The sequence below is a fragment of the Cydia strobilella genome, chromosome 4, assembly GCF_947568885.1.
Source record: "Cydia strobilella chromosome 4, ilCydStro3.1, whole genome shotgun sequence".
Taxonomy (NCBI): domain Eukaryota; kingdom Metazoa; phylum Arthropoda; class Insecta; order Lepidoptera; family Tortricidae; genus Cydia; species Cydia strobilella.
This window is the reverse complement of record NC_086044.1, coordinates 22,784,580-22,906,475: the sequence shown is the minus strand read 5'-3', so window position 1 is coordinate 22,906,475 and position 121,896 is coordinate 22,784,580. Positions and strand designations below refer to the sequence as shown.

At 38.4% G+C, this 121,896-nt stretch overlaps 6 protein-coding genes across 9 annotated transcripts; 3 read left to right on the top strand and 3 right to left on the bottom strand.

The window, feature by feature from the left end:
• Positions 1 to 419: 419 nt before the first annotated feature.
• On the bottom strand, positions 420 to 10,511 carry LOC134740807 (transcription elongation factor SPT5). The gene is made up of 6 exons (XM_063673428.1): positions 10,133 to 10,511; positions 9,868 to 9,946; positions 8,165 to 8,296; positions 4,243 to 6,744; positions 3,368 to 3,550; positions 420 to 2,286 (listed from the first exon to the last, which is right to left on the bottom strand). Exons 1-6 carry the CDS (start codon positions 10,378 to 10,380, stop codon positions 2,152 to 2,154), a joined length of 3,279 nt encoding a protein of 1,092 aa, XP_063529498.1. The 5' UTR covers positions 10,381 to 10,511; the 3' UTR covers positions 420 to 2,151.
• A 112-nt stretch (positions 10,512 to 10,623) lies between these two features.
• LOC134740826 (SH2/SH3 adapter protein dreadlocks) lies at positions 10,624 to 27,961 on the top strand. The gene is made up of 9 exons (XM_063673470.1): positions 10,624 to 11,261; positions 14,071 to 14,264; positions 14,460 to 14,610; positions 15,553 to 15,659; positions 16,224 to 16,311; positions 16,884 to 17,074; positions 17,334 to 17,484; positions 17,917 to 18,072; positions 18,905 to 27,961. The coding sequence occupies exons 1-9, from the start codon at positions 11,157 to 11,159 to the stop codon at positions 18,959 to 18,961; spliced, it is 1,200 nt and encodes a 399-aa protein (XP_063529540.1). The 5' UTR covers positions 10,624 to 11,156; the 3' UTR covers positions 18,962 to 27,961.
• A 1,195-nt stretch (positions 27,962 to 29,156) lies between these two features.
• Positions 29,157 to 31,798, top strand: LOC134740877 (uncharacterized). Its single transcript, XM_063673530.1, has 4 exons — positions 29,157 to 29,228; positions 30,408 to 30,604; positions 30,941 to 31,079; positions 31,730 to 31,798. Exons 1-4 carry the CDS (start codon positions 29,157 to 29,159, stop codon positions 31,796 to 31,798), a joined length of 477 nt encoding a protein of 158 aa, XP_063529600.1.
• Positions 31,799 to 32,255: 457 nt separating this feature from the next.
• Positions 32,256 to 48,868, bottom strand: LOC134740822 (importin subunit alpha-4). The gene is made up of 6 exons (XM_063673463.1): positions 48,623 to 48,868; positions 47,830 to 48,528; positions 42,586 to 42,828; positions 41,822 to 42,094; positions 39,570 to 39,746; positions 32,256 to 37,526 (listed from the first exon to the last, which is right to left on the bottom strand). Exons 1-6 carry the CDS (start codon positions 48,683 to 48,685, stop codon positions 37,434 to 37,436), a joined length of 1,548 nt encoding a protein of 515 aa, XP_063529533.1. The 5' UTR covers positions 48,686 to 48,868; the 3' UTR covers positions 32,256 to 37,433.
• Positions 48,869 to 49,015: 147 nt separating this feature from the next.
• Positions 49,016 to 65,274, top strand: LOC134740834 (uncharacterized). The gene is made up of 5 exons (XM_063673481.1): positions 49,016 to 49,309; positions 53,446 to 53,622; positions 56,537 to 56,765; positions 57,674 to 57,892; positions 61,032 to 65,274. The coding sequence occupies exons 1-5, from the start codon at positions 49,217 to 49,219 to the stop codon at positions 61,148 to 61,150; spliced, it is 837 nt and encodes a 278-aa protein (XP_063529551.1). The 5' UTR covers positions 49,016 to 49,216; the 3' UTR covers positions 61,151 to 65,274.
• Positions 65,275 to 100,368: 35,094 nt separating this feature from the next.
• Positions 100,369 to 104,024, bottom strand: LOC134740802 (uncharacterized). Of its 4 annotated transcripts, XM_063673420.1 has the most exons (4): positions 103,022 to 104,024; positions 102,414 to 102,533; positions 101,242 to 101,312; positions 100,369 to 100,803 (listed from the first exon to the last, which is right to left on the bottom strand). In XM_063673420.1, exons 1-4 carry the CDS (start codon positions 103,058 to 103,060, stop codon positions 100,524 to 100,526), a joined length of 510 nt encoding a protein of 169 aa, XP_063529490.1. In that variant the 5' UTR covers positions 103,061 to 104,024; the 3' UTR covers positions 100,369 to 100,523. The 4 variants fall into 4 exon arrangements, 3 of the variants coding, with proteins under 3 accessions (XP_063529490.1, XP_063529489.1, XP_063529491.1); XM_063673419.1 differs by lacking the exon at positions 103,022 to 104,024 and having other exon boundaries at positions 102,414 to 103,015; XM_063673421.1 differs by lacking the exons at positions 102,414 to 102,533; positions 103,022 to 104,024 and adding an exon at positions 102,701 to 103,015.
• Between the last annotated feature and the right edge of the window lie 17,872 nt (positions 104,025 to 121,896).

Genomic DNA, 121,896 nt, shown 5'->3' with positions numbered 1-121,896 from the left:
TTTTCAAATTTTCCGACATTTTAATTTTTATAAATAAAAATATTGCGTAGATTAAATACCCCTTGAATGCATGATTAAACTAATTAATGTAATATCATTAATGCATTAAACGTATTATAATTAATTATGTATCATTATTGCTTTGTATACATTTGGCAACAATATGCATTTAAGGGTTAAATCCGGCAACGCACTTACGACCCCTCTGGTGTTGTGGCCTGAGGGGTGTCCACGGTAACCGCTTACCATCAAGTCTGCTCGTTTGACTGCTATATCAAAAAAAAAATAGGTAAGTAATAGAAAATATGAGTAAAAATAAAACAACCTTTGATGTCAATCATTTATTCAGTAAATAAATAACATCTTAATTTCATAACTACTTCCACGGAAGTTTAAGCTTAGATTAATAAAGCATGTGCCAAACGGCAGACACCCACATTTTCTGCAACATGACCTTGGTAGAAGCGAGACGATTTTAAACCACTGCTTCTGCCATTGGTTGGCAGAGCACGCCTGTCTACCAAGGGCGTTTAAAGGTCATGCAGAATTTGTTTTCAACCACTTGCTACATGGCTTAAAACCACTGTTTTTCTACCAACGTCATGTTGCAGAAACTGTGGTTGTCTGCCGCCTGGCACATGCTTAACGATGTCATGTCCGTCGATAATAAATTATAATCTGACTGGAAGGTCTTTGTCAACTCTGATTTGGTCTCTATAATTCCCGGTGCGTTACACTTTGTATGTATACGGGATGTCATAGTGAGCAACTTTTATTATGGGACCAATGGGATTATAATAAAACATGTTGTGACGAATGACATCTTGGTTCAAGAAGTATGTTCGTAACCATAAAATGATTTGACGTCATCAAAAATATAATATTCCTCATTGGAATACAGATCTATCAAGATTAACTAAAGATGAGAAGAACAATGGAAATGCATTGGAAACGAAATAATAATAATTTCTTAAGGCTAATTACTTATTTCATAAAAGTTTCTAGACATAATTAGCACTTTCTATAGCTGGATACATCTCACAAAATAAGACTGCTCTTAACAAATAAAATAAACGGATTTCAAAACAGCGCATGAAGGATTCTCAAAAGCAAAAGGTGTTAAGTTAGTTAAGTTAATATGTCTCACGATAGTTTAAATTCGAGCAAAAGGTGTCTTGATACCAGTGCTAGGTCCTCGGCATAAGTATTTAATACGCCGCTCTTGAACTTTTTTGGTGACGGAGCCCTTTTGAAAAGCGAAATATTTGACGGAGCCCCAAATTAAAGATTTTCCATAGCCAAAGACTAGCCATACATAGAAGAGCTGGATTTCCTACAAAGGCTTTGCGGAGCCCTAGGCCTCCGAGGAGCACACGTTGAGAATGGCGCGGCGACAGACAAGTATTAAATCAACCTCGTGCATTGCGATATTGGAATAATCATACAAGGTTTCTTAAATTATCAATCGTATTTCTCTAGCCGCTGGAATAAACAGGCTGCATTCTGTCGATTCATGCAAGGTGTATGTCGGGTTCTCAGCAGAATTATACAGGATGTCCTCAAGTTATACAGAATGTCCTGAAGTTATACAGGTTGTTTATGCGGTGCTCTTGCAGAGATGGCGTAGCTGCATGATCTTGATGGCGGTTCCGAACTTGACCATACCTTGTTTCTCGATACTGAGTGCCCTAGACAGAATTATACAGGATGTCCTGAAGTTATACAGGGTGTTTACGCGGTGCTCATCTTGCAGAGATGGCGTAGATGCATGATCTTGATGTCGTCGGTGCAGAATTTGACCACGCCCTGTTTCTCGATACCGAGTGCCCAAGACAAAATTATACAAGTTGTCCTGAAGTTATACAGTGTGTTTACGCGGTGCTCATCTTGCAGAGATGGCGTAGCTGCATGATCTTGATGTCGTCGGTGCCGAATTTGACCACGTCCTGTTTCTCGATACCGAGTGCCCTAGACAAAATTATACAAGTTGTCCTGAAGTTATACAGGGTGTTTACGCGGTGCTCATCTTGCAGAGATGGCGTAGCTGCATGATCTTGATGTCGTCGGTGCCGAATTTGACCACGCCCTGTTTCTCGATACCGAGTGCCCTAGACAAAATTATACAAGTTGTCCTGAAGTTATACAGGGTGTTTACGCGGTGCTCATCTTGCATAGATGGCGTAGCTGCATGATCTTGATGTCGTCAGTGCCGAATTTGACGACGCCTTCTTGGTTCTCGATACTGATGAGTTGTCCGACGGCTTCGCGCTCTTCGCCGGCCACCACCTGTAATATTACATAATGTTATAAGTTACGCCTATGTGATTGATAGCCCTAGATAGAGTTGACATCTAGATTGCTACAGTGTTGGGGGCTTGTTGGTCAATAAGGGCAATAAGGTATACAATCTTTTGACTAACTTTGTGGTTTGGTAAATAAAAAGGGTCAAAATATTTTTTGTCTTTTTAGGGTTCCGTACCGCAAAAGAAAAAAACGGAACCCTTATAGGATCACTCGTGCGTCTGTCTGTCTGTCCGTCTGTCAAAGCCTATTTTCTCAGAAACTACTGGACCAATTAAGTTGTAGTTTGGTATACATACGTAAGTTTGTGACCCAAAGACGGAAATGTAACGTAAACAAATGAATTTTAAACATGGGGCCACTTTTGGGGGGTAAATGAGAAAATTAAAAAATAAAGTTTTTCAAACTATATCGTGTTACATATCAAATAAAAGAGCTCATTGTTTGAATCTCAAATAGATTTTTTTTTATAATTTTAGGATAAACAATTTAGAAGTAATTCAAGAAAATAGGCAAAAATGACCATTCCCCCCTTTATCTCTGAAACTACTGGGTCTAAAATTTTGAAAAAAATCCACAATATAGCTCTTTACCTACAGATCACAGGAAAACCTATTAGAAATGTGCAGTCAAGCGTGAGTCGGACTTAATTACTTAGTTTTTGATCCGACCCTACGGGTTTTTTTTAAGACACTCACGTTTCACATAAAAAATACATTGTTTAAATTGTGTTATGTACGGAACCCTTGGAACGCGAGTCCGACTCGCACTTGGCCGGTCTTACTATGTGTCAACACACAACTAATCCTATGACTAATACTATGTGTCAAAGGTTTAAATAAATAAAATGTGAAGTTTTCAACCAGTTGATAAGGTTGATTTCTAATTGATGCTATATGGAAATAGCGCCTTACTGACAAGCGACAATAAGTACCCTTTTGGTTGAAGATGGCACAAATAAAAAGGGTCAAAATTATTTACGTTGTCTTTTTTTTAAAGATGCGATGGGATGGAATCTTCGAATTGGTGGTATTTTTAGTCTTAGCCTTTTAGCATGTCGGCCTACCTTGACTCTTTCTCCAGACGCGGGTACTACTGGCTCCAGTAAAGCCCCGGGAACATTGACAACGCGGTCTTCCCTGGGCAAGTAGACCGCGCACATGGCCCCGGACAGACCGCGGACCACGCCGGTCTGACCGGCGAGACCGGCCAGACCGTCGTCTTCTGAGCCGCGGATTCGAACTTCCACCTGCGAATAAAAGGTTGGTTATACATTTAAGTCTTTTTTATAGAACAGGGAATTAATACTGAATCACACAAGTTTAAACTTTCACTATTTTAATTTTTTTATACATTATTATTTACGAAAACTGTTATTTAAAAACTTAATAACATGTGATGTGATTACATGTGTGCGTGATTGAATATTATTATTTACGAAAACGTGATTTAATCAAAACGATTTTATTATTTCAGTAATTAAACATTTTATGAATATTAATAATGTTAGTTGTAAAAAGTATTTTAAGTAATCTCTCGCACACGCATCACTCGCCATTTTTAATTTTTACTTTTTAAATAGTGACGAGCAAAGAGGACAAGGATTATCGGTTTTTTTCTGGGTTGAAAACCGGTAATGATAAAATGTCAGTGAGGGTGCAACAGTAGCACTATACATAGACATAGACAATAAATGCATTTTTAAAAATGGAATTTGCATTTTATACTGCTCGCTATTGCTATGAAATGGTCTGTGGCTCCTATGGGGAAAAATCTTGGAAAATCGATCATACATTGGGAGCGGAAAATTTTCACGGCGAAACTAGTCGAGGGTCACAAGATCAGGGGATTGCATATTTTATCGTTTTTTTTTTTACACAAAAAATCTTAATATGTTATAATACATTTTCGTAGAAATATAAAATTGTAAATCCCACTCACCTCTGTAGTATGCCAGTCTCCGCCCGCCTCCCCGGCGAACGGGCTCCTCGGCGAGTACCCGGCCGGGGACGGCGTGCCCAGGTACCCCGCCGCGTACCCCGCCGGGGACGGCGACGGCTGGTACGGGCTGTAGCTGTGGTCCGAGCCGTACATCGTGCCCGGGGTCTGCGGCGTGAACGGCCCCGCGGCGTACGGCGCCGGGTACGAGGCCGGCGACTCGTCGAGGCCGTAGTCGAAGTCCGGCCGGGCCGGGGTCGCGGCCGCCGCCGGGTCCCACGCGCCGTGCGCCGGCGTGCGGGACCCGTCGTGCGACGGCGTGGCCGAGCCGTAGTGCGGCGTGCGGTTCCCGACGTCGTATATGGGCGTCTGGGAGCCGTGCATGGGGGTCTTGATGCCGGTGTCGCGGTACGTGGGCGTGGCGGCGCCGGCGGCCGTCGGCGTCCGTCCGGGAGTGCGGCTGTAGAACGACGAGGACCCGTCCTTGGATGGAGCTCCGACGTTCGCGATGTGACTCCGGTCGACGGAGATGGTTTGGCAGGCGGAGTGGAGTTCGACCCTGGCCGTGCTTCCTGTGGCGTCTTTGACGATCCCGACGTTGCCTTTGTAAGGTCCTCCGGTGATTTTGATAGTCTGTCCGATGAGTTCCCTGTCTCTAGTGGCGCCTCCGCCTCGCCCGGCCCCGCGGCCTCGGCCTCGAGGCGTGGCCCCGCCTCGGCCGGAAGGATGCATCGGAGATTGTATGCGAGGAGACATAAAGCCGAGCGACAGTTGGTTCGCCGCCGAGGGATTCTTATTCCCCCCGGCCAGCTGAAGATGTCGAGTCTTACACACGAATATGCCGCCGTTGTCTAAGTACATTCTCGACTGCAGAAAAGCGAAGTTTCTGTACAGATGTTTAATCTCCCCGTTGCGCCCCGCGTGCGGTCCGTCGATAACTTTGACTATATCTTTCTTCTGTATCGTATTCTGCTCGGAATCTAACGCTTTCGTGAAGCGGTTCTCGCGTCGTTTCTGTAAAGCTTGGGGCTTACATTCGATCACTTTCCCTTGCATGCCTAGGACATGGAAATTCTCCTTTTCCAGTCGAACTATGACTCCGACGGTCTGTGGATCTAATTGTACCATATCGCCCCATTGGAACTGTCCGAGGGAATCTACACCGGTTGCCATATCTGAGCATAGTTGGAGATCTCTGGGCAACACTTCCAGCTCGTGCATGGTCAAATCAGAGACTAATACGACTCTATGAGGCTCCACTCTGACGATAAGACCGGTATCGCCTTCATATCGACCGGCTAAAACCTTTACATGGTCACCCTGTTTAAAATACTTTCTTAACTCATTAGGTTTGAAGACGAGAGGGTCTTTCAAAGCGTCGTGTTTGGGCATGACGGTGATCATAGAACCATCTATAGCTATAATCCTGGCCTGCAGGTTAGCCAGATCACCAGAGCACACTTCGACATTGTCACCCATAGAGAAAGAGTGCAGACTTGTTGGATCATCTTTGGCGGGCGCTGCAAGCTCAATATCTATTCCCTCCGGCTGTTCCTCAAACCTTTCCAATTCCATCAAAGTCGGCTTAACACCTTCAGCCAATATGGCTGACATAGTAAAGTTTTTATAAAGGAAACCTTTTCTAGAGTATCTGTTGCCTTCAAAGAGTAAGAAGTCGCCGTCAGATGTGACTTCGCCACCGATAGCTCTGATGGCTTCAGGGTCGAATGGTTTGGCAGCGGGGCGTTTCTTCTTCTTACGTTTTGCCGCTTCACTCTCGCTCTGAACTGTTCTTAAAGCACCTCTTAATCTAGTGTAGTCTATCCTAGGAAGCAGCTTTAGATGCACTTGGTTCTGAGCCAGATCCACATAGTCTACCTGAGCTATATCATCTTTATATAAACCTCTCTTCAACCTCACCCATTGCTTGGATTTCAATCCAGACTGTTCTTTCACTACTCTCAAAACATCTGTCATTTCCTTAATGGGAACCATGTCCTGCTTCCAAATACCCATCCTGAGCGTCCCCACATTAGTAATAAGCGATTTTACGTGAGTTTGCTTGTACGCCTCAATGTAAATATACCCTTTCACACCTTCTGGAGCAACAACGGATTTAATTTGGAATGGTTCTTCAGAAAACTGATAAGCGATGAACTTTCTCATTAAAAGTAACACTGTAGCCTTTTCCTCTCCGATTCTGCATTTGACCATCCAGAGATTGGGGTCTTTAATGCCCGGTAAGAGAGTTTGCTGTGTGATTTCATCGGACATTTCCTCACCACCTTCACCGAAGTGCCTCAACGCAACGGATTCATCAGCATACTTGTTCCGGAAGTACTCCTCAATCTTCTCGGCCTTCTGCGTGTCCCAGAGGTTGGTGCCGCGACGCCGGCCTTCTATCTCCCGGGCCGTGGGCCCCATCTCGTCCACCTCATTGCCGACGATGCCCATCTCCTGGGCTCCCTCTTCCCATTCGTCATCTTCTTCAACTTCGTCATCTACCTACAAAGAGAGAAGCAGATTTATGAATTGTCTCGCTTGGCCACTCGGCAATCAATATTTGAAATTCTTTAGGATGATTTTAACCGCCGTTTGTTGTCCTGTTGTTTGGCAGACGCATACTAGAGGTCAAAACAAAATTGCTTTCTTGGAGTTAGATATGAATTATTATCAAAATTGCTTTCTTGGGGTTAGATATGAGGGTATGAGGTATCATTTGTGGTATATTGTACAAAAAAAAGCAGCCATATCGTATCTGGAATCTGGAGGAGGCCAAACTTGGTATGTTTTGAAAATTATTTTTGTATTAATTAAAAAAAAATGGCTGAAATGTAATGATGTGGTTTATATGTAGAATCATAAGTTTGTGGACTCTTATGTTTAAGGTACAGCATCAAACTTTGGGGAAACAGCTTCAAATACAATATAAATAGAGCCATGATAGTACAAAAAAGAGCAATCCGAACAATAATGCGCATACCACAATGGGCATCTTGCCGTGATCACTTCTCAAGGTTGGGTATCTTGACAGCTCCTTCGTTATACGTGCTCGTTTTGATGACTGACTTTGTGAAAAATATTGCTAATTTTGAGTCTTCCGCGGAGCAGGAGTTGCGCTTTCAAACACGAACAAAAAACATAAAGCACTTCTTCTGTCCTAAACAACAAGTAGCAAGGCATAGTGTAAGATACCAAGCCATTCGAATTTTTAACCAACTATCTAATATTTAATAACCACTTGAAGATATTTTTATTGAGGGGGTGCTTTTACAGTAGTGACGAGATATTTGCAAATTAAACTGTTTTCACAAAATTATCTTATGTAACTTTACATATAGGTACACATGAATGATGACATTTTTATTACCTACTTTATCTGTACTTTGTTTTTGTTTTTTGTTTCAAGTTTATTTTTGGAATTTTATTTCTTGACATGTCCCGCTATTATTTATGTGCTAATACATAGTTTGTATGATTTTTTTAACACAATATCATATTGTTATAGAAATAAATAAATGAATGAATGAATGAATGAATGTTTATTGCAATAAATATATTTGCAAACAACTTCATTGGCACTCAACTAAATGGTAATTATTTCTTTTGTAGTGCAATAAAGTTGCACTATGAAAAATCATGTTTCCGTCAAAAGGTTTGGTTTCGGTCGAATGTTCGTTTTAAGTTTTGGCAAAACTCCAGTTTTGGTCAAAAACAATTTTTAACATACTTAGGGTTGCTTGCATCATACATTGGTAATCATTATGCAATAAATTTTACAAAAAAAAAAAAAAAATGGGACATGAACTACGTTTCACTAATTACGTTATTATGAGTAATTATGATGATGATGTACTATAAGTTGCACAAATGTAGCCAACCCTTAGATTAGGGATTGCTTACAGCAATAACAGGAGAAAGTTACCTCAGCCTCATCAATGATGAAGCCTCCATAGCGACTGTCTTTCTTCCGCTTCTTCCTGTGCCGCGCCTCCTCTTCATCTTCGTCATACTCTTCTGAGTCCACCAGGTCCTCGCCTTCTGGCTCTTCCTCATCCTAGAATTACAAGGAATTAGTTGTTGAAAATATACAATATAGAGAAACTATTCTCTTAGTTGGCTTAAAATCATGTCAAGTTAGGTTAGATTTGTTCAATGATGATCATAACTAGCTAATTTAAGAAGACAAAATTGAATAAACCACCAAAGAAAGGTTTATCTTAATTTTATCGTTTTAACCAAAAAGTACTGAGCATGGTAACCAGTGTCATAACAGGTCATGGACTATTTAACAAACATCTTTTTATAACAGGTATCACAGACAGTCCCCTATGCAGAGGATGCATGGAGACAGAAGAAACAGCCTCTCACATGGTGCTGGAATGCAGCGGAGTGGCCTAATACAGGGCAAAACATCTCGGATCCCCGAGAGACCTCCCCGAGGTTCTACTCAACATCAAAGGTTTGATAGGATTCCTCAGATAGCCTACTCCCCCATGTCACGCAAAATAGGCGCCAGTCGTTGAGTTGCGGAAAATCGCCCGAACTACAATACAATACAAATGCACTTTATACAAGAGCTATTGTGAAAATAGCTCCCTTAATTTTTATCAACAATGCCACCACTGTTATTTTATTATTATTATTAAAGCCTTTATTATACGAACTGTTGACTTTATGTAACAATTATTAATATTTATTGTATGTTTCTTCCATATGCATATTCGTAAGGTCTTTTTGACCTAGGCCTCTTCCGAATCGCCTTTTTCTATTATATTTAAGTATTTGTCCAACATTTTTTTCCATTTTTGTCTGTCTGTTGCCATTTCTTTCCAGTTTTTTTTTCCCATCTTGTTTTTGGTTTGCCTTTTTTTCTCTTACCAATCTTTGGATTCCAATTTGTTGCTGTTTTTGTCCATCTGTTATTTTTCATCCTCGCTATGTGCCCTGCCCAATTGTATTTTTGTTTCAGTATATGTATCGCCGCATCTATAAATTTTGTTCTTCTTCTAATCTCTGTGTTTCTAACTCTGTTTGATAACATAATGTTAAGGACACTTCTCTCCATTGACCGTTGACATACTTGAATTCGTTTGATGATATCTCCTGTGAGTGACCATGTTTGACTACCATACGTGAGACAGGGTAGAATGCATGAGTCAAAGGCTAGTTTTTTTAGTTTCATTGGTATTTTCTTCTTGAATATATCTTTCATAGACCAGTACTTCTTCCATGTCTGTCCAATTCTTCTTGTTATTTCCTTGTATGTGCAGTCTGTGAATGATACCTGTTTTCCAAGATATATATACTCGTCAACGTATTCCAATGATGTACTCTCTATTTGTATAGTAACTTTTTTTGAGTTGGTCATAACTTTCGTTTTTTCCTCATTCATTTCTAAACCTGCTTGTTGGCTTTGTGAATTTAGTTCCCTCAGAAGTATACTGAGCTCCGTTGCACTGTGGGCTAATATTACCAGGTCATCAGCAAATCGGAGATTTGATAAATATTTGTTGTTTATCTTGATGCCTTTTCGTCTTTCTTCCCAGTTTAGTTTTTTGAATATTTCTTCTGCCAAATGCCACCACTGTATGCAAACATTTTTATAGAAGGGTTTCTAAAACTGACCTCAACTTCTTCATCACCAGAAGCCTCCTTGGCCTCGTTGTCTCGGTTACGACTGCCTCCAGACCCGGCAGACCTACTCCTGTAACATAAACATTATAATTAGGTCTAATCCGTCTAATCTAATTTAAACTTGTAGTTAGATTGTAGATCTGCATCAGTGCGTGGCAAGTAACGTTGCAGCACAAATAAAAGGAGTACAGAATTACACTTACAAAATGTAGGACGTATTAGGAAGATAGAACAGCTACTAAAATTATGGCTTTACCTTGATCGTGAGCGGGATCGTGAGCGGGATCGCGAGCGCGATCGTGAACGCGAAGGCGACCGGGAGCGGGAGCGCGAGCGGCTAGGGCTCCGGCTCGGTGTGCGGCTCCCCGAGCGGGACCGAGAACGGGACACCGAGCGAGACTTCGCAGACCTATTTGACGCGGCACTCCGCCTGGAACGGTTCGACACCACGCTACCAGCCTCCGAACCGCTCCCGGAGTAATTACTGGCCTCCGAATCAGACATGACGATTTCAAACTATCACTGACTTGAAGCCATGTAATTATTTGGGAAAATTCACTTCACTGCACTACAATATTACGCGTCTATACCTCACGACACAATACAGCCAAATAAAATGTAAAATGGTTGAAGGTTGAAGATAATGACAGCGGACATAAATCGTTCAGGTCTACAACAAAACCGCCTTGTTATGAAATTCTTGTTCTTCCACAAAAATTAAAATATGCTGAAAATAAGAAAGAAAAACAATAAAATAAATAGTAGTCACTATCAAACGTTATCATAAAAAAATATTAAATTTACACGAGTCAAACAACTTTCTAAAAAAAAAACAGAAGTGCTGCATTTTGTCAATGGTAGTTAAGAAAAATTGCGATAAAAAACTTTTCTTGTCTATTGATTCATCCATCGTTGCCCCACCGACTGATGTGAAATTTTCTCGATAAATTCTTTAATTTATCGTTTTATAAGAAAATTCTACTTAGAATTAACGTATAGACTAACGGGGCAATCGTTAAATTCAACCTAAATATAGGCTCGTGTCGCAAAACGGCTTAAACCTTCTTCGTGTATGTCACCTGTGCGTTCATCGGGCGATAGCTTTCGATCGGTTTCGCACGTCCTACAATAAACAATAGTTTGTTTTTGCGGCGTATTCACGCGGGCGATCGATCGCGTGCGGTGTTGTGCAGTGGTAATGGTCGGTGCAGTGGCGGTGGAGGTGGAGATGCATCAGTGAAGGGAAGGAGCGCTAGCAGCAGGGCTCGCCAGGGACTCAGATGTTGGAGACGCGAACCGCGCGCGCCGCAGACTCGGTGTGGGCGAGCAAGCCGCTGCCGGCGCCGCACGCCATGGCCAACCCGAGACATGGGAAAAACGCTCAGGTAACTAACTACCACTCTTTGCTAAAGATCACCCTGCATTAGTCACTGACCTCGTGCATTGTATCACTGAACCACATAGATACTTAAAGTATTTTTGTAGCCAGCAACAAGTCTGTACCAGTTCCCTTGACAATCAGAAAGTTGATTGTCATGGAACCAGCCTATCCTAAAAATAGTCATTCTGGCTTAGAAAGAATAGATCGATTGATTCTAGACTGCTTTATAGATTCTTGATTCTGAGCCTAAATCAAGTGTGAATCATAAATTCTGAATCTGGGAAACCCTACCGTCTTATGTCCTTTGACTCATATAACTATTGAAAGTCATATTATATTTAAGCTATAAGACTCGGTAAAACCCATGATAAATTATATTGAAATGTTTTAAAATTCTTATAAGAATTATATTATTGTATTATAGTGATGGGCCGAATTCGGTAATTATTCGGTATTCGGCATATTTTTCAATCATTGATTTGGTTGAATAGTTTTATTCGCACTGCCGAATATTTACTGATTAAACAAATCTGTTTTAGGGGCATCCCCTAGCTGGCGCGGGTGCACTTTGCGATCATAGGGCCTATCACAAAGACCGAGGTTTACAAATTGTGTGCATCTTTCTCTTTTATTCCAATTATGGCGTAATTATGGTGACAATGAAAGATGCCCACAATTTGCGAACTTCGGTGTTCATGGTAGGCCTTCATAATTCATAATTATTTATTGCAACCATGGTACAATATAGATGTCAATTATAATATAAAATGTCTCACATGGGTAAACACCCTCACACCACCTCAACACCTCACCCTGTAAGGGCACAGCATATCAATAGGTTCCGTTTCTTTTCATAAAATTTCCCAAGTCAGAAGGGGCTTTTCGAGCCAATTTTCGGTCAGAAGGGGAAGGATCAAAAGCACGTGAAGAGTGCTGAGCGCGGGCCTATATGCACTTCTTTTTGTTTTAGTTTTTAAGGTAGTTTTAGCCCAACCGAATATTTGGTTCCGTATCCTCTTCCTCCTTTGACAGTTTCGCACCCCACAAAATACCACATATTCATAGGCTTGACAGGAGAAACCTATACTCGTGCCAGCTGTAAAAATGCTTGACTGGCCAACCCCATTTACATTATACAGGTAGTATGCTGAATTGTTATTAAATTGAATTGTTATTGTTGAATGGAAAAACAAGATTCGAGCCCTACACCCCAGCAGGGGGTAACAGGAAATGAAGAAGAAGGGAGATGCTGAATTGTTGGGGCTCGTAATGGAATCTAAAATAATTCAATGCTATCAATTGGAAGCTATTATAAGGCCTAATAATATTATGCTACCTATTCTAAGCAAGCTTAGTAATCATCTTTCTCGCGTTGTCCTGGATTTTTCGCCACGCCTCATGGGGGAGCCTGGGGTCTGCTTGGCACCAAATTTAGGCATTAGTTTTTAAGCAAGCTTAGTACTAGCATTTAATTATTAAGGTTCTATTGGGTTCTATACACATAAATAAGTTTTTAAGCAAAGCACTGAAATCTAGGTCTTGTGAGTTATAGTTAATTAAATTCGATAAAGCTGCGTAACAACTTTTACGTAAAACGTAGTTTGATCAAGTTACGCTTTACATACGCTCGTCTGTTCATCTAATCTAAAGACGCGATTCACTTCGTGATTTTCTTTCGAGTTGCTTTATTTTCTACAGTTAAGAGTTAAAGTTAAGTGACGCATTGCAACAATGAACTACGAAGTAAGATGGAACAAAAGTAAAGTTATAATGTAGCCACCCACTGGTGTCAAAAATAAGATGTAAATAAACAAAAAAATTGGTAATCCTTCCATACCTATTTTTATTTTTATTTTTTCGTAATTTTTTTTTAATGACAGTCTGATCAGGCTTGGCAAATAAACCAATTTTATAAAACTATTAAATCTCACAACGCAATGTTTACAAAGTTGTTTATAAAACCATATTACATTGTCTTTATAAACATCCCTACATAATTGGCTGCGCACATAGACACCGCACTGGCATGTTAACTAATCTTACTAATTAACAGAGCCAGAGGAAATATGACGCAGTATCTGTCCTGAAGTATTAAAATATAGTTGATTTGCCGTACGGGAAGCTATGGATAGTGTTAAAAACTAATTTAAAATCTGATTAATTATTAAAATGGTTTTTCAGTGTTGTTGTTCCTGTAATAATCTTAGCAGAGGAAACTGTTTTCTGGTACGTTATGGTTTTGTTAGATCTTAATGTGCTATTTCCTGAAAACCATGTGGTTTTATACCACGCCGGTAGGTACCTACACTCGCCGCTCAAATCGTTTACTGCTAAACTGCGCTCGTAGCGCTACTACGTAAACGATAGAATTGTTTTCTCGATATGAAGCGAAAATATTTTGTAGAAGTGTAACTATAATGCGTCATGATTGGTGCTGATTGTGTTAATAAGCGGTGCCCAAACCTTACGAATGCTTGATTCTTGGATTACTTAGGGAGTTTTTTAGGAAACATCTCATTAGACCTAAGAAACATGTTTAAATGACAAGAGCAAAATAAATATTGGATAGTTTGTAGATCTAACAGAGGGGAACTTTATTTTATAGACTTTGGGTCGGTTGCACCAACTGTTTGTCATCGTTAAAGAGTTCGCTAAAATTGATTGTATGGAAAGTTTCATAGTAAACCGCCGCGGCGTGCCGGGTGACGTTGATCAGTCTGTCAAGTGTGGATGGTGCAACTGGCACTTACACTTCATTAAAGATAATTCAAATATTGTTTATACAAAGCTGCTGAATAGTGTTTCTCTTTCAGGAGGACGTGTGCTATGTGGTCGCGAAATACGACTACGCAGCGCAGGGCGCCCAAGAACTCGATCTGCGCAAGAACGAGCGATACCTCCTGCTCGACGACTCGAAACACTGGTGGCGTGTACAGAATGCACGCTCCCAGTCGGGCTATGTACCTAGCAACTATGTCAAGAAGGAGAAGCCTTCGCTCTTTGACAGGTAAGACTAGTTCAGCAACTACCTACGCCTCACAGACGACTCGAAACACCGGTGGCGTGTACAGAATGCACGCTTATGTGCACAGTTATATAGTGTGTGTCAAAACTACCGGCGCAAGAAACTCGGCGGGTTTGAGACTATAATATTGTGTAAGTGTCCCATAATATGTATTTATTTGTATAATTTTTGTTTCAGTATTAAGAAGAAAGTTAAAAAAGGCTCCGGTTCGAAGACACTTCCCTCTAACAGCTCTCCAGTCCGCGGCGGCACCGAGTCGCCCGGAGCGAGGCGCGTCGCAGAACCAACGGAGGCATTAGGGACCGCCGTCGTCAAGTACAACTATCAAGTAAGTTCCCATTAAATCCCTTATTCCAAAACCTTTCGTAGGCTATTAGCCGCTTAACTCACAACAATACGCTGTTATGCTACTACAACCTTACCTTTCCTCTGCCGAACTTCAAATTTTTGCTAACATGCTAAGTGCCCCCGCAATCGTGACATGTCAAGGGAAATGCTGACTTGTGGCCCTATGCGCGTTGGAGGGTCTGTCATCTTTTGGCCTACATACAATACAATACAATACAAATGCATTTATTTCATTACTTTTTACAGCTTTTCTTAGTTATAAGGGTTAGGTAGGTAATTAGTCCCATATTAATTAGGTATAAAGAGCAAGTAGGTAAGTATTACCAGTTTTGGCCGAACGTTAATTGCAATTAACCATTAACCAGTACAAATTGAACCGTAAACCGTAACGGTCAGTTACAGTTTACGGTTCAATTTGTACTGGTTAATGGTTAATTGCATTAACGTTTCGGCCAACTGTTTCATTTTCAACTGCCAACACTGAGTATTACATCTGAAATCTATACTTAAAACATGGGGCTTCTGTGCTGTCTTCTACAGTTAACGCTGGCTCCCTATAGTTTTTGGTTTTCCCTACTGCCCCACAAATGGTCTCGCCGGAAGACCAGCGCTGACTTTAGGGTTAGCATTATGCTGAGGCGGAACCATTTCGTGGTAAACTAGGTATATACTTTTTTGTTTTAAACAAACTTTTTCTTTGTAATACGTTTGTATGAAATGTAGTTTACCATGAATAAATGAATTCTATTCTATTCCATATGGATTAAGCTAACGACGGTAGTGTTATCGCCATTAATTCAACTGACGCGCGCGGAATATGAGCCTTCGTACATTCTGACAAGATTCACGATGACGCGCCGCACACCATAGTCGTGTTATTACACCAGTAAATAAATAGATGAGCAAACTGTTTTTTTTTCAGGCGCAACAACCCGACGAGTTGTCGCTCACCAAAGGGACCAGAATCCTGATCCTGGAGAAGAGCAACGATGGATGGTGGCGGGGGCAGTACCAGGGGCACACTGGATGGTGAGTCATCTCCTAGTCTTAGTACTTTCAGGGTTTAATCTTAAAGGAGTTTGGCCTCTATTTCCAACCTAATTTCAAGAAAGCACTATTTACAAAAGCGACTCCCATCTGACCTTCCAAACAAGACGGGTAAGACGTACTACTGGAATTAGTTCGGTTTCCTCACGATGTTTTTCTTTGCCGAAAAACAGTTCAATATGAGTGCCGCAAAGCAATAGCACAGGGCGGATACATCAAAAATCACTTGCGTTTCTATGTGTGAACGGCACGTCTGTACACGCGTCATGCGGCATAGTGTGAGTAAGTTGCTTAAAAATAGTACTGAGCGGCCGGCAAACGGCCGTCAATCTGCTGTCGCGGGGCGAGGTAATTCGAGTCAAGACGGGGTGGTGCGTGGCCGTTCTGTATGATAATACTATTACCTATTCTGTAGCAATGGGTCGAGGAGGCTATAAAGGAGTTAGAAAGGAGATTCTATGTGGAAAATTTCGAAGTCAGTTTATCTTGTTTATTTAGTCTTAATTAATAAATTATCTTAATAAATCGGATGGTCTCTTTGTTAAGGTTTCCGTCCAACTACACGAGCGAAGAGGGTGATGCCGAGGACCCGGTCCACACTTACGCTATGGCGGAGAACGTTCTAGATATTGTTGTAAGTACACACATTTAGAAGATCATTTCCATTTATACATAACTTTTAAATACATCTGGACCTGTGTTGGCCGAACGTTAATTGCAATTAACCATTAACCAGTACAAATTGAACCGCAAACCGTAACGGACGGTTACAGTTTACGGTTCAATTTGTACTGGTTAATGGTTAATTGCATTAACGTGCCGGCCAACACTGATCTGGATAGTAATGCAAGATAAGGATATGATTTTGCTTCATTGCTGTATTTACATATTTCATTCAGAATTGTATGCGAATGAAGATTCGGATGGTACGGCAATGCCTATTTTGTTTGTTTTGTATCAATAGAGTGAAAATGATTTCTGCCTTATATGAGTCTAAAATAACAAATGCTCGGGATCTAACGGGTTAAGAATATAAAATTAAAATGATGTATAAAAGTATATTGTATAGTCAGGAACTTTGATAAATTTCTGATTCTAATATCCATCACAAGTTCGCAACTCCAGCCGTTCAATCTTCTCTGTTAATTTTTTCAGGAAAATTACCTAAAATAATTTTTGAGTAAATAAAATGTTTTCGTTCTTCAGGTGGCATTATACTCGTTCACATCGAACAACGAGCAAGAGTTATCGTTCGAGAAGGGCGATCGGCTGGAGATCGTGGAGAGGCCGCCCTCCGACCCCGAGTGGTACCGCGCGCGGGACTCGCGCGGGCGACAGGGGCTAGTACCGCGCAACTACCTGCAGGAGCTGGCCGACTACCTCGCCATGCCATATAGGTAAGAAAAAAAAAAAACAACTATTCCCGCGGCTTCGTTCGCGTGGAATAGGTATTTTCATAGTAAATTTCTCCCCCTTCTCCCCTTTTTTAGAGATGATTTCCAGGATAAAAACTTTCCATTGCTTCCCGGGGCTCAATCTATCTAATTTAAATTTATTTAGCGGTCTAAACGTGAAAAAGTAAGAGACGGGCAGAGTTACTTTTCATAAGATTTTCTAAAATTAAACTGTTATTTATCAAAACTGTTTTTTTTTTAGTGAAGCGACGGAAGGCGGTCGAGCCGTGGCGGGAACTGGTGCCCAGGGTCGAGCCTGGTACTACGGCGCCATCACGCGCACGCAGTGCGACACGCTGCTCAACCAGCACGGACATGACGGCGACTTCCTCATCAGAGACTCCGAGACTAATGTTAGTATAACTACGCCCGTGCACACACATACGCTCGCGCACGTACACAGACACACACGCACCCACGCGCAAATACGGGCAATACACGCGCGCCAGTGCCAGCACGCGAACGCATGCATGCACGCTTGCACTTATACACGCACGCGCGCACCTATATACACACACAGGCTAGTACGCACGCATACACATACATATACTCACGCACGTACAGTCAGCTGCAGAGAGAGGTGACACTCCCTGCATAGAAATTTATTTGAAAGGGGGATGGGGGTGGGAGTCACTTCTCTGCAGCTGACTGTACATTTAAGTCGTTAAAAGTTTTAATACGTTACATATTACTGCAAACATTTTTGAATAAATTAGAGCTATTTATAGTTAAATTACTATAGTATGCAAAACTATATATTTTATAACAATATATTTCGTTTTCAGGTTGGCGATTTTTCAGTATCCCTAAAAGCGCCGGGCCGTAATAAACACTTCCGCGTCCACGTGTCCGGGTCCCTGTACTGCATCGGGCAACGCAAGTTCCCGACACTCGACCAGCTGGTCACCCACTACCAACGGGCGCCCATCTACACGAACAAGGTAAACACTTCCGCGTCCACGTGTCCACGTGTCTTAAAGCCTTAAGTTAGTAAGCCATTTTACTTAAAGGAAATATTCTTTTATTTTTAAAAAGAAACAAAACTGCATTTAAAGATTTTTTTCTCTTTTTATATGATGACGTGTTTGTTTGACTTTGCTGGCCTGAGGGAAGAATATGGAATACGCTTAAGGCTATTTACTTTATTAGGCATTTTTTTACCATTACTGCATATTTTATTTAGTTTGTTTCGCCCGGGAATCGAACCGACTCAAAATAAAAAAATAATAAACACTCGCTATTTTATTCTACTAGACAATACAATTAATATGATATCATCTCTTCAAGATACATTAGGTCTTACACTCTTCTGTCGTACAAAATATTCATGAAATCGAATATTTAGTACTCAAGAATATTTTTAGACGAGCAAAATAAAAAATTAAAAAAATCTTTGAATACAAAAAACAATGTTATGTGATTATTAAATCTATAATCAAATTGACATGTAACTTTCGTAATGAATAAAGAAATTGAAATTAAATGCAGTTTTGGTTCTTTTTAAAAATAAAAATAAATGTTTTCTTTAAGTAAAATAAGGTAACTTAAGGTTTTAAGGCACTTTCCCTCCAGGGCCCATAAAATTTTTCCACCCTGTATTTAAATTTCGCGATTTCGGGGTTGTGTTCCCATAGTAAAAGTTGCTCATTATAATCCTAAAACCTCTCTGGCAACGGGAATGCACTTATTTTTTAGCCAACGTGTATAGTTGTGTCGTCATGTAGACTGCGTGGAAGGGTTGGTGGTCGACAATAATATCGGTTGTGGTCGCAGGCGGGCGAAAAGCTGTACCTGGTGCGCCCGCTGCCCCGCGCCGACCCGCCCTGCTGAGTGCTCACCGTCACCACCGCCACCACCACCACCACCGCCACCACCGCACCACACTGGTAGCCGCCATTTTATTTTACTTTTATGATATGTGACGTTTTCAATCTAGAGGTACCACATTGCCGCTTACCATAAGGACGAAATTTGCTTGTATCCACATACAAATAACCTGTCAGAGCGTCCTTATGGCAAGTGACAATGTGGTACCTTATGCTTGAAAACGACACATTTTTACACACTATACATATTTGTAATAACCGGTCGGCATCATATACCTAGATAATGGCGGTCAAAATAACCACATGTATCGAAACACATCCTATTAACTTCCATGGTGACCGACATGTGTTAAAATATTTTTCACCGTCACTATTTATTAGCCCATGACTGAACGAAACGAACTTAAAATAAAGATCAAATGAAACGCATTTCGTAATCAACAAACAATATTTAAATAAAATTTTTGCTACTTAACTAAGTAGTAAAACTAGCTAAATTCAGCTATATTTAAAAACAGCTCCATTGTATAAATACAATAGAAACAAAAAAAATTGGTGAATTTTAGGCCAATAAACACAATAAGTTACAATAAACCCCATAACTATTGTGTGTATTGATAGCTATACTTGTATGTTTCGCATATTGTTCCAACTAATCCGAGAGTATTTATTCATATCTCAGATATTAGTGAATCTAAATAAAACAACGCTTTAAAAAATCCCTAAACAAAACGCGAAACAAACAAACTAAAATGGCGGAACCTAGCGAAGCGAATACTATAATTAACTTTAGATACCGTAATGAAATTACTGACTTTCCACGCTTCCTTTACTAATATTCCTCATTTCATTCAAAGTCAATTTGTAAACAATTTTCATTCCAATATACTGTAAAATTAAACTATACAGGGCCTTGTATCAAAAATTATTAGTCGTTCTGACTTGGTTTTAAAAATATGACTTAAGTATTTATACCAGTGTTGGCTGAACGTTAATTGCAATTAACCATTAACCAGTACAAATTGAACCGTAAACCGTAACGGACGGTAACAGCTTCGGGTTCAATTTGTACTGGTTAATGATTAATTGCATTAACGTTTCGGCCAACACTGATTTATACTTATATACTCGCTACAAAAGTTGTATCAGTCAAAAACGTTCAGTTTGATAGTCAATTTACGACATATATTAAATTAATTAGATATATTATTAGTTGCGCCATTAGAAAGGCTCCTTAAGGAATAAAATCTGACCAAGTAACAGATATAAATTTTGAAAAACAAGGCCCTGTTAAGTTTAACTATGGCTACCTTGAACGGTTAACATGACGTCAAATTGCGATTATTCTCAGTATTTCATTGTTTTCAATGAAACATTTAGGACAAAAAAAATCGCACTAAATGTGAGCGCCATGTTACTCGCGCCAAGCTTTAAAACGCATTTCATTTTTGCCAACCACAACATTGCATCTCTTTTCTTTTGGCATACGAAAACAAGAGATGCAATTATTAGGCCTTTGGCCTTATAAAGTTAGTCGAAACAGGGCCAATGTTTCATTAGTAACTTATCTTTGTTTAATATAGTACAAGTTTATAGGGTTTTTATACTAATGAAATATCGAACCCCTTAAGCAAATATACTTGAAGTGCCGATTTCGGATCCTACAAGAAACTTTAACATATGGATACTGGTTTTAAGGCCTAATTGTATAGTGTCCTATAACAAAACCTACCAACGACAATTTTTGTAAACAACTAGAGTCCGTCTGAGCTAACTCAACGTATTCATAGGAATTTGACGTTTGTGCTATACTACTACGTTCTGTCACTGGAAAGTCCGCAGATTTAGCTTGGCCCGACTTTAGCGACCAGAACAGTAAAAAAAAACAATTTCATATATCTGACATGTTATGTCACTCATTGTCTCGTGTGTTCCCTCAACTAATTATTAGACCCTGGAGTTGTAAATTTGCGACGACCTTGACATATTTAATTTAATTAATGTCATTAACGGGTCTAACGTGATTAAACTTCATTATTTTACCTTTTTTCCGACGTTTCAGCTAGGTTGCACTAGCTGTGGTCACGGAAGACAAAACGCGAGAGTTTAAAGTGTTATAGTTAATTTAAAATAGAAATTTGACTATCATTTGGACGCGATATCTCAAGCAGTGTTGGCCGAACGTTAATTGCAATTAACCATTAACCAGTACAAATTGAACCGTAAACCGTAACGGACGGTTACAGTTTACGGTTCAATTTGTACTGGTTAATGGTTAATTGCATTAACGTTTCGTCCAACACTGATCTCAAGGGTTCATCCGAGTACCGAACTTTGTGCCATTATATGGTATGTTGTTTCTTAGGCTCGGAATTTAGGTAAAAAAAACTTAAATGTCTTGTTCTGTAAATGAAGTTCTTTGTAGGAGAACGAAACCGGCCACTTGCCTAGTTTAATACGGCGTTGATGCAACGCCAAAATATTAATAATTACAATAATAAACCAAAAATTGGCTTCTTTATTGCATCTCTAATAGCATAAGACCATTTTCTATATCATATTATTTAGGTAAGTTACAGTAGAGTAATGTAAAATGTTTTTTATAGTTCATGTGTAGATACGTGAGACGTGTGTGCGTCATAGTTTAAATGCTTCATACAAATTAATATATGAGTGATTGCAAAAAGGGCGGTTTGGTAAAGTTTGATATGTAAATAATTTGATTATATTTTGACTTCCTAGATCTAAAAGGAGTGAATAAAAAACCACGTGACTTAGTCGTTTAGCTAATGATTTCATATATAAAATTGTACCTCAGTGGCCGAATGACCAAGTTCTGTGGTTTTTAGTTTACATTACTTCATAAAGTAATGAAAATCAAATACCATATGGACATATCCATATGGAATGGAATAGACTATAGATTCCTCAATAACATAATGTAGGATCTGCCAAAATGCCATAGGTTCTTTTTTAATAAAACGAATGTGGATTATGTGTGTGTAATATTATTATTTAGATTTATATACGCAGTATTCAAACAATAATTTGCACATAAATAAGGAATATGATTTTAAGTAGGTACTTTTTCATAACTTATAACCATTTGTAAACTTTTTTGTCTATAAATGGTTCATAAAAACTTCCCTTTTTGCAATTGTCGATCCAAACACATTTTATACACACCAGTACGCATATACGTTGTGATGTTTGGCCACGTAAGTTATATGTAAGTCATTCAGGGAGGTCGCGGGTCGGGGGATTTTGTACTTTTTTATAAAAGGGCATAGTGCCCGAGTAATACCTAATACCGGAGACTAAAATAGTATAAAGTCAAGGAAAAACGTGCCGTAAATAATTTTACTATATTTTTTTAGGGCATCTTTTGAAATCTAAACTCATTTCACAGGCTGGGCTCTTTACGGGAGGGTTATATACAAATCGGCTGATAGTATATGGTTTTGTGTAGTAAAACAATTAAGTATCTATCCATCGATGGTAAGATAAACCTGAGAATGATATGTGAATGGCCAATTTGCCATACGTATAATGGAGTGACGTAGCTTGTCGCGGTCGCCATGTAAGGTGCCAAAATGAAAGAACAATCTATTGATGAGTAAATACTAATTTATTTCGAATCTAGTGTTTAGAATCTAGAATATCTAGATTATATCGGATAAACAAAAGCCTACGACATTCGTTCGATACACACGTCACGTTTTTCTTTAATTTTAACACTATTACATTAGTCTCTGTTAAAACAAAGACAATGAGACAAAATAGTTTATTCTGAGGCGTAATTAGACAAATTATTTCGTCTCATTGGAATTGTTTTGCGTAGAATAAAGTCTGATTAGGAACGCGTAGACTGTTTCCGCAACTTAAGTCTTTTGACAACGAATTAGGTCCCAGTGCGAAGGAGACGGTCGCAGTTCAAACTGTCATTTATATCTTTATTTAGTATTGTTTAGTAACCATAACCCAAGCCTTATTGAGGTAATAGTGGGGCTAGGTCGATTGATGTAAGATGTCTCATAATAGTTGTTTATTTAAATGAAGCATACTTTAGGTTGTGATAGTATATGCCAGCCGTAACAGTTCATTGACAATTTATCCAATCATCCTGGTTTTGTGCCAATTTTGTACTAAAATTACGGATTGGTTGGACAAATTGGGTCAATCGATCTATATTTTTCTAGTATCTGTCTTATAAAAATAATATTTAATTGTTTATAACACCATACAAAGGCAAAATAATACACGACGACACGTATGCGTTATGATAAACTTTTTCATATCTCAGATAAGCGAAAAACAAAATAAACTTTTTACGGTTACTTTTTTTTATTGTCTAGTGTGAACTTAGCAATCATAGCATCAAGGTTTTTTGCCACTGTCTTAAAAAAAAGATGTCGTTTGAACTGCGACGGGTAGGATTGGAATCTCAGATTTCCGCTGATGTGACTCTCACTAGTCATAACGCCGGCATCACAAGCAGCGCTTCGCTTTTTATATTATGTCAGATTATACATTACCTTTTATTTACTCGGCTATAACACGGCGTGTGAGCGAGACAGGGCGACGTATGTAGTGGTGTCTCGCTCACATTGGAGCAATGTGTACTGCCTTAGTATACGACCATGCGGGTATCGTATATGTCTAGGTAGTTAATTAATAGTTGACTTAATCTCACTGCTTTAAGGTCTAAAATAGTGTAACTACTAAATGAAAATATTATAGTCATGAAAAAGAACAAAAAATATAATTTAAGACTTAAAAACCCTAGGGATAAAAAGTAATACTTAAGCAATTTTATAATCATAGGGCAAATGTAAGTACTCTAGAAAAATAACTAAATTTATAGATATTTATGGCGAATTTTGCCAATCAGGATTAGACTTCCTTACTTATTAGTTGTATTTCTAGTATGTATATGCATTTGCCCCAATGGATTCCTCTAATAATAAAAACATAGTTGTATACGATTCCCGTATATTTTTGTGTGAAATGAACGACGGCAGCTGTTGTGTTGTTTTTTTATATATATTTATGTTAATTTTGTAGATATTTTAATTTTAACGCAATATATCACATCGACTTGTATTTTGAACTGATTTATGAGTATAGTGTGGATGTAGTTAGTATACAGTCGTGTAAGCTTGTGCCTGCTACAGAGAGCGCACCGCTCTCGGTAAATCGGTCAAACGAACTAGATTCGGTAGTTTAGTTCCTTTAGTTCAGTTCGGTTGTTGAGAGACGGGAGCCCAGGAATGAAAAGGAATCAGTTTTACACTCGATTTTTTTCCAATCTTTGGTATCTGTATATATTTCAAAGTGTACGATATAATATGTCCTTAACACCTTAACACAATAAAAATATTAAAATATATAGAAAAATATTTGATTTTTCCATCTTACTTTTTGGGCTTTGGCGTGTCACGTCGTTCTTTCATCTCGTTCGCACTTGTGCCAGCGACATTGTGAACCGTTTCGTTCCGTCCGTTTTCTGTTTCACTCAGTCAAGCACTTTCCAATCCCACTGAACTAAAGTATCTAAAGAGCGTGCAAAGATTTAGTTCCTTTCGGTCCTTCACGGGATTTCATTCTTAACAGTTCTTAGTTCATGACCGACTCAAGCCTACAGTCGTGGATATTGACCGTATTAGGAACACTCTTGACAGTCCATTATGTACCTTGTCTCTTTTCAATAAGGTTTAAGAATTGTGAGTTGACAGTGGACGATGTACCTCGGAATAATCTTAAATATCGTGTGCCCATCAATGATAGAGTCTGTGCGTAGAATGTATTGGGTCCCATACATTTCACGACTCTTCTCTTTCCGCACAGACTCTATTATATAACTATAGATAGGTTATACTCATATTTGGAGCACAAAAAATAAATACTTCTATAATTACCTACTAAGAAATCTGTTATTTTTGATTAATTTTCGCATTTCAGCCATCTTTGTCATACTTGTTCGTGTGTCTCTTTCTGTGTGCGAGACCTCGTTAGCACGTGCACATATCTCCCTTGTCTAGGCACGACTAAAGGCAGCTTGTACAGTTTGTACAAGGTAACACCTATAACCTATCTTTAGTTATAATATCATTGGTGCCTATGTGTCAAATGTAAAATTTTGAGAGATCATCTTCTCAAAAATATTTCACATTCTTACAGTTTCAATTGTATGCTCGTAATTTTGTGTTCTTATTGCGGGTAAGTGCAGTTTTATTTAAATTATAACTATTCCTAGCGACTACAGGATTGTGTATCGTCCAAGTAAGAGCTCCAATAAAATGTATATCTTTAGAATACATTCGGATACTTCTATAATAAAACCTTTTCCAGGCATAGTATCAACCACATTCAACTTTAGCATCCCGATTTAGGTTCAAACTAGATTGCACTTTCGGGAAATGTAACGACTTGCTGGATTAATTGGCAGTGTTGGCCGAACGTTAATTGCAATTAACCATTAACCAGTACAAATTGAACCGTAAACCGTAATGGACGGTTATATATATATTTGGATTTTCTTGGAAAACCTAGTAGATTTGTGCGGCCTGGAAAAGGGTTAAAAATCCCATTATTTAAATATCACAAAAAAGTTAATATGAGTTAGTTTACCTGAGAAACATCTTATACGGTAGTTGCGAATGAAAATGACTTCATTGGTATCCAAATGTACCCTCAAAGAAATTCTAAAAGTGTATCAGACCGGCTAGCATGAGTTGCGTACTCGCGAGTCTATACTTGAAGTCGCGCTAGATGTATGGAGTCGCGCCCGAGAACGCAACTCATGCTAGCAGGTCAGGTCAGGTGGGGTAAAAAAGAACATAGTTTATTTTGCACGGGATAAGAAATAAAATATGATTCCAAAATTTTGACCATTTTTTTGGCACCAGGCTTGAAAATACTAGTAATTCTAAGTGCGACGAACCCAAAATGTAAGATTAACCGGTTCCCAACTTTTTTTTAATAATGCCCTGGTGTTCGTTTTACACCACCTGTCTTCATATTGGCAGCGATTTAATTTTTTACTTTCAACTGAAATAGATTATTTTTATACAACATTTTGCTTAGCAGCGTATGTAGAATAAGCTAGAACGATCTCTGTGCGACACGCACTGAATGTGTGTTGAGTAAAGCACTGTATAGAACTATCTCTATGCGACACGCACTGAATGTGTGTTGAGTAAAGTACTGTATAGAACTATCTCTATGCGACACGTACTGAATGTGTGTTGAGTAAAGAACTGTATAGAACGATCTCTATGCGACACACAGAATGTGTGTTGAGTAAAGAACTGTATAGAACGATCTCTATGCGACACACAGAATGTGTGTTGAGTAAAGAACTGTATAGAACGATCTCTATGCAACACGCACTGAATGTGTGTTGAGTAAAGAACTGTATGGAACGATCTCTATGCAACACGCACTGAATGTGTGTTGAGTAAAGGGTGTTTTCCGTTCGCTTCCATTATTTTATACGAGCATTTATTTTCTATATGTCCAGATTTGAATATTAACAGTATTTAAGTGATACTCTACAGTAACTATGTACCTTCATGAATTTTATGAGTTAGAATCAGCTTTTGTGTTGGAAAACATCCTTCTGGTTTTGAATACGATTGTGAGTTTGGCATATGACTTGAGTTAATTAAAAGTACAACAGATAACTTGTATTATCCATTTTTAAGAGTGAAATAATAATGATTTAGGAATCAATACATATTTTGATGTCATTCATTGTTATGTGTGTTAACGACATACGACATGTATGTATTTTACACATTTAATTGCAAATAATTGAGTCTTTATGATGTCAATATTGATGTCAAAAACTGCAAAACTCATATGATATGCCAAACGCCTGACTAGATATTTTTAATGTATTGTACTTTTGTACTCGGTAACGTAGAATGAAAAATGTAGTGTTGTACATATTTTATATGATACCTACCCTATTATTGACCAGGATATTGATTAAACATCGCAAGTCTTACGTTAACCGTTTTACCGCCATACGTGAAACGAATACATATATTGTATCGAAAGAATTGGTTTGAAATCTAAATGTAAAAAATAGGAATGTCAAATCACTAAAACGGATAATAAACTCCGAAATAAGCATTTAAAATGCCGTAAACGTCTTAATACATAACTCTGGCAAGAAAATTTCTACTTGTTTAAAATTGAACGAAGGTTAAAAACCGATTAAGATTAACGATTAACAAATTGTTGTTTGACTTTAAACTGTTAATTTTAACAGATGGCTACGTATTTTTCCTTCATGCACCATATAATTATATGGAGCTTATCATGTGGCTATGGCGTATATAAACATGATAGAATTGACAAATGCGTGCAGAAAAGGTTGTAAAAAATTCTAAACTGCATTTGTCTTCCTATTTCGATATCGTTCGGCACAAACACTTACGGGTCACAGAAACGACAAGTGTCAGACATATTTGTTACTAAAATACATTTGACATTAGATAGCACTAAAGTATCTTTAAAGTTTCACACTCGACTTTAAACCGCGCGTTTGGTAGATCAAAATACTGACGGTTTGATATCTAGTGTGGCACGGATTAAAAAAGGAAGCTTGACTTAAACATTGCCAAAAGTAGAGGAATTACGCAAACTTACATTCCTAAGCTTACACTAAAATTTACTGACATATTCGATGTACATTTCAAAACAAATTTGTACCTTAATAATAACCTAATAAGGTGCGTTTTTGTTTTCAAAATTGTAAAGATTATGATCATTTTGGTACCAAAGTACCTCCACCGGAATGAAGCTAACTGTATTAAAATAAGGTTAGTTATAGTGTGATTGAGTTTTTTATTATTTTTGTATTGCTCAAAGTGTAATTTAATTTGTAACCATGTGTTTGTATGTTTTCGTGTATATTCCCGTAACGATGATATGATACCATTGTAAGTGCAGTGTATAATATTTAACTATATAATTTATTTATTAATTTGCAAAATGGTTTTTATTTCATGTTCCCATCTTCCCCAGTTTCAATGTCGTAATTGAAAAAGTGACTTATGTACATTCGAAGGTTCAGTTCAATATTGAGTAACCTGTATTAATGTGTCCCCCCCCCCCCCCCATAAGAATAGGCTTTAAAAAAATGTTAAAAATATTATGGGTGGCAGTGTTGGCCGAACGTTAATTGCAATTAACCATTAACCAGTACAAATGGGGTTGGCCGGTCGAAATAATTAGCAGATGGCCCCAGCATAGCTTGCCCTGTCAATCCGTAGAATTGTGTCAAATTTGTGTTTTTTTAATGCCCTGGATGCCAGCCCTTTAAGCCAAATTTTATAGAAAAAGGGGCAAGCTATGATGGTGCCATCTCTGCAAACCTTTGACAGTTGCCAACCCCATTGAACGAACCGTAACGGACGGTTACAGTTTACGGTTCAATTTTTACTGGTTAATGGTTAATTGCATTAACGTTTCGGCCAACACTGTTGGGTGGGCGGTGCGGTGGATGGCTAATTAGACTTTTGACCGTTGATATCCTCTGGTGTCAGTGCGGCGGTCAATAATAAGCAAATAAATTATCCTGGAGTAGAGACGACCCGAATATTCGGTATTCGCCATATTTTTCAATGTTTGTATTCGGCCGAATAGTTCGGTTCGAACTGCGAATATTTACCGAATAAACTTCGCGATCACGTATTATGCGTTTCCGTTTCTTTTTAGGGTTCCGTACCCAAAGGGTAAAAACGGGACCCTATTACTAAGACTCCGCTGTCCGTCTGTCTGTCTGTCACCAGGCTGTATCTCATGAACCGTGATAGGCTTTCACAGATGATGTATTTCTGTTGCCGCTATAACAACAAATACTAAAAACAGAATTATATAAATATTTAAATGGGGCTCCCATACAACAAACGCGATTTTTTTGCTGTTTTTTTCCGTAATGGCACGGAACCCTTCGTGCGCGAATCCGACTCGCACTTGGCCGGTTTTTTATAAACTATAGAACATCTTGATAATAATATTTTTTCTAGTACAAGTTGGTACTATTGTAACTTCTGTTTGTAGGGGCAACAAGGAGTTGAATTTATAACAAACAAAAATAAAATAGGTCATCATGTTGACTTAGCAACTATTATTGATTCAACAACGTAAAACTTCATTTGAAAACAGTTGTTTGCTGCACGTTCGCTATGTTGTCACGTCGGGATAAGCTTTACGTTCAACCTTGGGAGGAAAGGAGGTTCCAGGATCATAGATCAAAGGTAAGCTTGTAAATCTTGTTTAAATACTTCCACCATGATCACATCTAGTGTCTAGTGAGAGCGTTTTCATTCGGATCGGACAATGTGAATTACAAGACCCTTGAGCCACAGAATAAGTAATTATCATACAGAACGGTCACGCACCGCCCCGCCCCGATTCGAATGACCTCGCCCCGCGACAGCAGATTGACGGCCATTTGCCGGCCGCTCAGTACTGTTTAACCAACTTATACTCACACAATAACGCATAACGCGTGTACAGACGTGCCGTTCACACATAGAAACGAAAGTGATTTTTGATGTATATCGTGTCCGCCCTGTGCTTGAGCGTAGCGAGAAGCGTTGAGCCTTGCATTTTATGCCTGTTGAAGGTATGATGTGCTAATCTTCTTGCACATATCTACAAGTTTTAATTACTTTCAGCAGCGAGATTATATACTAGCTTTTGCCGGCGACTTCGTCTGCGTGGAGTTAGTAATTTGGGTAACCAAATTTTTTCCAATCTGCTTTTTATCGATTTCCCACACCAACTTCTACACCCTTAAATAATGATTTCTGCGATAAAAACTACCCTATAACCTTCCCGGGACTCAAACTATCTCTATACCAAATTTCAACTAAATCGGTTCAGCGGTTTAAGCGTGAAGAGGTAGCAGAGACAGATAGACAGACACACTTTCGCATTTATAATATTAGTATGGATTAAGTACCTAGCTTAGCATTGTACCTGCAAGCAAGTGGCGTATCAGAAGAGAGGCCTATGCTCAGCAGTGGGCGATAAAGGGCTGATATGATGATGATGATTGTATCTGACATGTAAAACTTTATTTTATCAGTAAATAATTGAATTGAAGACCCTAGGTGGTGTCCATAACCAGGGGTGCGAAACTCCTCGCTTCGGGCAAACTCGGCTCCATTCGGCTCAGCATTGCTCCGAGCAATTATTAGGGTTGGCACAACTTGACGTCCCTTTGCGTGCACGACCACAGATAAATGACCTGAATTTTGAAACGCTAAATAGCCGAAAGGGATAGTGCCATATAGTAGAAAGGGAAATCATGGTTCAACCCTGAAACGCTGTCAAACTTCGGTTTTGTAGGAAGTTTCCTGTCTGTACGGTAGTACTATTATTTATTCTGTGCCATAACTCCTTTTATTATGAATCGTCATATTGTCAAGGTCCGCTCAGCGCTCCCTGCCATAGATGACCGACCCCCTCCCCCGCGCGCTCACGTCGCCGTGAAACTAAAGAAGTACCAACGGGAGGCCGATCGAGCCCGCAAGATAGAGCAGGACAACTATAGCCTGCTGCAGCGGCTCTCTTCTATCATGAGGACCAAGCGGCTTGACAACTGCTGGGAGACGCCACTGCCCAAGTGGGTATACCTATTATAAAACCTTCTTACCCTAGGAGGATATAACCAAATGGAGACGCCACGTCTGTAATTGGGGGAAATCGGGGAGGGGAACGTCAAATGTATATTACGTAACGTAAAAATAGCCATGTCAGATAAACGTCAGTCCATACATTGTGTATGTCCATTAGCCGACTATTTTCGACAGAGGGGAACGCCGGTTAATGGCTACTACGTTTGGTTATATCCTCCAAGACTTCAAATCGCATACTTTTCACCGACTTACCTAACCTATTAACTATAATGACTTCATTACTAAATTGTCTAAAAATTCCCATATTATCAATTTATCGCCAGTTTTCGTCACAAAGTGGGCATGTTCTACGAAGAAGACGCGCTGAGTGGGCGCGTGGCGGCGCGGGCTAACAGTTCACAAGTTTCCGAAGATTCCTCATATACGGGACATCTTAAATGTTGCGCCTGCTACCATAAGAGGGCAAGTTACAAATCATATTTTTTTACGTCTGTGGCGACTCAGGGTAAGTTAGTTCCCGATTCGCCGCGGATTTACTTAGTACGTCACAATTCGAATATACGAGAATCCGACGAAACATGAATCCGGCGAATCGGGAACTTACATCAGGGTATCAACCTCTGGGTTATAGGACGACAATCTCTTATGGCAGAACTGTTGCAAAAGTGACCAGCTTTCAGCTGTAAATAATAGTTCCTAATCTCTCCGGTGGCGCTAGGTAGGCTCTGGGACCAGGGTATTGTAATTATAGGAAACTCTATGACATGAACCATAGAGGTATAATAATGTAGAGATGAAATGGGGGAGGGGCAACAAATAATCCGACCAAATTACGTAGGTTGTTTTTGGTATGTTGTCAGGAATGTTAGTGTTTTTAATTTTGTCGCATTGCGTGTTCTGTCTCTCACGGTCGCACATCTATATAAAATACTAGGTGTATGGTCTAGGTACTTCGGTGTATAGTGGCGCCGCCTCTATGTACTGTTTTTTGATATGGACACTTTTCATATATAGAGATTTTCCTCCTTTTACTTCTATACTCCATACTGTGGTTCATGAACCGGTGAGTCGTATAACGTGGTTAATAAATGCCTTAACTTTAATTGTTGCAGAAAGCCGTGCTTCAGCTGAACAAAGTGTACGGCACACGCAGCTCGTCCTCGACCCTGCCTTCTATTTGACTGACTTTTGTAACTTAAATATAGTCTGTCAAGCCATTTCCGTCAGTGGAAAAAAACTTGTTCTTCGCGGCCTTATCGTCCCATAGAAAATTTGAATTTCGCGCTTTTTTTTCTACTAGTAACATTGTTTGACAGACTAAATCATGTTTTTTTTAAATATACGTATTCGTTTGATAACCTATTATGTAGCAAGATATATTCGTTTGTTTCCTTGGTGGTTTCTGGTGTGGTACGTGTCCAATTTTCGGTACCGTGAAATGTCCTACTTTGCTCCTTGGTGGGTAGGGCGCTTGCCTAATCCCATTAACCCGTGGTTAAACGGTTATTGAACCGCTAACCCAGTGTCAAATGGTACTGGTAACTCCAGGTTTAACCAGTTAACTCCGGGTTAGTGGAATGGTGCAAGTGGCGCTAGTGTAGTAAAATTTGGTGTAAAATAATTTCAATAAAACAAGCATTAAATTGGACAGAATTTATTGATATAGATACAATGTCATACTGAACATAATTTCATAGAGCATACGCTCTTATGTTCTGAGTTAAAATGAAACATAAATACTATGTTATATCAAAAGCTGTCGATGCATACGCGAGTAACTCACGACGCTTTCATTAAAGCTATTTGAGTCATACAGACATAAAAAAAACGAAATGTCTTTTCTGTTACCGAAAATTAAGTATTTTTGCCACTACAAATATTTAACACAATCTTAGCTATAAGAGCGTGTCTTATTTTTTTTCTCCAGTGAACTTAATTTTCAGTCACAGAAAAGACCTCTGTAAGACCCGTTTTCGTGTTTGTCCATCAAATTACGAAATCGATAAAACAAATTGACAAAAAAACAATAGATCATCACATTAGAGTTATCACAACGAAGCCGCAGCACCGTGGGCAGCCAAATTTAAACTACATCAATTATAGGGGCAAGTGTTGACAAACACCATTTTATATCTTGTAAAATAAAATCCTGAACGCAACGAATGAAATGTATCCGTTTGAATTTTTTGATGTGTGGCAACACCAACTTGCTGCAAGATTTAAGGTCGTAACACACCATCGCACCGCACCAAGGTCATTGTGATTGCGAGAAAGCGATATCGCTTTCTCGCTCTCTTATGGGTGCCTCGCACAATGACCTTGGTGCGTTGCGATGGTGTGTTACGCTTTAACGTCGTCAATAGAATTTGCAAATAATGTAAACAAATATGACGGATTTTACGAACTAATATTTTTACGAAGGTTATTTTCCCTGAAATATTAAAAATATTAATAATGCCTTTTGGCATTAAGTCCGCCATTTGTACATTTTTCTTTGCTTGTGCAATAGTTTTAATAAATATAAAATAATAATAATAATTAACATTTAATTTAATTAAAAAATTATATAAATAAAATATAAGTAGTCTATATAGTATATAGACTGTTGATAAGGACATGGTTGTCCTTTTAAAGAGCGAGATTACGAAGTAATGAAGGTAAAATGGTTCGTTTACATTATTTGCACGTTCTATTAACGACGAAAAAATTAGTTGTGTTCAGGATTTTATTTTACAAGATATCAATGAGACAGATATAGACAAATTTTTTTGAACTGAGCTAATGAATAAAATCTATTCAGTATAATAAAAAAAGGTTCCGGGCGCCATGTCATGCTTGCCAATTATCGTGTCTATAGCCGTAGGCAGTAGATACATAATGGAATGTACTTGGGAGTGTTGACTGCCTTTTATATCTTATTTTTCATTATGTATCTACTGGCTAACACAATAGAGTTGATAATAGACAAACATGTTTTTTTTTATATGGCGCCTTTTCCAGTTTTTTAACACTGAATAGTTTCCTTTAGTCAGCTCAGTTCAAAACATTTATACTATAAAACCGTCCATAGGTACAACACTTAGTTTTCCCTCTTTTATACAATGTCGGTGCTAGGGCCTTTTTGCGCCGCCGAGCGTGAAGTCGCTTAGTTTACTTATAGCTAGCCCCGCCGCCCGAGTGTGGCGAAATAAATACGAACGTGTACATTAGTTCACGATATACTTACATCATTGGCCATTTCATAGACAATAAAAGGAAATTTAAAAAATAATTCATGAAGCTATATAGCGTCATCTATTAAAAAAATCATCATTCTGACTTTTATTATTGTCTGTGGTCTGACGTATCACATGATAATTATGTAAGTTTATCGTTGGGTTATTTTGGTATTAGATGCTGTGGTAGTTTGTCTGACACCCTTTTTTCAAATCACTTAAAAATATCTCGAGAATATTTTTTTTAAATAAATGTTCTAACGTAAACATAAAAATAATTGGAAACATAATTGATTCAAATAATTAACGGTAACTTCCGTAACTAGGAAGTATTTTAGAATTTTTAGAACAGTTAGCCACCACAAAATATACATCCAATTCAACAAAAAACATCTTAATTCCATATCAAATTAAGCCACATTAAATAGTCGTGGCTGACTTTATCTCGTTATTTATACAATCAAAATATTAGTATTAGGGCATCAAACAAACTGATACCAACCGTCCATGAAACGCTATAAAGGCTGCCTGCGACGATGGACGAAGGCACGTGCATCTAAACAACCTCCCTGCTAAATACAATAACTACAAAATCATTGTACAAAATTTACCTATTTACTTTAGAATCACATGCGTATAAGTTAATAACTATACTAGCTTTTGCCCGCGACTTCGTCTGCGTGGACTTAGTAACCGCAGCTAGAGTAAGAATAGCGCCTGGAGAAAATCTCATAGCAATCTAAATTTGAGCATATTATGCACACAAATTAGCAGGCACTTCGTTAATTATCTCAATTCCACCCCGCTTTTTACTTTCTTAAGGGATGATTTTCGGGATAAAAACTATCCTATGTCCTTCTCAGGGACTCAACCTATCTCTATGCCAAATTTCATCTAAATCGGTTCAGCGGTTTAAGCGTGAAGAGGGAACATACAGACAGACAGACTTTCGCATTTATAATATTAGTATGGATTTGCATTTCTTACTAAAACTTTTTTAAATTTAATTTAATGCTTATTCCATTCTAATCAAGGATTGGATATCTATTCTTAAGCTTTTGGCGTAGGAACTAGTTTTTAAGGAAGCGACTGCCATCAGACTCTCCAACTTAAAAGGAAAATTAGACACTTACTGAGCTAAGTTGGAGTCGAGATGAAAATGAATACATATTTATAACCTATATACAAATCACAAATATTTAATATCAACAGGGAAGTTGTTTTCAAATTCAACTAAAGATACGTTCACGATTATTTAGGGTTTTTAGTTGTTTAAGCGTGCTAAATAACGCGATTGTTACCGAAAGGGACGCCGCTATATGTGGGTCTGAGAGAGCATTACTTTCGTCATAAATCAATCGTGTCATAGAGCAAAGGCTACGGGATTAAATCAAAACGTCATTCCTAGACTTATATACAAGTATTTAGTCTTATTACGACTTGTGTGTGACTTTTTTGTATTCGTTCGACCCCGGCCCCCATTTCATAAAACGTTATGATTCAAGTTATGATTACAAAAAAAGTCACAACCGTTTGTGAGTCACGTGTGCGCCAGCGTGTAGTTTGTATCACATGAGATTCATGAATTATACTCGTGTGTAAAGTTCACGCGATTTTAATTTACGATGTTCAGGGTTAAAATATTACGGGATAAAATATGCTGTTGTGATAGTTACGCCTAACGTATTTGTTGTATTGCGGTTCGAGCAAAAATTACGTTATAGAATACATTTCACCCGCAAAGCAAGAATTGACCTTTTTATAAACAAAGCTAAGACCTACCTGATAGTCTTTGCTTTATAAATCAATTACCTCAATAGGGTCAACTCATAACTGCTAAATTATGTAACATATCAAGTGTTACGTTGCAACGACTGTATAGATTTAGTGAACAATTTTTTTTCATCGTATTTTCTTGAAAACGTTCGTATCTGTCATGCTATTTCAGTCAACCGCAGTACTTTTTGTACCGAGACTGACTGAAATAGCAAGACACATTCGTACGTTACCACAGATTATATAATAGATCTTACGAACAGATACTTATCTCTCAAAGAAAACGCAAATACCTACCGTTTTGATACCTACACAAAAATACAATGGAGTGGCCTTCAACGCGCCGCTTCCCGCACCGCGCGCGCCGGCACAACGCTAGGGTTGCCGACGCTTCTTTCAAATACTCAGGTGTCTTAGGTCTTAGGTAAATATCTAGCTATAAATGTGTCGTAAAAACATTACCTACATCTTTAAAACAATTTAATTGTACCTACGTAGCTTGTAACTATCGTAAAAATAATAACAGTAGGTATATTGAGAATGTCTACTTACTTTTCCTCATTTGTCGAAATAGGAAAAATAGTTATTTGTTATACAAGAGTGCAAAGTTGTATTTTACCCGCGAGTGTGGAATTCAAACACGAGCAAGCGAAAGGATTCTATAGTTGAACCACGAGCGAAGCGAGTTGTTCTAAAATAGAATCCTGAGCGTAGCGAGTGGTTTCAACACACGAGAAGTAAAATACATTTGCACTCGTGAGTAACACAAAACTTTTCCCCTCACTATAGCGAGGAAAGTGCAACATCCACAGGCGTTAGATCATCTTCATCACTGGAATCACTAATTTTTTTTACGACAATACGATATTATAACAGAAAACTCTGGATGTTGTGTATTTTTACGTATCGGAGTCGGCGAGAAAAATTTTGTTGACAATGTTGACATTTCTGACTATGCGTTTTGAAATTGCATCGACTCAACTTGTGCGTTCAGAATTACATTCAACATCATTTTAAAAAACTAATGTTTCTTATGGAATTTAAGGTTTATCACTTAAAATAATTAAATAAAGCTAAATTTGGTATTTTTTATTAAATTCTCAAACCATTTATTTAATGATAATTAATATCGAACGAACCATTTTTATGAGCGTTTTACGTTTTGTTATCTGTCAAAAGCTACTTAAACACGCTCTATCCAAGGTCAGATTACTTTCCCCACTAGTGGATAAAATGCGTTTTTCCCCGCTTGTTTTAAAGGATAAAAGACGGCTTTCCGAGCTAGTGAGGGGAAAACTATATTTTTTTATTTGCTTTGTTGTTTCTGCATCCATCCACACTACAAGCTGTGTTATTTGTTTGTGACGAAGACATTTCTTTGGCATAGCGCGCAACTGGCTAGCTTGAGTCCCGCCGGCGGGAAGCGAGTCGTAGGTATAAATCCGAGCTCGCGCGGAGAGTTCCATAGGCCTGACGTTACCGTGAAAATACGATGGAAAATAATTATGCACTACATCTGTAACAACGTACACATCGCAGCAGCTCTCAGTTTCGGCGATCTCTGATCAAGCTACAGCTCGTAAACGTGACTCACTCGCACTAATACCCCGGCCACATACTCGACGAGCGGCATGGGAAGTAGGCAGAGACGTAGTGTGGCCGGCCTATCATGCCCACCGCTCCCTATTTCGTCGGTATTTTGCCGCGAGTCAAAGGAAGTATGTAGAGTCGCGAGTAGAGCAGGGTGTGGCCGGAGCGGGCAACATCGCGGCCGGGGTGGGGGCGGGGACGCGGTGCTCGGGCGGGGCGGCGGGGGCGTGTCCGCCTAGAAGTGGAAGCCGTCGTGCGCGCCGCCCTGCGCGGGGTCGAAGGTGAAGCCGCCGTCCGCCGCCGCCGGCACCAGCGTCGCATCCTCCTCCTGGAATCACACACCAAATAAGTATTGTGACATTTGTGACAAAAATAGTTATTTGTGCAACAAGAGAGGAAAGTTGGTTTTTCTTGCGAGTGTTTATTTTGAGTCCCGAGAAAGCGAAAGATTCTATAATTGAATCACGAGCGAAGCGAGTGATTCTAAGGTAGAATGTTGAGCGTAGCGAGGGACTCAAAAACACGAGATGTAAAATAACTTTGCTCTCGTGTTGCACACATAATTTTTACACACACGTGTGCTCTTTCAGTGTATTATTCCACTCGTGCTTTTTCATTATATTATCCGACTGAGTTAAGAAGCTAACTGATTGCTAATAATATGCATGGAAAGGGAGCCTTCTTTAATTGTTCAGACTGGCGGGCACACCGCCGCGCCGCCCGCGGCCGGGGCGAGGGGCGGCCGGCAGTATGACAGATGCAACACACAATATTAACTGTTTTAACTATTCAAATTTAATTAATATGAGTTTCTTTTTTTTTCTCGCAAGTGTGATGAAAAACGTCGTATGAAACGCGTGTGCATTGGTCATTACACACATCGGCTTTCTTATTGCGCGCTCGCTTACAGCTCGCGCGCACAATATCGCCTCGTTTGTCATCACCAACTTAGCACACTTGTATCATAATGTACTATTATACAATCGTGACATAATAGAGAGCTTTTCAGTCGAGTTCCGTGTTTAAGCAACGAAGCTTGCCGAGTTGCTTAAGTAAGGTATGAGATTGAAAAGCTTGATTATATCACTATTGTATACAATACTTTTTCTACGAGACAAAAAATAATACTTTCAACTAGTAGAATCATACCACCAAACCAAACCAAAAGTATACAGCTAAGATACGTGAGCTGCCGCGGCCCGCGATACCTTCATACTCGTACGCGCACCGGCCGCCGGGCCCGGCGCCCCCGGCGGGTTGGTCAACCACACCTCGTAACTCATGAGACCCTGGTACTTGCTCCGCGCTAAATTCAATTTTAAGACAGTGTTTTTATAGATTTTGGCCACTGTAGCGTATTGAGACTAACAAGCAACGCTAAGCGGTTTTCGTAGGGTATGGATGTTGCTATATGAAGGGTGTCATATGCGCGCTTCTGACTTATGAAGCAATTGTTTCTACTACAACATAAAATAAAATGTTTTTGTTGGCCAACCAATCACAAAGCAGATGCGACGCAGCAGCGTGTTTAAGTAGGCTAATTTGCATTGAATCGAGTCTCCTTCAACAATATTTTATCGAAATGTATGCCAATAGTGCGAGGCTAAAATGATGCCTTTCACCCGAGTTAAACACTACTTTTCATTTCGAATACGAGGAAAGTAAGATGGCATGTTTCTTTCAAAACATTACTAATTATAATTTTTTATAGTATTTATTGAGGGTACAATCTTTTTTTTTGTACAATAAAGTGAGTTACTACTACTGCTTTCAATTAACAATTTAGGCAAAATAATCGTTATTTATGGAATAGGGAGTTAAATATCAAAATGGAAATTTTATAACAAATTCATTTAAACCAAAATTTCGATAGTTTATCATAAAAAAAGTGCAGAGACGTATCATTTTCTGCACACCTTTAACAACAACAATGACCTTCTTTCAGAGCATGAGAAATGAAAAACATATTTACACAATTTTCGATTGTGGCTGAATGTCGATGGATCTGTGCCTTCGATGCCTAAACTACCAAAAAATTCAATATGGCGAACGAATGTTTGAAATGTCACCGTATTTTAAGAATGATTTAGCTCAAAATTTAGTTTTTTCTTCGCAAGTGTGATGAAAAACATTGTGTGCAACTCCGGGGGTATTTATTTTACACTTTATTGCACAGTAAAAAATATTCAGTGACAAAAGGCGAACTTAATGCTACACAATATTGTTACTCGAGTCTTTAATTCACGACAGCCTGTTTATAAACTCTCGTACTAATATTTCACTTACCCCCTGCTTTGCAAAATGTACAATTTTAATATCACTAACTACACTACTTCCCTATGTCGATATTTACAGATTTAATGTTACTTACCTCGTCAGCAAAGTATTGCTCAATGATATCATAGGCCATCTTGTAGATCTCGTTTTTCTCGTGGCTCTGTAGGGCTTCGATGCGGTCCAGGCCTCCGCACTCCTCGATGAGGTTGGCCACTTCCACTGCGCCTTCGCCAGCCATCTTCAGCATGTTGCTGAGGCCGTCGAGCACCACCTATGAAGAAAAAAATTTACGTTCAGACAAAAACAAACTCTTCTTAAACTGATGTCGATTGATAAAATGACTATGAAAGTCCCCGGCAAGCTTGACCGAATTGCACTTTCCCATACAAATGTAATTCCGCTCTCATTTTTAAACTACGTGTTGGATTGTAATGAAACTTAACAAATACAATGACATGAGGTATATCTAGGTCTGTAATTAGTTTATATAGCTCCAGTTTATAAAGCAAACGAAATAGAGCAGAAACAAGTTTTGTGTGAAAAACTTAAATTTGCTGTATTTTTTTAACTATGGTATCTGAAGCTGCATAAACTAATTACAGACATAGATATACCTTATCCTATTGTAAGTACAAAGTTTCAGAGCAATCTAGCTAGTCGTTTTAAAATGAGAGCGTAACTACGTTTGTATGGAGAACCGTGCTTGCGTCCTATAAAATTTAAAAAAAACCCCTACGCTATATGCCAACAAAATCCATTTTATGGCAAAAATTGCATCATATTGGAAAAGAGCCAATATTCTTTAAACTCGCTTTCTCGTAAAAAAAAACACAGAAATCGGCCCATCTGTTAGAGCTACGATGTCACAGAGACAGATATTGCGTATGTCCTGTCCCTCACGACTCACGCATGTAATTCTATGGTATAGTTAAGTAGGTAGCAGCTTTTAGACCTTAATACAATTCCAATAGAACCAATTTCCATTAACAGATGCTGTGGCAGCTATAGTATGAATATTCTCAAATGATTTTTACACCTAAGACCATGAACGCTAAGTATCATCTTGACTGACAAAGATCAAAGAAACCACTTTAAATGCGTCAGTTTAAGGTTTGACAGAACGACAATAAAAGCATGTTTGCTTTTATCAAGGTGAATATAGACAGTAAATCAACAAACGTTTTAAATATGTTTTTTTTTAAATAAAATTATAGGATTATAGCGTAATTAATGTTTTCAAACAATGAGTCATACTCTGGGTTGACAATAAATATGACGTCTGTTTAAATAAGTTCTTAGAATAAATATGTTTTACTAATTTTAGCTTGTCTTTTGTCAATACGAGTATAGTGATGTATATGAAAATATTCTTCATAAAAACTGCATAGAAGCCAGCCAAAACATGTACGTAAGTTAAAGCGTAATATTGGTTTAATGTTTAGAGCAGGGTTCGAAATTATCCAGATAATTATAGTCTTTGATAATTATCCGATAAATATCGGATAATTATCCCAGGTATGGATGGTGCTATATTTATTTACAATTCTTTGATAGTAAAAAATAATGATTGGGGCGTTTTTTGCTATTTTAAATACATTTTAATTTTAATTTCGTAAATTTTAGATTACTATAATATCGATAATTATTAGGCATAAAAATCACGATAATTATCAAGATAACTATCATTGATAATTATCGTTACGAATCCTGGTTTAGAGGTAAAAATTGCAGAAACTGTTGTTTGTATATTTTTTATTAAAAACTGTAATAGATGTCATATATTAAAGAAAAAGTGACGAAGCCCTCCAGTGGTGAAGGCCGGATTCGAACCGGCGTCTTTAGCTATCGCGGCTAACGCCATGAACCCCTAGGCCACCCCGCCACACAACAACAACAACACACAACAAGTTTGGGAACAAATCAAATTATTTTATTAAATATTTTGATTTGTGTTTTTTAAAGTAGTCACACTACTATATATAAATTAAAAACTGTAATAGATGTCATATATTAAAGAAAAAGTGACGAAGCCCTCCAGTGGTGAAGGCCGGATTCGAACCGGCGTCTTTAGCTATCGCGGCTAACGCCATGAACCCCTAGGCCTTATTTTTTATTAGTTTTTTTTGTGCAATTTGACATTTATGTTTATGTATTAAATCATTTTACGGTTTAGACTCACCGTAAAATGATTTAATATTAGTATGTCTCACAACAGTTTAAATTCGATTATATTTATGTAATTGTTTTTTTGTAATTTTGGGTTAATTTTATTGTTTGTAAAAATTTACATGTAAAAGTGCCCCTGTGGCCTATTTGCTGAATAAATGTTTGATGTTTGATGCTTACATTGATAACTTGCGTGTCCTTGCAACTAAGAAGATTGCAGAAAGGCGGTATGACACCACACTGTATGAGTGTAGCAACCTGCTCCTTGGTCCCGCTGATGCTCAGGTTGGAGACAGCCCAGGCGGCCTCCTTCTGCGTCTGGAACTCTCCCTTGCTGAGGTTCTCGATGATCTTGGGGAGGAGGCCGGCGTCGATGACCGCTTGGACTTGCTTCTTGTTGCCCGCTGTGATGTTAGATAGGAACCATACTGCTTCTTTGCATATCTTTTCTTTCTGTGGGCAAAGAAGTTTGTTTTTAATTTTTATTTCACTGTTGGGTTTCGTGAGACACGAAATAAAGGACTTATCACCAAAAGCAGTGCCAGGGGTAGGAAACTAGAGCGTTCTCAGCATTGCTCCTAGTAATTATTAGTGTTGGCACAACTTCACATCCCTTTGCATACGACCACAGATAAGATAATACCCTGAATTTTGACAATCCTAAATAGCCGAAAGGGATAGTAACATACATAAGAAAGGGAGAGCATAATTCGTCCCTGAATCGCTGTCAATCTTCGGTTTTGTAGTAAGTTTTCTTTTGTATGGTAGTACTATTACTTATTCTGTGGTAGCGCAGAGTGCAGTTAGGTTGTTATTCCACCTGTACAATTTCTTGGCCCAATGTGCATTGCGTCTCACTCTCTCACTAATCAAAACGTGAGACGCAAATACACATTGGAGAAAGAAATTGTACCGGTGGTAGCACTTAGTAATAAATATGTTACCTGGTGTGAGAGCAAAGCGGGGAAGTGTGACAGCGCGTCACAGTTGAGCACCACCTGAGTCTGCTCGTCCGTGCCCGTCACTATGTTGCCCACAGCCCGCAGCGCCGCCGTCTGCACCTTCACCTCCTTGTGGGAGAGCAGCGGGATCAGCTTGGGCACTATGCCAGACTCGATCACCATCTGTATCTGGTCGTTGCCACCGTCTGTTAGGTAGCTGATTGCCCATACTGTGTCTACTAGAACCTGGAACAAGAGCTCGTACAATTTTAAATCTAATATGTAATATGTTGTGTAGTGAAAGTGTGGAACAGTTTGCCCGAATCCGTAATCAGTGCGCCTTCAGTGAACTCCTTTAAAAACAGACTCGACAAACATTTTACGAATAGACAAAACACAAGTGCAGGACATTGATATGCATGTATCAGCTATTTTAAGCTGCCTGTGCATTCGTATATAATATAATAAAATAATATTTTTAATGTTAGTTCACTAATGAGTAGAGTTCACAAAAAGAATACATATTTAATTAATAGAACGAGTCTAACGCGTTTAATTTCATTGCTGTTTGCTGGTGCAACTCAGCGGAAACGTCGGAATTTAAGGTAAAAACAATGAAATTAAATCGCGGGTAGACCTTCTATTAATTAACCTTTTCGACGCCGTGTCCAACACAAAAGCTGTCACTCGGACGCCACGCCACTGAAGTGTCAAATCTGAAATTGTACTTTATGCACATGCACATAGGTCTATGTTACTCTGTGGTCTGTGACGGATTAATCTGTCTTTGGCGTTGGACCTGCGCTGCCGATATATCGGTCATTGGTGTCCAAAAGGTTAAACATGTGCTCACAAAAAAGGTTCTTACCCCGAGAATATTTCCCATTAATAGTTAAATTCAAACAATTGTACTCAGGAGGATTTTATTTGAGGGCACAGTCCATCGTATACAAGAAATCATAATGTTGTGTTGACGGGTAAAAGCACAAATGCACGGCCAAAACAATGTTTCCTTGGGCGCAAGCAATTTCTGTCTATTGTAAATACAGTCGCTTCAAGGAACTTTTGCTCATTTAGATGGACTTTTAACAACAGAGATCCCTTGTGAAGGGATCCAAAACCACAAATTGCAGACAAACTTGATGCTAGTTTGGTTTTCATTAAACTAAAATAATATAAAGAATATCATTTCACTGTCATTAGCACTTGGTATACCGATTCTAAATACCCTAATGCATATGTATATTTCGGCTTTGTCCAATGGCTGTCCCTGAATAGTAGTGACTACTTAAAAAACACAAATCAAACTAAAATAATTTAATTTGATTTGTTTCCAAAAATTGTGTGTCATTGACATGGCCTAGCAACGAATTCTAGTTCAAGCCAGTTTGCGGGAATATTCACTGTGTTCTGAATATAAATAATAACACTAATGGAATATTAAACATTAGCTATTGGAATGTCAATGACTTCTTAAGTGGTTGTATGATGTCTAGCTAGAGGATCTATTACACAATTTGCGGCATTTTCAAAGCAAATTACTTTAGTTTCATACTCGCCAATTCTTTTCAACTTTTATTTAAATTGTAATTTAAATAAAAAAGGTCTTTGTCAATAATTTCATTAAATGGATTTGGAAATTATGATAACTAAAAAAACGGCCAAGTGCGAGTCGGACTCGCGCACCGAGGGTTCCGTACTTTTTAGTATTTGTTGTTATAGCGGAAACAGAAATACATCATCTGTGAAAATTTCAACTGTCTAGCTATCACGGTTCATGAGATACAGCCTGGTGACAGACAGACAGACGGAGAGCGGAGTCTTAGTAATAGGGCCCCGTTTTTACCCTTTGGGTATGGAACCCTAAAAACAGGCCAAGTGCGAGTCGGACTCGCGCACGAAGGGTTCCGTACCATTACGCTAAAAACGGCAAAAAAATCATGTTTGTTGTATGGGAGCCCCACTTAAATATTTATTTTATTCTGTTTTTAGTATTTGTTGTTATAGCGGCAACAGAAATACATCATCTGTGACAATTTCAACTGTCTAACTATCACAGCTCATGAGATATAGCCTGGTGACAGACGGACGAACAGTAGTCTTAGTAATAGGGTCCCGTTTTACCCTTTGGGTATGGAACCCTAAAAAATCAAGATGCGACAAAGTAAATTAATTTAATTTAAAATTAGTAGTGAAAATGGTAGTTCCTTATAAATAATTCTTGTTATGATTAACTAAGGTCAAATCAGGTCAACTAGTTGGTCAAACCAAGGTCATTCAAGTGAATGAACCCATTGCATAACAGTTTGTAATATGTGAGGATGTCCTTCAGACAACTTCTGGAGAGTTTACTGAATATATAGATTAAGGTACTATTTGTAAAACTTGACAGTTTAAAAGTGCTTTTTTTTTTTTTTTTTTTATGAAATAGGAGGCAAACGAGCAGACGGATCACCTGATGGAAAGCGATAACCGCCGCCCATGGACACCCGCAACACCAGAGGGGTTGTAAGTGCGTTGCCGGCCTTTAAGATGGGAATACGCTCTTTTCTTGAAGGTTTGAAGGTCATATCGGTCCGGAAATACCGCAGGCGACAGTTCATTCCACAGTTTAGTTTAGCTTGTTGCTAGGCCTATTTGAATAAAGAATACTTTGACTTTGAATAACTTCTAAAAGTAGGAAAATAAAATTGGTGGCTAGACAAACTTATAAATTCCTTTTTAGGGTTCCGTACCCAAAGGGTAAAAACGGGGCCCTATTACTAAGACTCCGCTGTCCGTCTGTCTGTCACGGCTGTATCTCATGAACTGTGATAGCTAGACAGTTGAAATTTTCACAGATGATGTATTTCTGTTGCAGCTATAACAACAAATACTAAAAAGTACGGAACCCTCGGTGCGCGAGTCCGACTCGCACTTGGCCGTTTTTTTTTTCATTGGGGTTCATTATATTTAAAATATGTTATGCTAAGTCCTATTTTGGCAGTTGTAATGGTAGTACTATTAGTTATTCTGTAATTTAGAGAATCAACGTTTGTAATTCCAAAGATAGATATAACTCCGTAATAGATGGATACAGTCTAAGGAAAAAACGTGCCTCGAAAATCACGAAAATTTGATTCTCGATCAGAGGGCGCCACTAGTTTTGGCCTACACTCGTATAGAGGGCGTTGACAGTTTCGTTTGTTATTTATAATTTTAACGAATATCAGTGAAATAACATGGGTCAAAATCATATAATAATAATAATAATAATAATAATAATATTCTTTATTGTGCACAATGAAACATGATTAAATACAGCAAATTAACATAAAAAACTGAGCAGCAACAGGCGGTCTTATCGCTTAAAAGCGATCTCTTCCAGACAACCTTCAGGTAGTAGAAATTAGCGCAAGGAAGAAATATGTATAAGGGTAGCAAAAATAAATGGAGAACGAGTACAGGAAAAAAAATATATCAGCACAACTAAATATATAACAATATCAATACATGCATAAATGTAATATATACAATAAATATATATATATATATATATATATATATTCATACATACATACATAAACATATCACACAATACAGATAGACAGACAGAATCTAATAATTAACGAGTTTGAGGAAGGGACAGATAGTGGATTTTGAGCTGAGCCTTAAAAATGGGGAGTGATTTAGCTCGTCTTAGCTCCGACGGCAGAGCATTCCACAACCGAATCGCTTGGAAGGTAAAAGAATCGTTATATAAATAATTAATGCAAATAAAAAAAATCATTTATCCATATTTAAATACATTTTATCGTATTTATATAAATATTTATTTCTAGTTTTAAAGTGTGTCGACAGATGGCAGTGAATTTACTGGGGTTACAAAATTTAGTATGACAGTACCGCTCTAGTATAAGTTACTCTATGGTAATTCCTACATATTTATCTTAAAAACAAAAAATCAGTAGGTATAGGTGAAAAAACTTGTCGCGTGACAACCCCGTACCGACACTCGCAGCTCGGTCATAAAACTGCGGCGCGCAAAGAAAATTCACGGTTCGTGCGCGGTTATAAATTTCAGTTTTGCTTGCAGGCAGCGAGTATAGGTATAATTTTATACCTAAATCTGATTTTTGTGAAGAAGTGAATTTTCTGTACGGTAGTACTATTAGTTATTCTGTAATTTAGTTTAGTTAGCATTTCGTAACTTTTTATTTTGCCAGGGAATTAATCGAAACGGACATTTCATAACTTCCACACTTTCTATAACAAAGTTTGCCGATATAAATGAAAACAACAACCTACCTACAAGAAATGATTTGATTTGATAGTTGATACAACTGTTATTGTTATAAACTTGAGCACTATTGACAACAATCATATAATGAAGAACCAAAAACATGCCTATAATTATGTACAATTGTTTCAACTAATTCTTTTTAGCGCCACTTGCACCACACTAACCCAGGGTTAACCGGTTAAACCTGGAGTTACCAGTACAATTTCACACTGGGTGTTTCTATGCGATTTTGTACTGTGTTTTGATTCTTCATTACCATCACTACATTCTTGGCCGTTTTATAAAAGCAAACAGGATCATTGTGACAAGAATAGCAGAAGCACGTGAGTGCTACAAGATAACCGAAAATGACTTCACCATTTATACACAGTTCGTCGATAGTGTGGGAATGGTAATGAAGCGATTGGTGCGACTGAATAATCGCATAGAACTATCCGTTAGCGGTTTAACCAGTTAGCTCCAGGTTAGTGGGAGTGCAAGTGGCACTTAGGGCATCAGGGTTTGACAACCAACTTTCTAAACTAAATCTATTCTAAGAACCAAGGATTAGTAAAACTGGTAAACAAATGAATGAGTGTAATTTTAAAGTGACTCATCCCACAATTAAATCAACCAAGAATGTAATTACCTCTTGGAAAATACTTAGCACCTTTGTATGAAAATACAGCACAATGGTGCAATATGTGGCAATTTCTTGCAATTTTTCTTTTTCAGTTTTTTTTTTTTAATTGTTGAAATTAAACTTTTGTGAGACGTATTTCAAAACAACATGTAATACAACCGCTGCGGACAGTCGTGCCTGAGGAAGGAACCCCGACGAATCCGAAACATGTATAAAAAAAAAAATAGTGAGTGAAACCGTACTGATCTAAAGATTGCTTGTATTTAAACTCAACATGTCAATGCAATGTTATGTTGTCTATTAGCAAAACAATAGAGTTTGTTATTTTGTTTATAATACTTACATTAATGTCACTGTGCATGATGAGTATGTTGAGTGCGGGGAGGATCTCCTGGATGGTCTTGACTGGCGGCGGTGGGTCCTTACTCCTACACAGGTTCACAATCACCCAGGTGACGTTGCGCAGGAACGAAATAGGGATATCAGGCTTGATAAAGCTCAGGAGAGGCTGCACCATTCCTAAGTCGATAACAAAGTCTCGGAGCACTGGACCATCACCAATGATGTTACCCAGCGCCCATACAGCTTGTTCACAGACATTCTCGTGTGGGGACATCAGGAGTTGAAGGAAGCAGGGCACGGCGCCCGCGTGGACGACTTTGTTAGTCTGCGCGGAGGTGCCCGAGGCGATGTTGGTGAGCGCCCAGGCCGCCTCGAACTGCAGTGTCGGGTTGTCAGCGCGCGACAGGCACACCACGAGCACGGGCAGGATGCCGGTGGCGATGAGCTCGTCGATCGGCGGGTTCTTGTCTGACGAGAGCAGCTTGCGACACTGCTGCACGGCCGCCAGCTGTACTTCGGGGTTTTCGCCATTTGCCGCGTTCATCACCAGCTCTTTCAAGTCGGTCGACGCCAACGTCCTCTCGATCTCGTCCTCGTCCGTCGAGTCACCGATTGGCACATTTCGCCGCTTTTGAAGGGTTTCCTCTCTTTTATTCTTCCTCAGCTCGACTGTCACTTCGTTTCTCCGCCTGCGCATTTCCTGCAAATGTACAAATGAAATTAGCAACTGTTATTAAAACTTCCTTCATTTGTTTGAAGTGTTTTATGGGATAAAGAAATCGGTAAATACTTACGTCGACATCTTTGCCTGTGTTCTTAAAAACTTGCATGCGGTTTTTCGTTGGGTCAGTCGCCATTTTAATTGTGCTCGTGCACCGAGCGCTTAAAACGTAATTATTACACAATGAAATAAAGAGCTAACTTAAAATAAACCCACAGGAAACTAAATAAACATGTTTTAACGGCACTTTATACGTTGCTGATTCATTAACCTATTTAACACGGAAAAATTTACAACTCCGTCGCCCCTTGGATTTCTATTCTTTTTTCTTTCTTTGTGAACGCATAGACAAGATAGACACTAATGTCATAGACGCAACGGATTTGTAGTTTTTTTTTTATAGGGATGTCCAGCGTTTACCGGTTTACGTTCGGTTTTGCTGTGTTGGCGCGCAGTGGGCGTGTGTGCAAGAGACTTTAGGTGACTATTTTTACTTGTGGCAACATTATAGTTATTGATGTATGCAGTGGGCGGGAGGGTGAATTTTCCTCCTTTTTCCCCCGCGCAGTTTGGGTGCGCGACGGGTTTGAAATATACGTAGTTACAAATAGAAAATATTTGCTGAATTTATTTAAATCTATAAAACGGGAAATATACGCCATTGATCATGACTATATTAACGAAGCCGAATGCTTTCATCCAAATAAAGAAGGACATGGCAAAATGTCCCGTGCCCGACGAAGCTATTTTAGTGGAGGAGGTGAGTATTTTGATTAATATTTAAGGTTTTTCCTCCTTTCTTTACGTTCCTATATTATGGACATTCCATGTAGACCTGCTAGGAAGGAATAACAATACGATTAAGGACTTATAGAACAGCATATCTACTGCGTGATAGGTGTACATAAGCGATCTTATGTGGACCATGAGAGACAACAATAGGGGCCAAAATCGATTGAAAACGATCCTGGGATGGCGCATACTCTACTTTCTTTTTGCAGATATTTGTAAATCGAATCGTTACCTATACCTTTTGCGTATAGTTGCAGATTGCTTGTAACTTTATTGCTGATCTCTTAATTGGAATCAATTGGGCATCAACTCATCTTAATATGATTTGCGCAATTTCGACCCACGTTCGATAGCGATGAAATATATGCTAATAAAAAAAAAAACCTATTGAGTTAGCGGAGTTGGCTATAAAAACAAATTGGATAGCTTTAAGGCCTACGTATTAAAGCTGTGTAGCCTTTCCCTGTCCATAAATCTTCTTATTATACCTATTACCTACTACCTATCCAATTTGCCACTATTTATCATGTCAGCCGATAGACGTCCACTGCTGGACATAGGCCTCCCCCAAGGCTCGCCACTCCGACCGATCCTGTGCCGCTCGCATCCACCGAATTCCCGCGACCTTCACCAGGTCGTCGCTCCATCTCGTTTGAGGCCTACCTGCCACTATTACTAAAAATATAATATATGCATAAATTATAGCTAGAAGAGATGTTGTTTATCTGGTTATATATAAAGGTATCTTTTTTTTACTGTTTAGAAACGCCAGAAAAGGGCTTATTACACTTTGCTAAATTTAGTGACTAACAAGAGGGACGCCGCTATACGTGTGACGCGATAAGAGACATCCTATCGTTTATTAAATCACATTTAGAAACGGGTCTGTCGCGAATTTCGTCGAAACGTCGGTAAATAAAGGTAACAAAATAAATTCGCGATAGACCCGTTTCTAACTGTGATTTAATATGTGTTCAAACCGCGAAAGTTTTAAATGTTATATCCTATCGTTTCTCACGTATAGCGTTGTCCCTCTTGTTAGTCACTAAATTAGGATAGTGTAATAAGCTCTTAAGGTTCACTAGTAACGATGCGCCGCCCCATACTAAATATTTTTCGTATTACCAAAATTAGTATTTTTTACTTCAGCAGCTCGAACAAGCCTACTTTCGTCACTCCCTGGAGTGAAACAAAGTAGCTTTTTAATATAGTAAAGGCCATGAACTGCCACTTCATACTATTATTACAGTTTTTTTTTAAATCGAAATACATTTTAACCTTTAATATGTTCTAACTACTGAGGTGAAAAATTATGTGTGCAACACGAGAGCAAAGTTATTTTACATCTCGTGTTTTTGAGTCCCTCGCTACTTTCAAGATTCTAACTTTGAATCACGAGCAAAGCGAGAATTATAAAATCTTTCGCTTGCTCGGGACTCAAAATAAACACTCGCAAGAAAAACCAACTTTCCTCTCTTGTTGCACAAATAACTATTGTGTTTTTGTTTTTCCATTTGTAATTTATTTCTAAGATTTATGGCATCGTATGCACACGCGTCTGCTAAATACAAAATTAATTCAGATTATAATTACTCTATGCCACTCCATCTCAACTCAACGTACTCGTGTTTAAAACTGATACTAGGTACTTACTTTCGCCTTACAGCACCGAGGCGACAGACAGGTGGTTTAAGTGGGTATACCGGACTTACGTGGTTCCCACATAACCATCCCGGGTACATCCCCGCACCCGGGTGGTATGCGCAACGCATTTCCCCTGTATAAAAAAAAAAAGGTACTTACTTTAACTTAAGTAATAATCGACGCACCAAGGTGCAAGACGTTGGTTTCGCCATTACCAAACTAAAATGGAGTTGGGCGGGACATGTTGCTAGGCAGAGTGATGGCAGGTGGACTAAAATGTTAACGGAATGGTGGCCGCTTTCGAATGAAAGAAGCCCCTGGCGTCCATCGGCTCGTTGGGTGGACGACATCCGGAAGATTGCGGGTCACTTCTGGATGAGATTAGCTCAGGACCGGGACAAGTGGCGTACTGGAAGAGAGGCCTATGCTCATCAGTGGGCGATAAAGGGCTGATATCATGATGATGATGAAGTAATAATTGTGTTTAGGTACAAATGTACAATCGCTACCCAACAGTTAGAGGATAATGGACGACATTCATACCTCATATTCATATTCATACTATGAATTTCATAGTAAAGTTTCTCAAAAATTTAAATATAGCAAACAGTGAAAACATGTCAAGATGTTTAATAATACTATAGGCTTTATTAGATATTCCTTTTGCCTGTCTAATTAATATGTGTTATTAATAATGCTTTTTTGAAAAAAATCCCACAAGAATTTTTCTAAATGGAAAATTGCTTTAAATTCTCCTGTAAGTTCGTAGAAACGTTTGTGAATGTTCCTGCATTTTTGAGAATGTCCTGCAATTTGTACATTGCTAACTACACACACGATAGTTTGTAATTAATCAAACAAACATCGAAAACATAAAATCTTACATGAATATAATTAATCGCCTTATTGTAATCTATTTAATTAGCACTTATAAACACAATACAATGGTTGTCGATTTGCGGAAAATGCCCAGTAAAACAAACTAACTACCACTGCTTTGTTTCATTACATTCCAATTAATCGCTATTATTATTAATTGATTAGTAACGTTGTAGGTACAACGTTAAGCCTGGTATTGTACTGTAAGCCTTTTAATGTAATTAAGTAAATTAATTGAATTAGCAAAAGCTTTGACTGTTGAGTTCAACTGTGACGTAGGTCGAGATCAAATTGAATTTAGCTGCTTTAATGATACTTTTGTGAATTGTGCATATGGGCATAAGTCCTACTCAATTTGATATGTAAATTAAATTGCTAAGGGAAAAATAAGTTCAGAAGTGATATTCGCTTATAAAAATTTCAGACGTTCCGAAATAAAAGAAATCACAATAATAAAGAAATAGAAATGGTACTATAATGGTACCCTGGGGTAACTAATAATTTTATACCTGTGGCAGTTAGGTCTAGCGCAGGCCCCGGCCGGGGCGTTGTGCGAAATATAGGTCATGCCGTGACCTTTTACATTTCGTTTACCTAGGGACTACGCAGGACGCTTTGATTTGTATTTGTTTACCAAACTATTAATCAAACGGGAATTATAGTGTGTGTGCCCGTTTGTTATTGCATGTTTTGAAGTACGGGTTGTTTGTTCTGCTAATATAATTATGGGATTGATCCGAAATTTATGTAGTAAGTATACTTACGAGTGGTATAGGACTACACAGCTACTCGCAAAATAACATAGATAGGTCAGGCAACGAATGCTCAAAAAAAGTTATAGAGTGAAATGCTTATACCTAACACAATTTTCGACTTTTCTTTGACTACCAAAAAATGGGACCTTCAAACCCCCGTCGGCTCGGCCCTCGACTCAGGGGCTACGGTCGGAGACTGTGATGTTCACCTCCTAACTAGTCTAAACAAACTTACGGAGTCAGAAATTGTTCCAAGCATTTCCCTCTATACCTTCTTATTGCTTGTCCCAACTGTCGTGTAAAGACAATGACATTAAAATTATAGAGAGTTCTATTTAATTTAGTCTTTAACTCCTTCTTTGACTTGTGTGTGTAGTAATTAAATTTATTCATTATTAATCGCCAATTTAAATGTACCTTACACAAAATATTTAACATGTGTTCAAAACGCGATAGTTTTATTTTAAATGTTACTTATATAACTTTGTAAATTAAAAATTTATTTATTAACACAAACACTTAAAAATTAAAAACTTATAAATAAAAATTTTGGCCTAAGTCGAATTCGCTCGGTAGGGTGCCCAGAAGGCTGGCCGCATTGCCCCGCTGGATAGCAATGCTAATCCGCTGGGCAAAATATTGGCTAGCCCTCTGGTCACCAGAAGCCTCTATGAGGCGCTTTGTCAGCTCCTTCATAGAGGCGACGCGCGCTAGGTCCCCACGGCCCCAGGGTTTCCACCCCAAACGCTGCAAATATGTAGCTACTACCTAGTGTGGCATATTTGCGACGTTTGAGGCTTTGTAAATGATTTATAACTTTCCTCAGGAGAAGGTGGAAACCTACACCCCTAAGCCGACCCCATGCGGTGGTGTGAGCGTGGGGCTGATGGTGATCCTCCTCTCCGTTGTGGGGATCTACTCGGGGATGTACCTGTTCCGGCGCTGCCTGCAGCCGCAGCCGCGCTACCAGGGCTTCTGCTCCATCCCTATTGATACCAAGCAGGTACGTGTAAAGAACACTAAACACTATAGATACAGATAGAGGTAGTATTAAACTCGCACTGGGATGAGATACCGAGAGCGTGGGGATGATGGTGATAACTCCGTGGTGGGAATCTACTCGGGGATGTATCTGTACCGATGCTGCCTGTAGCCGCAGCCGCGCTACCAGGGCTTCTGCTCCATCCCTATTGATACCAAGCAGGTACGTTTAAACCACACTATAGATAAAGATAGAGGTAGTAATGAACTTTCCTACTGGCTCGTCAATTTCGAGAAAGTTAGCTGAAAGAAATCCCTCATAGACCTTAGGTTTTGCAAAAAATATTGTATTTTGTATACAATAACCTGCTTGCTACAGTTACTACTCCTATAGGTAATGTACGAGCTATTAAATTATATTTCTCGTTACTTCGTTCACTTTATATTAACAACGCATCTTCATTATGTCTTTGTTACTTAACATATTGTTTCAACTTCATAATTATGTCGACGTACTTAGTGTACAAATATAATGTCTGAATACAACCAAAATGCACATAAATACGTTTATAAATAGTGTGTACCTTAATTATCGAAAGTAAATATTTCGTATATACATAGATATTACTAACAATAGTAGTGCATAATAAAATCTGCACTTCGTCGTTTCCAGACAGCCAGACCCAGACGGGGTCATACCAAAGTCGAACAGTTTAGTATCTATACAAACCAAGAATAATATAAACAGGAAATCGTGCACGTGAAATATATAACATCGTAAGCTGTTTATAAACGAGGTAACCTACAATTTAAAATATAATAATAGTTGATTGTTAACATGTTAACCAAGGGATGAAAGGCACTCCACTTCTGCGTGAGAGCGCCAATAATCCGAGGCCGAAATGATGCCTTTCACCCAAGGCCTTGATGCCTTTAAACACACTACTTTTCATTTCGAATACGAGGAAAGTAAAATGCATGTTTTTTTTTAACATGACCAAGTACTTATACATTTTTATAGTATTTTTAAGGGTACTTTCAGTTACCAATTTAGGCAAAAGTGTCGTTATTTATGGAATTGAGAGTCAAATATCAGAAGGGAAATTGTATAACAAATCCATTTAAACTCAAATTTCAATTGCTTATCGTAAAAAAATTCAAAAAATCGTACTTCGAACGTATAATGCTCTAGTGCAGACTGCAGACACGTATCATTTTCTGCACACCTTTTAGAACAACAATGACCCTCTTTCAAAGCATGAGAAATGAAAAATGCTTTTCATCGGACCAGCTGGTAGAGGCTCTCTTGATTGTTCAAAAACGGATAAGAAAGTTACATTTTAAAAATTTGGAATCTTCCACTTGCTTGGCTATCAATATTGGCACGAGCGGTTAAACAACAACTTTGCCCCCTTGTGAAAAAAATAACTATTTAGTCGTTTAGAATATGAACATCGTGATTATTGCTAATAATGAAATACTTGATTCTCCTTTTATGAGCGTTGCCTATAGGTGCCTTGCCAAATCGAGAAAATGTCTACACACGATGGGGGAGATAAGAAATGCTACAAGCTACTGCTCGTTTAAAAATAAACTTAAAAATAAACTAGTGCGTGAGGCCTACTACTCGTTGGACGCCTATTTTCGAGTGCCAGACTAAGTAATAAAGATTGGATCCTTATGACAAATAGAAACTGGTTAGTTAACCAAGTAATTTTCAAATAATGAATACTGTAATAGATTTAAGTACATATTAAGACATATTAAATATATTAATAACGGGTCACTCACGTGTTTTAAGTCGAAAACGCTCGACATGTTTCACTCCGTACCGAGGAGCGTCATCAGGAGCTTGCGTCGACGGTGACGGACCGGCGCAGACTGCGGGCCGCAGCCCTCCGCGCCCGATGACTCGGCGCGGGCGCCGGTGGCGGCAGGGGGGGCGAGAAACTACCCTCGTTTACGGCATTATTGTCAAATGATGTCGTTTACGGCATTATTGTCATAATGACATTTAAAAATATTTTTTATCAATAAATGATCGTATCGTATCGTATCGTTATATACCTTTACTTATAGGCCTTAACGTAAAAACGCTTTTAAACCGATAGAATTACGGTTCGAAATCAAATATTATATTACAAAATGACAAACCCTATAGAGATAACATTGGATATTATATAATACGAGCAAATATTTAAAAGATTAACAAAAGGCGTGAATATCAAAAAACGAAGCAGGTTATAAATTAAATTAAATTAAATTATCGTTTAGCTCATGGCTCATAAAATTTTAGTACTTGCAATAAAACTTAAAAAAAAACTAGCCATATAGTATTTCAGTTACCTAATAAATGCAAATGCATGATTCATTTTTACCGCGTAACCACAAAAGCGCAATCATTTGATGATTAATTACCGTAACACCATAGCTCATTTTGACGTCTTTACAGGATATACAGTCATAAATAAATAATTATAACCTCTGAGATATTTTGAATTACCGACTGCTAAAAAAATTTGACCAGCAATTAAACTTTTAAAATCCGCTCTTGATATACAATGCGAATTCCTATTCGTGCAATCATAATCTTATTATGTCATTATGGATTTTGTTTTATTTATACGCCATTCAATTGACAATTGTTTCGTTAACATTATACGATACGTTGTATTCGGTGTTTTTTGTTGTTGTTGGTGTGCAACTGCAAATTCACACGGCATGATTCTCTTAACGAGGGTCTTCTCATAGGTACAATATTATACTTTAAACGAGTTTAATTCTTAACATAATAGTGTTAATTCTAGACCCTAATGATGATGCTGAAGCACAGCTTATTTTGAATCCACTAAAGCCCTTCATAGATGTTATTATGATATGAAATTTGACTGGAATTGATAAAATAACAAGTTTGGTAAAAATAAATAAATTTCCAGTTGCAGGAGTCAGCTCTGATCGAGCCGAACTACCGCATGCTCCCCATCCGCTGGTCGTCCTCCCCCGATCCCGACGTGCAAATATTCGCGCCCGACGACTCCACCGCGAACGACGTCGCCAACTTCCTCCGCGAGGAGCTGGACATCGGCGACGAGGTGGAAAAGATCACCGTGTTCGATAATGGACGGCAGACCAGCTTCATTCACGACTTTGGCGCTAACTTTACTGGTATGTGCTAACTTTATGATCATAAGCTATCGTTCCTTCTTTCCTTTCTTGTACTCTTCTTTCTTTCATTTCTTTCTTCCCTCCTTCCTCCCTTTCTTCTTTTCCTGCCTCTTTCCTTTCGTTTTTATTGTTCCTTCCTTTCCCTCTTTCTTCCTTATGTCCTTCGAGAGTTAAAAATTATGAATGGACGGACACGCAATTCACTAATAAATAGGTAAACACTACACCCTATCTTTTTTTGATTGTCGCTTAGATTGTCAACAACTGCAAAGCTCGGAGACTGAGATTCGCGCAGGGAAAATTAAAAATTCACAAAAGTTTTAATAAGCGAACCGGCGGGCTAAAGGCCCGCAAAGTTCCAGCGGCAATAGAACGTTAACATGCCTCAATGGTAAAAGTTTCTTAATAAGCGAACTAGCTAACCGAAGGCCCAATAGTGACCTTTGATATCCTGCGAAGGCCGAAGGTCCAAGGCCCGAAGCAAATCGAGCGAAGTGTGTTCGTTCGCGAGTCCAAACGCCGAGAAACGAGAGGACAGACATTTAATACGAGCCAATGAATAATAATTAATTCAATGAAGCTATAATTCTAATTTATAATTTAAAAATTAATGTAACTATTGGAAATCAAATCTACCATACCCAATAAATTGTAACTGGCAATTTAATCTTGTGATAATAATGTAATGCGTGACATGTAAAATTATTTATAATTTTATCAATAAAATATGTCAATCTCAATGGTAAAGGTGTCTTAATAAGCGAACCGGTGCAGCGGGCCTAAAGCTATGAAAGCTCCTAATAAAGGTCTATAGAGAGGCCATAGGACAGCTTTTCATATGCCTCCTTAAGTTCTATCGCTTGTGTAATTGATTGTGCTGAAACAAATCTAAGAGTAAAATTTTATAGGCATTGTGGACACCGACCGCTGCTTTACCATGGAGCTGGACCCTCAGCTGGTGCTCGCTCCGGAAGCCTTCGTGCTGAGCATCCAGCAGGGCGGGGACTTCGACGTGACCCGCGTGCGCTCCACGCTCCGCGCCCTCCTGCCGGCTCTACCACGTCGCATCCTGCCTGAGCTGTGCCGCGCCAAGCCTGTCTACCGTCTGCAGAGCTCCGAGACGACCAGTACGTATCACGTCGCATCCTGCCTGAGCTGTGCCGCGCCAAGCCTGTCTACCGTCTGCAGAGCTCCGAGACGACCAGTACGTATCACGTCGCATCCCGCCTGAGCTGTGCCGCGCCAAGCCTGTCTACCGTCTGCAGAGCTCCGAGACGACCAGTACGTATCACGTCGCATCCTGCCCGAGCTGTGCCGCGCCAAGCCTGTCTACCGTCTGCAGAGCTCCGAGACGACCAGTACGTATCACGTCGCATCCTGCCTGAGCTGTGCCGCGCCAAGCCTGTCTACCGTCTGCAGAGCTCCGAGACGACCAGTACGTATCACGTCGCATCCTGCCCGAGCTGTGCCGCGCCAAGCCTGTCTACCGTCTGCAGAGCTCCGAGACGACCAGTACGTATCACGTCGCATCCTGCCCGAGCTGTGCCGCGCCAAGCCTGTCTACCGTCTGCAGAGCTCCGAGACGACCAGTACGTATCACGTCGCATCCTGCCTGAGCTGTGCCGCGCCAAGCCTGTCTACCGTCTGCAGAGCTCCGAGACGACCAGTACGTATCACGTCGCATCCTGCCCGAGCTGTGCCGCGCCAAGCCTGTCTACCGTCTGCAGAGCTCCGAGACGACCAGTACGTATCACGTCGCATCCTGCCCGAGCTGTGCCGCGCCAAGCCTGTCTACCGTCTGCAGAGCTCCGAGACGACCAGTACGTATCACGTCGCATCCTGCCTGAGCTGTGCCGCGCCAAGCCTGTCTACCGTCTGCAGAGCTCCGAGACGACCAGTACGTATCACGTCGCATCCTGCCTGAGCTGTGCCGCGCCAAGCCTGTCTACCGTCTGCAGAGCTCCGAGACGACCAGTACGTATCACGTCGCATCCTGCCCGAGCTGTGCCGCGCCAAGCCTGTCTACCGTCTGCAGAGCTCCGAGACGACCAGTACGTATCACGTCGCATCCTGCCCGAGCTGTGCCGCGCCAAGCCTGTCTACCGTCTGCAGAGCTCCGAGACGACCAGTACGTATCACGTCGCATCCTGCCTGAGCTGTGCCGCGCCAAGCCGGTCTACCGTCTGCAGAGCTCCGAGACGACCAGTACGTATCACGTCGCATCCTGCCTGAGCTGTGCCGCGCCAAGCCTGTCTACCGTCTGCAGAGCTCCGAGACGACCAGTACGTATCACGTCGCATCCTGCCTGAGCTGTGCCGCGCCAAGCCTGTCTACCGTCTGCAGAGCTCCGAGACGACCAGTACGTATCACGTCGCATCCTGCCTGAGCTGTGCCGCGCCAAGCCTGTCTACCGTCTGCAGAGCTCCGAGACGACCAGTACGTATCACGTCGCATCCTGCCCGAGCTGTGCCGCGCCAAGCCTGTCTACCGTCTGCAGAGCTCCGAGACGACCAGTACGTATCACGTCGCATCCTGCCTGAGCTGTGCCGCGCCAAGCCTGTCTACCGTCTGCAGAGCTCCGAGACGACCAGTACGTATCACGTCGCATCCCGCCTGAGCTGTGCCGCGCCAAGCCTGTCTACCGTCTGCAGAGCTCCGAGACGACCAGTACGTATCACGTCGCATCCTGCCTGAGCTGTGCCGCGCCAAGCCTGTCTACCGTCTGCAGAGCTCCGAGACGACCAGTACGTATCACGTCGCATCCCGCCTGAGCTGTGCCGCGCCAAGCCTGTCTACCGTCTGCAGAGCTCCGAGACGACCAGTACGTATCACGTCGCATCCTGCCCGAGCTGTGCCGCGCCAAGCCTGTCTACCGTCTGCAGAGCTCCGAGACGACCAGTACGTATCACGTCTTGCCACGCACTCGACGAAGAGCTAATCGTTCTAGAATCAGGCTGAAGGCTGACCTCGTAGGGATGAAGAGCTGCATAGAAAGACTGCACTGTTGCGGCGTCCTTGTTGCCGCTATATCAGTCAATCTTCCTCTTCTTCCTAGCCTTATATCCCATTTACTTGGGGTCGGCTCTCCTTATACGGCGTCTCCAGGAACGTCTGTCCTGGATCATCTCTGGTGGTAATCTTTTTTCTTTAAGGTTCTTTTTTACAGCCGCTATATCAGTCAATGGCCCTGATAATGTGAGTGACGGAATGAACATCGTAATCGCGGCAACAATGGTGCGGCGTACGTCACTCATTGTCAAGAAAATTGACAGATACATCAGTGGCAACTACGAAACCAGTGCAGTAATGATACTGTGGTCGACTGCATTGCTGCAAAAAACGTCAACAAGGTCATTTTCATTTCATTTCATTTATTGCAGAATAATGGTTACATTAAGGTGTTAACATGTATTAAGTGCATGCATGGTTACCCTGTCAGGGCATAGCTACACAATTCTAAAAACTAATTAGGTATTAAATCTACTAAAAACTATTTTATCTAGTCATTGACATTTCCTGCAATAATTACTGCCACAAATGTTACAATCGGTTTGCGTCAGCAATGCAGTCGGCAGTAATGTCGCGCTGCAATACTGCTGCAGTAATTAATTTATTAATTTTATTTAAAATTTATTTAGTTGTAAATTCACCGCCGACAATCTTTTCCGTTTTGCCCTAAGGTTGACTGGTAGATAATGCCTCATGGCATTAAGTTCGCCTTTTGTACATTAAGTTTTTCTTTTGTGCAATAAAGTATAAATAAATAAAATTAAAATCAAACAACAAGTCCATAGGTTCTAGACTAGCATAATTACATTACTGATGTATTCTGAATAACGGTATCTTAATTTGTATTATTAAATTCCACTTTAAGTATATTTTGGTAATATTAAATGTATGTATGTATACTCTTTATTGTACAAAACACAGAACACAAATATGGCACAGAAATAGGCAGTACAAAGGCGAACTTATCCCTTTAAGGGATTTCTTCCAGTTAACCTTTGAGTAGATGAGAATTGATGAAGAACAGTAGACAAATATAGAACTGCTTACAATAGACTAGAGGAAAGTCAATAAATTTGTAAAAGGGCGAAAATAAATAAAATAAGATAAAAATTAGAAGTAACAGTATAACAAATGTATATGTATAATACCTACGTTATATATAATAAATATATATCTATAGTCACAAACAGTTAATTCTGGTCCGATATGTCATTATTTTATATCAATAGTTGTAAACCAATAATTGTAACATTCCAGTCCGCAAACGCTCCGTGGAGGGCGCGCGGGCCGACTTCGTGCAGTTCTCCGGCCGACACATCCACGAGATCGAGATCGAGAACCTCCACGAGCTCCTCCAGAACGAGGCGGAGAACTAAACTCTCCCGAGGCGTCAGCGGAGTCCGACAGGAATCTAACTTCACGAGAAACTAAACAGGTTATCAGTAAACACTTTCATGCTTAGTGTCGAACCGAGCTAACTTTGCTAGTAGCAGAAAAAACGTCAAATTTCTATAAAAATATCTCGGAATATGTAGATCATTACGGTTTCACTCACTATTATTTCTTTTGGCGACATGTTTCGGACTCTTCGGGAGGCCTTCCTCAAGCATGAATGTCCGCGGCGGCTGTACTCCGCAAAAATACTTCGGTTTAGACAATTATATTACAAGACATCGCAGGAGATGTAGAACTACATGGATTTCCGTCATACATAAAGAAAGGAGGTTTTTGAGATAAAACCCTATTTGAGCCAGACGACCCAGAAAAAACCTTAAGACTAAGGATTAAGAAAACTGAACCCAAATAGAGATAGGAATAAGACCTGAACAAGAAGAAGGTTAAAAGACGGATGCAGAGTTAGCTTGGTCCGACTATACTAGAATGACAGTTTAATCACAATCTTTCCAACGGATCTGTTAGACGGACAATAAAACTGTGATTCTAGTATCTGAGATAGAAACAGCTTACAAATAGCAATTATAGGGTTGGTTACAGAATCTTTAAAAAATTCAAGTCCCATTGGACTTGCGCCGCATCACTGATATACATGTATGTAGACATATAAATGCTTAGGGCTCAATCTAGACCTAAAGGATCTAACTGCTGGGATTAAAGTTAACAACAGAGGCAGGCTCTTACCTACACAACTAGAATCTTTAGGGCTTGATAAACCTTAACAATATTCAGACGGAAGTTTACAAAATTATAAACAGATTTCAATAGTGAAAGATATAGTCAGTAAAGGATGTTGCTGGTTTGTTACTCATTCCCATTTCCAAACCAGTTCATCCTGTGAGATTATAGAAATTCTAATACATTTAAAGGGGTCTTGGCATTGTATGAAGCACCTGGTTTTCCTGGTGAGGTATAAAAGAGGTTGGATTTAGAAAAGAGGACAAGTTGGAAAATTAAGCAAAAATCTGGTTTAGGTTTTCATTGAAAATCTTTAAAAAACTAGTCTGAGACGGAGATAACAATGAACTTATAGAAATCAGAAACAATTGCGACAGGTAAATTTTATTCTTTAAGTCTTTGAGATCTTGTATGATGGTCAACTCATATTCGTTGAATTAAGCACAGGTAATTGTTAAATTAATGACGTATGACAGTTGGATGACAAAAAGAAAGGTGTCAAAAATATCACAGCTTTTGCAATTCAAACATTCTGTTTGTAAAATATAAACTTCAATCATCCACACGGTTGGCTAACAAATCGTAAATCTTATAACAAAGGCATAAGATATACAGATGGCCAGTTCATTGTGGCTGTTAGTTCATATTAGTATTCTGTCTGTTGCTGTGGGAAATCAGACGTGTGACTCCTAAATCAGACTTGGCAAACATCTAGCGTCGAATGACACGTCTTATTTCCGTCATCTTCACCAGAAACTCATGAACTTCCTGCAAATAGCAAATGCTTGTTAGTTTCTACAAAGTTGTGTTTAAGAAGCATTTAAAAAGATCAAGAAAATATTCAAGATGTTTATAATGAAGAAAAAGGTTTTAATGAAGGTCGTACAAGTTTCAAAATCTCCGTCTTCCAATGAATTTCAAGATTTGCTGTTGTAAAATCAAAATTGATCGGTGGGACATTTCAAATAAGTTTTCTGAGGAAAAACATTCACATTAAGTGTGTCCTTTTTGTGTGGTTTAACAACATCGCACACTGGTCCATTTAACGCGCAAAAAGGATACTACAGATTTGTGAAATTAAGATTAATAAGGTGTTGAAATTTGACTATGCTGAAACTAAGTTTCAATCTGGATGGAAATGACAAGTTTAGGAACGAAGCACAAAATCTCTTGGGAATTAGGATAGGGCAAACAAATATTTATAAAGTAAGATGTTCTAAATGTAATCATCTTAGAAAGACCCAATGAATTCAGGTCACAAACTGGGATGGTTTATTAAATATGCAGTATTGCGTAGTAATGGTTTAGAGGGTGATCACAGATTCTGATCAATAATGTAAACTTAGCATTAAGATTGTATTTGATGGTACTCTAATGGGTATGAGTCGTGTTGGATTCCATTGACGTCACATTCCGATTCTAGCTATGTAAGTCTACCTGAGAAGATGGATTGAAGATCGAAAGAGTCTTTCTCCTCTTTTGAGGATCAACATTCCATTTTCATCTTCAAACCATATTCTGACGAAATAAAATGAATTATTTAGAAATAGTCCAATTTAAATTATAAAATCGATAAGCACTTATTTCCAAAGTACTTCGACACGACTTTAGTTTTAAGAACACATCACGGAATATAGCCAAAGATTCATATTAACTGTGTGATAGATATACATCTCATAGCTCACGGTATAGTCGAGATATAAAGATAAACAATATATAATGCAATAGTTTTAAGATTAGTTAAGTTCAATGGTATATGTGCTATAGTGTTACGAGCACGCTAAATGTATTTGACTTTTAAACGCAATGAGTAGGTATAATTGCTTCTAAAATCATGGACTTTTAAGGAGCTTAGACAATAAAGTGAGTTTAGATTTGACAAAAATTCAGAGCGGAGTCTAAACCATCTAGGATACAAGATCACACGGCAGTGAGAAATTTGTAAAGGCAAGGATTTCTATTGTATCTATGATCGTTTAGCTTCGGTATATAAGTTCGCGCCCGTGGTTCATACGTTTGAAGGCAAGTACTCTGCATAACATTAAACTTGAACGGTTGAACAACGTCAGCTTACCCGAAATTGGGCGCCGTTTGCGATATTTAAATGAACTGTGAGGTCTTTTAGATTGTTCATCAGGAGGACATGGTTTCAAGTCTTCGCAGTTTTCGTAAAGAAATATGCCAACCGCGTCCAGTGTTCGGAACACGGACTCGATATTTCGTGGTTCTTGTCTCGGGCCATGGGATATTAACTTTGTGTTCACGTACGGGAACTAATTTATTTGGAACAACATTAAATATTTAGTGGTCCTTCTGGAACTTCACAACTTTAGTGTTCTTATTTTCATGTGCAAAAAGCACTAGTTTTTCTTTTCTTTTCATTGCTGATTCCAAAGATCTTTGGAGTTTCGTGAGTTAATTTAATGTTAGGTATATTCAATACAATATATCTAATGTTTTAAAGACCGTGAGATTGGACGTCGCTTGATATTAATATGTCATAATTAAACTTTTTAAATAAATAAGAACACAAAGTAGTTCGTGATAGTTCTCGACCACCAAGTGTTCTGTGTGTTCCTTTTTTTGTTTTTATTTCTTTGTCTGAACATCATTTCAGTATCCACCAGTACTTGGCCACTGCTGGGTATTTTACAACGTGTTCGGATTTACAATGGAACATGCGTTCAAATATTTCGATTTGTAAGTTCAAAAGCAGGGGCGAAATATTTCACAAAAAATGTTCCCGTTGACCTAAAACACCTCATTATGTAGTCATAGTAAATGAAGTATTTAAGGTCGAGAAACAGTGAATTTTTAAATTCTAAATCCATTTTGCGGTGTATTTTTCTTTTAAGCGCGTAATTTAAGAAGCGATTTACTCGTTGTATTTGAAAGCGTATTGGTTAGTGTGGACACGGTCTAAATCGTTGGCTACTACCGCCACCTAGTGGCGTGAGTTTTGCGTATGTTGCTTGATGTGAAGCTTGCAGCCGTTGTAGTTCCTGAGGGCAACGATAGGTGGCGCTGCAAGCGAACCTGATTTAGCCCCTTTCACGCTAACGACTCAATTATTAATAATTATTATAGGTATACCAACAATAGCATAATTATTGACGTACATTATATAACTAGGGATGTTTCCACTCGCCTATTTTTATTAGAGTATAGTTATTTGTGATAGCCTTCCGTTCATCGTACCATACCACGTTGACCTACTCGGGCACTCTGTATTAGATTTTAGTTCTCATGTCGGATATTTCGTTCTGATCTGAATTTTGCCTGAATAAATATTGCAAACGTCAGTGGTGTTATTTTTAGGTCATAAGCTGTGCAATGTGCATTCTTACTAATAAAATTAATAAAAGTAGCCGTGTTTTTTTTTCACTCCTCTCCGTATCTACTGCTAGGTACAGCTATAAAAAGCGGCCAAGTGCGAGTCGTACTCGCGCACCGAGGGTTCCGTACTTTTTAGTATTTGTTGTTTTTTTGGCAACAGAAATACATCATCTGTGAAAATTTCAACTGTCTAGCTGTCAGGGTTCATGAGATACAGCCTGGTGACAGACAGACGGACAGACGGCCAGACGGACAGCGGAGTCTTATTAATAGGGTCCCGTTTTTACCCTTTGGGTACGGAACCCTAAAAATAGAGTAACTTTTGTAACTTCAATGTAGGTCTAATATAACCTTACAAAAGAATGGTCAGAAGACCAAAATGCAATGAGATTTAACTGAAAACTGTTCTGATAGAACTATCATATATGTAGGGAGGGGGTTTATATACTGTTATAAATGTAGGGAGCCTAAATTGCGAGAAAGTCAGTAATCGTCTCCGTTTGATCCGTACACGTAGCAATCCGTAGGACCGCGACACTGGAAATAATCTAAGCCAGATGTTATCATAAAGGCGGGAATCCACCAGGTGCATTCAGTACAAAAATCCTTGTAATCTGACTGTTGTAATGTGACTGGCCGCGAACAATCTAAGATTTAAAAAAAAAAAGTTGTGGTGAAACAAATTCGGTATCAATCACATAATTTAATTAACTTTGTGACTACTTTCAACCAAAATCATTCCTTTTAATGTTTACCTTAAATCTAATATTATTTAAATTTTCACTAATATAAATAAATAAATAAAGCCTTTATTACTGACTTATTTTTTTTAACAATAAAAAAACATCTTTATATATATATTTCACTTATTCTAATTTGTGTTTCTGACATCCGGGACGTTTTCATTATCAGTCTGCCCTTTGGCAAAGGCCTCCCCTAGAATTTGCCATAACTCCCTGTTCATGGCTTTCCTTCTCCATAATGGTCCAGCTATTCCTCTAATTTAGTCCTCCCATCTTTTCTTTTGTCTTCCTTTTCTCCTTTTCCCATCACGGGGGTACCAGACAGTGATATCTTTGGACCATTTGTCTTTCCGGCTACGAATCGTGTGCCCAATCCATTTCCATTTTAATTTCTTTACTGTATATGTGACATCAACTACTCCTGTTAATTTTCTGATATGTGTTAGTTTAACTTTGTCTTTCAGTTTGATGTTCAGCATACTTCTCTCCATTCTATTTTGGCACACTTTCAGAGCTTTCCTTTGTTTTTCCGTTAGGGCCCACGTTTGGCACCCGTACGTAAGGCATGGCAATATACACGTATTAAAAACCTTCTTTTTATCTTCCATAGTAAATTTTGGGTTCTTCATTACTTCTTTAAGCGACCAGTACCTTTTCCACGAGTTACTTATTCTGGTATCTATTTCCTTTTGGATTTGATCTTCTGGTGAAATTATTTGTCCTAAGTATGTGTATTGATCTACATATTCTATTGTGTTGTTGTTAAGTTGTATTGGTTTTTGTAATCCATTAGTCATTAATTTGGTCTTTCCAGAGTTCATTGTGAGGCCCACTTGTTCACTTGCCTCTGCTAACTGCTGAACCATAAATTGTAGGATTTCTGGTGTTTCACTCAATAGGATCGAGTCATCTGCAAATCTCAAGTGGTTTAGTTTTCCACCATTTATGTTTAAACCATAATATAGTGTTAAATACATATAAATGGAAACTTCCAAACAAGGTCAACCTACACTTAACAATTCTAAATTCTATTCTATAATTAACCTTAATAATAACAAAAATCATCTCAAACAACCTCTTACAAATTACTACCTATTGCTACAAAAAACAAAAAAACTATACAAATACAAACTTAAAACTATTTACCTAACCTAAGATCCGTTCTGTGGCATGCCTGGTCCTAAAGTTCCCATCACACTCGCAGCGTTGCCGCGCTGTATGGCGATGGAGACTTGTTGGACAAGCCAAGACCCGGATCGGGGATCGTTCCCCCTCTCTCTAAGCCGCCGAGCCAGTTCTTTGAATAATTCGGACGCCTCGCTGCACCATGGGGTCCGGCTGTTTCGACCGCAACGGGCACAAAACGGGTACCTTAAATTACATATCTTGAAAATAAAGTCTCTTTACTTCCGGGGCAGTTAAGGAGGCGGTTGCACAAAAGATGCCTATAGGTTGATTCGCAAGAGCCCCCGAAATAATAAGATAAGATAAGATACATCGCCCAAAACGCGCTAAACCTATAATATTAGTTTCCGGGCCGTGTCCGGGCTGGAGCTTCCGGCGCTTACTTTTCTATGACATGACAGGTGATCACGTGATGCTTTCCATAGAAAATCGTTCGTGCCGGAAGCTCCGGCCCGGACACGGCCCGGTCTAACGTGAGTCATCCTTTATAGGCACTTGTATCACCAGTGATGACAGTGATCTTAACTTTTGAATTCAGAAAAAAACAAATCTAGTTAAAAGTAGAAAGCAGTACCGTTTAAGCTTAGGAAAAAACTCTTTCTGTCTGTTCTCCTGTTACATTTTTTTTAATGTTCCCGGGAAAATTTGGTAAGCTGATTTTTTGGAAATTTTTCAAAATGCAAAACAATTTTTTGAATTATGAATATTTTGATATTTAGAGCCACAATTCGCGAGGTCTTGAGCTGGCTGAGCCACTAGTTAATTAATGTCTTCTTCTTCTTCCTCGCGTTGTCCCGGCATTTTGCCACGGCTCCATGGGAGCCTGGGGTCCGCTTGGCAACTAATCCCAAGAATTGGCGTAGGTACTAGTTTTTACGAAAGCGACTGCCATCTGACCGTCCAACCCAGAGGGGAAACTAGGCCTTGTTGGGATTAGTCCGGTTTCCTCACGATGTTTTCCTTCACCGAAAAGCGACTGGTAAATATCAAATGATATTTCGTACATAAGTTCCGAAAAACTCATTGGTATGAGCCGGGGTTTGAACCCGCGACCTCCTGATTGCAAGTCGCACGCTCTTACCGCTAGGCCACCAGCGCTCTCACTAGTTAATTAATGATGAATGCAAAAATACGCAGACGCAGCTGCACAAATTTCAGATTAACATTCCTGTCCCTATTATTAAGGCTCAATTCCAGCAGAAAATCATTTAGTTTAGGTGTCGACATTTACATAATTCACGCAGATATCGGAGTCGGGCGCGGATGCGTATGGATTACCATATCTAATCAGATTCGGGCCAGCTTCTTTGACGACGGTCGCATCTCGATCGAGGAATCTAAATCACTTCTTAATATTCAACGTCCAACTGCAAGATATTGACGAGAATAAATAAAATAATCTAAAGTTTGATTAGATTTCGCACCCTTAAAGTTAGGTACCCACTAAAAGAGATAGCGATAAAAATAAGACGTAATTAAATGTAATGCTATGTCACGCCAAGTTTAAACGAGGGAGGATAAAACAACAATCAAACTCAATTAGCTCTTAGTACTATCACGAGTCGGATACAATGGCGGGTATAAAGGGAAATGCTATCGCAATACAAGTTAAAAGATAATGCCGGCGTACTCTCCTAATAACATTTGCATATCTTAATACTGCCGACGCGATATATAGGAACGCGCCGCCGATATCAGCTAATATTGACAATAAACAAGGAACATGGAACGCAAACAAAGCGAAGAGCACCGGCGAATCGTAATTATGGATTAATAATAATGGATATGTTACTTAATTGTTGAAATATGGAAATTGGAGCGGATTAACTAGTGTTTACAGAGTTTAAGTACACATTCTGCGCTGATAGGTATGAGGCTTAAGACGAGTAATTATTGCTGGTGTTTTCGGGACCTGATTCAATTGAGCAAACTTTATACGTAATTACATATAGTAGCATAACAGCTATATTACTTTAAGAGCCCCTTCCTCTTATATACGCAACGCAATTGGTATACATATGCAAGTTTGTGACTCAAAGACGAACATGTAACGTAAACAAATGAATTTTAAACATGGGGGCCACTTTTAGGGGGTAAATGTGAAAATTAAAAATAAACATTTTCAAACTATATCGTGTTACATACCGAATGAAAGAGCTCATTGTAAGAATTTTAAATATATTTTTTTTATAATTTTAGGATAAACAATTTAGAAGTTATTCAAGAAAATAAGCAAAATATGACCATTCCCCCCCTTTATCTCCGAAACTACTGGGTCTAAAATTTTGAAAAAATACAAAAAATAGATCTTAACCTATAGATTACAGGAAAACCTAGTAGAAATGTGCAGTCAAGCGTGAGCCGGGCTTAATTACTTAGTTTTTGATCCGACCCCTACGGGCTTTTCAAAGAAATTTCACTCACGTTTCACATAAAAAATACATTGTTTAAATTGTGTACGGAACCCTTGGAACACGAGTCCGACTCGCACTTGGCCGGTTTTAAACAGAAGTGTACTCGTATTTTAAGACTATATACCTGGGAGACCGAGCTTTGCTCACAAAACATATAAAAACTCAAAAATTCGCGTTTTCCCAGATACAAGACCTAGCTAGATCGATAATTCGCCCCCGAAAATCCCCATATAGTTTAATTTCGTCAAAGTCGTTAGAGCCGTGTTCGAGATCCCCGAAATATATATAGATAAATAGATATATACAAGAATTGCTTGTTTAAAGTAATAAGATTGAGAAAAGGTAAAAACCTCCGCGATGGCTATTTCTTCCGTCGTATGTTTCGCGTTCCCCTTCTAATTTCCTCTTAATCCATAGGTATATATTGTATCTTGGATTAAAACTACTTAATTTTGTAGATTTATTTTATTGGAGCGTAGCAATACACAACACCCGACACTGCAGAAGAGAGCGTTCCGTTTTACACATACTACACTCTCCCGGACTAATCCTAAAACTAATCTAGTTTTACTTAAGTCTAATTACATGGCAGAGGATTATTTATTAATCCTAGTGTAGTCCTAAATGAACTACATCAGTCATAGTGTGCTTTGAACCACTCTACATAGCTTGGATAATGAGTTGTTCAAAACAAGTACATATCTTGGCATCATTTATAAATAAATACAAGTTAAACTTGGCCTACGATACAAAACTTAACGCTAATTACTATCGACATCATCATTACAATACACCATTTGATCAATATGACGTTTCCACATCATACCTTGAACCTCAATTATATAAGTTAAATCTGGAACAGATTCTGACACAATTTTTCCTACACACCAAGGTTTATGGCCTTTTCTATAGTCTCTTACCATCACTTTTTGCCCTGTTACAAATTTAACTTTTCTTTTACATGCTTCTCTCCCCTCCCTTTCAGATAAACTTTCAATTATAGGTGGAGGTTTAAGGCAACTAAATCTATTCCTTAATTCCCTCCCCAGCAACAAACGAGCCGGCGTTTCACCTGTAGTCCTTTGAGGTGTGGTTCTATAATCAAACAAAAATAAATTGATTGCCGAGTTGATACTGCATCCACTCTCTCTTATTTTGGTAACGGCTGATTTGAAAGTTTGTACAAATCGCTCTGCGGCTCCGTTGGTCGCTGGGTGGTAAGGTGGCGCAAATGTTTGTTTAATGTTATTCTCTTTACAATAGTTATTAAATTCCGTACATGTGAACGTAGTCTGATTATCTGTGACTAGTTGGTTCGGATATCCAAACCGGCTGAATAATTTATCTAGTACATCAATTGTTTTAGCGGCTGTCATGTTTGACATTTCAAAGGCCTCGGGCCATTTACTGTAGCTGTCTATAATTACTAAATACATTTTATTATAATATGGCCCCAAAAAGTCCGCATGAAGTCGATACCACGCTGTAGGTGGCGTTGGCCATGTTTGCGGGGATTTTATGGGATTTTTAAGATTTGATAAACAGATTATACATGACTTTCCAATATTTTCTATTTCTGAATTTAAATTAGGCCACCAAAAATATGACCGTGCTATTTCTTTCATGCGAATAATGCCAAAATGTGTTTTATGCAAACTTTTTAACACTGCTTTTTGATTTATTTCTGGAATTATTACTCTATGTCCCCAAAGTAAACAGCCCTGATCCACACTTATTTCATTTTTCCTATTATAAAATGGTAAAAATTCAGCCTTAATATGATTTTTATTGGGCCAACCTGTTCTACAATATTCAATTATTTGACTCAAAAGTAGATCCTTTTCTGTATTTTCTTGTATTATTTTGAAATTCAAATAGTCTATTTCAGAGCTGTTTGTATATATTACATGCATAAAATTATCTACATTATATATTGAATGGGCATGTTGGCTGGTACATTCTTTATTGTCAGGATTTCTGGACAAATAATCTGCTGGATTATTGTTAGTTTTTATGTGTTTAATTTTGTAGTTAAAAGCTGAGAGGAATATAGCATAGTGTTGTAGCCGCTTTGCAGCCATTTTTGGTATACCTTTAGTTGGTCCAAAAATCCTGACTAGTGCAGAACTGTCCGTTTCCAATTCAAATTGTCGGCCATAAATATAGTTGTAGAACTTGGTGACCGCAAACACTATTCCCATGGCTTCTCTGTCTATGGCAGCATATTTTTGTTCAGTATTGTTTAATTTTTTGCTTGCATATGCTATGGGCTTAACTATACCATTTTGGTCCCGGTTAGATAGAACGGCTGCTAGTCCATAGTTTGAGGCATCACAAGTTACTATTATTGGGAGGTCCGGGTTGAAATGTCTTAAATTGTCTGCGGAGGCTAATTTATTTTTTATTGTGTCAAAAGACTTTTGACAGTCCGCTGTCCAGTTAAATCTATTTATTTTAGTACATTCATATAATGGACTAAGAATCTTGGCCATGTCCTTTAGGAACCGGGAGTAATAATTAACTTTACCTAAAAATGATTTTAACATTGTCAGATTAGTTGGTGCAGGAACATTTAACAATGGCTCAATATTTGATTTTATGAGACTCATTCCCTCTTTATTTATGCGAAAACCAAACACATCTATGTGGCTAGTGAAGAGCTTACATTTTTCTGGTTTTAATTTAAAATTACATTCTTGTAGTCGTTTAAGCACTTTGACCAGGGTTTCATAAGTTTCTTGCAAACTTTTCCCTGCCACGTAGATGTTATCAATAAACACAATTGTGTTTGGTATACCTATCTGTTTTTTACACATTAGTCTTTGAAAAGACCCAGGCCCAGTATTAACTCCATAGGGTAAGTATTTGTACTTATATGTTCCAAATTCTGTTACAATGGTGGTTAGCAATTGGCTCTCCTCAGTCAAAGCAGCTTGTAAGTAAGCTTCCCGAAGATCGAGCTCGCAGTAGTATTCTCCCTGTTTTAAAGTTTCAAAAATGTCCTCCACATGTGGGAGGGGGTAATGGTCTATTTCCAAATTTGGATTTAAAGTGACTTTATAGTCCCCACAAAGTCTTACAGAGCCGTCTGGTTTTATAATTGGTACTACCGGCGTACCCCATTGACTCTGTTCGACTGGCACTATGCGACCATTTTGCTGTAATCTAACAATTTCATGTTTTACCTTATCTCGCAGTGCATACGGCACACGACGAACAGGCAGAAACTTGGGTACGGCATCTTTTTTTAATTTTAATGAAATCGCTTCACCTCTGAATGTACCCCACCCAGGGCTGAATACTGTTGCGAACTCCTGATCAATTAGTTGTTTGGCATCTGAAACATTTTTTACCAATATATTAGGATGACAATAAGCTACATTTTTAAAAGTTGGAGGCCACATATTTAATTGACTTAACCAATCCCGACCCATTAAACAAGGTGTTGAGTCATGCGACACATATATATTTAATTTTTTGTATTTATTATTATACTGCACTGGTACATTACAAATAATGCCCAGAGGCTGGGATTCTGATTGGTCGAAATTTCGAAATATGGCTTTTGATTTTTCCATAGTATATTCTTTTAAATATTTTTTGTGGAATTTAAGAGGCATCACTGACACTTCGGAACCAGTGTCCACTTCAAACTGTACTTTCTGTCCATGACCTATGGTCAGCTCTATAAAATGTGGTGGTATCCTACTTACTCTGTCAAAGGTATAAGTTGGATATTCTTCGTATAAGTTTTTTATGTCTTCCAATCCTTGGTCCTCCGTTTTTTCTTCATTTGTTACCTCCAACATATTTGTCTGTCGATACTTCTTTGGGCACATTTTATATATGTGACCTTGTTGACCACATTCCGAGCAAAACTTTGTCTTCAGTGTACAATCTTTTTTCATGTGATTATCTTTTCCGCAGCAGAAACACTTACTTTTCGTGTTATTATTATTATTCTTCTTTGAGGGTGCATACCTCTGTCTTGGCATTTTGGAATTAGGTTTGACATATGAAATATTGCTAGTTTCTTCTTCTCCATTGGCTTGCTTATATGCAGACTCTACTGTTTTTGCTAATTTTATAAGGTCTTCTAATTTAGCCTCGGCACTTTGTTTCATCAATTCAAATTTAATTAGCTTAGAGTACACTCCGTCAACAAGTTTTTCTTTAATCTGGTCCTCTTCATCTTTGAATTGGCATTTCCGAGATAATTTTCGGAGATTTAACACATAGTCATCCACTGACTCCGTAGGGAGTTGGTTGCGTCGTCTAAACTCGGCCCTGTCTAATAGTGGGGTCTTAGTGTGTTTATATTTTTCTCTTAGCGTGTCGCATAACTCTTTGTAAGTTAATGTTATTGGTTTTTTTGTCTTACATAGAATTTGTAGTGTTTCAAACACATTTGAGGTTATTTTAGTAATAAGCAATGCCACTTTTTTTTCTTCTGGTACATCATTTAAGAGTATTAAAGATTCTAACTGTTGCTCGAAGACCTCCCAATTGTCTCCGTTAAATGGTTTTATTTCGTAGTTTGTCATGATTTTGTGTTTTAAAATTTTAGGTTGGCTTTGCACAGTTTGCACTTGATTTTGGTAGTAATCACTTAACAATTTCCTTAACGCGTCCACAGTTGGATTTTCCGGGCACTGTAAACCTTCTTCACTTATTATTCTTATTAAAATGTCTTTTCCACACCGGTAAATGTAACTCCTTTTTCCTTGTTTTACCAAAGATATTAGAACATCGGCGTCTTCTGCTTCTGCCAAACTATTATCATTTTTATTCTTACCCTCAGTGACACCTGTCATAATAACGTTTCATTACACGTTCAGTCGGTCCATGAATGTTAGTAACAACGATTTATCAAGGTACCTTTTAATTTGTAGATAACCTCAAAGTGCGTTTTCCACCGCCATTATCATCACATATTTTGAAGTAATTTATTTCTTACTTGTGACCGATTTTATGTTCTTCTGGTTAATTTAGTCGTTGCACCGTGCTGTCCGAGTGTCCTCGTCGCCAATATTGTATCTTGGATTAAAACTACTTAATTTTGTAGATTTATTTTATTGGAGCGTAGCAATACACAACACCCGACACTGCAGAAGAGAGCGTTCCGTTTTACACATACTACAGGTAGGTACACAATAGTTTGGCTAGTTAGGAACTATGAACTTTCGACTTTACTAGTTTCATTCGCTTGTTAGAATTTGGTCGCAGTGGGTGGTAAAAGTAAAAAAAATGGATCTAGCTTGAGTTCTTTGTTAGAAAAACTCGTTATTCCCGGGTTTCAGGCAAAAACCTAGAATAGTCTGACATAGATTTAGGTGCAGATTTATATTTTCTGTACCCAAAAGTAACAACGTAAGTGTATTAATAATTGTCACAATTTCGGTACAGTCCAAAACAGATTCAGATTTACCAATTTCTTATGGTTTTGATTTTATTTGGATACGATTTTGAAGATCGGCTCATTCTGATGAAATGTAGTTAAACTCGTGTGTGTGCCACGCGCCATTCACCAAGACCATCATCAAGATTGTATCAAAATCATTTCAGAATCCTAACAAATGTTAAATATAGAATCTGATCGCCGAATAAATTATTCAATATTGAAACTTACTTTCCCAATATTCCATTACCAATTACGCTTCAAGCATATTTAGGTATATATATAATGTAATATTACAGTGTAGCTCTGCTACTCCGGTTGTCAATAGCTTACGTCGCGAGGTCGCAAGAACAATATAGGGTCTTGTTAATTAAAAACGTTGAAGCTTCATATTTTCCCAACACATTCTATAGAAGCTTTGTGCAATAAACTGAAATAAGTCCATACAAAATGTAAGGTATTGTGGCGCACAAAACGCCCGGTGCCCGCCAAAATACGTCCGTTCCGTCCCACAATTCCATTTTTGAATCCAGCGTGCAGCGGCATTCATGCCGTCGCTTTGTGCCCTCCTGAATGGCGGTCCTTTCAACGGGAACACACGTGAAGTTCGCCAAGTACGCACTGTATTTTACAAATACGGGACAATCTACAAGATAAAAAGAAAAGTTATTTGGTGTCGTCAATTGTCCCGGGTCATCTTCATCATCGACAATCACAAAAAAATCTAAATTAATGAAGTCGTCTTCAAGAAATCGTGGACTGTTAAAAATATCTGTATTTTCGATACTGCGAGGAAATGCTGTCCGTATCCTAGGGAGTAGGGACTGTTCGGGCATTGTAATCTTTTTAATATGAGGGTATGCCGTTTCGGAGCAAATTCGGAGGTAGATTCAACACCTCTGACTGTCAATCACTTCGGCTCGGGCGCGGCCTGCAGCGCATGTTCCTCTGTGTGTTAATATTTCCAAAATTCGGTATTTCGGTGGTGTTGGCGAACAATCAGTTTACAAGGAGTGTGTGACGACCTCTGAAGGCCCTGGAAGTGCTAGCTAGCTGAAGAAGGACCAGGATCCCCGAAGATCATCGGCGTGTGCTCAAGGTTAGTGGCTATCCCATATTGGTTGATTGCAATGCCTGTCCAAAGTTTTTAATACGCTAGGGAACCTAGGACCAGCTGAGTTATCGAAGGGTTCATAAGTACGTGAACAGGGACCATGTCACAAACTTTTTACATATTTATTTTTTAGTTTTATTTATTTTTAGTACTTATTTATTAATAAGTACTAAAAGTAAAACTTTAATTAGTTTTAGTTTATTATTAGTTTTACTTTCAGTGTCCTGTAGTTTTAATTTATATTTTTTACGACAGGCAGACGCGGAGCGTCTTCGTTTCAGATTATACATTTACTCGGTTCTCGTGAATTTTTGTGAGTAGGTTTTTTAGGGTTCCGTACCCAAAGGGTAAAAACGGGACCCTATTACTAAGACTCCGCTGTCCGTCTGTCCGTCTGTCGGTCCGTCTGTCTGTCTGTCACCAGGCTGTATCTCATGAACCGTGATAGCTAGACAGTTGAAATTTTCACAGATGATGTATTTCTGTTGCCGCTATAACAACAAATACTAAAAAGTACGGAACCCTCGGTGCGCGAGTCTGACTCGCACTTGGCCGGTTTTTTTTTTAAATTGGAGGAGCCATAGGACTTAACGTGTAGGTACATGAGCCTGATTCTGATTTAATAACTTGTTACGGTTTTGAACTGATTTTGATATGGCCTTGACGGTATTCGGGGCATCTTACGCTCGAGTTTCACTTCATTTCACAATGAGCGATTTTCAAGGTCGTATCATTGAATTGAATTGAATTTAAATAGCCTTTATTCTTGACGAATAAATTATTACATTTTTTTTTACAATTATACAAGTATCTATATTTTATTCATTTATATTTTAGCTCTTTTTTTTTAAAATTATAAACTGATCGGCGATTGGCCCTAGTCACACCTGATTTAAAGTGAAGACAGGGCCTAAGATGGAGCTCACCGGTTCAGTAACAGCCTATTCACTCTTTTTTTCTTTGTTTCTTTCTTTGACATAGGCCTCTTCCAACCGGCGCCACTCCTCGCTGTTTTTGAGTCTTCTCCAGTCTTCAGGAAAGTCATCTTCTCATCTTTTTTACGGTTTACATTGGGGTCTTTTCTTTTAAGAGGAAAGGAAGGTCGTATCATACCAGTTCTTAACTGTAACAAATTGTTATAATGAATCTGGCTCCTTCTCACAGAGCAACTTGTTTTAATTTTGAAGTCGGTGAAAAAAAAAGTATGTAAAACCATAATAACGTCAACGTTAACATTAATACAGTAGATATTGCATATAATTAATTCGGTTAGTAATACTATTAGTAGGAAACCTTAGTACCATTGCTATTAAGCGGCTTAGAGCCCAGCGACGTGGAATAGCTAATAATGGTCGATTAATACCATTAATTGTTCAGAATTATAAACTAAATTAGATGAAAAGATACGAAGCCCTTCAGTGGCAGAGGCCGGTTTCGAACCGTCTTTAGCTTACGTGGTTAACGCCCAGGACCCCTGGGCTACCCGACAACGGCGGTATCCCTTCCAATTTCACGAGTTTATGCAATCTTTGAAGGACTAGGCGTCTTAATTACTACTGTTACTACTAAAATCAAAATATTTGATAAAATAGTTTTAATTATTGCCTATGTTGTATTAATTGTTTGCGTGCGTTAGCGTTTGCATTACTTATGTCTATATTTGTATGGGATTTTGAACAGCGCTCCAAGCGGGACGTTTTGATAACTCAAAATTCCATACAAAATGACACTTAACCAAACGCGTGACGTGACGTCATGCTATCGAATGAAATTTCCACTAGGGGTACAGTTTTAAAGATGAACATTAAGCAGGCAGTTTAAACAACTGATAATGCCTGTATCCGGAGTCATAAACCGAGTTCTCAGTGTTGAGTAGAATTTGCTTTGTGCTTATCTAATTTATTCTTAAACCTATTCTATTTTATTTGTTTTGTATTTGTTATTTGTATAAAAAACCAGGAGATATTTATTTTATCTGTCTGAATTTGAATTGTCAAAAATATTAAAATTTTCAGCTACTGTTCTCTCTTAACGCTTAAACTTGCGCTGAATTAGATAAACTTTGGTATGGAAATAGTTTGGGTCCAAGAAAAGGGCAGTTTTTATCAATCATCATCATTCCACGTAGACTAAGTCGCGGGCAGAAGCTGGTAACAAAATAAATCAGCAATTCCGCTTCCCACTCATTTCAACAAAGCACCATCCGCCTTTGACGGTCTACTTATAACCCGTCTGATTTCACGCATCACTGCATCCAAATACTAGGGTCACCTTCTGACCTTCCGTAATTATAGTTCGGGAGTGATATTCCAATTGCTTTTCGAGACCAAGAGTCTTTAAATTAATTTTTTACAAACAGAAACGTGCGAACGATGCTATTAAGCTTAGAATAAATTTAAAAGTGGAAAAATTACTGCCTTGGGTGAGACTTGAACTCACGTCAGCAAATCTTCTCACTACATTGGGTCTAGGGGACCCTAGCGACATTTACCGAGTTCCGTACCCAAAGGGTAATAACGGGACCCTATTACTAAAACTCCTGTGTCCGTCTGTCTGTCTGTCTGTCCGTATGTCTGTCCGTCTGTCTGTCACCAGGCTGTATCTCATGAACCGTGATTGCTAGACTGTTGAAATTTTCACAGATGGTGTATTTCTGTTGCCGCTATAACAACAAATACGGAAAAAGTACGGAACCCTCGGTGGGCGAGTCCGACTCGCACTTGTCCGGTTTTTTTCTTCTTTGTTCAAGAGAGTCTAAATAAATCTTTATGATGTCAAAAGGTAAGTTCCTTCCAGTCGGTGACACACCCCTTGCGATGCGCCGGCAATCGACCTGCTTTGGAAGCCAAATCAAAGTTACATTCTCGATCGATTCTCATTCGTTTGGTCAAAGATAGATATAACTCCGTAATAGATGGATACAGTCTAAGGAAAAAACGTACCTCGAAAATCAAGAAAATTTGATTCTCGATCAGAGGGCGCTACTAGCTTTGGCCTACTCTCGTATAGATGGCGTTGACGGTTTCGTTAGTTATTTAACAATTTTAACGCATATCGGTGAAAGAACATGGGTCAAAATCATAAAAATAATTAATGCAAATAAAAAAAATAATTTATCCATATTTAAATACATTTTATCGTATTTTTATAAATATTTATTTTTAGTTTTAAAGTGTGTCGACAGATGGCAGTGAATTTACTGGGGTTACAAAATTTACTATGACAGTACCGCTCTAGTATAAGTTACTCTATGGTTTGGTTATTATTTGCGCATGCATTTCGATCGTATTTATCCATACATAAGGGTTGCCATATGGAAGAATTAAATGTCCTGTAAAAAATCCTGACATCTCCCTAAAAATCCTGACATTTCTTGTAACAGAGATTTGGCGTAGCTTGAACGACGCCTCGGCGGCGCGCTGCGCTCTTTTTATAACACACTTGCCAAGTAAGGCCGCAATCCGGACAAAGGGTCAAAAATCCTGACATGTCCGGACAAATCCTGACGTATGGCAACCCTATTGGCAATGTGTATTGGAGCGAACGAGACATCATTTAGATATCGTTTTGATGTATTGTAAGTTTCAAGTGGCCTTCCGGTCAGATATTACTTAAACAATAAGTGCCCCCTCCGAAAAGTTGTTACGCAGAGACCACATGATTCTGGTTCGAACAAAAGCAGTTCTCGCTGGCGATTGCTAAACCGAAGGGAATAAACACTATACAGGCCAGGAATAGCCTCTCGATTTGGCGCATAAAATATCGGACTTAGTTTTAGCCAGGTCTATGTTATTTCCATACGACTTGCTTCGAGGCTGATCCTTCCGCAGGGCACTTTATTACATTACGGTTTTATAACGTCGTTCTCAATTTACGACCAATCGATTGGGTTTTCATTGGTTCTGGTGATAAGATAATTTTAAATGTCTTTGGTATGATACCTTAATCTTAATCGTTTACGTTTTAAGTATATTACGAAATGCGTGTTTTTTTGTAAGCGATAGCCCATGAAGTCGGTTCTAATTTAGCAAATTGTTATGGGTTTAAAATGGTTTTGATACGGACTTGAAGATCGTCTTGGTGATTGGCGCGTATCTCACGCCAACTTTTACATTATTTCGATCAACGTGAGCAATCTTCAAGGTTTTATCAAATATGATAAAAATCGTAACAAGTTGTTATAATCTACACGAGCAGCCTGTGGATCTCGTATACGCAGAAACAGTACAACGCCCTCCGTGTACAGTGCAACAATGCCTTCAGGATGATGATGGGGCTGCCTCGCTACTGCAGCGCATCGGGGATGTTTGCTGATGCTAGGGTAGACTGTTTTTACACCACTATGCGGAAGCGGTGCACATCCCTGGCACGTAGGGTGCGGGGCAGCACGAACAGCGTCCAGAGAGCATTTGCGTCAAGGTTTGACTGTCAGTACATGAACCATTGCCATATGATACATGTGCTGACAGGCAAGCCAATTTACTGTATGTAAAAAAATAAAATAGAATGCTGTGTATATATACTAACCTTAGCGGTAAGGCTTAATACTGCTACTAACAAATGAAATTTATTATATAATTTAATATTAATTTTACATGTAATTTAATTGTATATGGACATGGTCTGAATTAAAGAATATTCATTCATAATTGAATCGGGCTCCAGAAAAGTTCTTATATAAGTTAGTTAAGTTTTATTTCACTCGGGCCCCTAGGCTTTGAATTATGAATTTGGAGTCAGACATATTATTTGCTTGCACATCAGTCCTATTTTCTGTTTGTTAATCGATCGAACTTATTAAAATGGCCTTTCTAAGTACAGATAAATTTTAATCTTGGATCCACAAAAACCGTTCTAATTATGCCTTTTCCAGCCGGATCAAAAAAAGATTAAGGTACAATATATCCATTTTCCGTGTCAAAACTCGACGCTTGCAGTACTCAAGATTTGTCATCAGTATAATGTCCGTCACCCGGACATCCGTGTAAAGACCGTCCGGAAAAACCGGACCCTTACGAGCCTTCCGGACCCGGCCTAATGGCGGCATTTATCAAATATGTAGCATAAAAATACGGTTTTATTACATAATTAATTTTAATGATATAATCATGAGACCCTGATGACGAATTATGTGGGACGTTGTTTTCAACGTTTTTGTTTTCTACTACCTACGTTACAGTAGGTATGTTGTTGGTATTCAGCGGCGCAAAGTGGAAGCTGGTGTGGTGTAGTGGTGTTCGAAAAATATTATAAGCTTTATTTTTATTTAAGGCGGTTCCCTGAGCCAGAAGGCGAAAAATCTCCTTATACGATCATGTTTTTCTAAGAGGCGCTGATATTCGTAGACGTGGAAAAAATATATGTAGTTCTTGACTATATTATCTTTAATTTCATAGCTTCCGATACACGAATTATGACACTTCGCTTGATACAATTAATTCCCAAAGTAACCTCTAACTCGGACTTTTAATTCAACTTTACTCGGTTATTTATTATGTGATACTATAAACAAAAAAAGAAGAAAAAACAATCTTAACTTAAATAGTAATTTCATAGCTTTCGAATTTCGATATTGTAGGGTAACGTTTTTAAAATAAATCAAAATCGACAAAATTAGGTCAAACTGGACACTTGGCGCACGCTCTTTCCCGTTCTTTCTTGCGAAATGTGACAGAGACAGCGGCAAACCGATGGAACGGCCTTAAATAATCGTACTCAGATACAAATTAGAACGACAAACCTAGACTGCAGGAACGAACAATTCGGGAGACGCTAGGGTGGCCACACTAGCGTCTCTCGAGCTTCGGCGTCTAGTCAACTCTATGGCTGCTGCTTGACGCAACGTTGGCGCAACTGCGCAGCGACGCCATTTCCCATAGCGCTGACTAGACGCCGACGCTTATAAGACGCTAGTGTGGTGTGGAACTTAAGATGACGTTCGGATGTGAACTGCAGCTGCATTGCTGTTGCGGCATTAATGCTCGCCACCGTTGTATCACTCATCTTTGATACCTATAGAATTAGTGACGGATTGAATGTTCCAAAAAATAAAGATCCTTTATTTTATTTCATTGGTCTCCAAGAAACATTAGGTCTTGCACTCATCCATAAAATCGAATATTTAGTATTCAAGAATATTTTTAGGAAAGCAAAAAAAAAAATGAAAAATCTGAATGCAGTTTTGATTATTTTTTAAAATAAAAGAATGTTTAAGTAAAATGAGCTAACTTAAGGTTTTGAGGTACTTTCCCTCCAGGGCCCACTCATTATTTCCACACTGGTCAGGCTTTACATAAATATGAGTTGTACAGACATTTCTGCGAGACGAGGAATGAACGGCCTTCTTCAGTTATATGTTAATTTAGATTTGTGTACTATGTGTATGAAATGTCTATTGGTTTCACAGTGCTTTGGATCACTGTTATGCTGTGAAATGTAATGAATAAAAAATAGAAATAGAATTTCAAAATGAGATCCTAATGAGTTTGTTTAGTGAAATTGAAATTTCTCGAGCGACGTTCACATTTTTGAAGTTCGTACATACCTCCTTGTCAAAGTACCCAAACTTCCTAATTCCAATTATAATCAACATTTTTTCTAATTAATTCCTGAAACTTGACTGATTTACTTTTAATCTTTCGGTACAACGGCCTTGATTATAAAATAAATTTTGGCCCCAAGGGTATAGCGGCAGATGGAGCCCGTGTTTTCAATAAAGTATTTTTATGCTGGTCGTAGGAAATGTACATTGGAAAATTATGCAAAATGATTTGGAAAAGTACATATTGAGGATATATTTTGGTTAAGTACGGCAAAGGTTAACGGAATATGTTTATAATTTATTCTCTTATGTGCGCGTTGGAGGGTCTGCCATCTTGTGGCCTGAATCGGAACCATCAACATGTACATCACATGTACATTGACACTTCACGCCAAAGCAAGTGCTGCCATCTTGTGGGCTACTTTGGAAGCATAAACTACACATTTACGCATCGCGCCAAAAATCTGACGTCTCCTGTGCTTCCCCCTACAGTTTATGCATGCTCCCTATTTCGTGCTTTGAATTTGGTAGGTAAACAAGATGGCGTTGTACAGCTCCATACATTTTGCGGTGACTTGTGGGTGACTCTGATTGTCAAAAGTTTTGGATGTCAAAATAAGGGGCACGTTTTTTTCTTAGACTTTACCTCTCGTTTACAATTATTTCTCTTTGTCTAAGGTTTATCTAAACGACAATATCCATGGTGCATGCATACAAAGTATAAAAAACTTATCTACCCTATTAGGTTACCTTAATTTCTGTACATTATTATTTGATTTTCGATTCGCGTTTTAATGTATGAAATCTATGTATCTAAGTATGTATTTATACGTATAAGTGTGTATATTGTCGCCTAGTACCCATAGTACAAGAGTAAGTATGTGTAAGAGTGTCCCCAAAATATATTATTTATTACAATAATTGTAAGATATAATCAGTAAAACTCCAACAAATGCAGGACAAACTTATATTTATTCTCAGATACAATAATCAACCTTTAAAACAAACAATTATATGTCTACTCCACAATCTTCCGCTGATCCTCCTTTTCTTTTTTACCTAACCTTTTTCCACTTTTTTTTAATTTTCAAGTTTCCCGCCAGTGGGCAACGACCCGCCAATTTTCGGACCTACAGCCAATGCTGATATTAAATTTGTTCTTAATTGTCAAGTCGTTTAGACATTATTAAATAAATGAGTGTTTTGTATTTTAAATAAGAAACGTTTACAATGTAACTAAAGAGAACATACATGTGATAACAATTTTGGAACCTTACACAATTTTATTAATTCTGCGGTTTTTATTTACCTAAACTACAAATGCGGTCTGCATTAGAAAAAACAAACCTCACAACATACGTAAATACATGCATACCTTAGCTGAATATAATGTTAGGCGCAACGTCACCTTGATATGCCATTCCAAGACTGGAATCACAGGCCCGTGAAATTGCATGCGCACGGCACCTAAGTCACAGAATAAGTAATAGTGTTATCATACAGAACGGCCACGCACCGCCCCGCCCCGACTCGAATTACCTCGCCCCGCAACAGCAGATTGACGGCCGTTTGCCGGCAGCTCAGTACTATTTTTAAGCAACTTACTCACGGATTATTCGATGTTTATGCCATTATTTTTTCTTCCTATTCGCGATTCTGCACAATATGAATTACACACGGCTGAATTTTATCACATGCGTTATTCTTCACACTCATAAATTTTTCACAATCTAGTTTCTTCCTATTCGCGATTCTGCACAATATGAATTCCACGCAGCTGAATTTTATCACATGCGTTATTTTTCACAGTCATTATTTCTTCACAATCTTGTTTCTTCCTATTCGCGATTCTGCACAATATGAATTCCACGCAGCTGAATTTTATCACATGCGTTATTGTTCACAGTCATTAATTTTTCACAATCTTGTTTCTTCCTATTCGCGATTCTACACAATATGAATTCCAGCCTGCTGGATTTACACTATGACGCATGTCGCGTGTACGGACGTGCCGTTCACACATAGAAACGCAAGTGATTTTTGATGTATAGCGTGTCCGCCCTGTGCCTAAGTAAAGGTGGAACACGTAAGACCAAGATAAGTCTGCAGCGATTTTGATAGCACACGCAGTGCGTTATTTTAAGCGTCAAACTTCTTTAAATGACGTATAAATAACGCTAAGTAAGACATTTTAAACACTATGTATTCGAATACTTTGTGCCTATCGGGCTTAGATTTGTCGTCATATTTATTTACAATAACATCAAATATTATATGTGCTATTTTCAATCAAAAGGGTACTTATTGTCGGTTGTCAATAAGGCGCTATTTCCATAGAGCTTCAATTTGAAATCAACCTTATTTACAAGCGACAATGTGGTACCTTTTGGTTGAAAATGTCACACATGTTACCGTAAAAACGCGTTTACCGTACCGTTGCGTTAGTTTACCGTATTGCCTCAGTGAAAACGCGTTTTACATAGTTAAAACTAGTTTTCACAAAGCGCCTTGATAGAAACTAGTTTTAACTGGGATTTTTCAGTCAAGATGCGTTTTCGCAGGTACTTGTGGACTCGGAGCCCGATTCAAATTTAACAAATTGTTACGGTTTTGATATTTGTATGACTTGATGTACATATATATTTTTAAATCAAACTATAAAGATACCCTCCTCCAATTGAGGGGGGATATAATCTTAATAAAAAAAAAACAAAATTTCATACAAATAAAAACCGGTTTGTATTCTCTAGTCGATGCACGAAAATCATAAAGACGATCGTAAAAGTCGTATTAAAACCATAATAAACTAGCTTTTGCCCACGACTTCGTCTGCGTGAAGTTAGTAATTTGGGTAGCTTATTTTTTATCCAATCAACTTTTTATCGATTCTCCATACAAACTTCCACCCCCCTTTTCAACCCCTTAAAGGATGACTTCTGGGATAAAAACTACTCTATGTCCTTCCCCGGGAAAACTATCTCTATACCAAATTGCAACTAAATCGGTTTAGCGGTTTAAGCGTGAAGAGGTAACACACAGACAGACAGACAGACAGACAGACAGACAGACAGACAGACTTTCTCATTTATAATATTAAGTATGGATAGTATGGATTGTTAAATGATAATCAACCTCTAGTTATGAAATAAAACTATGAAAACGGATTATATCGCGTATATTGAATTTATAATACATCCCGACGTTTCGAACCCTTTACAGCGTTCGTGGTCAACGGGCGACTGAGGAAAAATTACAAAGTGCAAAAATACCCACATACTAAAAATAATGAACAATCATAGACTATACACTTTAAGGCTGGTTGTACATGCAAAATCGGTTCATAAGGCTAGTTATACACTACAATTATTTTCAACTAAAGATATATATATATACGCGATAAAAACTATCGCGGTAACCGAAGACAATATTAACCTCTAGTTAGTTTTGTCCAAAATAGTAAATGACTAAATAATTGGGTGATTCAAACTCGAATAAAACCAATTGTATTGTTTATTATTTAAGTATTACAATGCTATTATTAAACCTACGCTATTTGTTTCTTTCTGTCTAGACAGATAGATAAACATCTAAGCTGCCATTTGGATTTGTACTTATTTTACTTTGACTTATATTAATACGAAATACAGTACTTTCATCATAATATTTATCAGTACGGTTTTTACTCACTATTATTTTTAGTCGCTTTTGGCGACATGTTTCGGATTCTTTGGATAATAGTGAGTAAAAACCGTACTGATAAATATTTTGAAATATGTCTCACGATAGTTTAAGTGCGATTACTTTCATCATCATTATAAAGGGGCCCACTGATTATCAGTCCGCCGGACGATATCGGCCTGTCAGTTAGAACAAAAATTTGACAGTTCCGAACAACTGACAGGCGGCGTCCGGCGGACTGATAATCAGTGGGCCCTTTAAGCCTTAATAAAACAATAGATTACGGAATTGTAATTATAGGCTATAGAAACAGCATTCAAATTTTAAAAATCTGATATTGATATTTAATAAAAAAAAAAAAATGCAATTTTTTAGGTTAATAATTTATTATTTGTAAGTAGTTATTTAGCAATAAGATTATTGCAATGCCCTAACAGGGTATCAGTACCTTACTCATAATGTTTTATACCATCCTCTGTAATGAACATTATCGCTAAAATATATGAATATGAATATGAATATGAATATGACTTGCACTGTACCAACAAATAAGAGCAAGCGTGACGCACTGAGAGTAATATCATGCGCCAATTACATCAAAATGTACGTTCGGATTGCCCTCCAGTTATTAAAATCAGAATAAGCCTCCAGATACCATTATTACAAGATTTTAGAATTATTAATGCCGCTCGTAAAGCGTCTTGCACTTACTTGGCTTACATATTCATGCAGCCTTTAGTATACTTCCTCAAGATTTTATCATATACAAAGTAATAGAGTAATAAAATATTGCATCAGATAATTTATTATGATGATAAAACTACAATGTTAGTGCTACGAGAGTGCTACAAGTTCTACAGCGTAGCGCGTAGACCCGAGCGTAGCATACTTAAGCGTAGCACTACTGCCATCAAATTAAAGTTAGCTTAATTAATTAATAAAAAAGTGTGTGCGTGTAATCTTTACGCGCGATTGAAGTAAAACTTTCTTTGACGTTTATCGCTATGTTGGCACTTTGACGTGTGTCCTATTTATTAGTGCGTGTGTCACTACTGAGCGTTAATTCCGTCAGAAAAAAAATCTGAGTTAAGGATGACTCACGTTAGACCGGGCCGTGACCGGGCCGGAGCTTCCGGCGCTTGCTTTTCTATGACATGACAGGTGATCACGTGATACTTTCCATAGAAAACGAAGCGTCGGAAGCTCCGGCCCGGACACGGCCCGGTCTAACGTGAGTCATCCTTTACTCTATAGCTGCGCGTAAAGAAGTTTTTTTTTACATGCAACAATCAACATCCCGCGACGGCCCGGACACGGCCCGGTCTAACGTGAGTCATCCTTTACTCTCTAGCTGCGCCTAAAGAAGTTTTTTTTATATGCAACAATCAACATCCCGCGACGGCCCGGACACGGCCCGGTCTAACGTGAGTCATCCTTTACTCTCTAGCTGCGCCTAAAGAAGTTTTTTTTTACATGCAACAATCAACATCCCGCGACGGCCCGGACACGGGCCGGTCTAACGTGAGTCATCCTTTACTCTCTAGCTGCGCCTAAAGAAGTTTTTTTTTACATGCAACAATCAACATCTCGCGACGGCCCGGACACGGCCCGGTCTAACGTGAGTCATCCTTTACTCTCTAGCTGCACCTAAAGAAGTTTTTTTTTACATGTAACAATCAACATCCCGCGACGGCCCGGACACGGCCCGGTCTAACGTGAGTCATCCTTTACTCTCTAGCTGCGCCTAAAGAAGTTTTTTTTTACATGCAACAATCAACATCCCGCGACGGCCCGGACACGGTCCGGTCTAACGTGAGTCCTCCTTTACTCTCTAGCTGCGCCTAAAGAAGTTTTTTTTACATGCAACAATCAACATCCCACGACGGCCCGGACACGGCCCGGTCTAACGTGAGTCATCCTTTACTCTCTAGCTGCGCCTAAAGAAGTTTTTTTTACATGCAACAATCAACATCCCGCGACGGCCCGGACACGGTCCGGTCTAACGTGAGTCCTCCTTTACTCTCTAGCTGCGCCTAAAGAAGTTTTTTTTACATGCAACAATCAACATCCCGCGATGGCCCGGACACGGCCCGGTCTAACGTGAGTCCTCCTTTACTCTCTAGCTGCGCCTAAAGAAGTTTTTTTTACATGCAACAATCAACATCCCGCGATGGCCCGGACACGGCCCGGTCTAACGTGAGTCCTCCTTTACTCTCTAGCTGCGCCTAAAGAAGTTTTTTTTACATGCAACAATCAACATCCCGCGATGGCCCGGACACGGCCCGGTCTAACGTGAGTCCTCCTTTACTCTCTAGCTGCGCCTAAAGAAGTTTTTTTTACATGCAACAATCAACATCAACGATCTTTAAGGTTATAACAACATAGACTTTTAAACTTTGATAAGGTACGACAAACTTTTACCACGTTATAACTTTATTTGAAACTATTACAAAACATCTATTTTGCAAACTGAAATAAATGTCATATACTAAGAAAAAATTACCAAGGCCTCCAGTGCCCCAGGCTGGAATCGAACCAGCGTCCTTTGCTATCGCGGCAGGTGCTTGTGCCATTCGGCCACTGGGCCACAGCGGCATAGGTCGAAATTTTCCAAGTATATGCACTTGTTACTGAAGGCTAAGGCGCCCCCTGGCCATCCCTAAGGTGAACAGTATGGTTTAATTTGTTCTAATACGTCTAACAGTGTCTATTTTGCACATCAAAAGAGAAAAAAAAATACTGATTTCAATGGTATATTTTAAACTTTCACTGTTGATATACAACAGCCAGACTCATAAGTAGTCTAACAAGACACCGCGCCATATATGTGGGGTTCGATTCCCGCGGCACTTGATGCGCCATGTTTATCGCGACTATAAAACTGTTGGCCGCAGGTTACGATGATTTGCGGTACACCACTATAGAGCTAATAATATAGACAGTACGTGTTGTATTAGTTATTTGTGCATGTTAGTTTTTATGTTATACATAAGGATTACTATCTCAGCTGTTAATTATTTTGTTCAGGTGCATGATTCCATTTTGTTATTGAGCGCTTCAATCGCCAACAAACTGGTTACAGTTTGGCGATGCATAAATTTTGTTTGTAAGCATGTACCCTTTGTGTAAATAAATTAAAAAAAAAAAAAGTTGTACAGGGCAAAAGGGGAAAATCAAGTATGTATAAAATATTTAGATCAATACGGTTTCACTCACTTGTATTTTTAGTACTTTGGGAATCCTTCCTCAGAATCCGAATTCCCAAAGAATCATATTTCATATTTCATATTTATTTATTGCAACCATGGTTTTATAGGTATTACAAATTCTTGGTAGTTCCACATGGACCCCGTGGGGGCATAGCAATATTACATGCATACTTAGGATCTTATCTTAAATCTATGTGTATAATATAAAAGTAGGTCAATTTAGTAGTTTTTATACATATAAGCCGAATTGAATCAGATAATTGTCAGTGTATTAAATACAAAAATAAACGGGCAAATAATTATTATTAAGTGATGTCAAATTATATAAGTATAAAATAATAAGAATGTAAATGTTTTAGAAATAGGATAAATATTAGAGTGCAATATGTCAATAATTTGCAATATGTCAATAATCCGAAACATGTCGCCAAAAGCGACTAAAAATACAAGTGAGTGAAACCGTTCTGATCTAAATATTTTGAAATATGTCTCACGATAGTTTAAGTTCGATTATGTATAAAATGTTGACAATAAAAAAATCTGAATATATTTCTTACTTATACATTCTCCACATTAACACTGGATTATGCAATGTAGTGCTGCCAAATCCCGAGTCAGAACAAGCAAAATTTCTTTATAAGACTCATAAAACGTCTATTAACTAAGTGTAACAATAATTATCTTATACCTAAAGGATGACTCACGTTAGACCGGGCCGTGTTCGGGCCGGAGCTTCCGGCGCTTCGTTTTCTATGGAAAGCATCACGTGATCACCTGTCATGTCATAGAAAAGTAGGCGCCGGAAGCTCCGGCCCGGACACGGCCCGGTCTAACATCCTTGATTCTACTGTACTTTCGCGAACGTATGGAGCGACATACCCGCTCAGCGACTAAGCTCCTAAAATGTATGAATAAAAAAAATTCCACATTAAAAAGTGAAACTACAGCTGAAACAAAATGTATTAAATTAAAAATATCCTCTTCGGCTTTAATACAGAAACGCAAACATTTGTTAAAATGACCAAAATTATGCACAGTAAAAATCTTTGTCAACGTATTTTTGGGCCAACCTGTAGTTACTTTACAGTAGATGTTGTTACTCAACCCACCAACGGAGCGACAGCTGACGTCCACGAGGGTTCATTACACATCGCCCTTAACCATATACGGGATACGATGACCGACGAAATTTGCGCCTCGCTTGCGGTCTATTTGTACCTTGTCACAGTAAGAATCAATATGAAAGCCGCTGTAGATATCATTATGGATGATAGAAAGGATGCCAATCTTTTATGGCAGAATTGTTGCAAAAGTGACCGCTTTTAGCTTTAAATAATAGTTCCTAATCTCTCCGGTGGCGCTAGTTAGGCTCTGGGACATGAGTATAACATGAACCAACAAATAACCCGACCAAATTACGTAGGTTGTTTTTGGTAGTATTTCGGTGTATGGTGGCGCCGCCTAATTACTGTTTATTGATGGACACTTTTCATACATAGAGATTTGGCTCCTTTATATATCATGACTCCTTTTCGACAAGCGATAATTGACGTATCGTGTTGATCTCCCGTTGACGTGAGATTCGGTTCTTGTCTGTTTGTCTGATTTAATTTCTCGTCTTAAATTATAACAATTCAAGTTTTGGAGACCTGTAAAAGCACTAACCTTCATGCTTCAAAGAAATAATTTATTTAAACATTGGCCTTTAATATTTGTGATCGTCTAGTTCAAATTGTATAATCCTCTACGTTGTGATAAAATACCGTTATGAAATCGTTGTATTTAAAATTAAAAATAAATTAATTTAGAAACTCCTTATTTAATAAAACGTATAAACAAAATTGTCGCAGAAAAAACATTCGTTGCAAATAAACATAACCGCAAAAGAAATAATAATAATAATAATTGTTCGCATTATAACGTTTATACTGTCCTAAAATAAACCGTCAGTCTAAGCCGTTCGTAATTAAAATTCAATCCGTATTCCGGATCCGTGTCGTATCCGTATTCATCAATGAATTAAAATGCCGTCCGTATTACGGATCCGTATGCATGTTCTTAAGTAAAATTATAATTCGTTTTTCGTAATTGAATTAGATTGTACGTAGTAAAATAAAACATATAATGTACGTAATAAAACAAAACAAAGTAAACGTAATCAATGAAATTACCCGTAAGCGTAAGAGAATTAAAAACTAAATAAAACTAACTACATAAATGAACATGCAACTCACCGAAGACAGCATGGGTAAAGAACAAAATTAATTAGTTGACTTAATTACCTGATTTTACATATAGATTTACAATGTTGTAATTTAATAACTAACTTAATTCTAACTTAAGTATAAGCTCCGCCGCAGAGCAAAGCAACAACAACCTGAAAGTAAAACCCGACCGCAACAGGGACCTTGTGATATCAGACCGTAGGTCTAGAAAGGGGAACCTAAGTTATTATTTTGTTTTTGAATGTCCAGAGGCTCCCTGCCATCCTACACCCCTGCCTCGCGTGACGTTGAGAATGGAACAAGCCCGTCTACGCGTCCTTCAAAACCGTCAGGAAACAATCCTTGCTAAACCAAAAAAATATTCAAACCATCACACCTACTCATTCTTCTACATTCTTCACTTTCCTGACGTTCTTAAAAATATATTTACGCACAATGCATTTTTAAATTACGTCATGCAATCTACGCGCTGCAGTATTTACGCTTCCCTAACCGACATGCAGCTCGCGTACTTGTAACTAAGTTAGTGATTGTTGTCGATCTGTACAAGGTGCTCCGAATATTATTTATACTCTACAACATCCACTGTGCTGCAGCCCCTTAAATTGGAAAGAGAGCACTCTACCTTCACACACGACATCAGACGTCAGGGGTCGGCACATATCGAGTGGTTGAATCCCAGGACTACAGAGCGAAATGTTGCAGAAGATATAAACAACTCAGGCCTTGCTTGTGTACCTAGTGTGTGGTGTATAGGCTTCAGACTTCTGAAGCACTGACACGTCAGATACTTCAGGCCAAAGCCAGTTTCGGCGTCCACCCGGCAGGAGCTACTCTCAGCCACCGACCTTATTCCGAGTGTACCTAAGTGCGTGTATGCATATAGACTAAACGTGTGGTGTGTCAGCTATGTATGGGTAAGTGTGGTGTGGTGTGTTTCGAGTGTGTGTACATGTTTCTGTGTGCGTGAGGCACAAAATACATGGTATGTGTTGAATAGTTTTTTATTGTGGTTCACTATCTTGTCACAAATAATAGGATCAAAGAAGCAATTAAATGCGTGACACTACAACTTCGCAATTGTGTCGGAAAGAGCCAAATATGAATTGTGTTGGTATACGGTATTAAGCTCTTCCTTCAAAACAACTTCATTGCAATGTCAACATTCAATTCATGCAATCAGATCAAAATAAAAGTGATTTTATGGGTGTTTTATCCACTTTCATACCAAATTTAATAAATACTAGCTGAATTTCCAGATAAGAAAGTAGCCAGAAGGGCTCCCTAAATCTTCTTCTCGTTCGCTCGTACGCTCGCTCGCTTGCTCAGCTCAGGAAAATCGCAGAAGAGATCTATTATGTCCTACGTACAAATCGTCCACTGCATGACGATTTCCCTAATCCTTTGAGACACGCGGAACTCAGCTAAAAATATACAACGAGCACCCGACGTGACGACCTAAGGATATAAAAGGATTAATTTCTTACACATTACTCTTTAAACTAAATTACAGATAAAGGTGTACACTCCCTGATTTCACTGACTCTATTAGAAAATATTTACACTTTACTTTATTACAAAATAATAACACTTTATAAAGGAAACACTCAAGGTTTGAAACACTTAAAATCTCTACGCAGAGTTTATTGTCACTATAGCTATACCACTTTTACTAAAACTACACTTTCAAAATTCTACCTATGCATTAATTACCTAAACGACTAATACTTATGTATTCAACGCACAAATTAATTAATTTCTGGCTAAATATCACGACGCGAATTCGGCCAGTTGGTTCGAACTCCAAATCCCGACTGCCCTCCTGGAGGTCTATTTTTTTAATACAATAACATTCACACGAATAAGTTAATGTAAGAGAAAGATCTAATGTACATACATTTTGCATTAACATACGACATTTATAAGTTCGATCAGTAAAAGTTTTTAACTAGACGACGTATGTATTACCTCATTTTAATTAACCTACGCCCTTTTTATACGCATCAGATACAGAACTTTTGTTTTAGTTAACGCACTTATGATAGGAGTCGAATGTCATACGAGCGGCTCGCCGAAAAAAGGCAACATGAAACCAAACCTATGATTTTGTGTTTATACTAGGTCAATTTCAAAGAACTTGCGACGTGTGAACATATTTTTAGAGATCCGCATTAAAATACTAGCTATTTATAACGAGTCTATAACCTAACCCTGTAACACTGCTGTTACAGAGCGCCCTCAGATAGACGATACAATCTTGGAATCGAAGATTTTAAAATTGTGAGGATATCTAAATAGGAATTTAAACACGTTTTGGAGAGATTCATATTAACTTCATTTTGAGCAAGTCATAGGAACCTTTGAATCCGTACAGAAGCTGAACAAAACCGGAATCGATTTTACGCCCTCAATTTCCTTAGACCGGAATCAAAACAAAATTCATCACTATTAATAAATAATATAAATACTCTTTGATTTGCACAATAATCGAACATACGCCCTCACGTCCAAAAGAATCTTGGTAATTGTTAACGATTACTTAGATAATGAACGAATTTTAAACTATCTGCAAATATTTTAATAAAGAATAACTCAGATTCGTTCTCAAGTAATTAAATTAATACAATTAATTCAATTTTTAATGACTTGAATCCTGGTCACGCGGCACCACTGTAAAAGCACTAACCTTCATGCTTCAAAGAAATAATTTATTTAAACATTGGCCTTTAATATTTGTGATCGTCTAGTTCAAATTGTATAATCCTCTACGTTGTGATAAAATACCGTTATGAAATCGTTGTATTTAAAATTAAAAATAAATTAATTTAGAAACTCCTTATTTAATAAAACGTATAAACAAAATTGTCGCAGAAAAAACATTCGTTGCAAATAAACATAACCGCAAAAGAAATAATAATAATAATAATTGTTCGCATTATAACGTTTATACTGTCCTAAAATAAACCGTCAGTCTAAGCCGTTCGTAATTAAAATTCAATCCGTATTCCGGATCCGTGTCGTATCCGTATTCATCAATGAATTAAAATGCCGTCCGTATTACGGATCCGTATGCATGTTCTTAAGTAAAATTATAATTCGTTTTTCGTAATTGAATTAGATTGTACGTAGTAAAATAAAACATATAATGTACGTAATAAAACAAAACAAAGTAAACGTAATCAATGAAATTACCCGTAAGCGTAAGAGAATTAAAAACTAAATAAAACTAACTACATAAATGAACATGCAACTCACCGAAGACAGCATGGGTAAAGAACAAAATTAATTAGTTGACTTAATTACCTGATTTTACATATAGATTTACAATGTTGTAATTTAATAACTAACTTAATTCTAACTTAAGTATAAGCTCCGCCGCAGAGCAAAGCAACAACAACCTGAAAGTAAAACCCGACCGCAACAGGGACCTTGTGATATCAGACCGTAGGTCTAGAAAGGGGAACCTAAGTTATTATTTTGTTTTTGAATGTCCAGAGGCTCCCTGCCATCCTACACCCCTGCCTCGCGTGACGTTGAGAATGGAACAAGCCCGTCTACGCGTCCTTCAAAACCGTCAGGAAACAATCCTTGCTAAACCAAAAAAATATTCAAACCATCACACCTACTCATTCTTCTACATTCTTCACTTTCCTGACGTTCTTAAAAATATATTTACGCACAATGCATTTTTAAATTACGTCATGCAATCTACGCGCTGCAGTATTTACGCTTCCCTAACCGACATGCAGCTCGCGTACTTGTAACTAAGTTAGTGATTGTTGTCGATCTGTACAAGGTGCTCCGAATATTATTTATACTCTACAACATCCACTGTGCTGCAGCCCCTTAAATTGGAAAGAGAGCACTCTACCTTCACACACGACATCAGACGTCAGGGGTCGGCACATATCGAGTGGTTGAATCCCAGGACTACAGAGCGAAATGTTGCAGAAGATATAAACAACTCAGGCCTTGCTTGTGTACCTAGTGTGTGGTGTATAGGCTTCAGACTTCTGAAGCACTGACACGTCAGATACTTCAGGCCAAAGCCAGTTTCGGCGTCCACCCGGCAGGAGCTACTCTCAGCCACCGACCTTATTCCGAGTGTACCTAAGTGCGTGTATGCATATAGACTAAACGTGTGGTGTGTCAGCTATGTATGGGTAAGTGTGGTGTGGTGTGTTTCGAGTGTGTGTACATGTTTCTGTGTGCGTGAGGCACAAAATACATGGTATGTGTTGAATAGTTTTTTATTGTGGTTCACTATCTTGTCACAAATAATAGGATCAAAGAAGCAATTAAATGCGTGACACTACAACTTCGCAATTGTGTCGGAAAGAGCCAAATATGAATTGTGTTGGTATACGGTATTAAGCTCTTCCTTCAAAACAACTTCATTGCAATGTCAACATTCAATTCATGCAATCAGATCAAAATAAAAGTGATTTTATGGGTGTTTTATCCACTTTCATACCAAATTTAATAAATACTAGCTGAATTTCCAGATAAGAAAGTAGCCAGAAGGGCTCCCTAAATCTTCTTCTCGTTCGCTCGTACGCTCGCTCGCTTGCTCAGCTCAGGAAAATCGCAGAAGAGATCTATTATGTCCTACGTACAAATCGTCCACTGCATGACGATTTCCCTAATCCTTTGAGACACGCGGAACTCAGCTAAAAATATACAACGAGCACCCGACGTGACGACCTAAGGATATAAAAGGATTAATTTCTTACACATTACTCTTTAAACTAAATTACAGATAAAGGTGTACACTCCCTGATTTCACTGACTCTATTAGAAAATATTTACACTTTACTTTATTACAAAATAATAACACTTTATAAAGGAAACACTCAAGGTTTGAAACACTTAAAATCTCTACGCAGAGTTTATTGTCACTATAGCTATACCACTTTTACTAAAACTACACTTTCAAAATTCTACCTATGCATTAATTACCTAAACGACTAATACTTATGTATTCAACGCACAAATTAATTAATTTCTGGCTAAATATCACGACGCGAATTCGGCCAGTTGGTTCGAACTCCAAATCCCGACTGCCCTCCTGGAGGTCTATTTTTTTAATACAATAACATTCACACGAATAAGTTAATGTAAGAGAAAGATCTAATGTACATACATTTTGCATTAACATACGACATTTATAAGTTCGATCAGTAAAAGTTTTTAACTAGACGACGTATGTATTACCTCATTTTAATTAACCTACGCCCTTTTTATACGCATCAGATACAGAACTTTTGTTTTAGTTAACGCACTTATGATAGGAGTCGAATGTCATACGAGCGGCTCGCCGAAAAAAGGCAACATGAAACCAAACCTATGATTTTGTGTTTATACTAGGTCAATTTCAAAGAACTTGCGACGTGTGAACATATTTTTAGAGATCCGCATTAAAATACTAGCTATTTATAACGAGTCTATAACCTAACCCTGTAACACTGCTGTTACAGACCCTTTACAACTAAGGATAATTTGATGATCGTTTTTTTATTATTATATATATTTCATCTCTGACACCTAGAGACTTTTACATCTCTAAACAATTTTAGTACTTGCCTCTTGTTTGTATATTGTTAATTAGTCATTTTTTTGTGTAATTCGACATTTAAAGACTGGATACATCTCTAACAAAGTATCTAATATTTCATTGATTCCATATTTGTAATTGTTTTTTGTAATTTTTGGTCAATTTTATTGCTTAACAAAACTTCCGTGAGACACAGACATATTAAATATATTAATAACGGTTTCTCGCCCCCCCTGCCGCCACCGGCGCCCGCGCCGAGTCATCGGGCGCAGAGGGCTGCGGCCCGCAGTCTGCGCCGGTCCGTCACCGTCGACGCAAGCTCCTGATGACACTCCTCGGTACGGAGTGAAACATGTCGAGCGTTTTCGACTTAAAACACGTGAGTGACCCGTTATTAATATATTTAATTTTATTGCTTGTAAAAATTTACATGTAAAAGTGCCCCTGTGGCCTATTTGCTGAATACATGTTTGATGTTTGAAAAAAATCATCACTTGTCGAATTGCTACTATTACTTTGACGATATATTTCTAATTATAATTAGTTAGTTAGTTAGTTTTACTGGGCATTTTCCGCAAGTCGACATCCAATGTGCCTATTTTGCGTGAATACGAGGTAGGCCTATTCTAACAACCCCAGCTCGTCCATGAAACCTATCAAGGTTTTTAGGTTGCTAACTGCCTCCAGTGTGCACTGATTCCCTAGGCATTTGCTCCTGTGCACTTCTATCTGTTTACAGTCCAGGAGAATATGTTTTGTTGTTTTTTCTTTTTCCATACACGCTCTGCACATGGGGCTGTCCGTTTTTCTAATTGTAGTTAGATAAAAACAAATTTTATGAACAACGGAACACATGTTGTTTGCGGACAATTTCTCCGATATACCCTAGAGAGCTCCTAGACGTTTATGCTCGGGGACCTAAGTCCGGCTGAAGTTGATCAAACTTGGGTATTCGGGGAACTTTACGAACTTCGCCAAAGATCGCAATAAGTGCTACTCCAAGCGCTTGGCAAGCTCGAGTATGATATGATATGATTTATTTATCTCACAATATACACTTACTTACTGCTGTGGCGCGACGACCCGAAATGGATCTAGGCCTCCGACACCAAAGACCGCCATGCTACTCTGTCCAAAGCCTTTTCTGTCCAGTTGACGGCGGCGAGTTCGCTGAGGTCTTTCTCAACTTCGTCTCTCCAGCGGTACCTAGGGCGTCCAGACGACAACAAGTGCACTTAAAATTACACATGGTAAATTCTTAGGAATTTATAGGGGTCCCTTTGTTTGACATAATTATTGAAAGTCATAATGTAATGATTGTCATATTATCATTAGTCATAATTCTGAAATCGTTAACTTTTCAGGATTTTCCTCAGGTTATCCTATAGATAGGTTAGGTTAGGTTTGTTTTATGGCAATCCTGAAAAGTTACGCGTTTCTGAGAAAAACCAAATTATGACTAATGATAATATGACAATCATTACATTATGACTTTCAATAATTATGTCAAACAATAGAGACCCTGTGATATGATTTATTTATCTCACAATATACAATTGCACTTAAAATTACACATGGTAAATTCTTAGGAATTTATATTGTGATTGTCAGTTTTTACATTATGAATAATTGAATTTGAATCTACTACTCGTATATAGTATAGTGGAACCTCGATAGCACGAATCTCAAGAGAAACGCCAATAGGTTTTTGTTAACGAGGTTTTGTCTTCTAAAGGGCATCGACAGGGAGATTCTGTAAATTGTATTGTTGTTAATATTGTCTTCGGTTACCGCGATAGTTACTCATGAAATAAAACTATGAAAACGGATTATATCGCGTATATTGAATTTATAATACATCCCGACGTTTCGAACTCTTTACAGCGTTCGTGGTCAACGGGTGACGGGTGTATTGTTGTTGTTGATCAACGTTGTTTTTTTCATTCTGATTGGTATCTGTATATAAAATTTATAGATTGCAATAATGTGGTACGTCCCTCAACAAAAAGGAAAAATATATTAACGTTATGAAGAGGTATCGATTTACATAAGTAAACCGCATGAAAAGTTCGTATTAGTATGGATGTAATTACATATATGTATACCTACTCGTAATTGCGTTAGATACAGTCTTATTTCTATTTCGCGTTACAGGGGTTTGTTAGTAAATAACTTCGGCAAATTTTCTATTTTAGTTTATTTTTAAGTTTAGTTTTTAATTTTAGTTTTTTTAGTTTTTTTTTTTACTAGCCTAATTTAGTGTCCCACTGCTGGGCAAAGGCCTCCACTCGACCCTGTCGAAGTTTTTAATTTAGTTTGCAATTTTGATTTTAATTCTTTTGTACAACAATATATGTAGTAAATGAAAGAAATGGCCGTTTTCGCTGTACTTCGACATATAGAGGTTACAACAATAGATACGTCTATATTTTCGAGATGTAGAGGTAAACAATGTACTGGCTAACCGTAAATCGTCGATTAGTTCGTTTTAATGCGGTCAAACATTTAGAGTTATGGAGGTTTGAGCCTGTGTTCAGCGTTGGAGGTAATGGCGACCAAATGAAAGCAGAGAATCTGATATCTTAATTTAATGTTTTACAGAAGGCTGGTTAGAAAAAGTGGGCCTATCTACATACATGTAGAAGCTTATATAGTAAAGTACAGCGCCACACTATGACACTACGGATTGGTTAGGAACTATTACATACATTGACATAGCTAACAGCTTATTGAGCACTTAAACTAGTACACAATAGTTTCGGTAGATGTCACCTTTACATATCATAGGACGATTGAGAGACTTAATCTGTCTAGATTAGGTAAGTAGGTACTTAGGTATGCTAATACCTACTTATCTGCTACTTGTTAAGATAGGTCTTAACATTTTGCCACCCCTTGAAATAGTTAATGTTTTATGAGTAACATTAGGTATTTCAAAGAATAGGCTTTATACATTTTACCTATCAGTAAGGATGGGCAGAGTTCTTTGTTACGAGTTATAGTTAGGTAATTACTTAAATTTTAATTAGATCTGTGCCCATTCTTATAAATGAAACAACAATAGGAAATGATTTTTATTTTAAATAGGGAGTAGGTATTCTAATTATGTACATAGGTACTAGGTAAGTAAGGTAATTTAGGTACTTAATTATACTTATTAGACACTTAGTTATAATTATTTGAACTTTACATTAGGTTGGTACTGTTGGTAGGTATTTACTACTTATATGACTTCACCCGAAGTAGGTAATGGACAAATGTTATTGAACGCGCGTTGGATGTCCCCTCTGGCGGTTCGGATGACGGCCACCCTGGTGACGCCATCCCGGCCCGGCTGCGTCGCGACGATCTTGCCCAGCCTCCACCGGCAGGGCGGCAGACGCTCGTCTCGTACCAGGACGACGGTGTCGACTGCGAGGCTTGGGCCGCGCGCGCTCCTCCACTTCGTGCGTTCCTGCAGCGTTCCGATGTAGTCACGTGACCAGCGCCGCCAGAAGTCCTGCGTGATTTGTTGCAAAAGTTGATAGTGAGTTAATCGGTTCTTTGGTACATGGTTATAATCTTCGTCCGGAAGTGAATTTGGTGCTTTTCCAATTAAAAAGTGAGCTGGCGTAAGGACAGGATAGTCAGGATTTGAACTAGGTAAGGGACATAGTGGCCTAGAATTTACCATAGATTCTACCTGATATAGGATTGATACAAATTGTTCGTAAGTTAACAAAGATAACCCTAACACTCTTTTTAAATGATATTTGGTAAGTTTTATACTAGATTCCCATAGGGACCCCATATGAGGTGTATAGACAGGAATAAAACTCCATTTTATGCCCTCGTCTGCGCAATGAGATACTAGCTCGCTCGAGCTGTCCTGTAGGTATTTTTGTAAATCTTTTAGCTCGTTACCAGCCCCATGAAAGGTTGTTGAATTGTCACTCACCAACTCCTTCGGTTTACCTCTCCTGGCGATGAATCGTCGCAGCGCCGCCAGGAAATTGGCTGACTCGAGCCCTGTAATTAATTCGAGATGAATTGCCTTTGTTGCAAAACAAATAAACACTGCTATATAGCACTTAGAGACCTTGTAACCACGCCCTGTCCTATCTCTAATGTTATAAGGTCCTCCATAATCGATACCCGTGATAGCAAAGGGGGGGGAAGGATTTACCCTTGAGGGGGGTAAGTTTCCCATTATAGGGTTAGTAGTCTTTGGATTTGCTCTAAAACACGGAACGCATTTATTTACAATTTTCGAGGCTAACATCCTACCTTTTGTTGGCCAGATGCGCTCGCGAATAGTTGAAAGTAATAACTGAGGGCCAGCGTGCAGAGTACGTATATGTGCGTTTGCCATCAGTAGTTTGGTAAGCGCGTGCTCGTGACTTAATATTAAAGGATGTTTTTTTCATATGCATAATGCGAAAGACCGATTCGTCCGCCTACGCGAACGAGTCCGTCCTTCATGAATGGGTGTAAAGATAATATTTTTGATTTGTTAAGAACCGGTTTATTGTTTTGCAATAATTTATATTCGTGTGGGAATGATTCCATTTGTGCATGTCTAATTAATGCGTGATCCGATTTTTTTAATTCTTCTACGGACAATGGTCCTGATAATTTATTATTTGGATTAATTGTTCGAGTTTTATTTTTTGTATTATATATAAATCGAAGTATGTATGCTAATACATGAATAAGTGTTTTATCGCTTGACCACCTGTGGAAAAGATATTGTATCGTGTCGTTAGATTCTGTGCTAATAGCCAAGGTGAGAGTTATGTTTACGTCGCTCTCGGCCTCGGGTGCATGATTTAGTGACTCAGAATCGTGGGTCGGCCATGTGTCCGGACTTTGGGTCAACCACGCCGGCCCAGACCACCATAACTGGTTGGTTTCCAGCTTGCCTTGCTTGCCCTTACATACTCGACATGTACTGGCCCTGCAGTTTGTTAAGACATGCGTTCCGGACAAACAATTAAAGCATAATCGTAATTTATTCACGGCTCGGATGCGCGCGATAACGTTTAATGCACTAAACTTTGGACACTGATTAATATAATGCGTACTCGAACAATACGGACACTGGTTACATTTAAACTGTTTGGAGGTTACCTTGATAGGTTCGGACGTGGTTACCATGGCCTTCTTGGAAGTGCTGGGTGCGTCCGATGGTACTGCTGGGCTGGTCGCTTCCAGCCGGTCAGCTCGGTTCTTTAGGAAGGTTTTGAAATCCTGCAACGAAGGCAATTTTCTCAAATCAACACTGTTTTCCCACTTTGATTGCAATCGACTGTCTAACTTTTTAACTAACATGTGAATAATTGCGAGATCCCAATTTTCGGTAGGTACATTTAATGAGCGCAAAGATCTCAAATGTTTGGAAATATTATCGCACAGACCTCTTAGACCCGAAGGAGTTGACGGTACCGGTTCCACGTCGAACAAGGCTCGCATGTGGTTGGTGACTAAACGTTTAGGATTATTATAACGTTCACAAAGCATCTGCCACGCGAGCATGTACGCGTCCTCGGAGAAATCGAGCGAACTAATTACCTCAAGTGCGCCGTCTTGTAAACAACTGCGTAGGTACTTATATTTTACGATCGGTGCTAAGCTAGCTTGGTTGACTAGGGCATCAAATGTGTCTCGAAATTGCAGCCACTGTGTTAGGTCTCCGTCGAAGCTAGGGAGGCTAATTTCGGGATATTTTATCGACTCACCGAGGGGTTGCTGCGGCGGGGCTTGCGGACTATGGTCATTTGGTGTTGAATCGGTATCTACCTTCGCCAGCAGCTTGCCCTTAGCGCTAAGTCGGTAAAATGTGTCCTCAAATGACATACGCTCGGCCTCGTGGGCTTCGATGTCCCCTTCGTCGCTGCACAGTGTCTCGATCCGGTCCTGTATCTCAGAGAAATCATTGTATAACTTTGGTAATTGTTCTAGTCTTAAGCTTATGTCTACAATTATTTCGGCCGTCAATGCACTTGAGTCGATTCTTTCTATAAATTTATTAAATACAGTTAATTTTCGCTTACAGACACCTCGTCTATTTTTTAACTGCCTAATTTCTAACTCTTCTAGAGTGTTTTTGGAAGTTTCTAACATGATTAAGAACGATTACAATTTACAATTTGTAGGAAATAAATCGATTACAATTAAATTTGGTAGGGAGATTTGGTAGATAGGTTAGGGAATGCCAGCTCACTTGCCTTCTCGATTGATGCTCGTGCGCGTGGCGTAGCTTGGTGATTGCCCTCGCTTGGGCGCTCCTTCTGCCTCTGGTGTGGTACCACCCACGTGGTCCCTTTGGTACTTGCGGTAGCCGTTCCCTGCTGCGGCTGCGGTGCCACGCACGTGGTCCCGCTTTGGTGGCTCGGTCGGCGCCTGTCGCGTTGGCTCAGGCCGCTCGATCGAGTGGTGTGGTCGCCTCCTAGTCACCTCTTCAGCTTCTTCAGGTCGGCGGAGCCCCACGCGGTTGCTGCCTACGTGGTAACGTTGCTCTCCCGGCCTAAATCAGGATACGCGGCGATTCCTCGACGTACCGGCTCGCAAATTTTACTAAATTTACTAGCGATTCGCTTTAAAGTACTGAGATTAACCGCGATTTAAACTAGGGGTCACCATTATGTTCAGCGTTGGAGGTAATGGCGACCAAATGAAAGCAGAGAATCTGATATCTTAATTTAATGTTTTACAGAAGGCTGGTTAGAAAAAGTGGGCCTATCTACATACATGTAGAAGCTTATATAGTAAAGTACAGCGCCACACTATGACACTACGGATTGGTTAGGAACTATTACATACATTGACATAGCTAACAGCTTATTGAGCACTTAAACTAGTACACAATAGTTTCGGTAGATGTCACCTTTACATATCATAGGACGATTGAGAGACTTAATCTGTCTAGATTAGGTAAGTAGGTACTTAGGTATGCTAATACCTACTTATCTGCTACTTGTTAAGATAGGTCTTAACAGCCTGAAGGGAAGAAAATGGCATTTTATTTCGTGTAAACAAGGTTTTCGCCTTATCGAAGTTCGAGTTATCGAGGTTCCACTGTACCTTTTGTATGTCATGAATACGTAGTAGTCACCGTGTCAGACCCACCTATGGATTCCATTCCAAAGACCTCACGAGTGACGCTATCGACTACTTACGGAATGCTAAATTTAAGTTATGATTTGCAAGCACAGTGTATAATGCCATACGATAAATAAATGTTTTTTTAGTATCCCAATTACTGCTCAATTATAAAATGTATCCTGTTTTGACAAAAATATTCTCGCTGAATTATATCGCTGATTATAATTATCTTCTCGGGTCAGAGGTGTAGGTTTAGAACCCTTTTTTTCTTCTTGAAATTCATAAGCGCATTGTAAATTGCCCAAATCGAAGAATAAAGAATGTTTATCCTATCTTGTATCAAATCAGTACAGTGCGCCTTCGATTTACTCTAAGATTTCAGAGAGGATTGAGCGACTACGGTTTATCTCGAATTTGAATTAGCCCAACTGGAATAACTTCATGTTACTGTATACTTAGTGAAGATTGTGTTTCTGATGGTAACTAAGGTTGCCTAAGGTTACGAGTAGGTTTATAGATAATATACAGGGTGGCTAAAACATAAGTGCATTCCCGTTGCCAGGAAGGTTTTGGGATACTAAGCAACTTTTACTATGAAACCAACCACGAAATCGCGAAAAAAACCCTCTCATAGAAAATGGACCAGCCAAAATGTATGACACGCCAAATTTATTTTCGCGATTTGAGGGTTCAGATTTGTTTTTTTGGATATTCAAATAGGTACGTATTGAAAGGAACTTTATATTTATTTCTTATTAAATACATGGATGATCCCCTTGGAAATAACTTTAATGTGTGTTTGTGTTGGTACTCTTAAAAAACCGACCAAGTGCGAGTCGGACTCGCGCACCGAGGGTTCCGTACTTTTTAGTATTTGTTGTTATAGCGGCAACAGAAATACATCATCTGTGAAAATTTCAACTGTCACGGTATATCACGGTTCATGAGATACAGTCTGGTGGCGGACAGACAAGACGGACAGACGGACAGCGGAGTCTTAGTAATAGGGTCCCGTTTGTACCCTTTGGGTACGTAACCCTAAAAACAGTACATATTTATCAATGTTTTGTATGAATGGAGCAACTTTTCTCCCTAGATCCGTGACTGCGCTAGTTTTGCCCGCCAGCTCCATCTATTGTCTGCGCGCGTCACTACAGACCGCGGAAGCCATATTTTTCGCGGTCGACGTTTATTTGTGGTTTTTCGGATTACAGTGCGGAGGAGTGGTCTATAATAAATGTCTGGTCACGTTTTTCATTCTTTATTACGCGAGGGCACAATCGAAGTAGAATTGAATATAAAAATGCAGACTAGTTTTGTGCTTATATTTTAAAGAATTACTCAGATATAAAGAATTTATATCTGGTTTCTGTAACCTACAAGAATTCGAATATATCTGTAACAAATCCGTAAAAATACGACAGTAAAAATTTACTTTGATAAAAAAAAAGAAAAATCGACTTAAAAAAAATGAACCCATTTTATATGCGCTGGCAGCTGACATGTTTGAAGTCAGTGCCAGATGTTAGAGAGTGCCCTTTGGCATGAAGTCCGCCTTAACGTTAAAAAAGTTAAAGTCGAGTTAAAGTTACACATTTTAGTGTTGTGTTCCTGCCGGTGAGTAAGGTTGCCAGAGCTCGAGGGAGAGGAGTGTTAGGGTCGGCAACGCGCATGTAACTCCTCTGGAGTTGCAGGCGTACATAGGCCATGGAGACTGCTTAACATCAGGCGGGCCGTATGCTTGTTTGCCACCGACGTAGTATAAAAAAATAAATAAATAAATACAGAAATACATGAAAACGAAACTATGAAAACGGATTTACAGCGTCCGTGGTCAACGGATGACTGAGGAAACTAGAAAACTAGTGTAAACATACCCACTTACAAAAATAATGAACCATCATAAACTATAAACTTTAAGGTTGGTTGTACATGCAAAATCGGTTCATAAGGCTAGTTATACAATACAACTATTTTCAAGTAAAGATATATGTAGGAGGGTATTCCAATATGGGACCGGCAACAAACTCGGTGGGACACATCTTTTTTTTTTTTTAATTTATTTAGGAAACAAACAGTCACATACAGATAAGTTTAAACTTGCAGATATACAATAAGACCTATAGTTCCATTAATTTATTATTATTATTATTTATTATTATTTAAGCTTTGTTTCTCGCACATCTATTATAAAATTGACTTTTCTTTTGTTATGTTTTTATGATGTGTGATCCCTTGAGGGTAAAAGCCTCCTCCATCTTTTTCCATTTCTCTTTGTCTGTAGCATTGTTCTCCCAAGTATTTCCTGCAATTGCTATGATGTCATCGACCCATCTTTTTCTTTGTTTTCCTGAGTTACGTTTGCCCAGTGGGCCTTTCCATTTGGTTGTTCCATTCCATTAATTATAACATACTGATATTGATAACAAGTAGAAACAGGGCTTGTTCGGCACTGCCTATAAATAGGAAGATACACAGAAGTAACAATTGGATACACAACTAATAAAGTACCTAAGTATCAAACATGCTTACAAACATACATACGTTACATAAGACTATAGAACAAATTTTTTATTACAAACATACTTTTCAAAACATATTCTCAAAATGTCCAACATCATCCAACACAAAGGTCTCACAGTCTGTCTCGCTTGCTCCTTTATCAGATGGACTACAGGATCCCAAGCTGGTGGTAGAGAAAAGCCATCTTCCCTATTAAAATTTGGATATTTCTTAATCTCAATTGCCTCACGCAGCATTGTATCGCTTCTCCTTGGCAATAACCAGATCGGCCCGGATCGGATCGGGGTGTATTATAAAATAGCTTAATAAAAATTTGGGTTATGTATGGGGGCGATGCATAACTGCCTACACTAAAACCTTCCTCGCTGGATTGACCACCATATTTACTTAGGGCGTCCGCAAACATTAGGCCCAATTCTGAGACAATAGTTCCGAAAGAATATTGTCATTATTTGCTTATACAGGACGCTTGTACGAGCATTAGCCGAATCGCGAATCTTTTGTAAGACTTGGTTTGTTGTGATTTGAAACCGACGTCTAAAACGGTTATTCTCAATAGGGTTGTTAAAAAAAGATTTTACAGCGGTCATGGATTAAAATTAGCGGATTCATAAAAAAAAAAAAAACGAAATCAAAATGTTTTTGCGCTTTCATTACATTCATTGTAATGCGTTTTTAATCATAATCATAATCATCATTTATTAATAATATAAAATTACAAAATGAAATTTATGAAATGAAATGAACACACACTAAACTTGTGACTGCAAGGATATCTCATTTATTTGAAATGTAAACTTATGTAGTTATGATTTTGAACTATGATTTAGGTATGTGTGCCATTCTCAATCAAAAGGGTACTTATTGTCGGTTGTCATTAAGGCGCTATTTCCATATAGCTTCAATTGAAAATCGACCTTATTGACAAGCGACAAAGTTTAAGGGCTCACTTAGACGGTGATGCGAGAACTCGCATTCAAGTTTAGTTACATTCTGGCAAAAAGGCAGTCTGGCAGTTTGGCGTCCTGTTTTTCTTAGATTGATTTGAAAGGGACGACACTACAGTGTTTCCACTTTTTTGCTGTACATTACAGTATTTGATCAGCTGAAATGGATGTAACTTCAATAGTACGTATTGAAACTGAACTCTCATTACTCGCCTTCGTGCACTTTTTTTTATTTTTTTTATTATAAACTGATCGGCGATTGGCCCTAGTCACACCTGATGGAAAGTGAAGACAGGGCCTAAGATGGAGCTCACCGGTTCAGTAACAGCCTATTCACTCTTGTTTTAAAGAGACCGAGGTCATATTGATCAGGGAATACAGATGGCGGCTGGCACTGTCGGAAAGAGCCCTAAAAAGAAAGAAGATTATTAAGTTTTTGTATTACTAGTTTGGAAACATCAATCCTGTCTAGCCCCAAGTAATTACATACTGAACTTAAGGCGGTTCCCTGAGCCAGAAGGCGAAAAATCTTATATGATCATGGTTTTTCTAAGAGGCGTTGATATTCATAGACGGAAAAAATATATGTAGTTCTTGACTATATTATCTTCCGATACACGAATTATGACACTTCGCTCGATACAATTAATTCCCAAAGTAACCTCTAACTCGGACTTTTAATCAAACTTTAATCGGTTATTTATTATGTGATACTATAAACAAAGAAAGAAGAAAAAACAATCTTAACTTAAATAGTAATTTAATAGCTTTCGAATTTCGATATTGTAAAGTAACGTTTTTAAAATAAATAAAAATCGACAAAATCACGGACGGACAGATCTGACAAAACTTCCTTATTGATAGATCCCTAAAAACTCAGTTTCCAATGCAGACAAAAAATATTTCACCCGACATGTCGAAGAACCGTCTGAAAAGCCAGTCAGAAACTTCGTAACTATAAGTCCCGCAAAGAAAACCAAGTCCCCACACGGCCGAGGGAACTTTCTTAAAATCTTGAATTATTTTTCCTTCTGCCATTAACTTACTTTACTTGCATGGCGTTGGGAACAAAGATTATATTAATAGTATAGATGCGGTATCCTTTTTTATGATGTAAGAAGCAAACGAGCATAATGGTCAATGGTGGTAATGGTGGAGCATAATGGTGGACAAATGGTCTGATGGTAAGGAATTGTAAGCTTTTCTTCAAGGTTGTATTAGTCCGGAAATACCGCGGACGACAATTCCTTCCAAAATTATGCTTATCTGTGAAAGACAGGAAGTTTCTCGAGGAACGCGAAAATATAGCAAATTATTCCCCTCCACGGGTGACGGTGATGCTTACCGTCATGCGATTTGTCTGCTCGTTTGTCTCACATAATTAAAAAACCGGCCAAGTGCGAGTCGGACTCGCGTTCCAAGGGTTCCGTACATTACACAATTTAAACAATGTATTTTTATGTGAAACGTGAGTGAAATGTCTTTAAAAAACCAGTAGGGGTCGGATCAAAAACTAAGTACTTAAGTATGACTCACGCTTGACTGCACATTTCTAATAGGTTTTCCTGTAATCTATAGTTAAATAACTATTTTGCTTATTTTTTTTTCAAAATTTTAGACCCAGTAGTTTCGGAGATAAAGGGGGGAAAAGTCATTTTTTGCCTATTTTCTTGAATAACTTCTAAACCGTTTATCGTAAAATTATAAAAAAAATATATTAAAGATTTTCACAATGAGCTCTTTTATTTGATATGTAACATGATATAGTTAGAACAAAATATTTTTTTAATTTTCTTATTTATCCCTCAAAAGTGGCCCCCATGTTTAAAATTCATTTGTTTACGTTACATGTCCGTTTACCAAATTTCAACTTAATTGGTCCAGTAGTTTCGGAGTTCAGAGAGTTCAGATGCACGAGTGATCCTATAAGGGTTCCGTTTTTTCCTTTTGAGGTACGGAACCCTAAAAAGTAAAAAAAATGTGTTCCCAAATTATTAAAAATAAGCGACACATCTAACCCGTAATCCATCGTTGAAAGTAAAAACGCTAAGAAAGTGGGTAGGTATGTTATGAAATGTAGATGATATTAAAATGCCGCGGTGGGGGAGAAAATATGTAAATCCTATCGCCTCGCAGGGAGGCAGGTTATCCGAGTTCCCTAATATTCATCCCGAGTTTAATATAGTTAGGGATTTTGAAATTGTATGTGTGGAGAGATTTGCATACGCTAAGAAGAATGTAGACATTAGGTAAAGTCTAAGGAGTTCGAATCTGCGGCATTTAAAGATTTGGAGTGGCAATTCAGATTAGAAAAAATCTTAATTTGATTTGTTGACATTTTACACATTTGGTACGACTTTATAAGCAGAGTTTGGCAAAAATTATCTATTTACGAATAACCGGGAAGATAACTAAATCATCTTTTATTTGAAATAACAAATTTATCTAGATCATTTTTATTTTTATCTAGATAAATTAGTTGGGATTTTAAATAAAAGATGAATGTCAGTAGTACAGTGTCAGTATGATGGTTTGACCCGACGTGACATTCTATAAATTTATTATTATAAGCTTACTTCAATAACAAACGAGGCCAGTTATCTTCATCTAGATAATTTATCTAAATAAAAAAGTTGTCAAGGCACTATTTGTGATTGAATTTATCTTCGAATAAATTTATTAGACTTTTTTTTTTGAAATAATTATCTAGATAACAAATTATCTTGATAACGCCCAACTCTGGTTATAAGTTACGTTTTTGTTATGATACTACCTTGACACGACTCCCTTTCACGTGCACTAATAAGCGTGAGCGATCGCCCGTATCGGAACATGATAACGAGATCAAAACTGTAACAAATTGTTTAATCAGAATCGGCCTTTTGCTCCGCCTCCGGTGACGTTCGGATTTTAACTGCAGCTACATAGTTGTTGCCGCGGCATTATCTGTCGATTTCCTTGATAAAATGAGTGACGGTATAAATAAAATAAAAATAAATAAAATAAAAATAAAATTCATTTATTTCGGACAATTCGGAATCCATATATCACAATTCACATATCAAATATAAAATATTAAAATTAAAATTGAATCAACTTTAGAAATTCAAATTAAAATTACAACATTGTTTAAATTAAAATTAAAATAGAATTAAAATAAATAATTAAATTATTAAATTTAAAACTAGTTTACGCGATTAAGTCCCGTGGAGATAAATAATAATGAGTAAAAATCGTGAAAGTTTAAATCAGTGAATTAAATTAAAATTAAAAAATTGATTGAAAAAAAAAACAAACATCATAATTGCGGCAGTAATGCAGCGGCGAAAGTCACTCATTTTATCAAGGCAGACAGGTACTGCGGCAAAAACATCAATACCGCAACAGTAATGCAACTGCTGCTGACATCCGAATGTCACCTTATTGGTGGTCGAGATGACTGCATGTCGTGTCAAGTTCTTATGTTAACAATAACAAATCAAGTTGAGATGTGTATACTTCCAATAGGCCTCTTGTTACAACGCGTGTATTTAAAGGATTTGTCGTAGGTAATCTTTATTGCTTTGGAAAATATTTTCTTTCAATTTTTATTAGGTATATTAAGTAAAAGCTCTTACATGCGTGGCATGAATAAAATAAGTTATCTAAACACTCAAAGAAAATAAAATTTATAAACATTTTCTGCTTCGCAATAAAATAAGTACTTAATTATAATAATTCAATAATAAATTTGTAATAATTGCAAGCTATTTTTTGGAAGTTGTGACCTTAATGAACAAATAAGTTGTATGTAAATAATATGTAATTAGGGTTACGTACCCAAAGGGTAAAAACGGGACCCTATTACTAAGACTCCACTGTCCGTCTGCCTGTCCGTCTGTCCGTCTGTCCGTCTGTCCGTCTGTCCGTCTGTCCGTCTGTCCGTCTGTCCGTCTGTCCGTCTGTCTGTCTGTCACCAGGCTGTATCTCGTGATCTGTGATAGCTAGACAGCTGAAATTTTCACAGATGATGTATTTCGGTTGCCGCTATAACAACAATTACTAAAATAGAATAAAATAGAGATTTGAGTGGGGCTCCCATACAACAAGCGTGATTTTTGACCGAAGTTAAGCAACGTCGGGCGGGGTCAGTACTTGGATGGGTGGCCGTGTTTATAGTTAATGGTACGGAACCCTTCGTGTGTGAGTCCGACTCGCACTTGGCCGGTTTTTTATAATAATTAAGGACCTAATATGTAAGTTGTGATAATTACCAATTAATGATGTCTATCCGGTCAATTCGAACAACGTGATATTTACTAGATACGAGAACAATACGAGATCTAATAGATACGTTATCAAGTTCTTAACTAGTTATCTTTTGCAGTTCGATTCGAGAAACCAATTGTCATTTCACACTACAATTATTGTGACGTTTTGGGTTATCTATTAGATATCCATTGGATGTCTAAGTAATATCTAAAGCAAATCTTAAAGATATCGTTAAAGAGGACATTCGGAATCGAGAAATGTCAAATTTGACATGACTTTCTTAAATATCTCGTTATCGTTTCTGTTTCATATCTAGTGGATATCTAGTTGATATCTAGATCATTAATTTTTAACAAGCAGAAACGTCTGCGATCGATGCTATTAAGCTTAGATCTAGATCATTGTTCCAATTGGCCCGTACGTCTTTGGCCCGTACGTCAAATAGGAATGTCGATCTTATTTCAATATTTAATAGATTGTACCACATAAAGAAATAAAAATGTGTTGAATTAGCCCATTCTCGAGAAGTCTACCGTACGGGACGCACTTACGCGTAAGAGGAAGAAAGCATTGAACCTATTTCATTCCGCATTATGAAGGAACATTCTAGTGTCCATTGTGTTGGCGCCAGACATACGTGTGCATAATGATGTCGTCTTTTCAATATTTAAACAACTTTGAACGTCTTCTATAACCTAAACTTCTAGACCAGGCGTGGCTATCCATATTTTCCTCCCGGGGACCGTAATGGTTAAGTCCCTCGGCAAGCTCAATTCTCCATACAAACGTATACAAGCGTAAACGTTACGCTCTCATTTTAAAACGACTAGCTAGATTGCTCTGAAACTTTACTTACAATAGGATAAGGTATATCTAAGTCTGAAATTAGTTTATGTAGCTTCGGATACCATAGTAAAAAAATACAGCGAATGTAAGTTTTTTATACAAAACTTGTTTTTGCTCTATTTCGTTTGTTTTATAAACTGGAGCTATATGAACTCATTTCAGACCTAGATATACCTCATTATGTGCAAAGTTTTATTACAATCCAACACGTAGTTTTAAAATGACAACGGAACTCCGTTTGTAATGTTTGTATAGGAAGGTGAAATTCGGCCGAGCTTGCCGGAGACTCTTAAGCCGTAATAAGAAGAAAGTCTTATGTGCCGTTGAGTCTGTCTAGAGTTATGCCTTTTAAAAATGTTACTATTAAACTGTTCCGCAACGTCGTATCTTCCTTCGCTTTTAACTGCATTTATGTCCTTTTTACATGTACGAACGAAAACGCACATACTTACGTGACTATTATATACCTTAATATGACGTTATAAGGTTTACAAAATGATGATGATGAAATGATTATGAAAGTTAAGTTCGGTTTCGTTTGTGGCATTATGGAACACAACCAAAGCCTCTATTTGCCAAGCGTAAACTTATAGGACTTATGTGTCCCTTCATTTGTATCTTGGATGACGATATCCATGATATTTGATGAACTATTATGGTAAATACTTATACTCTGGCACACCCAATTTGGCACTAGAAAAAGGCGCGAAATTAAAATTTTCTATGGGAGGACAACCCTTCTATTAGCGACTACATTTTTTAAATTTGCCGCCTTTTTCTACCAATAAACTGTTGCAGAGTAATAATATCTACCATAAAATTGGTCTCAACTAGTCTCAAACCCTTTAAATGCCAAGAGTCATCGTGCCTATTATAGCACCAACAGCGTTTATACTTATATATAGGCAAGCACTCAGGCACTGATAGTGCTTAAAAATGGAGACCTAGGCTCTCCGAAACATGTCACGCGAGTGACTAAAAATACGTGAGTGAAACCGCTAAGTTAGTTAACACAATTTTTCTTTGAAACGCCATATGCTTTGGACGCATGTTAACTCCACGCCGCGCCGCCTACTGAACTATGTATGATATTCGGTCGCTTATAACCATTTGGTAAACTATGAATTTCTATCAGCACTCCTTGGACGCTGAAGTTGGGTCTTGTGGCGATGTTTTTTAAATCCTGCACTTTTGAGCAGTTTTATGAATTTTAATGTGGATTCACAGTAACTACATCTCGTGTGTTAAGACGAGTGGATGACTGCTTCTCCCTATTAAATTAACGTCAGTAGTTCTGTTTTGCTTCCTGAATGTGGAAAATGTTGAAAATATTTTATTACACAATTTGTTGTATATTAACATTACCTCTTCACGCTTAAACAGCTAAACCAATTTAGATGAAATTTGGTATGGAGATAGTTTAAGGCTCGTGGAAGGACAGGATATTTTTTATCAATCAAGAAATAGGTAAGTTGAACGAATTAAAACACTTTTAATAAAAAGAGAACAAAATAATGGCAGAAACAAGTATATTTGCATTACTTTTGTTAGTTTGTCTATAGATATTTCTTATAAAACAGTGAATAACCTATGACATGTTCTAAATATGCTAAGCATCTAACTTTTGCTTCTGTTATAAATTCAAAATATCGGCGAATTTCTCGAATTTTCTATTCCAAAGTCCGCTTTTGCTATATTTTAAGGTGACAGTATAATTTTATATTAAAGCTCAACCGAATATACTCAGAGAGCTGGCGGCTTTCTCTCGCAGCGCATAAGTATTGCCATTCAGCGAGGGAATGCTGCCAGCATCTTTGGCACAATGCCGCGGGGGCCTTATTTAGATGTTTTTTAATTAAGAGTAGTTTTGTTTTTTATGATTTATTATTTATAAGTTGTTATTCTTAATATTGTCTTCGGTTACCGCGATAGTTACTCATGAAATAAAACTATGAAAACGGATTATATCGCGTATATTGAATTTGAACGGGTGACCCGTTGACCACGAACGCTGTAAAGAGTTCGAAACGTCGGGATGTATTATAAATTCAATATACGCGATATAATCCGTTTTCATAGTTTTATTTCATAGTCATATACTCTTAGAAGCACAAAGATAATATCCAATTTCATAGAAACTTGTGTTCAACATTCGATCAATAGAGACAGAATATACAGCTTACTTTGGATTGGGTATACCCACATACTACACGCATATGATAATTTGTTATTATATAAAATAAAAAGAGAGAGGAGAGAGCTATGCTCGGGGTTTCTCTGCGTGATAGAATCAGAAATGATGATATCCGCAGTAGAACTAGGGTCACCGACATATCTCGCAGAATTGCAAACCTTAAGTGGCAGTGGGCGGGGCACATTGCTCGCGGAACTGATGGCCGGTGGGGCCGGAAGGTTCTGGAGTGGCGTCCGCGTACCGGAAGACGAACTGCCGGTAGGCCTCCAACGAGATGGAGCGACGACCTGGTGAAGGTCGCGGGAATTCGGTGGATGCGAGCGGCACAGGATCGGTCGGAGTGGCGAGCCTTGGGGGAGGCCTATGTCCAGCAGTGGACGTCTATCGGCTGACATGATGATGATCATGATGATGATGATGATGATGATAAAATAAAAATAAAAGATTTACTATATATATATATATTTATATATTTATTTATATATATATTTTTAGTGCCGCTACACCAGATTTCTAATCAAACGTGTGTCAAAACTAACAAGCATAGGAAATTAATGGTTCGAAAAGTGAGCGTTGCGAACAATGCGAACCCTCGCAAACTTTTCAACCGAGTACTTAAAGGACGACTCATGCTAGACCGGGCCGAAGCTTCCGGCGCTTCGTTTTCTAATGAAAGCACCACGTGATCACCGATCAGCCGTCATAGAAAATGACGTGTCGGACGTGTCGGACGCCTCGTTCCGGGCACGGCGCAGGCTAACGTGAGTCATACTTAAATTATAAAAGTTTTCACCACCAACGCGAGTGAGAAAATAAGTAAAATATATCAAGTGATATCCAATTAACGCTATGAAATATTTATCATTCCAAATCAACACTTAAATAGTTATTTGTGCAACAAGAGAGGAAAGTTGGTTTTTCTTGCGAGTGTTTATTTTGAGTCCCTCGCTACGCTCAAGATTCCACTTTAAGCGAGGGACTCAAAAACACGAGATGTAAAATAACTTTGCTCTCGTGTTGCACACATAATTTTTCACCTCAGTAGTGAGAACATATTAAAGGTTAAAATGTATTTCGAATTACACAGAATAAACAAGAAAAAAAGTATTATAATATGTACGATACGATAAGATACGATACGATACGAGACGAGACCGGACCGGACCGGACCGGACCGTACCGTACCGTACCGTACCGTACCGTACCGTACCGTACCTTACCTTACCGTACCGTACCGTACCATAAAAAAAATGTAATAAAAGTATGAAGTTCATGGCCTTCACTAAATTAAAAAGCTACATTGTTTCACTCCCTGGAGTGAGGAAAGTCGCACTTTCCTCACTCCAGGGAGTGACGAAAGTAGGCTTGTACGAGCTGCTGAGGTGAAAAGTCAATTCTATCAGCCAACATGAGGTACCAACTCAAAATTTGCATAACATGAGTGACTTCCTAACAATTACTATCAAAATCGATCTTATTAGTACTACTACTAAATAAAGAACAGTTGTAGTTGTACTTGAGTAAAGTTGAGTGTGTAACTAAAACTAATTCTGTACAATCAAAACGCTGGCAATCCTAAATGGTACTTTATTTGTTTAGACAACGTATCACGACAGGAAACATAAAGATAATTTATGCGCCGCGCTGGACTCTTGGACGATACTCGCATGTTTTATAACTTATTCCGGCCTGGCACGGCAAGTTTAGTGTGCATGAACTGTAGAGGGCAGCACAAGACGTGTTTATTGGCGCGGAGTTAGAGTTAAAGTTTTCCAATTAGGCCAGAAGATGGCAAATTCTACAACGGACAAGGCAAATCAAGTTAAAGTTTTAAATTTTGGCGAGCGGTCCAGCCTGGTCGGTAGTAACCCTGTCTATGAAACCGATGCTCTTGGGTTTGAATCCCGGTAAGGGCATTTACCTATATTTGTGGTAAGAGCACAGGTATTTGTTTCGAAATAATGGGTATAAAATACGTATTTTGTATATGTATATTAGCTTCGTCTGATTACAATACAAGCCTTCTTGGGCTAACTGTGGGGCTAAGTCAATTTGTGTAAGGATGAGGATATTATTTATAATATTTATTTATAATTTAGGTCACTGGGCCGACTATCCGACTCTCACTCCTATTACTGAGTGGCTAAAGAACTGCGTCATATCTTTTGTGGTCACGGAATTGTCAAACGTCAATTTTTGACAACCAATTCTGTTACTGCATAATATACGGAGCCACAAGGCGTCATGTACATCACTTATCAAATTCAAAGCACGAATTTGCCTTAGACGTTACACATCTTACACACTCAATGAATCTTTTCCACTACCTACCTATAAGTAAATATATACGCGCGTAGAAACAATCACCGAACCCATTTGTTTCCGAAACATTTGTCCCAACGGCGCCCAGAACATACACGTTCCCTAGTTTTTATCTGTCCCATAAAATTTCATTAAGACCCAAACCCAATTACATACGTACCCATTACACCCTTTGAAAGCCTAATACGCATTTAAATTGAGTGTCCCGTACAATGGAGTGAACAAAGGTTACATTAGAGGCGTCTCAGGTAATGCATCGGTTTGGACGAGAGAGGACCAGATTTAGGGATGTGTATTATGAGATATAGTTATAGCAATAAAGAGGTATGAATATGATATATTAAATGATAAACTAAACAATGTACCTACGTGTAATGTATAAGCCTATTTTGACTGAGCGACCAAGGGTATGATTTTATCTTCTCTCTCTCTTCTTTAAAACTTCTGAACATTTCTAATCAATCTATGTACGCGTTTGCGATAAAAAAGGATTTTGTACTGATTGTTACTGAGTCTTGGTAATCCTATTTTTCCTTATAAGTTTCTAATAACCAATAATTATGAATAACGATTTAGAAACTACTAAATCACTCAATTGGTGAAAAATGACAAAATATACTTAGGGTAAGGATGGTCGACACTGGATCACTCCATTTTCTAATGCCCGTATCTCGAGTAATAGCTATGATACATATTTGATTTGTGAACTGTAGACATAATTTATTCAAGTTTCATTATGTTATAAGTACTTCAAAATCTGAATTTCTAACCGTTTAGTGCCAGTAACGCTTTTAATTAAAAATAGAAATAGACTCACTGTGCAACAGGGGGTGGGTACACTAAATCACCCGGTGGTCTGCAGTAAATCAAAGATGGAAATCGTCTGCTAAATTATAGGACTTGTTAGTTATTATATATTATATTATGCTCGTTAGGTAAGTAAAAACTTGTTGCCAAGGGGCACCTTTTATGCGGAAAAAAGTATTAGAAATATTTTGCATTTTCTCAGAATTTGCGATAATTACTGTGCACCACTAACCCACTGTCAACCAGCTTACCCTACCATCGATCCAGCCTATACTCGTTGACACATACACACAATAAATTTATAGTAGTACATCATACACAAATACCACCAAATTAACAACATAAACAAATACCACACGTAAACGCGCACAAAGCAAAAAATCCCAAACAGTTTTGGCAGCCCTACATAATGAGCATGTTATAAGGGGTTCCATTCATAAGAATAAATTAGAAATTCCTCGGACAATAGAACCAACCCACGCCGTAATTATTGTGTCGGGTACATTCGGTTTTTCCGAGATGATTGAACGACTATTGTGAACTATAATGAAACTATATTTAGTATTTTGTTCGTTTGAGCCGAAATAGTTTGGGGGTAGGTATCTCTTGTTGATTTAGGTTTGCGTTCGTGGGTAGTAGAATAGATAGTATTATGTTTTACTTTACGTGCCTTTGTGTTTTTCTTTTGTCTTTAAGAATTATGGCACCTACACTATATTTTGTTACTTTAAATCAATTAAATGTATACATTGGAAAGTACCTTTTAAAACAGCGTTAAAATGAACTTTACCCGAAATAGAAAAGTTTTGACACCAGTTAATAAAACCATTATTTTAAAGAAAGTAATTTTATTAAACGTAAAACGTCCTTGATATTATCGGAATCTGCAAAAACACCGTTTTATATAAGGCTTTCTAATTTTCTTGGGACAACGTCCTTCAAATACTTTCACGCAAATCACCGTATTATCAAATTATTAATTTCCTCCATTAATCACGCGATAAAATTCCCTGAAATATTTTGTCAAATTCCCTTGTCCATTAAATAATCTGTAGCCGCGCTAAGTTGATTGATTTCTGGAAAGATGGATGGAGAGGATAATAACGATCCGATTTATATTTGGAAGATCCTCTTTGGTGATCAGATCTATTGTACAAGATTTAAAATAATTTCGGGTATAGGGTAAACTACTTAACTTTTTGAAGTCATTGGCCCCTATTTTTGTTGAGAGTCACCGCAGCTTCCATTGAACTGTTGAGTGGAAGGACTATCTTAGGGGATCGGCGATGTGGGTTGGGAGTGACGTCAGTACATTTTACCGTAGTTACTTATTATTGACATGAAAAAACGGTAATGGTAATGGTGAAGAAGTGTTTTTTTATTACATTGGTGCCGTGACCAGGATTTAATAAAATTTAATCTTTAAAAAAAAACTATATTTTGTTGTCTCTACAGTTCTTTTGTCAGTCGATTAAAAAATAAATATTGAAGTTTTTTTTTTACTTTCGAGTGCTCGTAATCAAATGCGAAGGATCATTCGAAAGTTTCTACTCTTTGGTGATCAGATCTATTGTAAAATATTTAAAAATAATTTCGGTCATAGACTCCTATTTTTGTCCTTTGAACTGTTGGGTTGAAAGGTACCAATCTTAGGTTCGGAGATGTGGGTTGGGCGTGCGTTAGTATAATTTTCCCTAGTTAGGTACTTATTAATACAGAATTGATGTAACACCTAAATTATAAAATGTATGTACATGACTTTACAATCAATAAATGAAATGAAATGAAAATGCCATTGCAGCGAGATCCGTCCTAGTTCCCTGGCTAGTATTTTTGGCATTACTCGAAAACTAGCTGCTCGACTTTCAATATTTTGAAATGACTTATTACACACGGATACTTTTATTATACAATTATAGAATTATCTTTACAAGTTGTATTTGTGCGGAAAAAACCTGTATGAATTGCCAAACATATGTCGCAGAGGCAAAAAACTAACGTAGATAGGCACTAAAACACACTTAAAAACGAGTAACGAATACCACTTTTTATTACATTTCAATAGTTCTTAATTAAAAATACCATTGCGAGTAAAAGCTAAAACTCACGATAGATAAACAAAGTGAAGCTAAACAAAAAGCTTGTTAAAAAGAACAAAACAAACGACAACTAGTACACAAAACCGTAACTCCGCTTTATTGAAGATCGTCCAACCAGACATCCATAGACAAACATTTTGCAACTCTATGTCTGGAGATGGAGGTTCAAACTTGTGTAACTATGTTTAGAGACGCACTGGCAAATAAACTAGACCCAAAAAAGATTTCAAACGCAATCAGCATGGGAAGCCTGAATTAACACGGGTTACCGTTTCTATGCTAATTTTAACATTCGAATATATTAGCTTAGAAATACAGAATGTTCACTCGAAGCTGTATACAGATTTTAAAATTCATACTTTAAAATCTTAATTAGGTACTTACTCGTAAAACTATACCTATAGTGCACCACCGTAAAGAAATTGTGATACAAATGTGCGTGTATTGTGGTGCCTGTTTTATACGACGTTTTTTAACACACTCATTAAATTTTTAAAGCAAAAAAGTAGAAAATCTGTCATACTGCCTGCCGCCGTTCCCTCGCCCCACTGCTGGCAGCCGGGCTCCAGCAGGCGGGCGGGGCGCCGGCGTGTCCCTCCAGTCCTTGTTGTAAAGGCTACTTGGCAGTAGCCAATAAGTGAATTAATAAATAATATGTCATAGGTACTAATTATTGCTCGACGATATAAAGTAGTCGCTTATCTTATAGTAAGCTTTGTCTAAGCACCATTTATAAATGAAATAAAACTATGAAAGCGGATTATATCGCGTAATTGAATTTATAATACATCCCGACGCTTCGAACCCTTTACAGCGTTCGTGGTCAACGGGTGACGGGGGGGAGGGGATGTATTATAAATTCAATATACGCGATATAATCCGTTTTCATAGTTTTATTTCATGAGTAACTATCGCGGTAACCGAAGACAATATCACCATTTATAAAGTTTACGTCCAAAGTCAGGTTGTTCAAGTATTTTAATTTCATTAGGCAAGTGGTTGAATGTGTGAATAGACATATAAAACACTCTTTCTAAAGTAAGCTGTTTTGTGATCAATGGGGTAGCACAAATTAAAACCATGGAGTTTGGAAAATATTTTATTTTTGTAATAGGAAGCAAACGAGCAGACGAGCCGCCTGATGGGAAGCAGTCATCGCCGCCCATGGACATAAGCAACATCAGAGGAGCCACTTATGCGTTGTTCACCTTTGACAACCCTAAATACCTGCTTATTGAAGAACCCCATGTCATAGCGCAAGGGAAACACCTCAGAAGGTAGCTCATTCCACAACTTGCACGTTCTGGGCAAAAACGAGCGAGATGCCCGCTTGTTCTCGGATTGCTTTTTTGTATTTTAAACTTGTGTAGATTTTTTTTGTCTCGTAATATGAGTGTATTATCTTACTAACATTATCTGTAGTAGAAATAAAATAACTGTAGTCAAACAGCAATGATGCCTGCAAGGGGCTCGGCCGTTTAGTTTCTCGGATTATTTTCCTTTTTGGGAGCATTCAACCA

Coding starts and splice junctions, on each gene's coding strand:
- LOC134740822 (XM_063673463.1), bottom strand. CDS start 48,685: ATGGCGACTGACCCAACGAAAAACCGCATGCAAGTTTTTAAGAACACA. Junction 48,529..48,622: donor ACACAGGCAAAGATGTCGAC/GTAAGTATTTAC, acceptor GTACATTTGCAG/GAAATGCGCAGGCGGAGAAA. Junction 37,527..39,569: donor AGCAATACTTTGCTGACGAG/GTAAGTAACATT, acceptor GTGTGATTCCAG/GAGGAGGATGCGACGCTGGT.
- LOC134740877 (XM_063673530.1), top strand. CDS start 29,157: ATGTTGTCACGTCGGGATAAGCTTTACGTTCAACCTTGGGAGGAAAGG. Junction 29,229..30,407: donor TCCAGGATCATAGATCAAAG/GTAAGCTTGTAA, acceptor CATATTGTCAAG/GTCCGCTCAGCGCTCCCTGC. Junction 30,605..30,940: donor TGGGAGACGCCACTGCCCAA/GTGGGTATACCT, acceptor ATTTATCGCCAG/TTTTCGTCACAAAGTGGGCA.
- LOC134740834 (XM_063673481.1), top strand. CDS start 49,217: ATGACTATATTAACGAAGCCGAATGCTTTCATCCAAATAAAGAAGGAC. Junction 56,766..57,673: donor CTTTGGCGCTAACTTTACTG/GTATGTGCTAAC, acceptor AAAATTTTATAG/GCATTGTGGACACCGACCGC. Junction 57,893..61,031: donor GCAGAGCTCCGAGACGACCA/GTACGTATCACG, acceptor GTAACATTCCAG/TCCGCAAACGCTCCGTGGAG.
- LOC134740802 (XM_063673419.1), bottom strand. CDS start 102,818: ATGCTCGCGTGGCAGATGCTTTGTGAACGTTATAATAATCCTAAACGT. Junction 101,313..102,413: donor CCACGTCCGAACCTATCAAG/GTAACCTCCAAA, acceptor AATTAATTACAG/GGCTCGAGTCAGCCAATTTC. Junction 100,804..101,241: donor GAGGTAAACCGAAGGAGTTG/GTGAGTGACAAT, acceptor CAAATCACGCAG/GACTTCTGGCGGCGCTGGTC.
- LOC134740826 (XM_063673470.1), top strand. CDS start 11,157: ATGTTGGAGACGCGAACCGCGCGCGCCGCAGACTCGGTGTGGGCGAGC. Junction 14,265..14,459: donor AAGCCTTCGCTCTTTGACAG/GTAAGACTAGTT, acceptor TTTTTGTTTCAG/TATTAAGAAGAAAGTTAAAA. Junction 16,312..16,883: donor AGAACGTTCTAGATATTGTT/GTAAGTACACAC, acceptor TTCGTTCTTCAG/GTGGCATTATACTCGTTCAC.
- LOC134740807 (XM_063673428.1), bottom strand. CDS start 10,380: ATGTCTGATTCGGAGGCCAGTAATTACTCCGGGAGCGGTTCGGAGGCT. Junction 8,297..9,867: donor CTGGTGATGAAGAAGTTGAG/GTCAGTTTTAGA, acceptor TTGTAATTCTAG/GATGAGGAAGAGCCAGAAGG. Junction 6,745..8,164: donor TCATCATTGATGAGGCTGAG/GTAACTTTCTCC, acceptor CTCTCTTTGTAG/GTAGATGACGAAGTTGAAGA.